Source organism: Sipha flava, unplaced genomic scaffold, assembly GCF_003268045.1.
Source record: "Sipha flava isolate LNK unplaced genomic scaffold, YSA_version1 207_pilon_pilon, whole genome shotgun sequence".
NCBI lineage: Eukaryota > Metazoa > Arthropoda > Insecta > Hemiptera > Aphididae > Sipha > Sipha flava.
The window spans coordinates 1,169,914-1,288,100 of record NW_020272813.1 but is presented as its reverse complement, the minus strand read 5'-3'; the positions used below and the strand labels follow the sequence as shown (position 1 = coordinate 1,288,100).

The 118,187-nt window shown below is 27.5% G+C and overlaps 3 protein-coding genes across 4 annotated transcripts; 2 read left to right on the top strand and 1 right to left on the bottom strand.

The window, feature by feature from the left end:
* The first annotated feature begins 15,687 nt into the window (after positions 1–15,687).
* Positions 15,688–90,304, top strand: LOC112682601 (trace amine-associated receptor 1). The gene is made up of 8 exons (XM_025553240.1): positions 15,688–15,838; positions 70,433–70,673; positions 71,134–71,259; positions 80,016–80,132; positions 88,428–88,721; positions 89,427–89,582; positions 89,650–89,775; positions 89,843–90,304. The coding sequence occupies exons 2-8, from the start codon at positions 70,452–70,454 to the stop codon at positions 90,086–90,088; spliced, it is 1,287 nt and encodes a 428-aa protein (XP_025409025.1). The 5' UTR covers positions 15,688–15,838; positions 70,433–70,451; the 3' UTR covers positions 90,089–90,304.
* A 3,438-nt stretch (positions 90,305–93,742) lies between these two features.
* On the bottom strand, positions 93,743–106,947 carry LOC112682622 (protein-cysteine N-palmitoyltransferase Rasp). 2 transcript variants are annotated; one of them, XM_025553278.1, is made up of 10 exons: positions 106,867–106,947; positions 106,139–106,297; positions 105,898–106,070; positions 105,619–105,816; positions 105,350–105,559; positions 105,135–105,281; positions 104,842–105,062; positions 95,558–95,768; positions 94,003–94,144; positions 93,743–93,921 (listed from the first exon to the last, which is right to left on the bottom strand). In XM_025553278.1, exons 2-10 carry the CDS (start codon positions 106,254–106,256, stop codon positions 93,824–93,826), a joined length of 1,518 nt encoding a protein of 505 aa, XP_025409063.1. In that variant the 5' UTR covers positions 106,257–106,297; positions 106,867–106,947; the 3' UTR covers positions 93,743–93,823. The 2 variants fall into 2 exon arrangements, with proteins under 2 accessions (XP_025409063.1, XP_025409064.1); XM_025553279.1 differs by having other exon boundaries at positions 106,599–106,941.
* On the top strand, positions 100,682–103,937 carry LOC112682623 (gamma-glutamyl hydrolase B-like). Its single transcript, XM_025553280.1, has 4 exons — positions 100,682–100,936; positions 101,000–101,111; positions 101,931–102,163; positions 103,568–103,937. The coding sequence occupies exons 1-4, from the start codon at positions 100,707–100,709 to the stop codon at positions 103,935–103,937; spliced, it is 945 nt and encodes a 314-aa protein (XP_025409065.1). The 5' UTR covers positions 100,682–100,706.
* Positions 106,948–118,187: the final 11,240 nt, after the last annotated feature.

The window sequence follows — 118,187 nt, the reverse complement described above, 5'->3', positions numbered from 1 at the left end:
AAGAAAATCAATAGCTTTGTAACTCCATTAAAATTCTATAATCTATATTATCTTTAGAAACTTCACACACGAACACACACACATGGGTGTATGTATGTGTGTGTATATTTATACGTATATTATTTTACTTTAAAAAATACAAATACCTATATAATATATACAATGGGTATGTAAAAAATATTACATGCGTGATCGAATTTTAATAAAATAAAAACAGATAAGATAATTAATACACTACTAAATATAAAATATAAATTTTAATACCAAATCAATACAATATAATATACTTTATGCAAGAAAAGTAAGTAACATTTAGTTTCTGTACAATGAAACTTTCTGTAAGGAAGAGAAAGTACAATAACTAGATTAAATTTCAAATTCTAATCATGATAATATAATATTAAAATAAAGTATAAATTAACAATTGCTAATAATATGAGTTTTAAACTTCCCTCTTAAATTTTCTTTTGTACACTGAAAAACATAATTAATTTAAATTATAATCATCAGTTATAACGTGATTTATACGTACCGATTCAATTACGATTAGTTGCTAAAATATTTTAACGAATCGAAAATTATAATGTAAAATCATTACATTTTCAATTTCATTACGATTTATTAGCATATTAAACGCCTCGAATGCCAATTCCTTATTCAATCATTAATATATAGTCATTATTCTGATACGTCATTTTTGAGATATTCACAACATTCACAAGCTTATTTATTTTATTACTTTTATTATACTTTCTTGATAAAGTTTAATTTATCTGATAGTCCATAAACGATGTGATAATAAATCGTATGAATTATTAACAGGCAATATAACAATTGTATTGTTTATGACTTTCTATACTCATAAAACTGTTATTATTTTACATTCAAATAGTGTATTTAGATCTCTTACTGAATAATATATGGATAAAAGTGTATTAAAAGAATTTCGATGTTTTTCCATACAAATTTAAAAATAAGTATCCAAGTTCCCCTAAATGAAGTATCGAGAATTTTGTGAATAATAATTGTAAAAAATACGACCATATAACCTTGAAGCAATAATTGAATATTGGAGTGAATAAAGCAGTTTTAGCAGATTTTGTTATAAATTGTATATTCTAATTGACAATTATTTTGTTTTAGATTATGAATAGTATTATAAACAATATTACTGTCAGTATAAATTGCATTCTTATAAAATATTAAAAAAATCATGACCATGCATATATTTCTTAAAAAAAAAAATTATATAAAAAATATATTTTAACAAAATCGTTATATCGAAAAAAGTTAATTGTTTTCATAAAATAAAATACGACAAAATATTGATTATAGATAATATTAATAAAATATGATAAAATACGAGTGTTAATTGTGCATTATGCTATATTTACTGTATAATTATTGTAAAAACTTTAGTATGTTGCTATCGGTTTTCGAGTTCACTTTTTAGATTTATTACTATTTGATCATTTAGTTTTATCGAAAAAACTTGTCTTCTTAAAAAGAGAAATGTTATGAGAGTTTTAATAAATTAATAAATAAAAGAATGAGAATTTTGTAAATTTAAGGGAATCAAAATATTATGACATATTATCTAAAATAAAAAACAAATAAATCATAATTAACCATTAATAAATATTTTATAAGTGTTGGCTACAAAAAAATATTTGTGTGAAATAGCTAATGCACAATGTTATTTCAATAGTCAAAGTTTTAAAAAATGTTTGAGTAAAAATAATTGTTTAGTAAATGTACGAGTAAATACAAATCTAGGGAGATATTTTGCAACTCAAAATGCCACCCAAATCTGAACTGTTCCAATAAATAACTATATTTAATTTTTTTAATTTTTTCACGTATAAAAATATTAATTTCATGATACATAATTTACTTAATAATTTATTTTTCGAATTAATATGATTTATTTTTTTTTTCTACTTCATACCTTATCCATATCACACTGGATAATGTACACATTATACTATTCATATGAATAAGGTGTACTTTACCCGAGTAATGTGTAAACTACCCATTTTCAAACTTTACCCGTAGCATATACGCACTTCAGCTAGTCCAGCTTAAACTGACCATAACCACCCATAAACCGAGCGTTATGACCTCGGGAAAACTATGTGCGTACATTAAAGTCAAGGTTGACTCGAGGACACCAATATTTCATAATGTATTCGACTAATGAAATTGCTGAACAATTTAATTTTACACAATTTTCAATGGGTTCGAATGAATTTCGCACGGGCCATCGGACCCGAAAAAAACCGCTTTCACCGTTCGAGTATCATGATAACGCTTTATGTCGGCACACTCGCGGTCGTACAAGTGTTATTAATTGAACTCGTACATCAATTGCGATGTGTTACGTACTTCGTTTTCGGTAGCTAAATGTGATGTACAGTTGTTACCTGTGCACGAAAACGTAGAAAACCGTTCTCCATGGGTCAACGGATGGCGTGCAAAATATATTTTCGATTTATCGAAACCGAACAGACTTGAATTCGTTAAATACTGGTCGTGGTTTTTCGATTAAAACCTAGTAGCATGTACTGAGATGTTTGAATTATGACTCGTTAAAACTGTACTCATAAAAAAAATACAAGTACTGTACGTGTTGATCCTTAGGTGTTTCACGACAATCTAAACATTATATTTTCGAGTTATATAATTTTTTAGATAAATAAATTAATAACTCATCTATCTGGAGTCTGAAAAAGACGCATAAACAATTTTCCCATAAATATCAAATTAAACTAGTTAGAATAAAGGATGTACGAGTATAAATATATTGATACAATAGATATATTGATATGTAGATACATCGATTCAATTAATTAATACATATTATTTTTGGAACCGTATATTTTATAAACAAAAAACCTTTGTCTGGCTTTTGAAAACTCAATATTATCATATTAAAACTAAATAGATTTTATAATTTTTTATTAATAATATAATTAATTTAATCAATGTTCATTTGTCTACCCACCAAAAAAAAAAAGAATAAACATTTAATTTTTTATCTAAAAATATATATAAATAATTTCAGGCGCATATGGTTCAAAACATAAATTATTTTATACATTTATTTTTTTTTTTTGTTTGTTTTTTATTTTTATCGTTGGTTTTGTAAAATAAAAAAAAAAATAAAAAGATAAAAAGAAAAGAATATTTTATCTCGGTTGTACATTTCAAATAATTAATAAATTCTAAAGAAACGAATTTAAAAATTCAGACACTAAATAAAATATATTAAGATAAGCTCCATGAATTAAAATGCTAATGTAAGAAAAAAAAATTCATTTAATCCAGAGGTTCCCAAACTTTTTTTCACTGTAGACCACGTGCCAATTTTTTCCATTTGCTTCACTGCTCACCTGAATAGGCTTTACTATGGAGTGCATTTTTTTAAAATAAAAAACGTGTTATTTTTAATAATATCTCGAATGAAAATATTTAAATAATTTTTTTAGTAATTAAAACGATAAGAAATGCAAATTAAATAAACAGAAATAATAGAAAAAAAAAAATCAAGTTTGGTATTAAGAAAATATATCTTTCGTGGAAAGAATGAGCCTGATTCTTTGAAAGTAAATTTTCATTATTTATCTTTAAATTAGTCAGGTTTAACCTCAAATCTCCTCCATCAGTGATATTTCCAATCTATTACTTTTTTTTATAAGAAGATTGACAACTGTACTGAAACCCTTTTCCACGTAGTATGATGACGGAAAATCAATCAAAAACTTTCTTGCGATACAACATAAAGAAGGATAAGTAACAGGTATGTCCCTCTGAAGGCAGAACTGCTTATACCCATTTCTAAATGTACCTTAAGTTCATCATTAGTACTTATTCCGATCAGTTCTTCTTATAAGTTCTTTTTGCACACATTTTTGACTTATAACTTTTGTGGATCCTATTTAAACATGATAAACCCCCATAATTTTTTTTTTCGTTGATGTAGACCCCTTATAGGTTAGAATCAACCCCAGAGGGTCGATATAGACCACTTTGGAAACCTATGATTTAATCAAAAAATAGATATTAGTAAATAAAATTACAAATTTTAATGTCACAAAAATGTGAAAAATGTTTACATCAAAATTACTATCAAGAGACACAAAGAAAAAACTATACATAGCCTACTTATGCACCATTGTTATGTACGGATGTGAGATATGGTCCACGACGCAGGGTGATGAGAATAAACTATTGACTTTTGAAAGAAAATACTTAGAAAAAGATATGAGCCTATATTAAACCCCAATACTGGTGAATACGAGCGAAGAAAAAACCTTATACAGTCTGCTTAATACAACCAATTTAAAAGATTTCCTGAAGTCGAAAAGATTAGAGTGGGCTGGTCATGTATGACGTGCAGAGGGTAGACTGATAATTCAGGTACTAGTTAACAAACCAAATAAGAAATTTCCTGTAGGAAGACCAAGACAACGGTGATTGGACCGAGTAAAGGACGACTTGAAGAAATTACGTAATAGAGCAAGTATTGAGGATACAGAAGATCGGGAAGGTTGGAGAGCTTTGGTAAAATCTGCGAAGCGCCTAAGTGGCGCGTGAAGCAAAAAAAAAAAAAAAATTTAATGTCACAAATTTAAAATTAAATATTAATCAATACTACTGTAAAGATTATTTTTTATTATCTGTATATATAAAACAGTAAGCTGATTGATTGCTATCAACGCACAGCTCAAACCATTGGACGGATCTGGCTGAAATTTGGCATACAGATAGCTATTATGATGTAGACGTGCGCTAAGAAAGGATTTTTCGAAATTTTGAAGTTAAAGGGTTGAAATCGGTTTAATATTTTTTGACCAGGTCGATAACTGCGCTATTGAAAATGAATTATATTAAATAAAACTATTAAAAAATTATTAAAAAACTATTAAAAACTATTTAAAAACTATTAATTTTATTTTTGGTAGTAAATGACGGGTATTGCATAAATATTATTTAAAAAGATCCCGCAACAGGTGCCAAAACAAATAAGAATGTTAGTTCAAAAAATTATTATGCATATCGGTGATGATTAGACGCGATCAGGACTAAGTTATTTTACGATGCATAAGCTTTGTCAACAATTCATGGTCGAAATATATATAAAGATAGATAGCGAACGATTTCGATTCAATCAAAAAAAGCTGCGTGCAAAAGATTCTCAAAACAATTGTTAGATATTGGAGATGGGAAAGTTACTACAGATGAAACGGGATGTATACGATTTCTGCACAATCATTTATTCGCAAGATGCTCTCATTGACCAGATATGTCCCAGTGTACACAGACAATACACAAATCATGAGTGGCTGGCAGAAAGAGCAATTTTAATAGCAAAAAATGTGGAGGTCAACGAATTGAATCTCAAGATACAAAATTTGTTACCAGAAAACTTGGTGTCATACAAATCTAGATACAGTTTGCGTTGCTACTGAAGTTGTAAATTATCCAACAGAGTTTTTAAACTCATTGGATTTACTAGGCATGCCACCGCATAATTTACAATTGATCATTACAATTTATCATCGATAAAATACCTCCTTCAGAGTCATTTAAAGTTGTAATACATGCAGATAAAAAAACCACTAGAAGAACATAGAGGAAAGTATAATGCACCAACGGCAAATGAAGTTGCTTTAGTGTTAGAAGATCAGCAGTTTGATCGAAGAGACATCATCCTCGAAAACCGAAGTAACTTACTTCACCGTATCAGTGAGATACATCGAACATACGACGCACTGCAGTATCCTTTAATGTTTTGTTGGGGGGGATAATGGGTATGCAATCAATATACCACAACGCGATCCAAAAACCAAGTTACTGCTTAAAAAAACTGTCTCTGCATCAAGTTTTTACTCATATAGAATAATGGTCAGAGAAGGGGAAGACAACTATTTAGTTAATTATCGTTCTCTTTTCAGTCAATATTTGGTAGATGAATATGCCAAAATTGAAACTGAAAGACTAAATTACATCAAAAACAACCAAGCCAAATTGCGTGCAGATAGTTATATTCATTTAAAAGATGCGATTGGACGACGAGACATAGAAGCTAATCAGTTAGGCCAAATGGTTATACTCCCGTCAACTTTTACTGGTGGGCCAAGGTACATGCACGAAAGAACACAAGATGCTATGACCTATGTTAGACATTACGGTCGTCCTGACCTTTTTATTACTTTTACATGTAATCCTCACTGGGACGAGATAAAAGAGCTCTTACTTCCCGGTCAAAGATCATATGATCGACATGATATAATTGCAAGAGTGTTTCGGTTAAAAGTCAAAAAGACCATGAACTTATTGACAAAAGGTAAAATATTCGGAGAAGTGAGATGCTATATGTATTCAACAGAATACCAAACTGTAGAGAGGTTCAGGTAGTTGTAAGCAGTGTTGAGTTCAGATAGCAAAAATAACATCTAAATAAATATTAGATTACTAGCTAAATCAATATCTAGATTAATATGAAGATAGAATATTCAATTTTTATCTAGATAAATATGTAGATAAAATTTTTTCATCTAGATTTATATCTTACAATAGTTAATTTGTATTTGTAATGCTTGTATTTTTAATTTGTATTTGTAATGCTTGCCATGTTATTGGATTCTTGGTTGAGTAATTGATTAAGGGAGGCAAACCAGGAAGGCTCGATTCGTGTCAAAAATATATTACCTAATGAATAAATATACATATAAAATATTTAAATACCTTATATTTAGCATACAGTAGGTACCAATTTCAACATATAACAAAATATCAAATAACCAAAATCATGGTAATGATTTTGTGACAGTTTTGACATGAAGTTTTGATTTTGTCACCATTTATCGACACCAGTTTATATACTGTATCGAATAAATACTGAAATTTAAGTTCTGGCAATGGTGCAGGAACATCAACAGCAGGCGGAGGTGGATCATCGACATTTTCTAGACAAATTCTTTTATTGGGCGTTGAAGACGTTATACTTAAAAAACGATCCAAATTGGCAGTAAACAAGAAAAACTTGAAAAGAGCAATAAAGTTTACGAAACGAAGTTGTAAATAACAATGAAATTACTCAACACTCATCAGTCTGTGCTCTATAGGGAGTCGCAATAGTAGTAGCCACTAGTCAGTCCCACGGATTATAAATGTATAACCACAAACTATTATCGAATTGATTCAATGAGTGTGACCACGACAGACCAAAGTATAGTCTAGTGACTAGTATCTGGTAAAGAAATTAAATTATTGTACAAATATTATTATTTATAACATCCAATTGGGAATTGGTATTGTCAATACAAAATAGATGTGCGTGTGTATTCTTGCCGGTGGAGAACTATTTTTAGTATTTTCCACATTATTTACCGATCGACGGGACGTGTGGTGGGGTATAACTGTATAAGTGTATAACAGCTTGTATTGATATACGACCGCGACAGCGTCTGCAGTCGGCGTACGGGTTCTATTGTTAATTTGATAATAATGAATCGTCATTAAAGATTAAACATAATTGCATAGTATCATATTATTATAATATTTGATGGAAAATGACTAAATGAAAAACGTGCATTATAAAATGAGATTTATCTAGATATTTATGTAGATTTCCGTAACTTAAATCTTAGATACCAATTAGATATTATATAATTTATTCATCTAAATAAGATAAAGGTACTTAATTTTCATCTAGATAAATTATCTAGATAAATGTATCTAGATACAACTCAACACTGGTTGTAAGCTATAACTTATCGAATAGGTTATGATAATAATCATTATCTTAAAAACTAAATTAATATGTATAAAATATTATTTCAAAAATCTTAATTAATTTAAATTTCAATAGATTTAACAAAATTTAATCTTGGCAGGTTACATACATTTATATACTTAAACCCGGCAACGACGGGTAATTCAGCTAGTAAATCATATATATTTCATATACAACTAATATATATAGCCGATTCTTTATAAGTTGAATTTTTTTTAAAAAATACAAACAAATTCGAATTTTACTATTATTATATGTGTATTTATAAACTAAAATTATAATTAGAAGATACCATTTAAAAACACAGTATAAGTATTGTTCTTACAATTTAGAAAAATAACTTGAAATAAGAGTTTGGTGATTGGGTTGTTTTAAAATGAAGTTGATGTTATAAATGCAGCACTTCTCCCAATAGGTAAAATATAAAATCTTTAGTTATTTTAAACGATTATAATATATATAATTTTATATTTTTAATAAAAGCCAGTTATCTGAAGAAGCAGCGGAAGCGAATAATAAAGAATACAAGAAATTTAGACAGAATCACACTAGCAAAAATTCACGTACCAATACTAACGAAGATCTTATACATATGCTTATAGTAGCTTCTGACCCATATTTATCTTCTATAAGAAAATCACCGAAAAAATCAACATGTGAGTTTACAGATGATGTTATGTCTTTAATAATTTTACCCATTAATGAAACAGAAGAAAAAGAAGAAGACGAAGCATCGGACGATAACGAAGAAGATAGATCAGAAGAGGACAGTGACAGTTCCAGTGATAAAAATGAAGAGAATGAACTTCCCATAGTATGTTAATTGTATCATATTTATGTAAATATTTTAACAATTTGTAAAATAAATGAAATTAAAACAGTAATATTTTTTATTTTTAAAATTATAATTAATATCGGAAATCAGAAATTATTTAATAATTTATTGATTTTAATTGATTTTATGAATGGTCAATGTAAAAAATGAATTTAAAATTGAAGTAAGTATCCAAAAAAGTTATATTTTATGAATAAATAATTTTGTCCTCTTAAATCGACTTTCTAGAACACTATGCTGTACCTTCAATTTTTTCAATGAATATTCCTAATTTTTCAAGCGATGCCTTGGCTACTCTATTAGAGATAACTACTTCTTCTTCTTACTCATCTTCTTCTCCATCTTCGTCTGAGTCAGAATTAGGTATCGGTTGCATTGCATCTACAAAATCTTCATCGCTTAATATACCAGTTATATGAACATTGGTGTCTATTTCAGTAAATGTATGAAATATAATTTCTGGTTCAAATTTATAGTGATCTTCTACAACTTTCCAATCGGAACTTCCATCATCGCCTTCTACGTGAGAATATTTGATTTCTTTTTACTTAGAAAAAATTCCAGATATAATAAAACCATTAACAATTGTATTTTTCTCGACATTTTTCCATGCTTCATAACACATTCGCATAGTTTGTAAGAAGTTTACCGAAAACAATTTACCTTCGTCAATATCATTAACCATTTTGCGAATAACTTCTTTACGATACAAAATTTTAAATCTTTGTATTATACCTTGGTCCATTGACTGAAGTTGTGTAGTCGTGTTTGATGGAGAAAAACGACTCTAACAGAATTTAAGTTAATTTTTGTATTATGAGCAGTAAAATTGTCAATTAAAAGGAGTAATTTTTTTCCGTTTAAACTAATTTTTTTTATCAAAATTAGACAATCAATTTTCAAACAATTCACTCGTTATCCACGCTTTTTTATTTGATTCGTAATCTAATGGATAAGTTGTAATACCTTTATTTAAAACATCTAGGTTTTGCTAATTTTCCAATTAAAAGTGGTTTAATTTTCGTGTCAGTCATATTTGATCCTATAAGAATTGTAACTCTTTTATTATTGTATTTTCCTTCTGAACAATTCTCTTTTTTTAATTCAATTGTTTGACTAGGTAAACTCTTATAAAATAAACCTATTTCGTAAACATTATAAACATCATCGGTGCAATATCGATTAATAATTGGAACGTATTTTACTAACCAATCCCTATATATTATTTGGTCGACTGAAACGTTTTCACCACATATTTTACAAAAAACAATATTGTTTCTACTTTTCCAGTTGCTTAACCAACCTTGACTAGCTTTAAATTGTTTGTGGCTAAGTTTAGTAGCAAAAAAATTCAGCTTTCTCCTTTAAAATTGGTTCATTTATTGGAATATTTGAATTATTAAATTGACTAAACCATTTAAATAAACTAACCTCTACATCGGGATACTTAAAAATCTTCATTATTTTCATAGTCCCTTTATTAGTTTTGTACTTTTATAAAATATCGTCTTTATTTTTCAGTACGGTTGAAAGTATACTCTGTGAAGTATTAAATTGTTTGGCAATTTCATTTTTAGGTTTACCACTTTTAGTCACCTTACTTATTATATTCACATTTTCAGCAATTGTTAATGTAACCAGTTTACGTTTAAGAGACATGACTACAAATTGTACACGCTAAATAACTAAGATATACGACAACTGTCGATTATTTCACAACACAATAGTACATAGTGATAATTAAATTTGTACATTTATGATTGTAAACCAGTTATACTAATGTACGTATGATATAAATTTAAAATATATTTGTCTTTAAGTTATCTATGCTAAACTATTTTTAAATTTGACTTATCACGACATATATTGCATTGAATGTATAAGAATTTCCTATAGACAAGGAAAAAATTTTAACTATCGAGGTCCAAGTTATCGATGTTCGACTGTACTTACTTAAATTTATTGTTAATACTTCTTGAATTTTGTCATTTAATCACTACAAAATTAAATTTGTTCTTCAATATTTCATCGAGATCTCTTATTATTAATTTATTTTATATTACATTTATTTAAAGCGTTTTATTGAAATATATCAACAAACTATTGTATTAAAATAAATAATATAAAATAATATATTTTAGTACATCAAGAGTATTTAAATTATAATACATTGTAAATTAAATCACTCAGAATTTTTAAGTCTCACCATGCATTATATAGTTTTCCAAACAATTTTTCTGCAAGTTTTATATTACGCTGTGGCAATTCATTTTCATCACATAATACTACAATTGGTATCTAAAACAGAGAAATTATAAATCATATTGCACATAATATTTTCAAGGGTGAAACACTGAAACGTATTCGGGACAAATAGCGCACACGTTTGAACAAGGTTGGCTGATCTTGTTACCTGGTGATTTAAAATTTAACATTGATAAATCACAAAACTAAACCTTAAAATGATGTAATTTACTGAAAAATAAATCATTTGAGATATTTTGTTTTAAAAGCTTCTTACTAAAATATAAAAAATAAAAATACATAAATAACAGTTATTTTAAAAAAGGTTTACTTTTAAGGAACTTTTTTATAAAACTCAAATTTTATTTCTCACTAATGATACTATAGTTTTATAAACACAAACAGGTAAAGAGACAGAAACTACTCTATAAATTACACTAAAAGTATTATAAACTTGAAAATTAATTTGGTATATATCATATGATAGAAAATAGACGATGAGAAAGATCTGCAAGAACCATTTCTCAAAAACATTTCTTTATATATATTCGAACGATCACATTCAATTATAATAAATTTACTTATTATTGACATTACACTTTACTCAAAAATTAGTCATTGCATTAACTATTGTATCGATTACGAATAATTATATGTGTAATTTAACTTAAAAATAATATTATTTTAAAAATAAAACATTATGGTGTTTTGATTTTTTGAAATATATAACAAATAACAACTTTTAATTAAGTATGACAAAATTGTGTTGCTTGAAGACTAATTTATTAAATTTACCATGTGGTATCTTTTGTAATCGTTTATGTAGATTTTAATGATATAGATAAAATGTGATTTTATTAATTTAATTTATATAAAGAACAACGTTTACGTTTTCCATGTATAAGTTTAAACGAATCTAGTCATAACCTGATTAAAATATACTAAGATTTTAATTCTGTTGCGTGTAAAAATATTTTAGAATTAATGTCTTGCCATGTTTTATAACATGTGACGATATTAATAAAAAAAATTAAGATTCATAATACATTAATAAAACTATTATTATACGGAAATATAGAAAAGTTGAAGTTTCACTAAAAAAAAAAAAAAAAATCCCTGGTTCTTATTTTATGTATGATTATTTATATTTATCAACCAATAGATCTTTTATTTCAAATTCGAGATGCTTGCCTCGACTAACAAAAAGTAAAGTAATGTAAGTATTTTAAACTACAAAGATTCAATAAACCAAATACGAAATTATTTATGTTGTTTTTCAACGTTCAGATCTCTTCGTCAACCCTCCATCCACCCGTGATAAACATCCTTGCGTCTTACTGCAAAATCAATTTATACTTTGGTTATCCGTAACTATTTCGCAGTGAAATGGTATTTCTGATTAATATTTAATTTTCAACTGTGCACCTACACTTTACTAAAGTTAACTAGAAATACTTACGTATATATATACATAGGTACTAACTGACCCAACAGACGTTATCCTATCTTAATTATAAATATTGAATTCGAATTGGTATAACATAATAAAAAAAATATTTCAAAAAGAGTGTTTATTATTCTAATGCTTTTTGATATACAACAGTCTTAGTATATTATTTGGCAACAACCGAACATGGTACGTAATTAATTTTATCACACTAAAACTCTATAATAGCTGATAATATTAATTTATCGATAGTCACAGATATTATACCATAAGCACAATTTACGAGTTAACATTCATGATTATTGTAACACATAATATTTATGGACGTATATCGGTTTTTTGTGTGCTATCGTGCTTTCATCCCAAACTATTAATTTGCTCTACTGCAATACTTTGGTCATCGCAGAATTTGTTGAAAGGTTGCAAGTTAGTGTTTCATTTATTTGCATGTTCAACGGGAACTTGAGTGCAGAATGAGCTGTTCGACCGCCTTCCAACAACATAGCTATAACACCTGACGAAGCAAGTGCAAGTGCGATACCATTTTGCGACCGAATCATTGCAAAAATCAATGATATTAAAAACGTTTTTCCAATCCCACCAGAAGCATATGAGAAAAAAAAATCAACCAGTTCTATCGTTCACTATTTTTATTAGCGTATCGTAGACATATTTTTGTTGCTCATTTAAAAATGGAACATTTCTTGGAACAGTTTTTTTTAATGACTTAGAATCCATATTGGGTTTCAAGTCTTAATTCTTGATTAAATGCGTCGTGCATTGGGCGATTGGGCGTTGTCATTCCTATTGTATTAATCCTTTGTTGGTAAGAATCATGCACATGTCTTCAATTAAAATTAATGCTTCATTGTATATTTCTTCGTGTTAATTTGCAAATTTGTATTTGATGTTCTAAGACGCTTCTAATGTAATACGAGTATATACGAATATAACGAATCATATGATCGATGTGTTTTGGACACACACTGCTGTTGATCACTACGCCGATGTAAAACAATATTTCGGTTTTCTAAATTTTTACCCACTATGACAATAGCAACTTCGTCAATTGTTGGCGCATTAAAATGTCTCGCGTGTTATCCTGCAGGATTCTTATCAGCTTTGATGACAATTTCATGATAATCAGACGTCATGCGGTCCAAAGTGGTCGTGAATAATGCAACCACTTCGTTATGTTTATGAACAAAACGTTTGAAGTTGTTCAACAATTAACAATGTTAGATGATATATTTGACCCTAAATCTTGAAAGTTGGCATACAATTTGCTTAAATAACGTTTGTTGTATCAAATGAAGTAATTTGAAAACAATTATTATATTGCTGGATATGAGACAAAAAATGTTTAGAAACTGGCCCAATGTAGTGGCTTTGGTGGCTGTTCCAATTAGTTTGACTTGACCGCCCGCGCAACACAATCCAGATGTTTTATTTTTAAACATAAATGCAGGCCCGTATTTAGGGGGGGGCACGGTTAGGCACATGCCCGGGGGCGTCAAGTCTCAAGGGTGGCAAAATATTTTAGCAAAATGAATTTTAAAAATGATGTACCTAATGAAAAAAAAAAATTGTTAATTAAAAAAAATATCAAACGATTTTCATATACAAGTTATATTTTAATATTAAAAAATCTCGATTATGGACAAAATATTAAGTGTTATATTATTATTATTATTTATTATTTGGGAGGGAGACATAAATTATATGCCAGGGGGCGCCAAATACGGGCCTGCATAAATGCCTTACAATATTGGCACACAACGTTAGTTAATTTGTCCAATAGCAAAGATTTTCTGTGAACTGTAATTGATCTCCACGTTACACCACTATAAACGCAACATTTCTATGTTGTTCTTTTTGATTCCATTGATTCCGTTCAACTTCATTCCGAGCTTCACGTTGATCGTCAGTTTGACTTGCTCTTGTATATCTTTGACTCACAGCATTGCAAGTTCTGCGACTTAAGTTTTAACGAAAATTCAACTGTAAATTAAAGAAAATGATTGTATTCTTCTTTAAAACAAAGTTTATCACTTACATCTACTTATATGTTAGTCTATCCAATTTTACTAAAACTTTATATTAAATTGAACTTTTAATATTTAGCGTGATGGCTCTGAACGAACCGATAGAGAAATTCAATTATCTTACATAGATATATTAATAAATATATTAATTAGATATATTAATGTATGGTGATTATGTATTTTTAAATTTTCTAATTTTTCGCGCAATTTTTTTAATTTTTTTCTTTCATAAGAACTTTTTTCTGTTAATTACTAACACAACAAAAAAAGAATTAGCGAAATCAGTCCAATCGTTCACGCGTTATGGCGTGACAAAAGGAAATAGATATCAATTTTTATATATATAATAATAGATAGATATGCAGTGAAATCTCTAAATACCACTATCGGTCACTGAAATTATGTCCGCTATTTAATGAGAGAAATATTATTTTTATTGAATTATAATCACAAGTTAAATTTAAATATATATTAGAATAGTTTTATTTTTATATTAATTAAATACATACATAGGTACATGTTAAAAATTAATATTTATCAAAAAAATACGTTCGTATTGACATCACAAACAACTAAATATGAATACGACAATGCATTAATCACAGCATTTTATCGACGCAATAATATTTCAACGACTGGATAAAATAAGTTATACTATATATTGTATTATAATGTATGTATACGTAATAAACTATAATTTAATAACGTACATTTTTATATAGGTGTCCCATATTAATTAGTAAATTACGATGGAAATCGTCAATTTCGATAACTCAAATGTCGTACAAGTGTCGGTTACTTAGAACGTGCTGCATTTGAAAGTTTTCCTATTGAAAATCAGTGAAAATGTCTCCGTTCCGGAAAAAACATTCATTATTTAGAGGTGTTCGTTTAAGGAGGTTTCACTGTATATGATATATACATCGTAAAACGTGAGGATGATGTCTATCACGGGGAATGGAGGGTTGACGATAATATACATAGACACGAGTTGATAATTTACAATACCAAAGTAATGAACGGTTCTGGTAGATTATATCGGATTATATTATATCGTTTTTAACGACAGGCATCATCATTACGGTACGATATTATTTTTTCTCGCTGTACGATTTTCATTTGAACTCCATCGTAAATCTTTCGGGCCTCCCCGTATAACTGAAAATTAATACGTGTAATATGTTCAACCCGTTTGTAACCGTCGTCGTTGTCGTCGCCGCCGCCGCCGCCGCCGCCGCCGCCGCCGTCTGTACCGCGGTAATCCCGGTTTCTACGTTTGCTTTTGCACGCCGCGCGGAAAACGGCTAGCGTCACGGCGACGGACGCTTGCGCTTCGGTCCTCTCGCAATCGGCGATCCGCGACTCGCCTAACCGGCAGTGCGTTCTCGACATCGGTCCCGCGAGATCACCACCCGTTCGTCGTCGAGATCGTCATGTAACGCCGACGAACTTCGCGAATCGTTTTCGTAAGTATTTATGTGATTATTGTTCTGCTTGACATCTGGTTTCCAACGCTGTCGCGTAATATTTTCACCACACGCCGTTCGCCGTGCACGTGCGTATGTGAATACGTACAGTTAATTTTTAATATTTTTTCCTTTCGCTATATCTCATCTCCCCCTCCCCCCACACCAGCACCCATAAAACCGTCCGTCCGTTTATTCCAACCGAATGCGTACACTGAAGTGACCGAGCAGGGTCGTTGTATTTGTGCATCGAGCACATCACTCGCGCTTCGAACTAATTCAGCACTGCAATAAATCGCACGTTTGCAGACGAGTAAAGTTCACCGACCGCACAACTGTAACGGACAGCCGTGGATCGCGCGCAACCGTGCACGGTACATTTCAATATTTCCATTTTGGTTTCCTCTTTTCGAGCACTAAATTTAACCTGAAAAGCACCGTGTTACGCCATGGTAGACGACATGTCCTTTGTTCCTGTCGAAAAGGTTAAAATTTTTAAAACCGTTTTCAACGTATTAATGAAATTCCGTAATCGCATAGGAGTATTGTTTCGGTAAAAAACCTAAGATGCAATTGAAAACGATTAGCGCGTCACATAAACAAATAATTACTCACTTTTACGGTATTCTGTCCAGTTAAAATTTTTATAAACGTTTACAGAAACATCCATAGGAATCGTACCTTTACATTTTACAACCAATCGTTTTATTGATATCAAGTGTTAAAAAGTCATTGGCGGTATTCGTTTTCGACAACGTATTCGAAGCCGGTTGTATTTCTAATAAAAATACTTACGTGAAACATTATCAAAGAAACCATAAAAAGTCATGTTTTATAAGAAACGTTAACAGTTATGTTAAAAAATAAGCTACACGTATTTTATATGTTTCAAATACAAAAAGAATCTGAATAAATATTGTAATTTTATAATTATTACCATGAAATTATTATTTGTACGATACGGTATTTAATTGATTTTTACATATATAAATTTATTTTTTGCAAATTATAATTACAAATTTCAACGCAGTATCAGTGAAGACCGTAAAAAAGCTGTACGTGTACAAATATAATTTAGTAATTTCACGATATAATTTGTGTAATTGTAAAATTTATATTATTACCACCAGTCAAATTTATGCGATTTGATCAAAGAGTAAATGGAAGATATTATAATATTATTCATTTATTGACTGTTTCTTCTTATTTAATTTTGTGAAACGATTATTCAAAAATTTTTAAACTCTAATTTATGAACAGTCCAAGTGTTTTTCATGCATTTAATGTGTCATTAATATTATTCAAGTAGTGGAATAATTGGTTCCGAGTTAAATCAATAAAAAATCATTTTGAAATGTTCATATATAATTGAACTTTTAACGATTACAGATTCAGTTGAAAAAAAACCGAATAAACTTTTGGTCTTATGTGATATCCCGTTGATTATACCTCAAATCATTACGTAGAATATTGTCAGTAATAAGTTTAAAATAATTGATAAATATGAACACGTTGACGTAAAATAAAGTTTCTTAATTCAGATTTTTTATTATTTTTTTTTTTTTTTATCAATCTTATGGAAAATTATATTTTACACTCGACAAAATATGAATTTAAAAATGAAAATTTATCGTTTTCATAACGTTATTGCTTGATCAAATCACAATAGGAAAGAGGATAATCACAAATATCGAATTATTTTACATGCACCTTTTCCCCATCGTAAGCTCTTGTCGAAGAACGGGAATAATCGATAGTGTAGTCGCAGAAATGTAGTCATATCCGTTCGAGTATACTAACAATATGCGTTCGGCGTAGTTGAACAACGATCATCGGTCCTCTTAAATATAAAATCATATCCCACTGGTTTATCAGACGTTCACTGAGGTTAAATTTACGACACACGCGTTATGGGCACCTATTTAGCCTGTTCTCGATTAACTCGCGAGAATCGTATCACATTCAAAACGTCATTCGGAAGTGCATAGTAATAACAAAGAAACGCCGTGATCGCCGCAATAGTAAACATAAGCGACTTTGGATAATGCACGAATTTCTAGGCGTTCTCTTCCCGTGCGCGATGACCCGGACTGATGACACAAAAGGATTTCGTGTGTATTCGAATAGACAAAGACGTTTTACAATCCTCCAAACACCACAGCAAATAAATCTTAAACCACGTTAATGGCATTTGTCACAAAGTCATAATATAGGTTGGTGTAATGATGCATTCCAATTTATGTTATACCATTTTTGACTAGACGTCATTTATTTAGTCTAAATGTAGACCTTCTATAACAATAACCAACAACGGTGTACGGATGTGGTTTTATATAAGCTTATCTTTATCAAAATATATTTAAGTAATAGAAATGCGATTACAAAAAATCATCAAGATATATTTTACATATCTAAAATAAATTTTATTTCAACGCGTTTTTGTTCATTTTTTTTTTTTTACTCACTCTCTTCCCTAAAATTATATGAAAACTATAATGTACAAGCATACAAGTATAATGCAAACATATAATAACTTACAATTATTTGTTGTTTAAATTAACTATACATTATTGAACATAATTAAAAATAATATAATATTTCAATAAAATTTTTATCACAAACGGTAACGATTATACAAATCATACATAATAAATTCAATAGGTTTTGCCTAAAATGTGAATGAATTTAAAATAAAAACAAACACAATTATACATTTATTTAGGTATTTATAACATAATTATTTAAAAGTATTATTCAACCGACACGCAGTTAATTGTCAACGTAGCTACGATTAAGTTTAGAATCAAACATTGTAATACGTTTTAAATTTTCTTTGCTTAATTACTTTATAATGATGTATTTTATTAAATCGATAAAATATGTGACGGATAATACAATTGATTTTAACTGCTGTGTATGCCGAAGTATGCTTTACAATTTAACATATTTAAATTAAAAATCATAACACGATATACGTATCTTATAATTATTAAAATCCAAAAATAATAATCATTCGATTTTATTTTGAATTGTGTTTGCTAATAAATAATTACATCTTCGCGAGATTAAAAAACATCATAGTCCGTGTTTTATTTTTGATACAAGTATATAATTTTCGATCGAGAACTTCATTTACGTAAAAATAATACAATTGCCACGGTGTTTTATTTTTTTTTTGCATCCAATAAATATATAAATTTCACCCTAAAATAAACATAATAAGCGAACTCGTCGGTGTGTAATAAAAACCAACCACAAGTTCGGTAGTAAATAAAAAACATATCTGATTATAGGCGTCGGCACCGACTACCATTTGTTTTTCGGTGATTATTTCCACCGCTAAGAATATCGCATAGAAATGAACCAGGATTCGATTATGTATACGAAATCAGTTGTGGTCAGAAGAAATTAGGAGCGAATTTATTTAAATTATCGCTCTTTAACAATTTTACTCGGGCATGATCAACAGGGCTTATTCTAAAGCGCAGTTGGGCTTATTTTGCGTATTTGGAAAAGCTAGATGCGCACTTGATAATAAACTTTTGCGTAATTGATTTTTATGATTTATTGTTTTAGGTGATTATAAGATAAGATTGCAAATAATAATTACTATGTTATATGAATTTACAATATAAAATTAATTTTATATTTGTTATAGTGAATATACATCCTAGTATTCCTAGTAAATTTTATATATTATTACATATATATTATTATTACTTTAAATGTATAATGTATATTTAATATTAAAAGTTGTAAGTAAAAGTCAACTCTCTAGAGTTAGGGTTTTCTAAGAATACGTAATATCGAATATCGATAAGGAAAAACAATACCTAATCAACCGGTTACCGCCTCGTTTTAAAATTTTTAACTATAATTTGACAATATATATTGAGATCATAATTATATTTTGATAGGCTTATTTAAAAAAAATACGTGGTTGATAAAAATTCTTAGAATAAGCCCTGATGATCAATATTCTTCACTCGCTAAGCACCGACTGCAACCACGAAGAAATTAAATAACCGAATTAAATAGTTGCGTAGTTTTTATCTTCGTACATTACGATTGGTGATAATATGATAATCCGGGGATTTCACCGACCGAAAATCATGTAGTTGACATGGATCCGTGCCAATCACAAGATCCCCAATCTGGAGAAGGGTAGATTTTGTATGTATACAAAAAGAGAAACAGTAACACTGCATTAAATAAATAAAAAGTCATTCATAAAGTGGAAAATAATTAATGTATTTCTATATAATTGTAGTTGAGTTGGTGTTAAGAAAGCCGTGACATTATACTCAATAATCATAATAAAAACACAAATACAACGAGTAAACGCACATGGTAATGAAAATAATGTCTGCAACTGAACATAAACAATAGGAATTCTAAGATAGTCATACTATTAGAACTAAATACTGTAATAAAATACCGGCCACGGCAAAGGAATAATAATCAAAAGGAACAAGTACTGAGACACGAGTTTTAATATGTCTCCACGGTCGACCCAAAGGCATACCAGCAAACGCCGTAGTCATTACTCACACACGTTGTTGCGGGATCGGCGTTGAGAAAAGGAGCGCCGGAGAGTATCCCGTCGTCGGACCGTTTACAGACGACACCATTTAACGACGGGGAGAGTGAACGGAAAACTTATCTTATTCACTGGATCTGTTCGATATTATACAAGATAAATATATGAGTATTTTCTTTATGTTATTCGTGTCCGGTGTCGGCCAAGCTTTGCTGAAGGACGGAGACACGGAGGGGCATGTGTGTCGCATGGGCAAATGGTCGTTGATCGGCGAGTACATGGGAGTCCACGGCAATACTATAACGCACGACACACGTAATAACAACAATAATAATAATAGTATTTAGAATACGAAATGATTATTTAAAATAAGCGTTCGCCTTAAATTACGGTTGTCTCAATTTTTTGGTTCAACAAACTCCTAGACAAATGTTATTGAAAAAGACTGTTCATCCCTCAACTCTCCACCCACTACACGTCTATTGATTCAGTTCCGCTAAAAGCATTTTTTTTTTCGCGTAACCAAATCATGTAATATTAGTTATTGCTCGTAATTTTTAGATAATATATAATTATAATTATAATCTGTTCGATCATCGGCCGAGCTGTACACGGGGTATATAATGTGTCATTTTTTTTTTTTTTATTTATTTAAAAGAAAATTTACAATCTGTACAAACAATAAATTACAATGACAAATTTGATAATAAACAGAAATTAAATTGACAGGAATGACATGTTGAGGAAACAACCCATTGGTAACATTTCTTTAATTTAATTGATTTCCACACCATTTTCGCCTAAGTCTGCGTGGCGAATTTTTGGTAGAGTGAAGGTAGACATTTGTGATATAAGTAAGTTATTATGAGTGCTCAAATTTTGATGGAAATGCTTATACATTATTTTGGCTAGTTCAACGGTAATTTTAAGTTTTATGTCATTGTGAAGGGAAAAATTTGAAACGTACCATAGAGCGTGTGTTAGTAGCCTCAAATAAATTGACTGAAATGCCTGGATTGATTTAATGTTTGACGGTTTAGCAGGACCCCATATTGCTATACCATAAGACCAAACTGGTCTTATGACTGTTTTATAAATAAATAATTTATTTTGGGGTGATATTTTAGAGGTAAGGTGAGGGCAGATGAGATGAAGTCTGTTGTTTGCTGATTATCGTTTTTCCTTTAAATGCGGTCCCCATGTTAATTTTTTTTCGAGAGTTATACCTAAGTATTTTATTTCAGTTTTGACAAGTATGGGAGAGTTATTCATTATTCATTGAGGACATTCTTCCCAGGACCTTTTTAGAATAAAGGTAACTTGCGCAGATTTTTCGATATTTATTTTAAGTTTCCATTGTTTGACCCATGAGTCAATTTTGTTTACTTGTTTCTGTAGTTCATTGGTAACTAGGTTGGAATTAACATTAGTTGCTAGAATAGCAGTATCATCAGCATATGTGGTAAAGAGGGTGTTATTTGATTGAAGAATATTGGCTGTAAACAAGTTATAAAGATCTGGAGACAAATCGATACTTTGTGAAACTCTGACATAAATTGGGTGGATAGATGATAGATCATTGCCTTGTCATACGACAAAAGATCTATATTGTAAATATGATTTTATAATGAGGTGGTATGGAGTAGGCATGGAGAGTTTTACTTTGTATAGTAAACCTTCGTGCCACACTTTATCAAAGGATTGTGCTATATCTAAAAAGAGTCCTGAACAGTAGTGTTTATTTTCGAGAGCAGTTGAGATTTCATCGGTAAGTCTATGGATTTGATGACTAGTTGAATGCCTACTGCGAAATCCAAATTTGTTATTTGGGATTAAATAATTATTTTGGAGAATTAGCAGTAGTCTTTTTAGAAATACCAATTCAAAAAGTTTTACAAGAACGGGAAGTAAATTTATAGGTCGGTATGATTTAAATAGGTGTTTTGGCTTATTTGATTTGGGTATAACTATTTTACAGCAAATTTCCAAATTTCAGGGAAGTGTGATAATCGAAGCATTGCATTGTAGATATGAGTAATGTTAGAGTTTTAAAGGATATGTTTCTGAGGACTTTGTTTGTGATGAGGTCATTTCCAGGTACCTTACCTGGAGGTAATTTATTAATTAAAAATTGAATTTATTCTGGAGAAATCGGTTTTGCAGGTAGTGACATGGGTATTGGTGCTGAGAGGAAGTTATGTATTTCGACATTAGAGTTGTTTCCTGGAGGGGTGAGTGGGTTAGGTTTAAATGTTTCCGCTAATTGATAACCAAAAATATTAGTTTTTTCCTTATCAGTTGTTGCTAATAATTCGTTTTCTTGTAGAAGAGAAGGAATTTTTTCTCTGTATCTGGTTAATTTTTTGGACGCTTTCCAAAATGGACCGTTATTAGGTTGTAAGGATTTCATATACAATTCGAACTGCTGAGATTTGTGATTACGTAGTTTATTTTTTAAAAGACTAGTTAAATTATTGAAATTTATTTTATGACTAGGTAATCTTGTACTTTGCCATTTGGATCTAGCACGGCATTCAATTATGATTAGTTATTTTATTTCAAAAGGAAGATTTAAAGAAGGATTAAAATTTTGGGGTTTGGTGGGCAATTCTGCCATAGTGACTGCTTGTTGGATAGTTTTAACAATGTTTTTAGCTGCAGTATCTATATGGGAACAGGATTTAAGAGAAATTTTTAAATTTATAGTTTGGTCCAGATTGTGTCTACATTTGTCCCAGTCAACAGGCCCGTTAGTAAGAGAAGGTCTAGAGTTTAGTATTATTTCACCGGTTTTGGATAGTAGTATGGGAAAGTGGTCACTAGATAGGTCACTAATGCGTAATTTTACTCGATTTTATCAAAAGTGAATAACCGACAAGTCTAGTTCGTGTAGGTATTCCGCCCGCAGACGAAACTGGGCGCACTATGCGTGGTATTGTTACTCCGTGACGCACATAGACCTCGTGGTTCGTGCGATATTACGTAAATATTTAACACTGTACGTGTATACGAGTATATTATGCATTTTAGGATCGAAATGTCGAAAAAAGGCATAATGTGCATTCTCTTTTAGAGCGGTCAGAGTTAGGGTTTTGATCGATAGACAACCAAGCGACATGTTGCGATGTTGGTATCTGCTAAAAATAACACGGCTAAAGTTTAGCCGAAATTTATCACGCTCTAGTGCGCTACGTGATGAGTAATCACATATTGAAAAACTAATTAATAAATTTTCTGTGCCAGTAGACCCGTGAAAACGAAAGTCGCTGGTTTTGATTATTTCGACAATGATATGATTTCAACAGTTATTTTGACAATTATTCCGGTATAAAATTTTTTTTTTTTTTTTAATATTATAATCATTCAAAATGTTTTAAAATAAAAATGAAATTGGAAATCTTAACAGAACGAAAGGACTGTGTATAAAAATAATTAAACTTAGCAACAAAAATATATTTCATATTGCGTATGGGAATATTTTTACGAGGTAAGCAGAGTAAGTGCAAAAGTTTCACACAAATATTTTAATAAAAATTGAGCACAGATGGCACTGTAACCGAGAGAAAAAAATCGAAAATGTTAATTTTTTGTAAATTTATCGGTAGTTTCGGAGAAACCATTTTAAATTATTATACCAATCAAAAAAAAAATTTTACTATACAATTCTACAATTATTCATGTGAACCATCCATACGTTTTTTTTTTCTTTAAGGAAGAATTCTGTTTAAGTACATGTAGATAAATAGTTTATTATAAAAGAAAGAAAAATAAAAATATGAAATTACTCATCGATAATATTATATTTGTGCACAATTGATCAACAATAATCGAAGATGCTTGTTTTCCCATGTTTTGAACACAAATTGCGAAAGAAAATATATAATATAAACAACTTTAATATAAGACCAACGTACATATTTAACAATTTTTTTTTAAACTAACTTTCTGCGGCTTCTCGGGTATTTTAAAATGCATAACATCATCAAAAAAGTAATCTTTTTACCCTATGAATTAATATTTAAAAAATAAAAAATGTATTATTATATTTTTGTACAAAAAAAACATTTGTAATTTCAACAATTCTTAAAGCTTACATACATTCCCTATAAAATACTACAGAATTATAACTAACATTACATTTTGGATTTTCAAGTATCTGTATAGAAGTTATTAGAGTATTTATTATCATAATTTTAGAAATATTTTTTACTTGAGATTAATAATTGTAACGATTAGAAATTAAAACTCATAATATTTCCAGTTATACCCTTAGTATAGCTCTGCACGATCCGGTCTTTTTCGGTCTATTTTTCAATTTAATTTGATCCGGTCTAGTTCGATCCCCTTGTCTACAAAAAAAAAAAAAAATCAGTCCAGTCTGGTCCATCCACCTTCAATTCAATAAAATAATAATAATCTTAATTTTGAACAACAATTTAATACGATTTTACTAATATACATTATATAGTAAAATAATACCCAACATAATAAAATATGTTATTTTAACTTAAATCATAATTGTTTTTAATCAAAATATCTTGTCGCGTTTCTGTATGGTTTTATTGTTCAAGTTAGATATTATTTTTTTATTTATTTAATTTGCTTTTATTATTATTATATATTATTATGTAAATGATAATTTATGTAATGATTTAAAAATATTGTTTTATATTAATTTATGTGTGAAACACTTATATATTTTTCTAAATCATTACTTGTTATATCATAAATAAATAATATTACCTCTCCAATGATTGAATCGGTCTGCCTTTTGAAAGCCGTGGTTGACTCTATAGATATGGAATAAGTTAACCAACTTATATTTTAAAATAACAAAAACTTTCTTTTTTTAACTCGCTTATATTAATTTTATTTAAATTACTTATACACACATTAACACATTATTATAAATCGTTTACAATTTATTATGTCCTTTTGTATAGACGATCTGCGTAGTTTTTTACATTTACCTTTGATCGTCCATACAAAAAGACAATAAGAACACGTCTCTCCTGTGTTTGAAAATTTTGCTCCTTATATTTAATGTCGCCTGTGCGTGTACGCGTGTATGTGTGTACGAGTGTGTGTGTCATATTTTATCTTTAGTACTTATGACTTATTCTTATATTTAATGTGTACTGATTATTATAATTATTTAATTATATATTCAATTTTTTAAAAATATATGAATACTTAGGCGCATATTATTGTTAATAAATATTAACTACAATAACAATTAAAAAAAAAAATTTAAACTCATTTCCTATATACCTATGTATTTATTAATTAAAAATGTATCAAAAGATTACATTTTTAAAACACAGTATATGTATAATTCTTATAATTTAGAGAAATAAGAGTTTGACGTTTTTGTGGTTTTAAAATAAAGTCTTCAATTTCCTCTGAGTACTTGTAAAGTATTTCATCTGCACTTTCGATTTTTTTCAATGAACACTCTTACTGTATCAAGTGACACCTTCGCTTCTATTGTAGAGACAATTAATGGATATTCATCTTCTTCGTCTTCATTTAAGTCAGATTTAGGAGTTTGTTGCATTGCATCTACAATGTCTTGATTACTTAATACTCCAGTTGTATATATATTAGTGTCTCTTTCAGTAAATGTATAAAATGTAATTTCTTGTTCTAATTTATAGTGATATCTACTAAAACTTTCCAATTGAAACTTCCATCATCGTCTTCTACATGAGTATATTTGATTTGTTTTTCTTTTGTTAAAATTGCAGATTCAATAAAATAATTAACAATTGTATTTTTCACGACATTTCGCCAAGCTTTATAACACATTCGCATAGTTTATAACAAGTTTATCGAAAAATATCTACCTTCAACGATATCATTAAGCATTTTGCAAATAACTTCTTTACGATATAAGATTTTAAAATTTTGTATAATAATTTGGTCCATTGGCTGAAGTTGTAAAGTCGTAATTGGTGGAAAAAATTCTAATCTAATGGAATTTAATTTCTTTTTTGTCTTATGAGCAGTACAATTGTCAATTAAGAGTACTTTTTCCCTCTTAAACTCATTTTTTTATCAAAACTAGACAACCATTTTTCAAACAATGCACTCGTCATCCACGCTTTTTTATTTGATTCATAATCTAATGGATATATTTTAATACCTTTAAAACACCTAGATTTTGCCGATTTTTCAATAGTTTAATTTTATCTTTGCTAGTCATATTTGTTCCAAAAATAATTTTAAATCTTTCTTTACTGTTTTTTTCCTCCTGCACAATTTTCTTTTTTTAATACAATTGTTTCACTAGGTAAACTCATATAAAATAAACCTGTTTCATAAACATTATAAACAGCATTGGGGAAATATTGATTAATAATTGGCAGATATTTTACTAATCAGTCACAAAATATTGATTGATTAACTGAAGCTTTTTCACCACATATTTTACGCAAAATGACATTATATGACATTATACCTACTTTTCCAGTTGCTTAATCAACATTGACTAGCTTCAAATTGTTTATGGCCAAGTTTAGTAGCAAACAATTGAGCCTTCTCCTTTAAAATTGGTCCATTTATTGGAATGTTTAAATCTCTACACTGAATAAACCAATTGACTAAACTAGCCTCTATATCAGAATACTCAGAAGTTTTCATTCTTTTCATAGTCCCTTTATTAGTTTCCTACTTTCATAAAATATCGTCTTTACTTTTCAGAATAGTTGAAAGTGTACTCGGTAGAATATTAAATTGAATAGCAATTTCATTTTTCAGTTTACCACTTTTAGTCACATCACTTATTATGTTCACTTTTTCAGCAATTGTTAATGTAACCAATTTACCTTTAAGAGACAACTACAAATGATACACACTAAAAAACAATGATATACGACAACTTTCGATTATTTTATAACACAATAGTACATAGTGATAATTTAATTTGTACATTTATAATCATTAACCGGGTGCCCTAATGATAAAATGTAAAAAATTACTTCGAGTTATCTATGCTCAACTATTTTAGATTTGACTTATCGTGATAAATATTGCATTGAGTGTATAGGAATTTTCTAGGAACAAAAAGAAAATTCAAGTTATCGAGGTTCAAGTTATCTAGACTCGACTGTAAATTATTTGGTCAGGTCTAGTCGGTTTCATCTTTTATTTCATCCATCTGGTCTGGTCTTGGTCTTAGTTAAAATGTATCAGTCCGGTCCGGTCCGCTCTAATCTAACCGATCTCTAAACTGACTGTGCAGAGCTCTAATCTTTATTAACGTACGATTTTATTCAGTTTTTTCACCGACATTCATGCCAATGTATATGTAGTTAGTAAATGCTTAGATTAAGTGCCCATATATGTCTATTATTGGATAAGAAGCAATTTACTACAATGTATTATTAGTTATTGTTATGTGCGAACTTCTGTGTTTTATATTACGTGTTTTTTATTCACTATGAACTAAAGACCTACTATAGGTAATTTAACATTCATGAAGTTATTGATACCCATACCTTAAAATCTTCAATGCAAGATAAAAAAAACCTCAGTTTCTTTTAATCAGGTTTAAATTGACGAGAACAATATTGAAATTCAGGAATTATTGATATTTAGAAATATTTGGATCAGTTTTTTAATAACCAGTAAATACTTTTAACCTCTATAATAAACAAATTATTTAAATTAGACACTTAATTTATTTATATTAAAATGTTTTCTCATTAAACACAACTAAGTTTACTTTGTCAAATTGAACAACAGTCGTAGGGATAATAATAAATTTTTATCGGACAATAAAATTTGGCTTGAAGCAAATATCATATTTTCTCAAATTACATATGATCAATCTTGTAGAAGTTATTTTTTAAAACTATTTAAATACAGATACTTGTTTTCAAAAATATTTAAAATACATATTTGAATACTAAATAAAAATGTATTCAAGTACAAACACAGATACTTCAAAAAAGTATTCATAGATACTTTCAAATACTTTAAAATAATTCATAATTTTCTTTACCTTATAAAAAAAAATATAAAAGAAGTTTAAAAATATATTTATATCTTACAACAACTATGTGGAGGGTATGACAAAGAAAATAACACTATAAACTAAAATATGCATACTAAAAAAAATAATGTTTTTTTATTAGTTCCTTTCTTTATCATTCTGTGCAACATGTTGGTTGTTGTTAACTGACAGCTGGTAGTTGGTAACTGTATTCTAAAGTATAAAAAGAAAAAAATTATCTAAATTACTTTGTCCGCTCTGTTCATTTACAAATATTAAATATTAAATAAAAATAACTAATAAGGAATATTCTTAATACTTTAATTAATAATTAACATTATCTATTATTGATTAGGTAAAAATATAATAATATTATAAACATAAAACATATATCTGTATATTATTAACATGTATGTTTAAAAATGTAATTCCTCATAAATAATTTATTACATTTTAATAGCCTTATTCTTTCAAAGTTATCATCAGTCATTCGACCTCTTTTTTGGTTAGGACTGCTCCTCCTATACTAAAAACCCTCTCAATGTTTATTGCATTATTGGGCAACGGTGTATATTAAACTTTATGAATATATTTGTTTAAAATTGGTAAATTATCGTTTCTAAAACATGATAAATCTTTTTATGGACTTTTATTTAAAAATATATCTATTTCATTTTCCGCCGACTTCATTTTTAGAGAATTTTGGGATTTAGTCTAATTAAAAAAAAAACTTTTCCCCTTCATCAACATTTTAATTATTGATGTGAAACATCTATAGTCGCACGTAAAACCGATTACTGGAGTGGCGACGCGTCGCCACGTTATGTGATGGTATATATAGTCTATATGCAGTTGTGTGTAAGGTGTGGCGACGCGTCGCCATGCGCAATCGACTATGCGATTCTCTCCTACTCGATCCTATAGTGTATACAGTGTTGTTTACTACAGTACACATAACCTGTGTTTTACTTGAAAACAAATTATTTTTGATGTGAAACATCTAATGGCGCGGTACAGTAGTGAGATCGACTGAGGCATAGCGACGCTCCACTCGCGGTTCGTCAACTCATCGGAGAGGTATAAACCAGATAATTATTATATTTGTAATTATTCTAAAAATGCAAAAAGATCAAATAATAGACTTTTTATTAACTAGTAGTTAACTAAATATGTAATACTGTAATATAATTAGTTTTTCAATAAAAGTGGTTTCTTTTGTTCGTTGTTGTGTGGAATTTATGTTAAATAATGTTTAATCTTCCTAGAATATTAATTCATAAGCCAAATATTAATAAGTAATTAATTATTTTATTTATACTTAAAATACTTTATTAACTCAATGATCTAAATAGACTCTTGTTATTGTTGAAACGGTTATAAAAAAAATTATTATAAAAAGAAAATTTTTGATGTTTCACATCTGCCAGGTGTCCCGCGACGGCTCATTTTTAAAGTTGAGTCAGAAATGTTTAAAATAGAATTGAAATAATTAGCAGTTCCTTTGAATGAAACGAATGTTTCACTTTTTTTCAGTTGTTTTTTTTCAATGATAGTAGCATATGACAATAGTGAATAACAAAATAATCTGTATATATTATTCAGCATCAATAAAAAGTTGTTGAAATTTTTTAAAAATTCTCTGATAAGAATAAAAATTGTTTAATATAGGTAAAAATCATTTTTAATAGTGTTAACTGTTTTTAGATACTATGTAGAGAATTTTTAATACTACATTGAGTTTTGGCCACCTTTTTTTAATTTTAAGCCACTGTATGACATTAGAAACGTTCTTGCAACGAATGAGCTGCGAATATTTTTTTATTTATATAAACGGTACCACGTCAACTGACGTGTCTACCATACCACTAAATTGAATATGTTAAAGGTTTAAAGTCAACGTTAAGCTCATCTCTGATTGTATCAGCATATTGTTTTTCGCACATTAAAATGTAAGAGCATGAATAATTCAAACCCGACGTTAAAACAGATTTAAGATGATGTCAGTGAAATATTTTCTGGCCTATGATGATTCCATGCCCACTGAACTACACGCACCATCGTTCTTCACGCTTTTCTTTTCAAATATTCTACGCAAAAGATGTTCTGATTAAATATTCTGATATTTATGAACTCGAAAAGCACTGGTTCACAATGGTCATATTGGCCGATCCATCACACCAAACGTGCAACAATCCATATGTACGAGTATGTCTTCCCATCCCCGCCTCGAACTATTATCAATGGGCGTTATGAAAAGTTAATCGTTATGCGTTTTATGCGCTACGATTGAATGTGTTGTATTATTTTAATTCGTGCGACCACACCCACATATCAATGAAGTATTGTGTTACTATAAATACTGTAACGTGCCACGAATTCTTGCCCCCCAGACTCTTGCGGAACGTAATACGACTGACCAAGAATGATGTGTCACCAACCCGCGAGGCACTACACACAATTTGGGAAAATGCAACATACTATGATCAAAAATATAAATAGATTTTATTGTAATGTAAATATTATTTATTCGAGATAGTTTAAATACGGTTTTACTAAAGTCATACGGCACAAAACTTGAACATAGAAAATTAAATACAAGAAAATGCAACAACAATCAACGAGGGTGTCAGTATCATCCTCGCGGCATACGATATTTGAATAATAATAATATTAATCTCATCTGAGAAACCACCGACACTCAACGCATAGGTGGACAGTTATTAAAATAATTAATTTGTATAAAATGTTCGTGCATTATAGTTATTAACGAAAAAAATACGATGATAAGTTTAATTACTTTGAGAATACCGGCCAAAGTGAAAATAAAATAAAATATTATACGCATTATCCGACGCATCAACGTGTCTCCGAGGATTTATTAGATTTGCACGTCTACACGATCTTAATGTTCATTGAACGACAAATAGAGACAAAAACTAAATGTCCATGAACAAAGTACTATATAAGCTCTTTAAATTCCCGCCTAAAGTCCCATTACGCGGACACCGTTAAAAGTTTGAAATTTGATTTTTGATTATGTTACAGCGCATTGGAAAATTTTTGAACGCATCAATTATGATATATCATTAATAATTCGTTTAGAATAATTAACGTGGTTTATAATATTTATAATATTATGTATAATAATAATATAATATTTAAATCACAAAAAAAGATTTTATGTGGTGTTATTCGATATTTCTTCTCGGTCAACTTTTATGAAAATCTACAATTCCCTCGCAATATCAAACGTCCGAATATCAAAACCCATAATGTCAATTCTTACAAAAGTTGGGTTTTATAATAAAAATCATGTGTTCAATAAGTTGTTTGTCATAATATCATTTGTTATAGAATAATACTATTATTATAATGACTAGCTAAATTCTCCTCTGTATGATTTGATAAATTTAAACCTCTTTTGATATCATTATTCATTCTGAACTACGTTTTTGAGAAAAAAAAAGTAATTTTTGAATTATCTAGAACACAGTGTTAATGTGAATCCGTGGAAGTGTACGGTACACGTCAAGATATATCTATAGTTATATACAATAGATAGTGGATATTTACCGTACATTGTGGTCCATCAACAATATTTTTTCGTTAAGACCACACAAAAAAAAAAATTACTATCTTTGTGAATTAGGTATAATTTGATAAATTATAATTGTAACGTATGTAATTTATTGTAATAATTTTAACGAGAGAAATCATAATGAAATTACGTAAATGGTTCCTTGATTACTTTCGTTTTGAGGGAAAAAATGTGATTTTATATTATGAATTACGCATTCTATTTTCTTCCGATGATTAAATTAAGAAATTTCAAAAAGTGAATCCTCCTTTGAATTTTTTTTTTATTGTATATTTTTTTTTAATCATACATATTTAATGAAATGATCGAATTCTATTCTGGTTAGCTTTTATTGTTTTATAGAAAAATATACATACATATATATATATATATATATATATATATATACGTGTTACTTGAAAAAAACTGATACTTTTGCGCAGTTATGCTTAAAATTAAATATACGTCCGTAATACATCGTTTTACATGTCCAAATCATATAAAGTGGAAAGACAATTCCCATGAGAGCTTTATGCAATAATATTTTACACTTTCGGTCGATGTTTTTTATTTCCGATTGTCAAAAGTACGTATCCGGTACAAACTTAGAGAAGTCCCTCCTAGCAATTTTTCAGAAATCTGTCATGGAACACGTTGCTTTCATTATAGCCTTGCGAACATGAACGCAGGTTCAGCTGATTATACGATTTTCATTTCCTTTCTGTAATTATTAAGATTCAACAACATTTTTGCCAACCCATTACCAAATCATCCCACGTTTAAGAATGATAGACTTGAAATACACATCGCGATTCGGTTGATTGACTAATATCCAAATGCGTATCACTAGTTTGAATAGTGCGTAAATTAGCACATTATATTTTGCAAGTTTCGTGGACGACCGATTTGAATATCTATAGAATCTGAACTCATAACAAAGGAAAAAACCTACGTGGATAACGTTTGTGACGATTATAATTTGTTTCGGACCAAACATTTAATGCACTTCGACAGTGAGTTAATGTTTTATGAAATTAAATTTATCAACTACAATACATTTACTATAAATTTAATTTTTTTAAAACGTATTCTTATTGATTAACAATCACGAAATTTGTTCATGCATCAGTTTAATTTACATACTATAAAGCGCAATCGATTTGTTTCTATTGTGAACTCCAAGGAAAATTTTCTAAACACAACATTTCAAATCGTATACTATTATAGTACATGTTTTATATTATATTACATTATACAAATTTTTCGTAGTAATAAATTCTAATCGTTCATTTTAATCATCAAGTTTCACATTTTATGAAATTAAACCGATCACAATGATAGTGCTTCAAAATAATTGTTTTATTATTGAAAGTATTTCATTGGATTAATAATCAACAATTTTTGTTAACAACTTGTATGCATTATATTTTTAATATTTAAACATTAACGCACTAAAAATAAATTAATCCCATGAAACTGAAGTCAAATTAAATGAATCATGATATAATTTCTAAAATTGAGTTTTGAGTTCTTAGACTCCATAAATATATAAATTCTTATACATTACAAATTAAAACCTAATCTCTTATATAACTTATAACTATAAACTTTTAAATTACTTTCATGCTATAATTATTTTATCATTATTACTAAATATTATATTATTGATATTTTATACGTAATAAAAATTAAAAATAAATCAGTTTTACGTTATCGCTGTTCTTTGTCATTTCATTTCTAAGCTCCCACGTAGAGTTTTGACGAAAAATACTGCAAATGAAGGTTATGATGATCGTGTTAACATTTTTGTACTTAATCTTTATTCGAATCAAATATTTTTTAGGCTACGTGCCAACGTAAAATATAAATGACAAAGGGTCTTATCGGATTTCTCTTAATATGTTAAAATAATAATATCGGCATAGGCCTATAAGTATTACAGCGCTTGAACATGTATTCTATCACGATGTTTGTCTCATAATATTTTCAATATATTATGACATAGACACTTATTGTTAAATTAATTTATTTAAAAGAAACAAAAATGTGTATAGAGTCGTATCTAATACGAAATTATGAAAATAATTTTCGACCACGTTAATATTACCAATTAAATGTATTGCAAATAATCGTATAATAATATTATAATACATTGTATAGATTGAAAGGTTTGTAAAAAAAGCTTTATTGTTATCGTATGAAATTCGTGTGATACAACAGAATAGTATTTTGAACACACGTTTTAAACATTTTGCAACCTTGCATGTTAATAAGGGACACCGATTTCATAATACAGATCAATATATACACCACTTTTACAATATACTTAATTTTATTGTATCAAAAAACAATGTTTTTTTTTTCTTGTTATAATCCGTTCACATCAAATGAAACATGATACTTAATACCTAACGAAACGTGATCCAAAAAATTAAAACAAAATTAATATCGATAACATGATACTTGTCCAAACATTTCTTTAATCATGGATTGAACTTGAAGTTGTTTTTCCTTTACTATAAAACATTTTTGCTTTCAACACATGCTCATAATGCAAATACAGTTTATACAATTTTGAATATGATCGAATGCTGATACTACATATCCTTAATTCTTCAAATTAATATTTATTTAATTCATATTTTACATTTTTACATAATGTATACATATAATAAACATTTGATCATGAACACAAATACAAAGGAAATTTTCTATTATTCACGATAAACTGGTCTAATAAATTTCATTATAACCGCGGTCTGGATATATATTATTATAGTGAAAAATCACGTTACGCTGATGTTGAATCAATACAATTCCAACGCACAATATTTGTTCACGATACATTTATATTTCATCGATGAAAATAAATAAAATAACCAAACGGCGAACCGTTTGCTTGAAGAAAACACTTATTTTGTTTTACTGCGTTTACGTCTCCCCTCGTGTTTCAAAGATGATGGTTACTACTATAACTTCATTTATATTAGTTTCAACTCTCTAAATGTAAACGAATAATTTGTTAACACCCATTTACAAAAATATATATATATATATATACATGTTCTTTTGACATAACCCATAAAAAATACACAAGATGACAAGCCTGCCGAAAGTGTTACCAGGCAATTTTTACTAAATGTTCTTCCATTATCAGAAACTTCATGTTCTCGGTCAAAGTTTCTTTTTTACTCGATGTATCTCAACGAGTGGTGATTCGTTTTATAAAAATATGTATATCTTGCTATCTCCGAATGGATTTTTCACTATGGAGTTCAATACGTTTTGCATAAATGAAACGCCACGAAAACAGAGTTCGTTTAAGACTACTGTGTATGAGCCTATTTTCAATTTTTCTTTCGTCTTTTAAGAATTTTAATAATAAACAGTACGTGTAGATGTTCTCCGACGTGAAATAATATTTATTTATTTTTTATCCGTATAACGCGAATGATAATCGCATAAAACATAAAAAATAATTTATCGAAAAATGTTCGATTGATTTCAAAAAACATGATTACAGTACTGAAAATATAATGCCTTCATTAAGATTTAACGGGTAGCCAAATTTAAGTGATTGTATTACGCACGCACAATTCTTTTACACTTTCTCGGGTTCGTATCAAAATAAATAATATTTACCAATATTCACTTTTTTACCGTGCACACCTTGCACTAATTCTGAAAAGTAATTGCATTTTAATGAATATGATAACAACCTATAAATTCAACATCATGCTAATTTATTCGAGAGTAAGATAATAAATCAAAAGTTTACTAGTATATACTACTGCGGTATACCTACGCCAAATGAAATACATTTGTAATGCTACGCGATGAGTACGACAAATAAGATAAATGTATGCGTATACCGCGTCTATTTAAACGAATACCTACTAGATATGTAATGTATATTCGAATATTCGAGTAATCGAATAAGTCCACCGTAAGTAATTCGAATGTTCGAACATTCGAATATCAGTATTCGATGTTACAACACCTTATTTGTTTTATCCGTTTTTCCATGACAAACTTTTTATACTATTTATTGTTAATAAATAATCCATATCTACACATATAAAGATAATGTATGCCAATAATTAATCGATTTAAATACGAAAATAGTTCTTATCTTGCAGGTAGTTAGTTTTATTTTACTCGTTATAGACGTATATTTTAACACACAATCATATGTGTCGTGCCGGGACCTAACGTCTTACTTGTTGTAAGCAATATCTCGTTCAAAGCGATGCTCGCTATAGTGATTTATAGTTTATACTGTATTAATAAAAATTGTATGTATTAATAATAATTTAATTATGATATTCGAGTATTTTTCACAATTTTTATTTTTGTATTTTAATTGCCATGTCAAATAGTAAATATCGCTGGCTTCGAATCCACTTCTCACAGATATTTATGCACCATAAGCCATGTAATATTATTATAAAACACGTTTTGTATTACGCGAAAACTTAAATGAATAATTTTCATTACGTATAATATTGTAGCATCGAATATTCGAATACTCGAATAATTCCTATCACTGATGAATACATTAATAAAACCAGTATTATTACGAAATCCGCACCTCTAAAAAAATCTCGAATTAATATTTTCTTAGTGTTTAACTCAACATTTCCAGAAAAGGTTTAAAAATAAATTCTTTGTCAAATATTTTTTTTTGTATTCATATTTCATTGATCCGTAAGTCAAAGAAGTACATAAAGTTGTTAAAGATTTTCCAATCGTTAAACTACAGATAAAATCACCGCACGAGTAAACTTAACACATTTGTTTTCATTCGAATTGTATACTTTAAAACAGTTGTTCTCTTCACAGTTCGGTACATAATGGATAATGATCGTTCCGATTTATTCGAACGAATTGTACTGAAACAGGTAAAACAATCTTATGATTAAAATTGTTCTTGTGACACTTTTAGCGTAGTGCGGATCCCCGCGTCAGTGGCTTCGCGATGTTCAGGTTGGTTAACAATTCAAATTAGAATTTTACATTCACACGTTACCTTGAAGTTAATGCGTGGTGCACGAAACTTTTAAGAGTCAAACGAGGTCATCAATTAAAATTCTATCTACAAAACTTTATCAACCAACCCTACTAATTTTTCGGTCAACATGACAAAACGTCTCCTGTGTACATCGATGAAAAAGTTGTTTAATAATAAAACAACCAATAGCTCGGATTAAAAATACTTTCTCTTGGCGCTGAGAAAAACGACTTTGTATATTGTTTTCCAACGAACTCAGTTGCCGATGCCCATAAAACCATTAAAATACCCCCAAACACTGGGTGTCTTTGTGATTTTAAAAGGCTTTCTAACGATTTATTTCGAAATAAAAGAAAAGGAAAAATTTGAATTATTAAGGGATGTACCGCTTTTTTCGAACTATAAATTCGATCCCGTTACAATAATGACTATTTCGAGGGGAAACAAACCTTACATCCGACCACATAAATGAAGTAGTTTTGTGCATAAATGTAAATGTTTGAATTTATATACTATGTTTAATTTTAACAACATTTTGCGTAAGTAAATAAGTATATATAAGTAATATGATTGCTAAACTTTACTTCCGAAGTTATAAATGTATTCATTATTTTACTGGAAAATCTACCTAGGGAATTTACATATCCATCATGTTACATTTACAAAGAAAATATAATTGTTCTAAAATCTCTTTTCACATTTAATTCGAACAAATATGACTATAAAATTATGTTATTCATTATGGACATCATAAAGCGTTTGTTATCCATGATTTATTATATTTCCAAAACTTTAATGAGAATATACAGCATTTCTGATAAACTACAGCAATTTACTCTTTTAATAATTATATATTTTATAATATAATTATTACAAGCTAATTAATTATAATTATAAAGCCAAGCTATGCAAATGTTCAATATAGCTAAATGGAATCTTAAATATTTAACTGTCTTTTAAACTTTAGATAATGACTGATGAAGAACCCATTTTAATGAGCCGTTAAATTTGTCAAATTTGTTAGACTACTCAGCAAATAGTTTTTATAGCGAACAAATAAATATCGGATTCAACACTTTAACGATCCTATAAATTAAACCGTAAACGATAAATTAAAATTTAATTAGTCACATATTTTTTAAAATATTCTAAATTTTACCTATAATTATCCAAAATGATTCATAAAACGGTTAACGGTTCGGCTTGCATAAAAAAAATAAATAAATGTATATTATATTTATATTATTTTACAAGTATATGAAATAAAATTTAAAATTTATTTATTATAACATATTTTTATATTTTTTTTTTTTATAACATCACCAGATAATTTTATTTGAATAGAACATCTATGATTTTAGAAGTTACATAATAAATCTTAAAAGTTCCTTGGCATTAGGAATATTTACCTCATTCAACCACTATGTTGTATGGAATATCTTAATTATATTTTTCATATTATAGCTTGATGTAACTTAAATTTTGAAAAGAAATATTATGTTAAAAAATTTAAAAAATATTATTTTAAAAATGATTGTGAAAGCATAACACTGAACTTTATTTTTTGAACTTGATAGATTTATACATAGTAAATAATATGAGTAATAAGAACTTCTAAGTTTCGATTCAAGCAAGGTTTAGTTAGGCTAACATTTTTTAGCTTTCAACATTTAACTGTGTTGTTCAACATTTTAAGTACTTATAAAACGTGTTCAATGTTCACAAAAATTAGTCTTATCAACTAAGAAATCTGAATTACTCGCGCATACAGAATGCAGCAATCGATTGAATGATTTTTTAATCAACATATTTGCTTCAAGTATAAAACGCAGATAAAATTGTTGTATCGAATGAAATGTTTTAAATATTAAGACTATTGCAAAAATAAATAAATAAAACCAATAAACACGTTTCCAGTTTACTGGTACTTTTTCCTTGAGGTGTACAGTTTTATCCTACCGAATTTTTCGTCACTATTATTTTTTTATTTCCATTTCATGCCAACACGTTTCTTGAATTTTTGAACTGGAAAAAAAACGATTTTCAAATTATTGCAACAACGTGGATTAGTCGAAGTCCGCGTTAAACATTTCGTTTTGGAAGGGAAAAAAGGTCCAGCAGTCCACTGGGCACTATTGGACTCAGAGTACCGCCCCAACAGCCGATTCCGGCGGGACTCTTTTTTCTGCTGACTACAAGCCTCCCCTGGGTCTTGACAATAACACGTGTGTTCGTATATTTATACGTTTTTATTTATTTTTTTTCCGAAAAACAACAACCGAAAATGTTATATAAATTCATATAAATTGTATAAGTGTATAATCGTATCCGCCCTTATGGTCTCCGGTTCGATTAACAGAAATTATAATAGAACGATGTATAATGCAACGTGGAACTTAAATATATATATATATATATATTATTACGAATAGAAAGTATACACGTACACATATTATACACAGATCGTTTGTATTTACAACATGTTTGGTGACAAACACAACCATATTTTGTTTAAATGTTCTTTACATCACTTATATATTCCGGGTTTTTACTTATAACAACAACCCAATGTGGATTCGCTATTGTAGACCGTTATTTTGTGTTATGCGATAGTAGCCAACTTCTAATGAGTACATTTAATATGTTATATTATTAATATTAGTAACTAAGAAAATACTATGCACCGATTCTGCTGGTTTTCCATGTTAACCGCCCTGAATTATAGAATATAAATATTGATAAATATAATGCACATAGTTCGATGAAAATCTTTGAAAAATATCATCATACGCAAGCCGCAAATCACATACAATTCAATTGAACTACAACATACAATAGCTACACGTCACAGGATCGCAGAGAGCACACGTCCCGACTGTAATACTGATAAATCGAACCGTCAACGTTTTATTCAATACGTGTGACCATTCGCATTGCAAAATTAAATTCATCAAGTCATTAATCTCATCTTCATCATATGTACAACTCGATCTATTACATTATTGTATACCTATAGAACTTTCACTGTACGTAATTTATGGCAGATTGGAACACGGTCGTAAATTATTTAAAATAAAATCTTTATCAAGATGTGTCAATGTTTCGATATTTTATTTTATTTTTATTTTTTTCCCTCCCCGTTCTTCGTATATGTTTGGCGAAGTTGTGTGTGTAACCTTAAGAAATAATAACTACATGACCACCACTATATGCAGGAAAAGGGTCATATTTTCGTGTCATAAATCTTTTTCAACAGAATCGACTACCGGCCGAGACGATGGTTCAAAGTTTTCGCCGTTACTCCGTACACTTATAATATCACAAAAAAAAATGTACCATAATTCACTCGTTTTGTTAAGTGCATGCAAAGTCTATATATCTACGTTGTTAAAGAATAATAAAAAAAAATAAAAAAAAAAAAACAACCATCCAAAGCGTACGACTTTTGACTAAATATTTGATTTCCCTTGAACATAATATTTACGAGAACATTGTTCCAGCGTGTAGTGATTGTCAATTGACATATAATATTATTTTATGGTTCCTCTCGATAAGTCCTTGGAAGCGTTATACCTTCGCAAAAAAAATAAATAAATAAAAGCCTCATTTACTTTGATCTCCGATTGAAAATGACATTTTCACACACAATAATGATAATTATACTAATAATAATTATGTAAATACGACTTTCATGATTTTATAACGGTAATAACTACAGACAAAAAAAAATAAAAAATCTTAAATACACTTAAAAGTACACAGTGTTTATTTTGAGTTCAAGGCTGCTAAATTATTTTTCGTCAAGTTGCGTACAAACGAATAGCTAGACTATACTTTGTGAACATAAGCAATTTCTATATTGAACTCGATTTCATATATTATTATGCTTTTGTGTAACGTCTACTACAGTACGTAAGTATCGTACAATGTGAGCAATAAAATGGAAATTTATAATTGTAGACCAAATATACACCGTTCACACGTACTCGAATGCGAATGGCGATAAGGAAGGGGACATTTTTCCCCGCACACATATTATTAACGCACGGCCGCGCTCGAAGAAACTTGAAATGTTATAATATGATATATACATGATATTATCATACCGAACTATTTGTCCAATATTAGACAGTATTATAAATGCATTTAAATGGTGTTTATTCTACTGATATAAAAATATCAGCTTTTGTGGAACTTTGTATAGAAATTAGACGTGGCCAATAGATGAGTAAAACAACTATTTAAATGTTCGCTGCGATAAGACCTCGCCGGTAAAAAAGATAATCATTTGAACTAACAGTACTTTTTTGCGGTCCCAGTAATTAGTAGTACTGCCACACGGTGTGAAATAGTTCAATTACGTGTAGAATGGTGAAAATGATTAAAAACAGAATCAAAATTGACAACATTTTGAAGGAATCCAATACATAGTGATTTCCCCCAGATTATTATTAAGGTTTCACCGTAATATAACAAATTAAATCTATTATATTTTAAATCAGCTATCCCATAATAAATTTCTACTTCAGACGATTCTATAGATAATTTTGTAAACAACTATTGTGCCTATTCGTAGTTTTATAACATGTAACATGAACTAAATACATTTCCTAGTGTCAGAAATATCGTATGAGATTAATTTTAATTCAATTATTTTCCTTTACTTTAAATACCAACTATGAATGATTCAATGCAACTCCAACATTCAAAAACTTTAATATCTAGTACTCCGTCGATTTTTATAAAAATAACCTTAACTTTTCCTATACATCATAGTTTGAATAAAAATTGTATATTCTCGTAATCCAACCACGTTCGAAAACTACTCATTATTTAAAGTTTTATGTTAAACAAAATAAATTGTTTTGACGGATAAGTGATAACCTGTCAACTTAAAAAAAATAAATAAAATATGTTTGTTATTCCTTAAAAAGTATTGTCAATTTCTTAAATTTGGTTATACATCAACTTTTTAGAAATGTATTAAATTAAATGAGTAGTATAAAACAAATTTTACTCAAAACAAAACTTTATATATAAAAGTCGTACTGGCATTAGCATCAATTACAATTAAATATTTTACAAATTACAATTAAATAGAAACAAATTTGTTTTAAATTAATAAATTAAATTTATCAAACACCGAAATATTTTATATTAATTTTGAAAATAAAATACATTATTAAATAAAGTTACTTATGACATTTAATAGTATAAAAACTATATAAAAATCATTCATGTAAAAACTTATTACATTTTTTTTAAATTAAAATCTTAGTGTTCAATCCGATATTAAAAATCTATCTACACATACAAACAAAAAAAAAAAACTAGAATAAGATAAAAAAATATATTCCTCATAGGTATTCGTTGTTATAATAATTTAATTTACTTCTCGGAAAATGTAATATATTCGCGTTTTAGTTATCAAATATATATATATATATATATAAATATATTTATAAATTTGTAAACTATATTTTAATTTTTTCTTATAAAAAGAGAGAATACATAATTATTAAATTCATATATTTATGACCATAGAGCTTGTTTTATTTTCATTCTATTTTTAAATCAAATATCAGTACGGGTCCATAAAAAATAAAATAATAAACCAAATGAAAATTCAAATGCACTAAACTAAATGATAATAATCGATTTAGGATAAATGGAGTGATACAATGATAGAATACAATGAAGTTTATTCAAATAAACGTATAAATAATAAATTATTTGTAATATTTAATTTTTTCAACTAATATAGTTGCCAAAAAAATATGTTCGATGATATTTCCAGTTAGTTATTTTACCCGTAGTGTATTTTATTGAAAAAAATAACTGTACAGTAACACATCTATTGCATAGTATATATATATATATATATATATTTTTTTTTTTCATTTAAGTTATGTGACTTTTAAACTAAAAGCTTTTATAAATATAATTATAATTATTAGATATTTTTTGTTTAAAATTGTATGTATTTCTAATTTAATTTAAAACAACAACAAATAAAGAGCGATTACTGGTTTCTGATAAATAATTTTTAATATTTCCATTTTATTTTTAGTATTTTACATGAAGCAATATTCCATATAAAAAACGCAAAATCAGTGTAAAGGCGCGTTCTCATGAGTCGAATTTAGTTGACTGATTATAGTTGATCAACAAAAATTGAATATAAGTTGAATCAGTTTTTGTTCATACATTTCAAAAGAACATGATTCAATTTTATTTTGAACTCAGTTGAAAAGCCACGGTCGACACGTAGTTAACACCAACTGCCATGCTTATGATAAAGTTCTAAGAATTATAGCATCACGCTTTCAAATCACTTGAGGCTCATTTTTAAAATTAAAAATATTTAATACGTTAAAAATTAAAAAAAAACACAACTGACAAAATAAAACATAAAATGCACGTGTGACTGCCTACTGGTTGAAAACAAACTGAAGTTGAACTTGAATCAACTGTAGTGTAGGTTGTTTTCACGTGTCAAGACGGGTTTAAACTTGAAAGGAATTGAAAAATAACTCATTACTTGAACGATAAAGTTTGACTGGGTCAAACTTTTTTTGATCAACTAATTAGTTGTTCAATTTTATTGAAACAAAAGTTCTCACTACAGATTTTATTCAAATTTTGTTGATCAACTATAATCGGTCAACTAAATTTGACTCATGAGAACGCGTCTTAAGTTAATTTTTTTTAAAAATAAAAAAATAACGCTCATTTTGCGAATGAAAATTATGAATACCAGTTGTACCAATAGTGTTCTTTAAATAATTATACATCAAACGTGATACAACGGGCTATTATTAAAATCAAATTTATCGATAATAATATAACTATACATATTATTGTTATTATAATTAAAATATATTAAAATCAAGTATTATAAGTTTCCATTAATTACCGAAAATATTTGTAAAATATTAATGTATTTATAATGTATGGTTATATTTAAAATATATATATATTATATAACTCAATCCAATAATTCATAGCACTGTATCAGGTCGATTTCGACGTATTCATTCATTTCATACATAAACTCGTCAAGATTAAAAGTGCATTATTAGATATATTTACTGTTTTGAATAACGTACTATTGATATTGTAAATTACATTTTGGTATCTTGCATAACTTTTGAGAATCCCTGTAGAGTATTTATAAGCAACTGGTCTGCATATTAATGTAGCGTAGAATGCTTTCAAAGTACTGAAACCAAATAACTTTGGATGTACCAAAAAAACGCCAAGTTAGAAGTGAAAAAAATTATATGTTATACCAAATTTATGAAATTACCGATTACAGCAACGTTGTTGCCGAATACGTGAAATGAGCATCTCAAAGTTCATAATACTGCCGATTGTGTGAAATCGACAAGGCCCTTCTTCAAAAACTATAAAGCATAATTTAATTTAAATAAATGTGTAAAACATTGGAAATATAATAAAATATTAAATACATTTTAATGTGTAAAAAAAGTAAATAAAAAAAAATTGTATTATATTTAAATATTTTGACAAGTATTAGCCTGGATTACACATCATGTTATTTTTTTTTACATGTGCACTTTTTAGATATGTAATTCGTACAACAAGTACGTCAATATATAGCCAATTAATAGCCTTGTCCGGTCTCAACTGACCTCAATCTAACAAGTTCCTGTAATGAATATTCATTTTGTTGAACGTCTGCAGTCGTCAGGGAAAAAATACTTTGTAGCTGCCAAACTGTTCCGCTCCAGCCATGTGCTTAAAATCCCTTCTTTAGTCCCAATACGAAATTCGCCATCTTTTTCTTCTATGATAACTGCAAGAAGGTTGGCTGAATCTCCTTGTCCTCGATCCACAGACGGGATTAACACCAGCACATTGTCATCAACTTTTAAAAGAGGAAAGAAATTTTTAATTACTTCCATAAGCCACTATTTATAATTAAATCATGTGTTACCGAATTCGTGCAATCGGCAAAAAAAGGCTGCCTAATTCACAAAATCAACAATCAAAATTTGTCGATTTCGTGAAATTTGGTAGCCAAATTGCGAATTACACGTATTCGGCAACAACGCTTTCATGAAATCAGCAATTTCGTAAATTCGGCGTAACATATAAATATAATAACCATTTTCCGATCATTTCAACTTGCAAATGATTTTGTTTGGAAGATGTACAAAATGGTTATGGTTTTCCATTTATACGCTTTGGAAGAAATATGACTGCCGTCTAATCACTGAATGTGTAATAATATTTCAAATAATATTACGTTCTTTTTTTGAAACAATGAATTAAATGTAATATAATTTTTACAAAAAAAGGAAAAACGAGATCTGTTGTAATACTTGATTCCAACAGTTAATTTTTCATTTAATATATCTTCAGATGTACGCAACGTATAGATGTATTTTATTAAACATGCACTACTGTTAATAGTTATTATACAATAGACTTTTACGACAAATGTCCTACCAAATGAAAAATTCAATTAAGTTCTTCAATTTCATTGTGTAACAATCTAAAGTGAATTCCCTGAAAATCGCCCGACTTTATTTTTATATAATGTATAGACTATGCCTCTAAAAGGTCCTTTTTTATTGTTCCAAAAATTGTTTTCTGAATCAAAAAATACTACATCGTTGCAAAACAATAACTTTCACGTTTAGTTTACAATATGAGATCAATATTCCTTTTAAATTTAGTCTATTTATTTAAACAAACAATTACATTAAATTTATGTAATATTAGGTACAAAAACGGAAATATTTTGAATTAGGTATCCATTAATTTGCAAGTATCGACAATGACACTTTAGGGTGTTACAGCCAATACAGTTTAAACAACTTAGGGATAATAAAATAGTAAAATACATTATTTTTATTAAATATTTTTATATGTACATTGAGAACAGTTGATTTTTCCATCCATAACGAATTCACAATACTCCTCGAATAATATAGACATGGATGATATAACTTCAGTAAGTTATGTAGCCATGTTATCGTACGTGAAGTAATATTACGTCTTGGATTTTCTGGAATTTCGTCTAAATCGCTAACCGACAACAGTTTCAGCACAATATACTGTACGCGTAATTTATATCAACATTTTATTTAGATAAGCATACACGAAAGTAAAAATAACATCATGGTGCCACTCTTCAAGGGTTCTCCATAGCTATAATACTTATATACCGTTTCGCATGTCCTAGGCGTGGTCGTAAAACCGGAGTCATTCGTGCTCCAATTTTCGGCGACAGTAAACAAAGAACCCATATAATATACGATGAAATTTAGGCAAATAGTTTCTCATTTCGATTATTGTTCCAATAATTTAAATACGACTTAATTATTATTGTCAGCTACGAAGACATTTCAGAGCCGTAGAGTTATATTCGTCGACCAAACGAACGAGAAGTTGTTCGGCTGCAATAACGGTTTCGTGTTACAGACGGCCGAGACAAGTATTACGGCAGCGTCTGTATATGTTTATATATATATTAACCATTTCTTGTGTCCGTTCTCCCACCCCAAGATTACGCTCGTGATTTCCCAATCGAAAACCAAAGCAATATAAAACTCGACCTAAAGAATTTTTTACCCCTTTTATATTCGAGGTTTTATATTGCGTCGGCGGAAGAGGGAAAAGTACGGACACGAGTTTCTTCATTTTGGTATTCAGTAAATATTGAAAAATGTATTACATGGTTTTCTGTACGCGACGCGTAAAAGCTAAAGAATAAATAAACGACTGTAGTAATTAAATGACCCGAAAATAGAAACTTTTGTTCCGTATAAAATAAACACTTTAAAAGAATATATATTGTTTAAGTTTGTATTCGTTTGGTTTTTTCTTCGCGAGATATAGATATCAAACATCAATTGAAATATGATATATAAAAAAACATTGACCCCCCGACAGAAATCGAATAATACAAAAAAAAAGTAATAAAAATGGCTTTATCGTCGCACAAGTAAAAAGACAGTAATTTCTTACCCCGTCCTGAAATAAGGTTTCACTAACGTCATAAGGATAAAATCACAAAAAAAAATACTATACCTCAAATAATGTTCGCTTGTATAATTATTAGTGCTGGGCAATGATATAATTTTGTGAATCGATATTTTTCTGATTTTTCAGGTATTGTATGGTGATATCGTAAGTTTTACAATATCGATATGGTATCAAAAATATCGAAAATATACCTACTTAGTGCTTATTATTATTAATTATTTATTTTACCTAATTTACTTAATTTTATGATAAGTAAAAAATTTATGACATTTAGACCAATAAATATAATAATAATATAAATTTGATGATAAATTCAAATTATTTTTATTAAAAATAGGTTTTCAAATAATTTATGTGTTTAATCTTCAATCTTCAATTCTTGCAAATAAATTCATAACTACTTTATAGTTGATTTCAATCAAAAAAAAAAAAAAAAAATGTATGTAGATTGCTTATTAAATTATGGTCAGATGTCCTAGTAGATTTATAATAAGAGTTTAACAATAGAAGGTTCTTAACTCGATCTGGAGATAGTCTACTTTTCTTTGAAGTTATATTAACAACCTTACTAAACGACGTTCACATGGGATACTAGTAGAAATTACTGACAAGTATTTTTTCGCTAATACTAATACTGCTGGGCGTCGCGGCAATTACGTGCCGTTTATCTACCTGTGTTTTTATTATTATTATGCGTGATTATGTATGTACGAGAATTTGCATATCAGCTGATTATTTAATCATTTATTACTATTACTATTTAATCATATTGTTACGGTTAGTTTTGTTGTGATTAGGTATTACCTGTATTGCATGTGTCGTGTATTATGTTTTTATGTCTAAGTCATTGTATTGGATTTTATATATAGATTTTTGGGTAGTAGCATTTTTTTAGTTTTTTATATATGTACTTTGTTCGTTGCACAGTACAGCAAAATCTTTTGTTTTGTTGATTTATTATTTCTCAGAATTTGTAGTGTCCCGAGTGTCAGTTTAAACATTGTTTTGGTTTGGTAATTATTATACACTCATATCTTTAAACAGTCCATTTATTATATTTATTTATTTGTATTTATCTTTTATTTATTCATTATCGTATTCCTTTCGTCAAAGATACCACTGTCATTTTGTTCAGTAGCCCAGTAGCGAATACTGGGTATAAATTAGAATTATTTTTCCACCATTTAAGTAGATCTTCGTCACGACAACATTTTTACATACAGTACAATACAATTTATCATATCTATTATCAAAATTATTATATCAATTTTGTTATCGGGATATATCGTACAATATAAAACATAGATTCAAAAAATTTGTGATGATATGGATATCGTATCGAATTATCGATATTGTTACCCATCACTAATAATTTTATATATACATTGAGTTAGTTAAAAATATGTTGTTGCGCAAACACACACAGTTCAAATAAGACATTTAACTTCAACAGTTCTTTAAACCAAATTGTATGATGTAAGAATTTAAAGATATAACTATAAATAAATAAATTCATATCAAATTTTGTTTATATCATTGAGGCCTTATGTACGTTTTAACCAAGTCTCTCCATACTTTTCGATTCATCGCATCATCTAATTGTTTTAATTCATCGTAATCTGAGATATCTTATTTCACTCTGTCCAACCATAAAATGCCATCATTTATATTACATAGTATAAAATTAATGTATTACGGACGTAATTTACATTTCTGTATTATACATTTAATCGGAGGTAAGACTACGAAGAAACACTGAAATAAAATCTATATGGCAAATCTTCACTGTTTTATCCATATTTTCGTTCAGCGTTGTATAACGATTTCGTTGTGATAGCAGTTTAAATAATGAAACTTCTAATCGGCTTGGTTACCAAAAATAAGGAAGATAAACAAAATAAATTTGAATGATTACAATTAAAAATGAATTCATTGGTTTTTATTTACCAAAATATAACTGAACACTATTAACAATATGTTCTTTGACTCACACGGTGGTCAACAGTAGGTACGACTAGGTTGATGGTTGAAAGTTTCCTACACATACTTAAGGTATCAGGTCGAACTCGGAGTCCAAACGTATCATATTGCCGGTATAATTGATAATCATTTAAGGCACAATTCAGCTGGAATACTCTTTCATGCCAGAGAAACAAAAATGAAAAAAAAGAATGATGTTCAATGGCGGTAATCACATTACAATTCTTCTATAGTATTACTAACATTTGCAGATGTAGATAGACTTTATCAGAACGAATAATATTTCAATATTTTGGAAATAAATTAGTATTCAAAATAACTTGTGTAAAAGCCAATTCAATAGTGATTTTCTGGTACCCAATGAAAAAGTAAAACTACAAACTACCTGATTTTGGGAGACAATTTAACTGCACCGATATTTTTAATAACAAAATAATTAAATTCATGTCGCTTTATCCATTCTTATCTGTTAAATTCTACTTTTTAAAATAAAGGTATGCGTCAAAGAGTTGATCAATAAGCTATGTTTGTATAATTACAATTTTCGAAAACATTTTAGAATATTAAATGGATAAATAAAACGTATTATAACTGTTTATTGTTTCGATTTTACATAGTATATTAAACATTTACATCGACAATATGAATGTATCTCACTGTTTCAACACACTTTTTGGACGCCGATAACAACATTAACTACGGATATTATCATACGAAAACCAAAAAAAAATCGTTTCTGGACAAGTTCGAGCAAGTGATCGCTACCGAAATCGTTTCCACTATCGATGTTCTAATGCACGCGTTGTTATTGACACGAAATCTGCAGATGGATGCACCTAAAATTGATATCATTTAAAAGATACCATCTTGCCCTATAAATATTATATTTTATATTTATGAAACCTTTTGAAACTTACATGTTACAGACCTTTAAATTTGATAAAACCATTCAAACCTAACCTAACCTAACATTAAAACGTATTTATAATTTGCATACTATATACTAAAAATAGAAGTTTTCCAAAATTATGAACTTACTTTCTATTTCCATATTCATGAAAATATTTTTCATGTAAAGTTATATTTATTTGATTTGATTTCGTAAGAAAAATCCGGATTTGTTGCACACGCATACAACACGATAAAATTAATGAAATGCGCGTACGGTAGATTGTTATAATCTTAAACACAGCTAAACGAACCCATAAAATCTAATCTTTTATTGAATTTATGATAAATATATTTGTATAATATGTGTTATAGATGATAATTATAATTAAAATCGTTATTTTTCAAAACAGTTTTGACCACCTAAATTGTATTCCACTGTGCGCCGGTCGGTAATACGAAAGAAACCGCTACGATTCGAACTCGGCCGAAGCATTGGCACCGCGTCGCGCGGACGGTTTTATCGCGCGGCACAAATGATTTCGGAGTTGGCGCGCGTGCGCCCGCAATGGTGCCAGAACGCGTGCTCGGTGCATGCCGCCGGTGCACACGATTGTTTATTATACACGACGCCCCTACCCCGTCCGAAAAAAAAAACGATGTGCATGACGACGACGACGAGCTGATCGTTCGAAACGATAACACTACCGGAGTAAATATTTATTAAAACCGCACGCGCCGTTAGAGACGTGCAAGTCGCGCACGGTGTTGCGAATAATAATTCAGCTACACGTGTACGCAGAGAACGTGTCACGAACGCGACGAGATAAAACATCCCCGTGTCAACTCCGACGATGTCCCGGCATATTCTTTTCTCCTCTTTTCCTTTATATTTCGATTTGAAATAAACAATGTGCACATGAATTGCACGATATCGTGCTTATACACTTGGTGTTGACGTGTAGGGGTTGATCGAACTATCGCAGCTACTACTCTTCATAGGGGCACATCACACGATCATTAGATGTTTTTTTTTTTTTTAATTTTTTTCAAAGTTTCTAATTTTTTCGGTCACAGTTCTGCGATATTATATTTGTAACACGAAGCACGTCACGCTACTTCCTTTTTAATCTAAGACATTCTAGAATTTTTAATTTTTTTTTTTTTTTTTTGCGAACATTTAGTACCACGGAATTCGTATGAATTTGTTTCATAGGTTTCAGAACATTTCATCATAGGTTCAACAATTATTATTTCGACGCTCGGGCATAAATTATAGTACTTTTAAGACCGTACATGCTCTTTTTTTTCTTTTTTTTCGCATAAACACAAAGTTGCAAATTTTCCATCCATTGGTGATGTGTTTGCGGTCGGCAAACATCGGTCATGTTATAAATTAAATTGCATAATATCGTACACGGATAACACACGATTAATTGTTGTCGACGCGGATCTCGTACTATATAACTATTTCGGTTTGAAATACGTGCTTTGAGAAACCAGAAAAAATGGTTCGTGTTCGTTGATCAAGATAAACATACACCCCGTGTGACGTACATAATTTTTTCGCGTTATAATTCTAAACGGAGCTAGTGAGTTCAAAAAGTTTAAATACATTCGATAGTTTTCGAGTTAAAAATTATGTACTCGAATACTTTACGTATTACTGAACTAGTACAGTTATAAAAAATTTTAGTGCTGTATCGCGGATATGATCATGTTTAACCCGAGCCCATCCACCCAACTACCAGTGAAATCTACTCAAAATTTAACGGAGAGTAGTGTTCAAATGTCGTTATTATCTTTGCAAGAATTTAAGTGACTAATATATGTGACTCAAAAGGTACGTGCGTTACTCTTCAGTTTTGAAATTTATTTTTTTCTTACATTTCTAGTATGCATGTTTCATCATTTCGTGACACCTTCGAATAACATATATAGTATTCAAAATTGTGTTTTATTTTTGTAAAATGTTATTCATTTATTGAACATAAAATGCGAAACTATCATGTTTCCCTTGAATCCACCACAACGAGCCCGCATGCAATTTTAATCGAATTCATTGAATAATTTATCGTATCACGTGCCCCACGTGCACTCTCATTTAGGATAATAGTGTATCCTTTAATATCATTGAACGAAAAAGCACACGACGCGCATACACTTAACCACAGTGAAACAGACTGTGTATTGACCGAAAGTCATCCGATGGTGTACTATAATGGTATTAAAAAAAAAAAACAGAAAAATAACTCCAGTTATTATTTTTTTATTTTTATTATTATTGCCTTTTGTATAAAAAAATTAAATAAATAAATAAAATAGCTATTCGTCCCATCGTTAACTCGCAATTAATGAATTAAATGTTAATACACCTAAAATTTTTTGTTGGCCCTTATCTATTATTCGAGTAACTACTCATATTTATATAAACCCTTAACTTACTACGTGTACGTATTGGAATTTATTTGCCCCAATAAAACTAACTAAATAAACCTAACTACATTTTTCTAGTTTTATAGAATTATGCTACCAATAACAATAAAAAAATAGATTATTTACAAACAAATTATATTGATTCTACTTGTAAAATGTAGTTTTACGTTCAAATAGTATTTTTACAGTTTACTAGGTTAGTACTTATTTAAGTTTAACTTTATAACGTATTGTATCATTTTTAAACTTAAAATATTTTTTATATGTAAAAAATATAAAGTATAATTCAAAATATTATTATAATAATTATTATCATACCATAATTACCATAATTATTATGGTAACTATATTTTGAATAAAAAAAATTACGATTGTGTTCTTAATCTTTAAAATTTTAGCAAAAGAATTGTTAAAAATATTATTGTTATTCATTATTTTACAAAGTTAATATTAATTTTTCGTAGATACTTGTATACTATACAAGGTAAAAACAATTGATTAAAAATTTTCAATATCATATGATTGGAATTTTTTACAATATTTCGTTTTAACCATAAGATGTAATTTCGTATGCACCATAATATATTTTCAGTGCATTTCCCTTAAAATTTCTACACATCACACAATATCTCAATAGTCCTGTCGTTAAATGTTTGAATTATTTTTATTTTTTTAATGGATTTGTCTTATAATTTGTGCTTATTGTTGTATCTTATTTATTAATTAATTATATTAGATTTAAGTTCTTTAGTGTAAGTTATTTTAATTGCCCAGTCGTCATGTTTTATAAGAGCTTATACATCATAAAAAAAATACACACACACACACGAACACATAGATATATATATATGTATATATTTTCAAATTTTAACTAAAAAATATTTTGTCTTTACTCTAGAGCAGCGGTTCCCAAACTGTGCACAACGAACACTTTCTAAGGGCACCGTGGTCTACGGTACATAACAAATAGTTTAAAATGTTTAGATTTTTTTTTCCTTATTTTTTTTCGTAAAAACTTTATAGCAAATAATGAAATATTTTCTCTTGTATATTCGGTCATTCTCATTTTAATATTATAATATTTTTATGTAATAATCATAATAATGATAACAATAATTTTATTTATTTAATTTTTAGATTTAAAAATTCATTAATTTATTAATAAGATTCAATTTTAATAAAATTAATAAGATTAGTTATCAATGAGTATTTTTTTTTATTGTCTTTTTATATTATTCACAGCAGAGCACCGTGGCTAAATTGAGTCCAAAAAAAGACACTGCGGAAAAAAAAGTTTGGAAACCGCTGCCCTAGAGCATCGTTTCTTAAACTGTATTCAATAGAGTCTTGGGGTTCCACGAAGCTTAAAAAGCTTTTTTTTAAATTTTTTGAGAAAATTACTTTAAAATTTCCAACTAAAGATTAGTAATGGTGAAAACATTTTTGCACTATAGAAAAAACCCTTTGTATATCAAATAACAATGTATAAGCCATATGGAATATTCTAAATTTAAATTTAGTCTAATTAAAGTAACTATTATTAAAGTATTATTATATATGTATACAATTATTATTATTTTTATTTTTATTTTAACAAATTTTTTTGAATTAAATACCTTTTTATAAATAATCCTAAAAAAGCTAAAAAAAACTAAAAAAAAAATAAGGGTTACACAATAAATTTTGACATCAAAAAGGGTTCCACGAATGAAAAAGTTTAAGAAACGCTTTCCTACTTCGTTATAGTAAAAAAGGTACAATTCCAAAATTCTACGTCGTTATGATAATCGTTATTTATTTAGACAACTACACGCTTGTTATGATAAGTACTTTTTGAAGTTGGAAAAAAAAACTGCTCAATATCAAAAACGAATTACAAAAATCGAAACCGTAAAAAAAAAATTAAAAAAAAAAAACACGTTCTCTTATTGTTATATACTTGTAATTACAAGAATTCGACGCAAAAAGTCCGTTACATTGTCAATTAAACTCATGACCTTAATAATAATACACAATAATAAATAAATATATATACACATACATATACACATGCACAAAACAATGGGACATCAATCCAAATTCTGGAAACGAGAAACGAACCTCGAGCGTGTGCTGCGAAGGATTTTAAAATGCTCCGTCCGTCGTGACACAGTTAAGTTGGTCTCTAATTCCACTCCGTCCGCTCCCCGGAGAAAGACATTGCGGTTTACGAGTCCAATTCCCCAGATACGGGACGCGCACCCTCCGCCATCCCCAACACGAGCTCGCGCACGCACGTACGCCGTACGAGCGTGCGCTAATCGCAGACCAAGAACCACGGTTCATTCGTCGTTACTACAAAAGGCCGGAGAAACGCGTCGCGCAAACCGAGCAACTTTACAGCTCTGCCGAGCGTACAACCGCCATCCCCCCCCCCCCCCCCCCCCATTGTATTATTATACTTCGCGGACAAATTGAGCGATTCGGCACGCGCGTGCATGCGAGACACACGATTAAACGACCGCTGTCCATCGGCTGTCGTCGTGACACCAACCTTGGGAAAAAAAAATGTAAAACGATCCTGCGTCGGGTGAGGGCACCGTAGTCTTCACGAGTTTTCACATTTTCGTCTCGCCGAACAGGAACTCGGATTATCATCTCGCAAAGCGGACGTACGATTTTCGAATTGAACGCGTGAGAACGCCGGCCTCGGTTTAGAGGAGTCGGATCTCCGGGACCGGTGAGTTAACTGGCCCTCTCGGCAGAATGTTCCTCCAACAAAATCATGCCAGGATAAAGAAGACATGCGATCTGTACTAGTTATCTACGGATATTTTCAGTACAGAAGAGTACAATAGTACATTGTACGTGTTTTATTTGAGTTTTAAATGTATTTTTATCATACATGTTTAAAAATATCTCATGATTTAAAAATTTGTTGTGCCCCCTAGGCCACCAAAGTCTAAACACGTTTATGCCAGTACTATCATCACCAGATATCATTATCATGATATGCCACGATATCAGTCATATAATTTGTAATATACTCGTATTATGATAAATATAAATGCATAACGGGATTAATGTTCCTGAATAAGGAACGGTTACTCGATTACGGAAACACGTCGAATAAATTATAATTTTTATTTATATATTTTTATTTCCCTTAAAAATTGATTCACGTTATTGAATTTCTGTAAATAATAATTTTTTCATTTATTCCTTGAAATTTTAACTATTCCAACTGAAAACACATTGTATAGGTATTCACCTATAACAAAATTTATCTCATTTTTCATAATTCGTACACGAATTTTATGCTTCGACGTATTTATATTCATGTTATAGCTTAATAATTGAATTATACTAAAAAAAAATATTCAGTTCAACTAATTCAACAATCTCAACTTTGTACTTTATTTATACGTGTTCCAAAGACTACTGCATATTAAAATGCAAATTTAATGCGTTTCCATAATTTCTCGATTATTAACTACGTTTTCAAGACAAAACCTAATTGTATAAGATTAATTGATTTATATTTCATTCGTTATGTTATAGTTGAGCAATGTTTATTTTATTCGTATCGTTATAAGCACGTAAATGAATCTGACGTTTATGATATTTTTCCAATATTTAACGTCCATACGATACCCATCTAATAAAAAATTGGAGAAAAAACCTCAGTATTTTACGAGACTGAATAAAATCAAACTATACTCGGAGGCTCGGGTGAAAAGCAAATATTGTGTACATGACCCTTGTGTAGTCGGAGAATCTCGGAGGTAAATTTATTTGGTGACATAGCCAAGGTGAAGGACGAGTTGTTATTTTTCATCGAGTAACTAATACAACGTTATAGCTCGCACGTCCGGGTGCTCATGATCTGTATTATATACAGATTTTTTTTTTTTGCTGCAATTCGAACCCGAAAAAAGAAAAAACGAGAGGCAAAAGAGAATAAAAAAGAAAAAAAATCAGACAACCGGATAAGGTTTTATGTTGACATGGTGAAACATGACTTTCACACACCCTCTAGACCTCAGCATATCATTTGATTTCCACCCGGTGGTGAATACCGTTCAACTGACCGGGAATGCAGTGACCTTGAATACTATTATCCTTTAAAATATGGTCTTTCCGAAACATTGAATTTCCGTTGGCAGTTGTAGTAGACAATATGACATTTAATTAATTTAAAAATAATGTATGCCAGTTAAATAAAAATTAGTTAATGCGATACAGTGATAGTTATTTTATAACTTCAAAATAAAAACTTTGTAATATAATATATATTATATTATATTGATTATACTTAAACTTAAATAACTGAATAAAGTAATATACTACATGTCTTATTCCCTATTATTTAAACTCCAAAACAAACGTATCATAAAACGACGATTTCTTTTATCAACAATAATTTTAAACATATATTTGTAAGAGGATATTTTTTTTATGAAAATTTTTAATACTGCTTACTATCGTATAAAATAAATGTAATTATAAATTGCGAAATTAATATCTTAATAAATAACGAATAAATAACAATAAATCATTAAAAAAAATTAATTAGTAAAAAATTAGTAAATTGTTAACACTTTTGAATTAATATATAAATAAATTAAATTATTATTGTTCAAAAGAAATTATTAACACATTTTGAGATTTATGATTGGTTTAATATTTGACCAATAGTACGAAGCATCTAAAAAGGATTTTGAATTAAATTGAAAATCAGTTATATTTTCACGTTTTTTAAATACTATGCTGTTTACAAATTTTATAATAATAAAAAAAAATATATAATAATTAATATAAAGAGTAAAAAAATATTTATAAATAATTAAAATAATTAAAACTCATCGAATTATATGACAGGTAATATCAAAAAATACTACTTAATTATTTATATACAGTGAAACTTCCATATAACGAACTTCCATTTAACGAAATTTTCTATTTAACAAATTATTTTTGAGAACTATGACCTTCATTGTTAATTACACGTAAATTTATCTCTTAATAACGAATCTGATGCTTCTATATAACGAAATAATTATTCGATAAAAAATTGGTTTTTGAAAATGTTGTCACTATTAAATTTTAAACATAGTTCTAAAATTGTACATGAACAATATATCCGATAAAGATAAGACACCGAAGGTAGGCAAACTGATTAATTTTATTGCAATATTTCAGTTCCGATATTGATGCGAACGGGTATACATGCGTATTTTTTCTAGTTTTCTTTTCGTCCGTAAAAAAAAAAAATGTCGAAACGTAAATGTCTATCTATCGCCGATAAATTTTAAATTTTAAACGAAGTCGATAAAGGTGTTAAAAAAAAGATATTACCGAAAAATATAGTATTCCAACAAGTTCTCTATCAACCATTTTGAAAAACTGTGAAAACATAACCAAGCAAATGCAAAATTCTTCTCTCCTTAGCAGTAGAAAACGAATGAAAATGTGTGTGTATGAAGAAGTTGACAACGCTGTTCTTAAATGGATGACTTTTATACAAAATACATAAAATATACAACTTAGAAATACATATATACATACATACATAACTAAATTTAAAAAAAAAAGTTGAAAAAAATACATAATTCTATTTAACGAATTCCTCCATATTACGAATTTTTTTTGTTGCTTATTCAACTTGGTCATATGGAAGTCTCACTGTATTATAGTAATAAAATTACTATAATATATAAATAAAATTTACCATATATTAATGATATTTTTAGTATAAGCCCGGTATTACGAATATTTCTTTAAAAAATAAGAAATTATATAAGCATTGTAAAACGTAAAGATAAATTAAATTACATAAATTATTATAGTTTTTTATTCTTATGAAGAGACAATTGGTTATAAAACAATGTATTTTTATAAAAATAATTTTAACATGGATACATTTTGATCCATCGGAAACTGTAGATACATATTTAAAATAAATCAAAATTTTAAAATATTTTTAATTAAATTCAAATTTTTTTACCACAACAGTACAATTGTTTACAAGTATTTTGATGAGCATTATGAAAGATTTCAAATGTATACCATGGATAGGTTATGATCGTGGTAGAGGGGCCATGTGCATATTTGTTACCGATATTCATAAAAAACGATCAGAATGAACTTTTGAATAATTTGGCAAATCTTCCTACTAGAAAAAATTCAGAAGGACACCCTATGCACCACGAAAAAATTGATGACTTCACGGTTGCACTTGAAATACGGGTTAATTATGTTATTTCATAAAACGATTTTCTGAAAATGGCATCCATCCAAAAATAAAATATCCAAAGTGTTATCGATCGACGAAATGTGCCGGAAAGTTATTTACTGTAATTTAAAAGCCCATAAAGATAAAAAATTGACAAGTAATACGCATTTAACATTTAAAGACATTAACCACACTATCAAAAATGTATAACAATGACAACTTCTCTTCCAACGAAAGTACGTTAAAGTTTTTATTTTTTTGACTAATTAAATATCGATTATTATTTTTTGATGACTATTGAAATAATTGTTTTGTATACAATTGGTCTAATATTACAGTGAAACCTGCCTTATAGTACGGATACCCTATAAATTACATTGCCACCAAGTCGGAAAACTTGTTCAAAGAAGAAAATTCCCATGCCATTTCATCCTGTACTGCAAACTAACCTTCAACCATCGAAATTCATAATTTGAGTATTTTATAAATTCACCAGTTTTTCTCGTTTAACCGTTGTCATCTCGCGACAGTTAGTATGTAAAGGATGCCTTCAGTAAGCATCCTTTGTATCATTATATCAATCCATAGACTAAACTGTATATATATTATTAACTATAAATATACATAGCCTAGGCTAAGGTATTCTTAATATAGTCGTATAATAAATAAAAAAGAACTTTTATAATACTTTTATGGCTGTTATTGCGTTCCAAAATCGTATCGTAATGAAAACCCTTTATACGCTTATATATGCGGACGTAATAATAGTACCGATGTATTATGTTATAAATATTGCGTTTCGAACGACATCACGGTATTATACGATATCAGAAGTCAGTAGTTATTTTAAGGGCGATTTTACCACCTCTAGAGCCTAAATATAACATAAATATAATACATTAATTACATGATTTATATTCATGTATTTTTATCGATGTAATAATACGCTTCTGATTTTTTGTAACATTAAAATACATTATCATATAAGGAAAAAAAAACAAAATTTCATATCACACCCACTGCTGAGTTCATTTACAATCGTTTTACCATGTATATACATCGGCTCATAAAAAATACCCCACTATTGAACTAACTCTCCGTGTTATCAAAAATGTATCATATAAATCATGTATATCGTTATTCTTTTTCAAAGTGTAATATTCTAAAAAATAATTAAGGATTATAGGAAATTTTGATATTTTTCCCTACCAGTAAGGTCCGAAATAAATACTGTCTGCTATTACATGGTTAACTCTAAGAACCCAGGTATGATCACCGAAGAGCGTAGACCTATTGATGTGCAGCAGGCCGTTGCCAGGGGTACGCTGCGCATCCAGGTTACAGTTTACATATCGTATCCCGAGGCAGCGTGTGCGTTTAAAACCTAAAAGGTTCGGTCGAAAACAAATTCAGTTATTAAAACGAGGGAACGTTGTTGTCTATAATAGAAATTATATCATCGTGTTATTGCGTTGTTGCATACGCGACGTAACCTCCGTCGTCGCCCACTCGTAAAACGATCAATTTTTTTTCTCCCTTTTTTCCGTGTACGTAATACAGTTCGATATTTCTTTCCTTTTTCCAGACTATACCTCTAACGCCGAAATAACGCATGTACAACTATGTAGCAACGTGACATTTTTATCGAGCGCCAACAGTCGTAAATACGATTGGGTGAATATAACCGGGTTACATCGGAAGAAAGAGTATATAATACGGGCAAAAACGCGAGGAGTTATAATAAAAGTCCGAAAAGAGGAGTGTCTCCTTGAAATATAATGGCCCTGCGCTCATCGTATGTGTTTCTATAGGGTTAATGCGATTTTCTCATCGGTCACAAATCATCGTTACAAGCCTGAAGCGGTGAGAAAAAAAAATCAGTGGATTTTTCGGATTCGAGTGGTTATGGTATATAGTTTATTTTGCTACAGGAGTAAAAAAAAACATTTAAATAGGTTGCACTCAAAATTATACGATAATATCTTCTATTTAGTAATTTTATGGCTTGCACAGTCCATCGAAGAATTGATATTCTACTAACATCATATAACTGATATATTTGATTGGTTATATAATTAACACGATTTAAGAACGTACTGAAACAATTACTGTTTTGCGAGAACCTATCGATTTCAAACGTAACTCGGTTATGTTCAGATTTTGTACAAGAATTCGATAAACCTATGCGGTTTGATCAATAGCGATTTATAGACAAATTATAACTTTAATTCTTAAACACTTGGTTCCTCATTTAAGCGACTGATTATTTTTTAACTTCTCATACCTGAAAACTGTTAACTACGTCATGATCAGCTGTTTTTATACTTCATATTTAATAAATAATGTACTGTAACTTTGACACATTCAGCTAAGTTTTGGGTAATCAACTCGTTAGAAAATTAATCTAATTTTCGAAAAACAAATGTTTTAATTTTTTAATTTATTTTTCATTCCTTTTCGAAGAGATGAGACCACATAATTATACCAGTATATAATATATTATAGAGAAAAAATTGTATCACTGCGGAGTAAAATTCGCTTTTTTTCAATATTGTATTATTTTTCAAAATATTTTCTTTATTATTAAATGTATATCCCCAAAGAGATCTAAGTATGAATTAAGTTTTTTTCTTCATAAAATGATTAGTGATGTTTCTAATTAACCTGTTTACATACTTGTTATGTAAATTATTTCTAAACACTTCATATATATTTATAACTATAGGCATATATACGCAAATAGGTAATTACATTTAGAGTAAATATTTATACGAGTAAATACTTAATAAGAATGAACATTTCCATTTTACTCACTGTTTTACTTTTTTTATTTTATTTTATTTTTTTTTTTTTTTTTTTTTTTTTTTGAGGGAACCTGAAGTTAATTTTCTTCAAATACTTTGCTCTTAATTGGTAACAATTCAAATAATCAACATATTTTCTACAACCCATAAAATATAAGCATTTTTTTCAACTGAAAAATATAATATAATTAATTAAAATGTATTCTCTTTATGTCATAGTAGTATGTTAATTATAATGATTTTTATCCCGATTTAAATTCAAAACCATCAAAATTAAAAATTAAAAGGGATATTACTTCCAATAGTATTTAATAAGTACAATTTATAGATAAAATATACAATACTGTAAATTGTTATTTTTCTTTTTCGTTATTTTTGAAACTTTTGAAACAATTTAACCGGAAGTTATTTGAAAAATATAATTTCATTAAAAATTAAAAATTACTTTTAACATAAAGGAACTTATTTTTTCTCATTTGTATTATTTTTATTTTTACATTTGTGTTATCTATACCTTATAGCCTTTGTGTTTTAGATCATAGGAAAGAAAAAAAATTGTCAAAAATGTAAAAAATGCATTAAATTTCTTATACTATTCCACAAAAATATTCAAAAAATATATATTTAACTTTTAATTTTATGTAATCGCTTTGCTGTAATATGCGAGCAAAGGCAAATTAAAATAAAAAAAAACTTTTAATTGAATTTACAAACAAAAGGTTTACGTATGAAATATTTTCAACTGCTTTGTTTTGAACTAAGAAAATATATTAAAACGTGGTTTTGCTTTACTTTGATTCAAAATAATTAAACATAATATCTATTTTATTTATAAAATTTAATATATTTATTTTTATCAATATTTATTCGATTTCCAATGATTTTCTGTACTAAATTAAGATAAATGTTTTAATTCTACAATGATGTTTTATTTATCTGTTTTTTTCCTCTTTTCATGATCAAACATTTGAATAGTAAATCCTGACCAAAAAATGTTATTACGTATCTAATTAGTTCGGTATTCGGACACAGGTAGTAATATTTTAAAGGTTTTTGATTACCCAAAAAAAAAAACTTGGTAATAGTATTAAATTTCATCTGATTAGCGTGTATTTAATTTCAAAACTAAATGTTATTTTGTGCTACAAAAATAGCTACACCATTTACAGTAAACCCTTATAATATTTTATCTATAGTTGAAAAACGAAAAGATTAAATAAAAGTTGTATACAAAATTAAATATCGGCATGTCATTATTGTTTTCATGTAATTATCTTTTCTTTTTTTTTTTTTTAATATTATCATATATTTATGTCATTTATGGTTATCTACAAAACTTAATTATTAAATCATATAATCATTAAAATATATTAAATTATTACAACATTATAAATATAAAATATTTTGATTTTGTTAAATATTATAAAAATTGTTACATTTCCCGGCTGTGTGCATTTTTTCTTGTCCTTTTAAAAAAATATACGAACAACGGTTCAGAAGACATGTACCGTTAAATGATAATAGTAAAACAGTTGTATCACAAGTTATAATAGAATCTTAGTATTACAATAACAATAATGGATTACAGTAAAGTAAAATGTAAAAATGTGAAACAATAGTATACCTATAATAACGTATAACGCGAACAGCATAAAATTAATTTGTTGACATAAATGTACCTGAATTGCCTATACAGAGCGCCGTCCATTATGTTCTTTGTTGAATTTTCATATTTAGTTAACTTTGAATGTTTCCTGTCAATTATTTATAATATAAAAACATTATATATGAACTATATGTATGATAATTTGCAATATATTTTATTGGAAATAAAGTATAAAACAATTCCAAATACGATGGAAACATGTTAAAATAAAATGATGGAGATCCAAATCTCAAGTGAAAGGATTTATTTGTAACCGATACCACTAGTAAAACCTTGTTATTACATAAATGGGCTCCTATATTCTAGACTGATCAAAATAATTCCATAAAATAAAATTAAAAAAAATTAAAAATAACAATCAAAACGATTATCAGGTATCTCTAAAGAAATTATTCAAAAATACGATATCGATAAGAAAAATGATCAAACGCAGTCTTCAAAACAAGTTTTTTCATAACTGGATGATAATAATATAATAATATAAAATTATTAATTATATTATAATATCATACTATGGTTTTTTGCTGCCGACCAATCATCTTAAATAAAACATTGTACTTAGTATTTAACAAAAAAATCAAAGGATTGTATTTGATCGACTTTTTTTCATTAATGTTTGAAATTTATAATATGATTTTTTTTTATTAATTTCTTTATAATTTTGAAAAATATATAAGTTTATTTTTAAAACCTAAAAATGTTATATCATGTACAATGACGGGACAATTTTTTTCTTTAATAAAAACATTAAGGGCCGCAAAAAAAAATTAAATATTATATTATTAACCAGTTATCATATAATGATTTTGTTATATTATTACTTTTTTTTTTAATTATAAGTCTTCTATGGAGAAGAGCCAAGATATAAGGCTTCAAGGGCCATATATGGCCGTGGGCCGAAGAAGGCCACCCTGATGTCATAGGCGCAACTAGAGCCCAAATATTGGGGGTACTAAAATTACACAACTCGCACTAACCCGTGGGGTGCTACGCCAACACTCCCCCCCCAAAAGTACCTTGTCTCGATTTAATCATTAAATGTATCACTACAACACACATATACAAATATTTTAATTCATAAATATTAACAAGTATAAATTGTAACATACCTATTTATTTCATTATATTATTTTATTTAGGTTATACAGCACTAAGAAATATACAAATTAAAAAAATATATATTATACAATATATAACATATAATATTGATACTGGTATTATCTTGCAATGACTATAGGAATATTTTTCAAGTAATTCTGACGATGTAATTAACTAATAGTCATGAATAATTCATCTTTCTGATAAAAGCATCAAATAAAAATAACTATATGAAATAAGAAAAACGCTATTTTTTCAATTATTAATTTTTTAACGGGGGTGCTAAATTAAAGCCTGGAGGTGCTATAGTATCCCCAAGCAACCCCCTAGTTACGCCTATGCCTGATGTACAATATGCTATTAATGTATGCAATATTATATCAGATTTAAATCGATTGTTATAATACTATTTCATAAGATTCGTAAATGCGTTGTATGGCTTATTAATTTAAAATTGAATGAGAGATATATGAAAAAAATAAAAAAAATTTAAAACTATACTTGCACAACTTTGATAATATAGTAATCGCAATTAAACAGCAGCAGCGCGTTATATTATCGAACGACAGTCAAGTAAAGCTCAACCACTTTGATCATTCACTATAAATCATTATAAATTTTATAGATATCAGGCAAATCAAATCACAAAGCATAATACGATTAGCCGATAATTTACACAATTTACATATAATGTATTCTGTGCACATTTTGTTTTTTTATGCTTTTGTTATTACATTGTTTTTTTGTGTTATTACATATTTCACATAAATCAACATTACTGTACTGGCGAAATATTTCGATCGACTTTATAATCCTTTCAAGTCTAATGTAGTAATAATAAATTCCTTCACCTCTTGAGGATTGAGTAATTAATTAGAATTACGCATATCGGTTTATCTTTAATTTATATTATTGTTAGTATACACGATATAATGAAACTTATAAAATATATTAAGAATAAAAATAAACATATGATTCAACGTTAAGTATATTATGCTATAGAATAAGTTCCTGTAACTAACTGAATACATTTTTAAAAAATATTTTCATAATATGACATTTTTTCGTTACTCATAATAATGTATTACTATTCACACTTACAGCCGGATGGCTAGACAATGTTTGGAACGAATGTTCTGAAGTTTTTTATATTTAAGTAAAAAAATGTGTACAGCTTTTATTCTTAGCCCAAAATATTGTTACGTCAAGGCTTGATCGAGTTTTAAGTTATGGAAACCTAATAAAAATGTTCAATAAATTTTTAACAATTTAAAAACACGTTTATTTCATTAGCGACAACCATATAAAAAATGACCTATTATGCACAACAATAGCACAACCGTGTAGGAACACCCTGCGGAAAAATATATTCGCTTAAAATAAAATCTAACATCGATGAAAAATATTTCAGTTTCTTCGTAAAAATATATTGTTAATATAATAGACTAGTCCTTGTACGAAAAACACTTGCAGTGTATGGTTGCGAATAAAATATTAACTATTGGCTAATAGTTGATTTTTAAATTTATTTCAATAAAATGAAACCTTTTACGATTTAGCATCCGAAACCCCTGACTCAAGCCCAACGTTTATTCCTAACTCCTATAGTATAGGACCTATACGTTTACATTTACTTTTGTCTTTTTTTTAATAATATGTATACATGAACGAATCTGGAATCAATACGATGTACTATGTACGATAAATATACCAGTAGTAATGTAAAATATAACATAAATGTCTGCTAGAGAGTATTGACTGCTCGTTAGACGGTTTACAATTAAATCGCAATCGGACAATACTCCCGGCAGATAACCATCATACTGTATGAAACTATAATAATAATTGTACATCTATATTACAATGATAAACCATCAATGTCTCATTAATCCTTTAGTCATTTATATCTTACATCGTACGAAGAAAGTTTCACGCGAACCAAATAGTCGCCGACGTTGTACACTAAATAATATTAATGATCAAATTCTAAAATATTTTTCGCACTACATGTGGTTAAACTCCTTTATCGACGAAGAAAATATAGCATACTTAAAACGTATACAGTTAATAATCTTAAAATTTCAACTTATTCATGACCATTATTTTCATTTATCACAATCATTTTTTTTTCAATTCAATTATTTCAAATTTACTTTAACTCGTCGAGCACAAAATTATTAAAAAAAAAACACATATACATACTCAATATGATAGTAATACGACAATGTCTTCGGTGTTATTATTGACTTAATAAACTATCGTGTTATGCATATATTTAAATAACATTAACACATATACATATAACAATATATTATACTCAAAACATGCATAAAGGTATATTTTATTATATTTAAACTAAATACAGATGATGAATAATTTTAATAAGAATATTTTAGTAAATTGTGCTGAGAAGTAAAGTACGTAACAAAAAACTTCTAAATATAACATAACAAACATGATTTTATTATTTTATTATGTAGTGTAACAAATTTATATGACATCAATTTGAACCATACACTTTTCAAAAAAATGAATAAATATTAAACTTTAAAACTGAATTCAATGAACTGGTTACTAACTGGTGAATTGCATATCCAAATCAATTTCAGAAATTTATGAAAATATATTAATTTACAATCACTTTAATATGAAGATATAATTATATACAACTTATGAAAAATATGTAAAGTATCATACCGTAGTAATAAACTTGTGATCGAAAAATTCTAAAAAGCAGTTGTACTTTTAAATGCTTCCAAACAAATAAATAAATAAATAAAAATCCAAGAATGAAAAAAAAATGTAAATAAATTTAATAGAGTTAAAGAATAATTATTTTCTTTAAAAGACAAGCAATTAAAAAAAGTATTGTTAAAAAATAAAAAATGTTAAAAACAAAATATATGTTTAATTTGCTACGAGTTTTTTCATTCTAACACCCTAAAAAATATATCTATATTTGAAAATTTAAACCTGGTCTACAGTACTAACTTGCACTAATTAAGACAATCGGAATCTTTGTCTTAAATGCTACTTAGATAAAGATTTTAGGCTTTTTTTTCGTTCTCATTTAACTCTCTAATAATTATAAAATAAGTAACTTAAGTTAAACTTGAAGTTCTTAAAAAGTTATTGAGTGAAAAATAATTAATAAATAACAACTAAAGTTCCTACAAAATACTACAAAAAACTGATTTCTTAAATCTTTTATAGTTATACCAAAAAACTATTTATGAAGTTATCTAGTATTTAATTCGTGGTCCCATTTTTGTAACTATACTTGAACACATAATAAAATTGTTACTATAGAATTTACCACTGTTAAAAACACTTTCACCTTTTGTACACATAAATAAAATACAATTATATAGGTATACTAATGCTACAAAGTGAAGTCTACGAACTTTAAAAGAACAATTGTATTATATTGAATAGTTAATGTATATTTTTTGACGATTGTTGATTTATTAAGCTATAAGTATATTCACAATGAATATAATAATATTATTATTATATATAATATTATAATTAATATTATTATATTATTTATTATTATAAGTATTTAATTTACTTAATTTAAATATCTTAAAATTAATGATAGAATTTATATGCAACAAATTTAATTTCGAGAAATTTGTATATATTATTATAATTATAACTAAACTGTTATTTTGCTTCACTAACAGCAATTAATAAAAAAAAAATTAAAATTAAAAAAAAAATCTAATCGTGACTAATTTTAAAGTTACTATAATAATGCATATAATGGATATGTGATTCAAATGTTTATTAAATATATGACATATATACACTTCCATTATTTAAATATATTTTAATTAATTTAATTTTTATGATATAAATCAAAATCAGTTATAACATAAATACAATTTCAAGATTTATTATTCTAATTTAATTTTGATAGAATTTTCCCTTCAGTCTACATTCTTTCTATTTAAAACACGGCGCCTATGACTATCATATGTTCTTGATAACATAATATGTTAGGAGCATTTAAAGCTTCGTCGAGCCATTTATCTTCACTAATTCTTATAAAACACAAACTATTACTTTTTCCACTTTTAAATGTTTTGTGAAAGAATAGCTTTAGTGGTATGATAAAACTATAATTTTATACTTCTTCTGTAATACAAAACCAATATTTCAATAAGCCTAATTAAATATTTCACATACTTTTATAATAATTAATACGATGACATGAATACATACTACATACTTATATAAATTATACTTAATTTTTAAATTAAGAAACGAAATAAATGTAAATGGTATTTTTTACTTTCAGAAATATTTAACCATCGAATAGACGTTTATCAAAAATCTCAGTTAAACATTCTTAATTACCTTTTAGATAATAAAATTAAAATTAAAAATTATTAAATTGTTAATACTTGTAAATTAATATACAAATAGTTTACACATAAATATATATTAATAAATAAATGCTTAGCCTGAAGTATTATTATACTTGTAAAGTATGACTAAGAATACTCGTAGTAGTCGCGATTTTATTAACTGTTTTGACATGACGATGCATTTTTAATTCGAAACTGGCCGTAATTTAAAAACATAATAATAATACTCCAGACTAAACTTTTATTTATTTTTTTATTTCTATATATTTTCTATATATTTATTTATATATTACATTTTAGAATCTGTTAACTCTCACTATTCTCTTGTAATCTTTATTTGAAATAGAACAGAATACGAGAAAAATATTAATACACCATACTTACTATCCACCAACATTAAAAAGTTTTAAATCGCATCAATGATTTAGATATAGGTATTCTCAATATTATAAGACAAAGCTTGCCACTATTGTCATGTTACGGTTATTTTAACAATAATTAGAATAGTTAATAACTTATTATAGCAAAATGTATAACATATTAATAATAAGTTTATCATACATGTTATGTATAATGTTATTTATCTTACAATATTATTTAAATTATTTTATAACTTTGTAGCTAAGTATAAAGGTTAAAAAAGTATATATCTGTATTATTTGTAATCAAAAAAATTAATTAATTTTAAGAAAAAATTCATATACTCTAATTTTAAAATCGTGACTCGAATATTTTTGAAAATTTTATTAAAACAGATTTAATTAAGTAGCATGGAAAAAAATAATCATTGTATAATTTAAAATCAAAATATTATGCATATATTACTTTTAATAAAAATCAATTGAAAAAAAAAGGTCAATTCTGACAAAAATAGGAATAAAAATAAAAAATGTATAAACAATTTATCAAATTATTTTATTAAAAATGAAACTTATTATAAAAAATATAGTCATCACTTCACTCAAATCTAAAAATAAACTTGTAACCATATAATATTATAAAAAATATATTATAATAGCATTAGCACATTATATGCATATAATATATATAAATATATCTATATATTATATGTATCTTTTATGAAAATCATAAAAATTGAAATTGATCTGGAAGACGAATGTACATGGAAATGATCAAAGTTTAAAATGAAAATAAAGTCAACTCATTATACATTATATGGCCAATAAGAATTAAATTCAGAAATAATTCAAGCTGTATTTATTCCTGAACAGCAAAAACGGAAGTATTAAAAACGTCTTTTTTTAATTTCAAAAATGATATGAAAAATTAAAATAATTATTGTAACTAAACCCTATAAGAAAATTTTTTTTAATTTTTTTTTTTATTTTGGAATGTGCTTGAAAATGAAAAATCAGTAGAATCTATGGATATATGATTTACAATATTCGACAATACTTAAAATTATCCGAATATTTCATATATCTTATTACATAGAATATCGTTAAACTGAAAACTAAATTTGAACATCCGTCTGTTTTTTTAATTGTAAAATCAAAGAACCCGTTGATAACGGAAAAGTCCTGTTTTGATTAATGTTTTATGGTCACCTACGTTTTTCAGTAAAATACATATGCTTACATATAGGATGAATACGCACGCTAGTCTACCGATTTTTATAATACTGTGGGTCAGATTTATCACAGAAAAAAAAGATTTAACATAAAAGCGTATACCATATAATATAGTACGTAGATATCGCACAACATAAATTTTAGTATTTTACGGATTCATATCTTTACATAATATAATGTATAATATTATATCCTGTATAGTGCCTTTTAAATTTCTTATGTACCGAGTATTTAAAATACGGATTATTAATTTAAATTGCTATTGCAGTGTCTGCTCCACAAATAGTGAAAAATCAATCACAAGATAACATATATTGTCATATAATATTAAGCGAGTTTGATGTTAAAATAAAAATCATAATAAATTGCATAATAATTTTATGGTCATATTTTCTTTTCTAGTGTTAAACCATGTAAGAAAATGAGGGCTGGCAGGTCAACGGTACTAACAGCTCCACTTTTATACAATAGCAGTTGCTGGCATCCACGTATCTACCCCAACGGTCTGCTATTTCGCATAACCGTTTCCGGCATTACGGAAAGTGCATTCGTCTCATTGCTCACGTTAGCCATCCTTGTTGCTAATCTGATGGTAATAGTTACAATTAACAGCGACAGATACACGAAATTCATTCATCCACAGGTAAAATTACGTATTAATTTAAAGGTAGTGTAACTTTATAGTTGACGAGAAAACATATTTCCTTTGGACCATTGTACCGCGACCCGTGTTGGATGTACCGCTATGAATAAGAAGACATAAACAAATAAAGCCAACTCACGGTTCACTCATTAAAAATATCTCTTATACAAAGCTTTTTCAATTTCAAAATCGCAAATTTCCAACGCATTCGTTGTTCACTATTGACATTATTTTAAGAAAAATAAAAATAAAAATAATATTTCTAAACCTGAAAGACCAAAAAAAAAAAAAACAACAAATAGATTCACCGATACCAATTCTCCGAATATATTCTTTTTCTGCCCACCGTGCACATAATATATTATATTCTACATCGATTCTACTTTTTCACGTCAATACACACCTAAAATTATAAGAAATGTATGTATACTGAATAGAATTATTTTTTTTTATTTTCCAGCCTCGGTACTTAGTGACATCGCTCGCTTGCAATGACCTAGCCATCGGACTACTAGTTACGCCGTTAGCTGCTTTTTCAGCCTTGGTTCATTGTTGGCCATACTCTGAAATTATATGTCAAATTCAAGTAAGCTGATACATGCGTATTATTTTTTATGTAATATGAAGTACTTAAGCTATTTCAATTCGTGTACCTGTGAAAAACAGATATTTTAAAATAAATATATTTTTATTATACTATTAATATCAGCTTATTTTGTCTTATCTATTTGTAAAAAATGTATAAACAACAAAAAAATATGCATATAAATATATACATATAAATATTCAAGTTTACAAGAAAATAAGATAGACGACAAACAATTATATGAAAATTTTAAATGAAAATGTTTCTTACATATGAACTATAAATTATTTATTATAATTAGCTCTTTTTATTGCCCTTTAAACAATTATAGTGCGCGTATATAGTTGATAAATAATCATAAAATCAACGTGAAATAAATAAGAAATATTAATAGAAATATAATTGGCAATGTGAAGTATTGATGAACTGTAGTCTTTAATTTATTTTATTTTTATAACTTTTAAATGGTTCGTTTTTATCTTATATTTTATACAGCAACTCCAAAGGGTATATTTTAAGTGTAAATGTAAACTATACAAATCAGAATATAGTATATATTTTTTTTCCTAACCTAGTTATTCTTGGAGTTTTTTTACTTAAAAAAGTTTTTCTATGTAGACTATTTGTTAGTACATTTTTTACATAATTTTCAAACCGTGAAATAACAGAAATATCTGAATCGATCATCTAAAAAGGACGTCAAACTTTTCCAAAAGTAATGGTACAATGATTTTGAACAGTGTAATAATGTTTATAGAATACAATTGAAGAACCGAATTAAACTCGAATAAATAACATCAACGCCTAATATAGATATGAAAATTGCGTTTTACTTAAATAATAAAACGCATACCTAAGTACATGGACATTTATATTAAAAGGACCAAAATAATAATATTATTTACTTACAAGACTTTCACAAATAACATGTTATTTATTATCAATATAATCTCGTATAATACGTTTGAAAACGAATGTGGTCGAATTATTGATCGTATTGTGTAACACGTACAAATACATCAATACGATGATATTGTTAATTTATTTATTACACTTCGTGTAGTAAAATTTATTTAAAAATAACTCAACGACACTGCAGAAATATAGATGACGAATGCAACTATTATATGGTTCTTGAATAGGACCTATGGGTGAAATACTTTAAAATATAACTATTCATCGAGTATATTTATTTTAAAGAACCTTTTATTCATATCGAATAGAACGATCTTATTCAGTTCACGAGCATAGTTCACTCTCTTGGTCTTTACATTATATATCCTTATATATACACGTATAAAGTAAAACTATTTCCAATAACACTACTATCCTAAATCTATTCATTTTTATATAGACCGATAGACGATACTTAATGCTAGCCAAATTACTATACCAGGGTATGCGGCATTGAGCCTTTACACGTCCCAGGGAAATTATTAAGACACTTTCCAGCGTATATTATATTTCCCACGAGATGTATAGCCAAGACCATTCCGATAATATATTGGAAAGCCCATTATCGAAATCCGCTTATGATCCCATTACGAGCGGTAGCATTTTCCAGTAGAAGGGTATATATAATAATACTATCATCAGTTGGTGGTCGTAATGTATGTAATAAAACTAGCAAAATTTTGGAATTACATTTTGACGAATCGACTTACGAGGGGCAACGGTCGGCAACAATAAACTAATCTGAGTTGAACGAAACACAATGTGTTGTGAGCATGAAAGCCGATGAATACGATAACTACATATGCCGTGGACAGAACGAGGAGAGCACGGAAAAGGGACAACGTGATACCTTTGGAATTCGACGAATTCGTGCGTTAGTAGAATATATAAATTCATCCACATGCAATACATGCCCGCACTTTAAAAACATCGATTGACAACAGCGCGTAAATACTCAAGTCTATTAATTTTCAGGCGAACGGCCGTGATCAAAATAGACAACCATCTCTGACTTTCACAAGTGCCAATGAGTGAAGGACATGAAAAATAGATATTCGAAATAACTACACTGAGCCTGTTTAACATTCAGCGCGTCGTTATTCAGACGAAACTCGCGCTAACGGATACAGCAGGTACAATTGATTCACTGGCGCAAGTTTAAAAAGATGGAATTTCATTTGTGTTTGTTTTTTTTCGGTTTTCGCCAAGCCCTTATCCATCATTATCACACGCGCCGAGTTCGACCGTTTAGGACGACTTAATCGAGTAATCGCTCTTGCAGGTCATCCTTTTAATATTCAACACTGGTCGGAGTACAAGATTTCTTTCAAGTATACTCATCGCACTGACGTGATTCATTAAGACCGACCCGCGTCCAACTCGTCTACGATTCCGTCATTATGGTCACCCCCATAATCTTGTTTTCTAATGTATCATTTTTCCGAGCCATCCATTCCCGGTGTATGGTATACGAGTCTTCGAAAAATACACTTTCAAAAACGTAATCCGGAAATTTATTATTACGTTCCGTGGTGCGATCGTGGTCATCAAAACTATTCAGAACAATATTTTTGTTTCGATTCGTCAATTATGATTTGAAAAAACTTGCAAGAGATACACCAAACCGAAACACGCATAAAGTTGAGTTGAGTCTAAAAGTTGTTTTATACGAAATTTAATGTTGACATAGTATAATAAGTACCCATCACAAATTATAATAATACACTTTTGAACGCTACCTACTAAATTTTAAACTGCATGTCCCCAGCCCCTATGACCTCGAACTTTTGAGTTCAAATTTATACAGTCGTTTGTATTTCTTTTTGCTTATTTGTGCTTTTATTCTCATCGTTTGTGCTTAACCCTTTTCCTAGATGTTAAAAATTAAAGGTGGGAGAGGCCTAAGGACTTAGCCTCCCCACTAACCAATTTTTTTATATATGCGTACGACGTTTTACGTATGAATCGACGTTGTGTGGTTGCGAGACGCAAAAACAACGACGGATAATAATCGACTGAATTGAACACTAAACAAATAATCTATTATTCTATATCTACTATTATCTTTATCGACATCCGATTGATATCCAGCGGGTTATACGGTCGATACGGGGTTATAGTATTATTTATACTTAAACAAAAATTATAGCAAGATATGAGAGGTAATTTGCAGATAATATATTATTGGAAGTATTAAGTCCTCTTAATACATTTTTTTTTTCGATTGGATGAAATATGTGTATATAGTTTATAATTTGAAATTTGAAAAATTTGTCAAAGTATGCAAAATAAGCATAAAAATTTTAAAATATGCACTCTCCTGCAAAAGCTATCAAACATGCAAAAAATATATATATATATTTATATATATAATATATATAATACATGCAATACACTACTTTCAAATTTTAGATCTGATATCATGGCACCGAGAAACGAATTTATTTTGCACTCTGCTATATTTAACAATAATAAAAAAAGTATGCAAATATATTTATCTCTAAATAGTCAGATATATTATAATAATTATTAAGATTTATGGAAAATAGTAACATGATAGGTACCTATACTGGTGTACAATATACATATACATTATATAGCATAAAATTAAAAAAATACTTGGATTTGTATTCAAATACTTTGTGAGTATTCGTAAAATACATTTTTATAATAGTATTTTAAAAATATTTTTAATACTTTTTATTCGAATACTAGTATTAGTATCTTAATACTTTTTCAAAAGTATTGTTTACAAACCGTGTTTACAGTTAGACATGTAGGTACGTATAAGTTTCAGTGCGAATTCGCAGTAGCCTGTCACATCTAAAATTCCGTGGTCGGATAAAATGGTTGCTTAAACGTCTACCCAAATTTAAAAATGACAAAATAAAAAAGGTTTCGTACAATTTTAAAAACGTGTTATGATATTATAATAGAAGTTTTTTTCAAAATGAAAATTCATCAATAATAATTATATCACTTCGGAGCTTTAGAGAGAAGAGCTCTTATTGTTTTAAAATACACGTAAAAATGTTAATATTTAAAATATTTAAATTAATTTTAAAAAAATAAAGTGGGTCATTATAAAAAAAAAACCCAAGTAAATCAGAATTTTCTACTGCAGTTTGATCACAAATCTGCACAAACATGGAATAAACGAACAGATCAATATGAAATAAAAAATTAGTTAGTGGGGAGGCTAAGTCCTTAGGCCCCTCCCTCCTTCAATGTTTAACATCTCGGAAACGGGTTAAGCACAAACGACGAGAAAAAAGCACAAACAAGCACAAACGAAATACAAACGACTGTAAAAATTTGAACTCAAAATTCCGAGGTCGTGGGAGGGCTGAGCATGTTCCTAGCCCCCCCCCCCCTCTTTGAAAATTCGATAACTCGGAAACGGGTTAAGCACAAACGATGGAAATAAAAGCACAGACAAGCACAAACGAAATACAAACGACTGTAAAAATTTGAACTCGAAAGTTCGAGGTAATGGGAGGGCTGAGCATGTCCCCAGCCTCCCCACCTTGAAAATTCGATAACTCGAAAACGGGTTAAGCACAAACTACGGAAAAAAAAGCACAAACAAGCTACAAACGAAGCATAAACGACTGTAAAACTTTGAACTCGAAAGTCCGTGGTGGGAGGGCTGGGGACATGCAGCTTTAATTTTATGACTATTATGAATATTTTGCAATAATTGCGCATGATTTTTAATATTCTAAAACAAAAATTAATAAAAAAATATTTTCATTTACAATAATAAAAAACAAATTTTCCAAATATCCAACGAATCTCTATTAATTTTTAGTTCATAATTTTAAATATCCATTAACACCAATTCATAGTGTAAATTCTCACCCATGACATGATTCGACATGGCAGCTCCAAAGACTCCAAACTCTTTTAAATACCAAAAAAATATAATTTAAATTAAATAAGATATATTACATATATACATACTACTCATATAATGTAATATAATATTATAAACTACCGTAAAACACATGTTTGGAAAGCTGTTATCAAATTTTCATTAAGGTAATTTTAATTAATGCAATATGATTTAAATATTTCATAACAAAACAAATTTAATTTATTTTCCATTTTTCAAAATTATTGTTTAAAAACGGTATGAGTAAAGATAAATGATTATTATACAAATGTATATTACGTGTATATAAATAAATGATTTGATACATATTTTAGTATTATTGTCATTCACATCTCTAATTAAATGTATGTTACACTTAAATGTTATAAACATTTTAATTTAATAACAATGAGTATATTTTTTTTGCACTTAACTTGATATTAATATCAGAGATGTGGAACATAGGTGTATAATTATTGTTTATATCAATATCCAACAGTAGTTTACAAATTTACTTTGTATATTATCTATATTATTAAAGCGTATAAATAATTATAAAATTGATAGTGTTCAACATTCAAATACAATTATTCAATTTATTGCCTTCCGTTCGTTAAAAATGTATTCAATTAATGTTTTTACATAGAACGTTTAGTTCGAAAGTTGACCATAGAAGTTATTATAATCACTTTCACAATGTTTTACTGTTTTTAATTAGTATTTTATATCATTATTCAATATTGCTTGTTACTAATTGCTATTATTCCAAAAAATTGAATGATTAACAGATAATGGTAGAACGAATTCCGATGCTACCAAATGGTTTTAGTACTAGTGGCATACTTGTGGAGAAGATATTTTTTTTTTTTAACCTTAAGTTAATCACACCATAAATTATGAAAATTGAAAAAAAAATAGAAAATTTTGCAGAATCATTGCAATTATTGTTAATTTAACAATAGAGTTGTTTCAAATTAATTAATTTGCAATAATTTTAATGACCATAATTCTTATCACCAGTACATCGTCTATTATTAACAGTAAACATTTGTCGTGACAACAATATGGTATATTCGTACTGATGATTGTTTTTGTATTAATACAAATCATACTAATGCACATATTATCAATTGGAAAAAGTACTCTTATCGGCTTTATGTTTACAAGATTTTTGTTAACTCTACATAGAATGTTATAACTATGAGTGTGATTTTTCTTTGGGTACGGACTACTTATATGGTACTTTTTAAAAAAGGTAAATTTCTTGCACTGATGGACCCTTTTAATGATCTCAAGCTTTCCATGAAAACTTGTTTAATTTGACAATTCTTTTATTTTTCCCAATGTCTTTACTATTTCTGGGGATAATAATTCTGCTGTTTCTTGTTTAATTATGAGTGTCAGAAATTCTTTAATATGCATCAATAATACGTCAAACATTTTAGTACTTCTTTTTCTTTCCTGCGTATAACTCTAAATACAAGTACGCTGTGATTTTAAACTTAATTTCAAAAATTCTCTAATGCAGTTATTAAATAGTCTTTTATCTACAACTTGTCACCCTTTTCCCATGAGTCTAGTCGTAATTATCTGTAGCAAGCAAGAGGTTGTATTTTTCACTATATAGAAAATCGCAAATTCCTATTTTTCTATAAATAAAAAAATCCAACTGTTCCGTATCTCTGCCATAACAGGATTTTGGTAGCAAACTTCGTGATTTTTAAAGTATTGAACTATTGAAGTAGCTTCATATTTTCTTGAATTTAGTCATTAACCAATGAGTTTAATTAAGTATTATATCTATATATTTATATATATATTTATATTATAATATAATTAATTAAATATCCAGTTATGTTTTGCCCAGTTATTGATGCCTAGATACTTATTCATGGCAATAGTTAAATAGGAACGTGTATGATTTATTAAAATAGTCTATATAAATTTAAAATTACTGTGTTCTCAAATTTACAGAGGTCACATTTACTAATAATGTTCTGAATTTGAACGGTACGCGAAGAAAAAACTGCAAAGTTCATGGTAAATTTCAAAAATTATACATTTTTATATAGCTATTGAAATTCAAACTTAGTACAATACTTCAACATTAAATTATAAATCAATTTATTTATTGAGTTAAATTAATAACTACGTTGGCCAATAAGAATAAAATCATTTGTTTGACGTCAATGCAATAGTAACAATAAAAATAACAACAAACCACTACAAACCAGAATATCAATATATAGTTTCTATTTTACGACTACATACAACTCTCCACACATATTGTATAAAGGTCCGGTCAGACAAAAGCGGACTGTCCACGTGGCCAGGCCGCCGGTCCACCGCGGACCGTGTACACTATTTAAATACATCATACTGATTAAACAGATGGCGGCCTACCGCAGCGAACTAATATAGTCCGCTGCGGACAAACGGGTTGTATTTTTTCAAATAGTTCGCGGCGAACTCAAATAAAATGTATACATTATACATAATAAAAACAATATATTATATTTTAAATATAGATTATATAATATATAGGTAATATAATAATAATAACTAATAATATTTTAATAACATAACTATACTATACTAATCAAGTATAATATTATTAGAATCAAAATTCTTAGAAACCTTCAATTAAACTAATAATAAATTCTAGAAAATGTATCAACGATATTAATAACAACATCAAAATAACTTGTTTTGATATAATATTGTGTATTAACTATAAATTGAAATGAAGTACTTCATTTAAAACAGTGCACCGAAAAAGAACGATGGCTGATGAAACGGAACGATTGATTGATCTTGTGCGAGAATGCATTTAATTGTATGATATAAGTCATCCAGATTATAAAGATGCATTTAAAAGCCATTTTCTTTTTTTTTCTTGTTTGACTTAAGGCTTAAGTGAAAAAGTAAAAATAAAAAATAACCAGCAGTAAACTTTATTGCTGTTTTCAAACTGGTTCGCTTAAATTGTCTGCATTCTGTTTTACCATTAGCAGACCGGTGGACTAATACACGGCGGACCAGCGACCAGGCGCGGACAGTCCGCTTTCTGTTTGACCGGATCTATTATACGAATAAGATGGACTTATTATACGAATTTGTCGATTTCTATTTCTGTATTCGAATAACCAAAGCACGTGATGGGTACTAAACGATCGTCTAACAAGCTCTCGTTAACCAAGGTTTCTTTGATGAACGTAAATACAGGCGATGAGTTTTGGATTTTTGGTGACTTTGTTTAATTTCATATTATATTTAATATTTCTCTATTTGAATAAAAAATATAACATTCAGAACATAAATAAATGAGGTCATAGTTCATGGAATATTGACATATACAAACAGATCACTCCAAATATCAAAAAAATTAATACGCTTGAATTTCCAGAAAATAATATTCAAAGTAAATCTTCAATAAATTATAAATATTGCGATTAAGTTATAAAGGCCCGAAATCTAGGATTTTACTCAAGTAGTTTCTTGAATTTTTATTTTTGTTTTAATTTTCATTGATAATTATAAAAAAATTCATTTTTTCTTTTCCTTTCAACGACAACTAAAATTCAAAAAATGTATGTACAAACAAAAAATAGTAATAAGGTGAAAATCAAATATCTTTTGAAATACAATTTATAACACCCTTCACAGATAGGTTAACAATCGTTACATTAGGTAACTAAATAATACGATTTTAGTAAATAATAATAAATAAAAAATAAATATAAATAAAATATTATAATAAATAATAGTAAGTAAATAATAATAAAATAAAATATAAGTATTATTTTCTATAACATTGTTTTCAACTACCATAAAAAAAGTTTTTTATAATCACTGTAGTGAACTATACTTAAATTTACAAGGGTACTTTTTGATATAAATATGTAATTTTTTTTTTATGTTTATTTAGGCACTACTGAGGGCAGCTTTGCCACAACAAAATGCTATGATCCTGGTTTTCATGGCAGTAGACAGATATACGTGCATGTTACACCCAAATAAGTATCATAAACATTCGAGTAAAAAAGTAAGTAACAATGAAAATTTAAATATTTTATCCGTTGAGATTATTACACATAGCCATACAAGAATTTTATCAAAATAATACAAAATTAAAATAAATTTCCAATGTTCACAGTTTTAAAATGCAAAACGTATAATAAACCTAAAGTGAAAATAAAGTTGCAAAATAATCAATGCGTACAATAAATACTAATTTAATACAAATGTGTAATCATAATTTATTTTAAAACATCAATAGTCAAGATATTTTAAATCAATTCTAGTTGACATTTTTAATCAAGTTTTTTGAATTATTCAAAAAAAAATAAAAATATTGGTATTTTGTAATATACCTAACGTAATATCTATTGAATAACGCAGTAGTGACTACTATCTAAAAATTACAATCAATTCTAAACAGTATGTGCACAGGTAAAATTATACAGTACTTTTACTTTCTACTTTTAAAGTTACAGCTCAGAGTAAATTTTATATTTTATTTTAAGTCAAACTCACCAACTATTCCTGTGTTTTGAATTTATGAAAAAAAAATAATATTAAAAATGTGTAGTTCATATTACACTTTATAATGCAATTTGGGGTTATCCTACGGTAATAAAATGCTATAGTGTTCTACGCAAAAAAAATAAAAGCCACTGCAAAGTTGAAAATTAAACTCAATAAACGATAGTCAGTTCTAAAGATTCGATCTCTTGTTACAATATAAATAAAAAAAATCCAAGTATTATATTCTAAGTGAAACGAGAAATATATTAGTTTGACCATAATATGTATATGTATTTTTTTTTTTTTTTTGTCACAATTTCGACCAAGATTGCTTCGATCATCACAGTCATAAGAATTGTTATCTATTTGGTACTTTGAAGGCAGTTATTTTACAATTTTCTAAGCAGTTTTCTTAATATTTATGAAAAACTGACAAAAAAATATAAAAATACACAAAAATATATAACATACCGATTTTCGACCAATCAAATTTTTGTTTTTATCATAACTCAATAAATAATAATTGTGAAGACATGACATTTTCACTGAATGCTTTTATCATCGTTTGTTACAGATGGCATAATTTCCAAAAGATTTTTTTTTTAGCTGTTTATACCAATGTCCATTAAATAATAATACTAATTTAATTAAAGACACTTTCTAGTTTCGAGTTATTTTAATGGACCTTGTATTGTTTATATGCTCTTGAAATTTTCGATTTTTTTAAAATTTTAGATCCTTTATTTTTCACAAAAGTTAGAATATTAAAAGTTCATCTTTCCCCACTAAAATATTTCATTCTTTTAATATATCAACCATATTATTAATTATGAAGTAATATACCCAACTTCTTTTACACAGAATCGATTTTTTGAGAGCAACGGTACATTGTTTTCAAGTTTATATAATATTATATAAACTATTTTGTATAGACTAATATAGCAATACCATTCACCCATAATTGTATCACCCCTCAGAATATAGTCCTGTCCAACCTAAGAGTCTTGCTCTTTCTATATATTTCTATATATTATTTATTATTTACCATTTCTATATATAAAAAAATATATTGGTAGATTTGAAATTAATAGACTCAAAAAGTATGAGATTGATTCTTACGAGGTTATTGTAAAATGATCCGCATTACCTAGAGGTTAGTGTCAATGGTTGAAACCGTTGAAATCTATTGATAGGCTCATACTACCAACTCCCAAAATCGGTTATAGGTATTTTTAGTACCTTAATATAAACACATATGAAAAAATCAGTTATTAAGAGGACGTCACACCCGCATGTGTTGTCTCTGTCTGACATATGTACAACATATAAAATTTGCGTTCAGTGATTCAAATGTAGTGAAGTTAGCTTTAATATTTAAATAAACTGACCTATAATCAAACTGTAAGAGAAAAACATTATCTATGTTTTGTTAATCGCTTTTTTTCGATATTTAAATTTTTTAGCAAGTTATGATGTTTTTTTAAATGTAATATTTCATATACTCATAACACACTTAAAAATTTTTATTATATACTTCATTATAAGTTATTATAAGTTTACTCTAATATTAAAACTAATTTCACTACATTTAAATCACTGAACGCAAATTTGCTATGTTGTAGGTATGTCAGACGAAGACAACACATACGGGTGTGACGTCCTCTTAACTATTATTACAGTTATTTTGTTGGCATGTGTAAATTTCGTCAAAAAAAGAATTAAATTAAATTTTTAGTCAAAAAACATATAACAATGAGGTGATCTGTGTAAATAAAAAAAAATTAACGGGTACTATGGTAGTTTTATATATATTCTAAATTACACGCCGATAATCCATTTTTTATCACAGATACAAGACAATATATAATAAAAACTAACAATAACAACAGATTTCCAGGTCAATTAGAAGGCACATAAGAAATTCAAAATAAAATACATACTTTACATTTTTAAGACAAACTACACTTCGTGATTAATTAGCCATTTACATAAGACCTATTCTGAGTTAAAAAAACATCCGTATAGCAAATAATAATAGTCACGTATAAACACATTTTTTTTTTCTTACCACACTGTGGTTGCGTTCAACATTTAAATATAAAGGTTAAGCAAATATACCAGTAAACCTGTACGTATTATTTTTAAAAAATAATTTACAACTACAATCCACAAATAATAATGAGCATCTTACATGTTCTAAAAACATTCAAATCGTGATAATTGAAAATTTTTAGTAACTCAAATACTTCCTTTAAAAATTCCTTTAAATGTGTGTTCAATATTAATATTTATGTTAAAAACTTGAACTTATTTTTACCCACTTAAACTCAAGTTGTCGCGAGTAAGACTCTGCATACACATACAATCATAATTCCATACTCATAATATAAATACAAATATTCAGATGAATAACAATAAAATTCCAACAAAAAATCTATTCAAAACATCTATGTACTAAAATCTAATGTGTATTTATGCGGACGGAAACAATAAGTATAGAATAAAAATACAAAGTATTTATCTTTCACGTCAAAACTAACTTTAAAGCAAAATATTCGTCAACATTTATTTTTATTTACACTAGAATGTAATTTCCTTTTGGCACTCGTGCAATCAAAATAATATATTTGAATACTCATATATTATTATTAATGTTGATGTCTTTTACGCTGTATCTCATGACTAATTTGTATATATATATATATTTTATAAGGTTCTACTCAATCGTCAGGTTGATAGCAATTCCTTTTTTTTTCATGAACGTAAATATTAAATTTGACGGAACTGTTCACATTCATGGATAATATATGCAATAGAAATTAGTATTAAATTAACTAAAACAATTATTATGATCATTATTTGCAACATTTATTTTCGAAAATAATATGCCATCCCATCCAAATTAAGTATTTTCAAAAATAATGTGAGTCTTATAAGAAGTAAATTTAACTTTTAAACCATAATAGTTCAATATATCGTATGAGCTTGAACTCTGTCATGTTCAATCACGATTAATTAGTTTATGACAGTATATACATTAAAATATTTCTTTGGATCTCATCCCTTGTATAATCTTGTGTTTATATTTAATTTAAAAGTAAAATCAAATACATTTACATTAATTATTTACTAAAAGTAAAAATAATGCATTTCTTAGGAAAGGAATGCACGTTTATTCCGAGCACTAATTATATTACATTTACTCAATTGACCGTGGTTTTTAAAAATTATTCTGCAACCAAAGAAATAAAAATTTCATGCATATACAATACATATAGCTAGTAGCTAGAGCTTTTTTTATTACTGTTAGTAAAATGTAATTTCCTTTGAGTTCTGGTATAATTTGAATTTCTATTTCCTATTAATATCCTACGTATATTGCAAGTTTTTTCTGAAAATGTCCCGTTGAAATATTAAAATGGCTATGATAGAAACTAATAAATTTCTCATTCCGTTCTAAGAAATAGTATAGTGGTTAGTGGCAGAGACTCTTGAACCACTATGTTTACAATTTAAACATAGGAAATTAACATTTATAAAGTTTCGATTGAAATTTCTCTTTAACCTATACCAGTAATAATAATATATGAGAAAGGTATCGTCCTAACATGAAACTAAATTGAAAGCTCAAGCCTAAATCATAATAACCTCCATTAAACGTGTTTGCTGTTTCCTGTACATTTTAACCATGTAGTGATGCATAATATTACTGTGGACAATAGGTCCAAAACGTTTTCAAAAAATTCCAAAGAAAATTAAAATATCTACTTTCATCCACAGTCATATATAACATTTAATTTAAGCACATATATTTTTATTGAGATCAATAATACAAATATTAATAAAAATATTAACCTTTAAACTTGATATTTAGATACGTATAATCCTTTATACTTGCATTATAATAATATTTTTTTTTATAACTTTTAATAGTAATATAATTAATTCTATCACCCATTATATACTCTTAACGTACAAATAAAATATTACTTATAAAAAATACATCAATGTTTATAACAATCAGTGAGAGATACAATGAGTTAAAAATCAATTACGCTTTTAAGTGGCATATTTTATTCCTATAGGTCCTCCACAATTTGCTAGTTATTAAATATATTATAAGCTAATTTTAAATTCTGATTAAGGGTTATTCCTGACCTATATTAGATTTTTTTTATTTAATACTTGAAAAATATTTTTTAATATTGTACCTAGTGGATCAAAATCTACTCTTAAAATCATTTTCAATACCATGATTTATCGTTATTTTCAAATTTAGCAATAATAATATATATATAGTAGTATAAGCTTCTTTAATTCTAGCATTAGGGTAATCAAAGCCAGACAAACACCCATCTCGACCCACCAATATCTGTAACATCAACTCTACATCATGTATAGTGTTAAAAATAACTAAAACTAGATACCTATATAATTTAAATTATTTACCAATATTTAAACTCAAAACAGAATTAAATGGTTTCCATATTTTAAATCTACTAATTATTATCTTAATATTCATAATTAATGAATCATGTTATGTATGAAAAAATACGTGAAAGTATAATCACTTGAATATACTAACCTACTTTAATGTAATATAATATTGCAATTTATAGTTTTATGAATTAGTTGAAAATAAAAATATATATAATGATATCTCCATAAATATTTCTTATCTAATATATAATGTTTCGTTACAAAACAAAATTATCACATTCATCATCATTTCAGATTATTTTACAAATATATATATATATATATATATATATATATTAATTTACTAGATGTCTCCGGAATTACAGAAATTAAAGTGTAAAGTAATTACTTGATCGATTCAAACATAAGCATAACGTAAATTCAGACCCAACTCCATAATAAATTCCGGAAATAAAATGCGAAGGAGAAAATAAATTTTTTCAATTTGGTTTTTTTTCGCGACAAATAATATAACACAAAATAAAGCATATATTTTATAAATTAAAATTGTATATTACAAAAATAAAATATGGAAATACTATATTGTAGTGTTTTAAAACTAAGGATAGTTATATCAATATATTTTAACATGGTATCTACTATGCATCCACAAAATACACAGCAAATCAGGCCAACTCACGTTGATTTTGGAGTGAATAATAAATTACTTAAAGTAATTTAAATTGTAAAAATTATTACATATTACAGTCAAAATTGTTTTTGTCGTCTTAAAATATGAAAATCGAGAATTTTATACGATAACTTAACATATTACTGTAGACTGTAATAGTTGACACGGTATATAAAATAAAAACCTCCGTCATAATTTATCAAGTTGTATTGTGTTTTCCACTTAGAAAAAAATATAAATTTGACAAGAAAAACAGCACTCTTATGATTGTAAAAATTGTGGTTGAAAAATGTCGGTCATAGAGTCATAACAACCATGATCGGATATATATAGGAGGGAAGACCAAGTCACACTGTTCGTGCTCCGTTGTAGCATAAATCTCCGGTCGCCGGTAGCTATAATGCACTTAGTACTCATGCGCGTACATAAGGAGAGAGGTTCACACCTCCCCCCCCCCCCCCGAAAATTCAGGAAAATTATTATATATGTTTTATAGAATAAAAGTAGTATATATATTATTTAAATATGAAAATATACAACCTAAACCCCCCCAAATATTTTTTAAATTAAATTCCCTCTAAATTATTTAAATTGTGTTTAAAGCCCAAGGTTCAACGAAAACTTGAAAAATTTGTATGATATAAGAGTGATTATTTTCAGCTCTTCTATAATTTACTCGCAGAACTAAGACATTTTAAATAACTCTAAATGTTAATATCTAATAATAGTCCATTCGTCAACTATAATCATTGTACAGCGACTGGCTAATGCGAAGTGCATATGAGTCATGGGAATAAGGATCAAAACACTACCTAATTTTTATGAAAAATGTTCTTAAATCTATTGTTATTTAAATTTTGTATAATCCTTTTCTCAAAATTATAAGTGGGTTTGAAAAATTCTAGGCCCAGTTCAACCAGATGTTGTAAACCTTTAAAAATAGCATTTACTAAGGAAAATACCAGTTTCCTTAGAAGAAAAAAAGGATAGACGAGCAAATATTAAATTTAGAAAAAATCCTAGATGAATATATTATCAATGTCAATCATAAACTTATATTTTTTAATAACATACAGCTAAGTCTGCAATAGAGTTCCAAGCTCTACTTCTACTTAAAAATTATAAATTTGTAATGCTACTTGTTAAGATTATAACTGTATGCACGCAATGCATAGAAAACCAAATAAAATGGAAAATTTAGAATTTGGTAATTCAATCTTGCATAAATGGATTCGCTTTTATAAGTGATCTCTTCATTTAGCGTACAAACTACTTTTTAAAAAATAACAAGCTCGTAGATGATGACCATGAAAATGAAGATGATAGAAAAGATGATGATGATAAAAATACTAAAATATTTAGATAATATTAACACCCATTGATTGTTTACCGTTTAGTAATTTACACATATATTATATTTATCTATTATATATATGCAAACAGTCGCAAACAAAATGTACATCATTTAATAGGCAAGAAGTTTCTCTTTAATATGGATGTAATAAATATTATGTAAAATTGAGTAAATTTTATCCACAGTCTTTGGGAAAAAAAAAAAAAACGTAATTCCAAATCAATTTCATTATGAATGTATTAAAAAAAATAAAAATATTTCGTACTATTATTTCTATTTATATAACACGGATAGAACTATTTGAAAAATAAATTTTATTTTATTTTTTAGTTTTTATGTGGTAAAAAAAATAAACAATTTATGCCCTAAATTAAATTAAAATATCAGATACATTGAAAAATGTCTCATTGAAATAGCTATAACTTGAGTTATAAAAATATTTATAAATTTCCAGTAACATATCTGAACTCAACAGGATGTAGACATAATATTTAAAAAAAAAATTAAATTTTTCTCATTTTGAAATCGAGCAATAAAGACCGCCTAATTTTAATTTGTGGACCACTGTGCGCGCCAGTGACTGGACTCGAACCTAAGACCGTATAGACACAGCCGCCTTATTTCGCTGGACTATATACGCTCCCTAATTTTGCATTATTATACATCGTGTGAAACACAAAAGAGCTTATCGAATGTGTTTAGACTATTCGAAAGAGATTAATTTCATTATTTTATCTTTTAATGACTGAAAAATTCGACCTCTAATTATGAGACATATTAATATAGATATAACTACTAAATATTTTACTTGTATAATACAACTGAATTACCCGAATTCGCCAGAGTCAAAGATTTATATTTGTATTCAAAGATAAAATAAACATAAATTAAGTATTTTTATCATTTTCTGTTTCAACCAAATTACCTATGCACGTCTCACTCAGTTATACTCGTATATTATAATTGGTAATTTTCTTAATGTATACTCTAACATTCTACGATTTAAGCTGAAAAAACGATTGTAAAAATCAAAATGTAATAGGTGATTAATTTTATTTTCTACAACAAAAAAAGAAACTATTACATATAACAACCTCTCTCTCCTTTTCCTATACAACTAGTTAATAAAAATAAAATAACTCAGAGAAAGGATTTAATACAACCCTAATAAAAAAAAAAAAAAAAACAAGAGCATTTTAAATAAATGTTCACAGAAAATGGTTCCTTGAAGCTCGTAGACCATATTGTAACGATATAGATTGGTTTAAAATAGCGTTCTCAAAAATGTTCAATCTTATTTCATGTTTAAATATGATCATTTACTAAATTTTGACATTTTATACTTACAGGGCTGTATGTTAGTGTTAAGTTTGACTTTAGTGGGTTCATTAACCGCTTTCGGTGCGGCAGTAATCCGTCGAGGTGGATATTTCTACAACGGCAATGGACTAATGGCATGCGAACCATTTTATCAAAGACCAAGTTTGCGAATATTGGCTGCATGCTTGTTTTACTTTCCCACAACAATGGCACTCATGTATTTCTACGGATCAGCATTGCACGTGGACAGGCTCAGGCATAGACAACAAATAAACATCTGTGCCGTTCTAGTGCAACCCATGTTACCTAACAACACAACCAAGGTACAACAATAATATTATATTAAAACTGTACGCCAACACATTTACTGTTGTAAATCTACTATACCCATATATCGTAATAAAATGTTGAGTATTTTTTACATTGATCGATTTTGAAACAATTTAAGTACATAAAGTATATAAACATAAGTATATTGACAATCACTTAAAATATCTTATCAATAAAGTATAGAAATTCAACAATTTAACTAACAACCTGGTGATCGCGTATTATTTTTCATACCTTTCTTACTGAACAACAATAACTACTATTACAGCTCTTTATTCTCTGTATTTACTATTTATTATTACTATTTCTCCGAATTTAAATGTTAATGATTAAATAATTCCAAAAAAATATTTTGTACTAAAAAAGTATTCAGTTTCACATCACAACAAATCGCTAAAATAAACATATTATAAACGTAGATGCTTTAAAAACATATAAATAGACGTATTTAATATAGGTACGTATTAATACATACTAATACTACTACGTATTAATATACGTAAAATATTGAAATCTAAGCAAGAAAGGACAAAAACAAACGTTCCGATAATAATGAATAAATAGGTACCTTATCAAGTTATAATTATCCGGTATAAGACATAATGGAACGCACGTACCAGTATTGTTTTATCCATGACCATACGTATTTACATCCAACTTTTGCTATAAATGAACCCAAGTAAATTTATTTAATCTAGAATGCACTTGATGAAGCATCCGATCAGTTGGCATCAAAAGAATTAAGACAAAGCATACGTACAACAAGAGCGATGGGGGCAGTAGCGTTGGGTTTCATAGTAGTCGTAACTCCTTGGACAATTCAAGAAGTCGTAACGGCATGCACTGGCTCAAAAGTATGTATTTTAAAATATAAATAAAGTTATGGACTGTAATTAAGGTTGGACATTAATACCTACGTAGATGCCGCCCGCTGTTGATTTCATAATCACATGGATTGCACTTAGCAATAGTTTTTGGAATCCATTCATATACTGGGCTTTGAACCGAAAGTTCAGGCGCATCAGCCGTAATATAATCAAAACTAAAGTATTTTTTTACAATCCTGTTTTCATGATTATTATTGATTTGTTAATCTTTTTAATTTTTTTTCCAGATTTTTCGTCGTAAAAAATATAGTTCAAGTGTGATATCTCCATCTTGTAATGTAGGACACCAAGAAGGCTGCTGCGCTAACAGAGACATGTGTTTCGCAGCACTTCAAAAAGACAGCGAGGATATAATTGAGGTAGACAGCCAATCATTAGGATCTCAAGACAGAGGAGGATTTCCTCCGACGCCACCGCCACCACCACCTTATAATAGGGGAGAAATACAACACTGTCACTCGAGAAGATACTGATATTGAAAACAAATCACAGTTCTGCTTATACTGATGAATCAAATAACTGTACATAAGATCGATGTATATAGAATCATAGTTCTAGTTAAAACGATTAAAGAATGGTTATAGAAAATATAAAATATTTATACAATATTAATCGTTTAACAGGGTGACTTTGACATCACTAATGTTTGAAACAAACTTCAAATTATCCAATTAATATAGATATACATATATTGAATAACGTGAAATCTATGTATTTTTATACAAACGAAACTAATTCAAATAAATTCAATTTTTAAAAATTAGGACTACGAATATATTAAAATAATAGCAATAAAATCAATTAGTTGACCCATTCAGATAATTTAAATTCATGTAATCATAAAACGATGTCGTTTTATTTGAAAGAAACATTTATTGTTTAAAATTACATAGTTAATGTTTTACCATTTCTTTGAGTAACCTTCAAAATAATTATAGTTTTTTCTTTATTAAAACTCAAAAATGTGTACCGTCGGGTTATATTATAAAACAATATAAATTCTCGGTCTCCTTAATAAGGTAAGTTTATTTCTAAACATTTTGTGCGCAACTATCCAATACAAAGCAAATCATTTTGAAGCAAAAACGATATGTTAATATAAGATAAAGTGAATGAAGCGATAGTCACTAATGCAACACGAATTTTTATCCATACACTCTTTCATTTTGACCCAACATTATTTTAGCTCGTGAATTATTTTATCGGTATCATACATTTATATTTTGTACATCAAAATATAAAAAAATTTTGAAGTTGAGAATATACAAAATAAACAATAGACTTACATAAAAACTAAAAGATATATTTAAATTGAACACATATTATGAAATAATAAATGTTTCACATAAAAATAACTCATTTGCTTATTAATATTTACAACAAAATTTTAAGGCAATATTTAGTATTTGGTGAAATTAACAATACAATTAAATAAAAATTAATAATTAATATAACCATTGATTATAATCAAATTTAAGCGAAATAAACACAATATCTACATTGTTTACTTAAGTAATTACAATTTGTTCCATGATTAAGAGGACACCACATTTAAGTTTGTAAATTATATTATCATCTTTGTTTTTCTTGTGCTATAACGTACCAAAAAATATGTTAACAATACATGACTAAACATCACAACAATAAAAAAAACAGGAAAATTATTTTAAAACTGAAACATTTACAAAACAAGTTAATGGAAACATTATTTTCTAAGACATCTCGGAGATTAAATATTAACGTCTATACTATGTAATACTGACCTCTTTATTGTTAGACTGTAAGCACATTAATTACATTTTTCATAACCTCATATTTTTCCTCTCCATTTGACACTCGTTTTCACTGTCAGCAAGAACATTTATTTTTCTTATTTTCTACATGATAAATGTTATAATTATAATACTATAACATATTTTACTACTAATTAGTTCTATTTGTTAACATAACTTTTTTGTAATAACTTCCTAATGAAAATTTAATAAAAAAAACAAATTCAATATTACACTTAAAAATAAGTTATTGATTTTAAATTACATTATTATTTTGGAGAATAATAGATATAACTAGTTCTCATAGAGTTTTCCAACAAAAAATGTATGACTTATTTACATAGACATTGTTTCCGTTTTTGATAGATCAAGAAATTATTCGATCTAAAAAAATATTGAATGACAAATATTTAATGTCAAATCTTTAAATCCCATCAGTTGAACTATTATCCATGTACCTACCTGACTAATAAAAAATATTCCTATGTTTCCTAAAATAAAAGGTGGTTCGATTTTCATTAATAAAAACGCAAAATATGATTTTTATTGCTATATTTCAATAAAAATAAAATAAATAACTGAGAAACATTTCAAGTAATTTAAATTTTGAATAATTTAGAACAATTTTAAATTGATTTTATCATAAAAAAAAAATGTAATGGAATGTAATTTATTTTATATACTTTTAACAACGATAATAATTCTTCAACACTTCATACTAATAAAAATAACTTGCAAATTTATATTAAAGATGGATCATATAAATATTAAATTATTAATTCCAATTATTTGTTACAATATTATTAAAAATAGGAAAATTAAATTTTACCCTTTCAGTTTCAGTTATAAAATCTATAATACCTATTTTAATTAATACTTCGAAAATATAATGGAATCATGGAAGATAAATTTAAATTACTACTAAGTATTGTTATTCTACCTATTATAGTAAAACGTAATATTTTAAAAAAGTTTGAAAGCCGTCACAAGCACATGCACTGATGATCAACATCAATGATCAACATGCTTACAAATGCTTTTTCTTCTCTGACTCAATGCAACTATGATAAGTACCAAAAACAAAATGAATATTCAATTACTTCTGATTGTATGTTTTATTTATAATTCCAAAATTATATTTTTATAATCTCATTTAATATGGGTGCTTATGAATTAGATTTTTTTTTATTATATTTAGTAAGATCAATAAAATACATAATATGTTTACTTTGCTTAAATAAATTTATATTTATAAGTCACAAATTCAGATACTAATATACTGTTCAGAACTCGCTTACAAATGATGCAATTTTTGTAAAATAATTAAAAAAATAATAATAACTGTAGTCATATTACAAATGCATGTAAAACTAATATCTCAAACTATTATTTTCTATTGACTTTCACTTCAGGACATAACTGATTATTTTCTTAAAAGTAATATTATATTAATATTATATATGTCATACTGACAAATAAATTAAAACATACTTAACTAACCATTAAAAAAAGGATCAAATAAATTAGGAAAAAATTAATAGTGCAAAATTAGCCAACATTTACATAATATAATACTTACAATTAAATTATAATATACACTATTTTTTTTTGAATTCTGAGTGAAACAAATAATAGATACATAATATAAATTACATTGGTTTTACAATAATGTTTTATTTTAAAAACACTTTTTGAGCAATAAAAAACTTATAATGTTTCTTTATAATTTGAAAATAAAATGCAGATAATACCATAAAAGGTATTAATCAAATGTCTGTAGTGTATGAATTCACACAATATAAAATTACTGGGAAAAATATCTAATTGGTTTAAACAAAAATTTGACTGATTTAAAATAAACAATGATAAATTTAAAATCGTTTTTGAAATCAATAATTAATGAGTTTCAAAACAAATAATACAATAATTTGTTTTGAAACCAGACAAATGGTGTGACAATTATTAGATCCATTTTTCTATTTAATTACAAGAAAAACGCTCTAGCTCTAGCTAGTAGCTGTGATAACAAAAAAAAATATTATAAAAAATGTATAAAAATATTAATAGTATAACAGTAAAAAATATAAAAATTGTTAGAATAGTTTAATATAAAAAATAGTAATTATATTAAAATACGAAATTGTTACAAATACTAGAATTAATACTACTGAGACAAATGAGTATATATCAATATTATATTAAACTCTGACTGTAATACTTATGCAATTAGATTAATACTTTTAATATTTAGTTTATAATTAACTTGTTCATAATTATAATATACAAATAGCCTAATTAAATCATTACATTATACAATATAGGAACTATATAACATTTATTACATGAATTCTCCTGGTTATTATGTACATAAAATTATACTGTTTATGTGAATAATATAAAAGTATGTACCATAATGAGAAATATTACTTCATTAATTTATTGTTGTTTTGTTTTTTTATAATGATTAAACTCCATTGATATTTGACACATTGAATAAAATATTATAATAATAATAGTGTTTTCAATCCACGTATCTAAAAAAATTTTAATGCGTACATACATTAGTAACATAATTAAACTTTAGTGAAAAATAATATTCTTAAAATATTACTTACTTAATAGAAATATTGCTTCAAAAAAACTAATTCCAGCATCAATACCGCCAAAAAAGAAGAAATTTGAAATAGCTGATAACATTGTTAGGGGACTGGTTATAAGTGCTAAAAATCGTCTCTCATTAGAACCACTGAGATAGAACTATAATCAAAAACATTATTAACAACTGAATCGTCAATTTAATTCCGAATTTGAAATACTTTTCTTTTTAGTATTTATATTATTTAATTTTCTAGTACATGATATACATATGCAATACTTTTATTTTTAAACACAAAATAATATACTAATGTAAAAATAATAATATTAATATTTGACAACAAATTATGGAAAACGAGAATCTATAGCAATGATTCTAGACCAGGGTAACACGTCACCCAAAGGTGACTTGGACTCAACGTGGGATGACACAAAATCTAAATGCACTGGCAATTTTAAATATTGAATTACAACTCATTATATTAATTAAAGCAACATAATTTTTAATCTAAAAATCTAAAAATCAAGCAAGGAAAATTTTCGACCGCAATTAATATACTATAGAGACTATAAAGACAAAAACTGTTATAAGTACCCCCAACACGATTGCGCGGTGCATTTCTTATTCTAATTTTTACTATAAAAATGCACAGATTTTATAATAATATAATTATTTGTGTAAAAGGCAAAATATTTTTTGTCTAAAATGTACTTCAACATTTAATAATAATTGTATAATAACTTAATAAATATTTTGTTTTTATTAAAAAAGCATTATTGATTGTATAACACAATTTTCGAGCCCATTTGTCTAGAGTCCACTCGGCTCGCGCCCATTTGCCCCCAGGCCCAGTCGGCCGTGCCCAGTTTGTGAAGTCCCCTTGTTACATTTTCATATATATGTTTAACAATACAGCCCTATATAAATATAATAAACGATATTTATGCTACAAAATATCGATATATTTATTTTCATATTTCGATATTTTTCAAATTTCGCCATAGAAATACAGATATTTTTACCACAATATCGACTTATTGGTAACATAGATATTATTTGCGAATCTCTAGTCATTAGTCAGTTATTCTACAGTCGTTAAGTAGTATTATAGCTCTTCAACTCTAGAAGACTTTATGAGACACATTTTTTTCAATATCAACCCTCGAATTCCCAAATTTTGTAAAAATCAACAGTGTCAAATTCCTAATTATTTTTTTATAAAATGATTATTATTTTTGCTTTTTTTTCAATTTGCCAATTTAAACTTTTAAGTGTTAAAGTTTATTGAACCATGTAAATTAAATAAAGTGTAAGCTTATTATTTTAAGCATAATATTTATTTATTTATTTTTTTTTTAATAAGAACAATTTTTAAATATACCGTTAAGATAGTTTATTTTTTTGATGTTAGGGTGACGCGATGTTTGATTCTAATGGCTAAAAGTGATAAATGCTGATCTACAGTCTTATACTTTTTCAAAACGTTAAATTCACATGCATTGTTAAGTCTTCTTCTTATTATTATTATTATTAAATCGATTAAACTAAATATTATGAATAATTATTTTAATTACTTTAATATAACGTAAATAATAAGACGATTTTCCAAAAACTCTTGCTAAAGTTTCCAGTGTAATACCAACATAGTTGAAAAGAGTCCACAGGAAAACTTCCCATGATAACCCATGCCAAATAAATATAAATGCAAAGCACATAAATGACCTCACTAATTTAGTTCGAAGACTCGCATTTTCTGAATGACAACCAGATGGTCTGTATATATATCTGCAAAAATAAAGATAATAGAAAATAACAATTAATTACATTAAATACTATTATCTAGTAGTATTTTTTTTTCTTAGTACTATGATCTCATTGAAATTAAGTTTCATTATTATTAATAACCAGTAGTAGTATTATCACGTTTAAGAAAATAATATACATACATATATAACGTATATGTATACTTATATTCTACGTTCATGTATTTTATGCATACTAAAATTATAATTCATTATGTACACTTGATAATTATAATTATTTTCTATTTCATTTTAATTATTATTAACCTTCTTAGTTTTCGCCTTTTTCTGTGTCTATTTCACAATATTTTTTTCGAATTATTTGATTTTTTTTTAGCTATTTATTTATTAATAATTGTTAATAAATATGTCCCCTCCTAGTGAAGATCAAATTATTTCATCTTAGTGCTGGGGATGGTATTTTGATATGAACTATGATTTTCGTCAATTTGATCTTAATTAATTTAGCATAAAGATAAGTTGTGTTTAGGTACATTAAAAATGTAAGTAATTATGAGCAAAAGGTCATGGGATTAGTCCTCTTGATCCTATCTTATTAAATGTTTTACAACCCAGAGAATCTGGATACGCATATGAAATAAGTTCAACATTTTATTTAATACTTCCATACTTAAAATCATTAGAAATTATTTTAATTGAAGTAGAACATACGAGTATATTTTCAAATATACAAATATAATAATACATACACACGATATCATAAATATACTTTTTAAATCGAGTTCAAATTAGAAGCGTTAAAATAAATGTATTGATACTCGTTTATTTATTGATGTGCTATATAATTAATACAGCATATTAATATCTTAGTCTATCATTATAAATATTATATAAGTACTATTATCTCTTAAAGTGAAAATTTAGAGTTTATCACTGTTATTATTCTTAAAAATGGACTGTTTTCAAACAATTATTTTATATTTTAACTATTTATAATTTACGCATAATAATTAAAAATAAACAGTGAGTTATTAATAATAACTTGTTATATAAACAACAAAAATTAAGTATATAATAAATACATGATGAAAAAAATAATTATTTACAAAATCAATTTGCAAATATTTTGTGTAGCAAAAGAACAGAGAAGAATAGTAGTCAAATAATAATAACAAAATAGTAATACAAGTTAGAATAGTCCTTTTCATATTTTAGATTTTTTACAACACATTTAATTTTCATGAAATAAATACTTAAAATATTCAATTGGCTAACAGTTTTAATATCACATTTTTATTTTGACATTTGCTATCAAAATAACAGCTAGTAATCATATAATAATGATTGTAATACTAAAATGAAGAATTAATTGGTCGTTTATTTAAGAATCATTGAAACCTTTAAATTATACTTAGGTATATAGCCACGTCTTGTTATTTAATTGTTAAATATATAAAAACAATATATATATATATAAAATTAGAAGCAGTAGTTTATTGTCTCTATTAACAAAATGTTGTATATGTTATGAATCATATGCACACATTTTTGTTAACACTGAATTTTTAATTTTTCCCCCATAATTTATATAAAATGTTTTATTTCAATTGTTTTTAGTAGGCTTTTAAAAAAACACAATTGAAAATCTAAAAACATTTTACTCTAACAGGTTTAATGAAAATTTTAAATCGGTTTTCAAAATTCTTATCGCATAAGTAAATCAATCGATACGTATATCAATAGTAAATCAATAGGATTGCCATTCACCCCGGTTTGACCAGGATAATCCCGGTGTCCCAGCCAGTAGCGAATCCGGAATTTTTTTTTTTTTGGGGTGGGGTTTATAAAAAATGTAATATTCAAATTTTTTTTGAACTTTGTGTGTTTTTATTATAATCAATAGACAATATACATACACTAAAAATTGTCGGGGGGTATAACCCCCTAACCCCCCCCCATGGATACGCCACTGGTCCCAGCCAATCATTCAGTTTGTCCCAATTAATACAAACTAAGGAAAAATAACATTCAATATTGTATTATTTAATAATAAGACATAGAATAATATTGAAAATATGTACAATGATATAATATTATATGATTATATCATGGTTAATCAGCATAGTTATATACAATAATAATGTACTTTTGTATTAGCTAAAAAAAAAAAAAATACAAAAGTCATTCATATTGATGTCTCGGTTTAGGAATTTCAAAATCTGGTAACCCTAGTTGTTGGGACATGGCTGTTTTTGACCAAAAACCTACTCTTCTATTTTCGGCCGATTTACTTTTCGATCAAATTTAAAATAGGCCGATTCCCTTTTCGATCAAAACAAAAATGTATATAATAAATTTAAAATAATAAAATAATGATGTACAATTTTTGTCAACAATTATTAAAATATTAATATAAAATAGAACGATATTTTGTATCTAGTTTTGATCTCTTATCGTAATGAAAATTGTTTGCATTTTTTTTTCGAAAAATCGGAACTTTAATTTTAAAAATTTTAGGACTTTCCTCGTTACACCTACCGACTCCACTCACAAACTCGAGTGCCACTGTGTGGCACTTTTCAGGGGAATGGGGCTTCGCCCCAAGGGGAATTATAGTCTAAGCCTAACCTAGTTTTTGTAGAAACCTTGATACTGTTGCAAATGAGATTATGCTCTGTATGTGAACCTAAAACCTGGTTACGCGAGTAAAACCATGAATCATTATAATATATTATAGTAATTTCCATCATAATCAAACATTGTATTTCATTATTTTATTATTTTAAATTTATTATATAAATTTTTGTTTTGGTCAAAAAGTGAATCAGCAGAAAAGGGAAGGGTAGTAATAGACCCAGTTGTAGATATAAGATCTCTAGATATTATGTTGTGCAAGTGAAAGACTGATAAAAAATTGCCGCTTTCAATTCCCTTATAGAGACAATATTTTGAATTAGAAGTTTTTATAAAGAAGTAATGAGAAAAGTCAATAGCATTAAATTCCGGGAGAAAGAAATCCAATCGATATTAGTTATGGAATAAGTCAATTGGAAAATTAACTTTATTACAAAACATGAGTGCGATCAATTTTTAAGTTAATTTAAGTATATTAAATATGTTTATAGTTGAGAATGCAGCCAATAGTGTCCACTGGGGATAGCAAGGGGAATGGGTAGGGAGTTATTACCCCCTGAATTTTCCGTAAATATTATAAATTTATACATAAAATATTATAATTATTAATTTATATGAAATATATAACATTTATTTTATTAACTAATCTTATGTCTCATAAATAAAACTTTACCACAGGAGAACGAACTTTGGGGATCATAAATATTAATTATAAACTTATCAATAACGATCGCCAAGAGACAGAGAGGTACCAATCACACGCGTCCCCTTACCTGGATTTTTTATGATGAACGCCTTTGAATAAATACAACTTGTGTAAGTTGTATAATGCATTTAAACCGAAAAATAAACATTAATGACTATATCTATATTATGACTATAATATTGATTGAGCCAGTCACAGTAAATCACCATTAGTATGCATTAGCTTTAAACGATTTAATAATGAATTATAAACAGCCCAAAATATACTTAACTAATATACTGTGTACAATTAAATGATGCATAGTCATTTATCGGTGGTAAGATAAACCTTAAACAGTGAATCTTTTATGATTCTAAGAAAACTGTACAAACTTATGTGAATAAAATAATTTTAAATGTAGTAAAAACTTTATAATTTTAAAAAAATATAAATATTTTTAGAAAAAAATACACTATATAAAAGTATTAAATTTTGACCAAATACTTTTTACTAGTAATTAAAATGTTTAATTCAAAATAAATTATCACACTGTTATTCATAAATAATCCACACCTTAACATAAAATTAGTGCCAGATCTAGAAGGGGGGAAGTGGTTTGCCTCAAGCGTTTTTGGTATAAAGGCACTCTTAAGTTTATAAAAAATAAAAACTCCAGAATATATCCCGAACTTACACCTACGTAAGGACGCGTTTTTATTTGGCCAGAGCATCAAATGTCCTACATCCGAAACTACATAAAAGAAATACTGAATTTGATGTACAATTCAATAATATTATTTTATTTCATAGTTTTATTTTCACTAATATTGTATCATAAAAAATAACTTTGTCAATTCATTTAAACAAATTTTATAATTATGATTAATTACGATTAGTAAAGTTAAACATATAGGTACCTTTATTTCCACAATAAAAACTTAATATTATTCATTTGTTAGAGTGAAATTTCACCCAGAAAAATTGCCTATGAATGAAAAAAAAATGATCCTCCAATTGGTCAGTCATTTATTCAGCACGCTATTTTTATAATTGGTTTATAAATGAAAATCATAAAAAATTGAGCATACACGTAAATATGCAAACAAAAGTATGTTTGAAAATGAATGAATTTATAGCTATCCAACCACATAGGTTGAAAAACTGAATTCTTTTTACTAATTTTATATAATAATATCAATTTAAAAATGTAAATAAATATATAATTGAGATTTGCGAAACAGCGATAGTTAAACATAGTTAAAATAAATAAAAATATATGTACCTACATCATTAGGAAATATGTTAAAGTAAAAAACAAGAAAAGTATAACAATCCAAACAGATAATTTCACTATCACTTGGCTCTAAGTAAATCCATATGAATTCAACCCATGAATTATATAATATATAATCATAATAAATAAATGTAATTACCATTATTGACAAAGTAGTCTATAATTTAAGATAAGAAAATTAGATAAATAATAAATGAATAGAAAATAATTAAATTAAACTCAACAGACGTCTTTAAAATAATTAATACGCCTTATAAACTCAAAATAATATTATAAATACTTATAGAAGTAGCATTTTTAATTTAAAATATAATTAAATTTAATAAAAAAATTAGTTAACGTAAAAAATGTTATTACCAATTCATTTAACTTTTTTTTTGAGTTTAATGACAAAAATAACGTTCTGTAATCAAAACCCAGTAATTGGAATACTAACACAAGAAATTTATCGGTCACATTTAGAAAGGTTCAAGCCACCAAATTATACTTATATTGCTGCATCTTATGTAAAATCAATTGAAGCTTCAGGTGGACGAGTTATACCAGTTTTTACGAACCGGAGCACTGAATATTATAAGTATGTGATAACAAAATAATTAATTTCATAATACAAAGTTAACAATAATTTATTGTTCTACAGGAACGTAATAAACAACGTCAATGGCATTTTAATTCCCGGAGGAAAAAGTGCATTTAATATTAGTTTTGGAATTGGTCAATCAGCATATGAAATATTTCGTATTGCTAAAAACGTAAATAAAATGTATCCGATGGATCAATTAATTAAAATTTTTTAAATAAAAATGAATTGATTAATTAATGCAATAAAACTTTTCTAAGCTGAGTAAATCAATTCAACAAAATAAAATATTCGCTATTTTAAAGAAAATTATAAATTCAAATAATGTATCGAAAACCATATAAATTATGCATTCTTTTGCATAGGATTATTTAAACAACATTAATGAAGTGATGAGGTAAGGTAGATACAGAAAAAGCTAAATGTTGTTTCATAATTTTAATAAGGTACAGAATGTATTAAATCGTCCTATTAAAGCTTTCAATTAAAAGAAAATATCAAGATTAGCAATAAATTTATTTTTAAATCATAAAATGTACCAAAACCAACACTACAGTGTCATTCAATTATTTTATCTTTTATTACTACAAAATCAAATTTATGGAGACGGAACTCTTTAATATTTTACAGCTATATGAAAACCCTCAAATTATTAGAAAGAATATTCTTGTAATTCTAAAATCTAAACATAACTAATTACAAAATTTAATTATTTTCACTATAAAAACTTTTATAAAAAATAGATACTTCAAGGCCATTATTTCACTGAATTTTTCTTACATTAAACATTAACCAAAAAATAAACGTATAAGTTTTATTATAGAGACATACTCGTATTTATTTATGTTAAACCATGTAAAAGATAATTATTAATAACTTGGAATTGGTCAAAATTTCAAATTTATTCAATGAATGAAAAAAGTTGTATTTAAATACGTAAATAATATTATAAAACAAAAATGACAAAAATGTATATTTTATTTATTCCTAGAAAAACAATATGAAAGATTATTTCCCAATACTTGGTATTTGTCAAGGATTTGAACTACTTTTAATAGCAACCAGTACTAAAGAGTATCCACTGACAAAATGTATTTCTGAAGATGTAAATTTACCCCTCAAACTCATACCTGGAATGAATGATAAAAGTATGTTATTCAAAACTATACCTGATGATATTCAAAAAATATTATTGACCGAGCCAGTTACAGCAAATCACCATAAGTACTTAATACATTTTTAATGTATTTACTTTTATATTTTAAATTATTTTAGTTATTTAAGTTAATGCTTACTATTAAATGGTTACTTTAGTTTCAACAATTAAAATAACTTATAAAACGATAAAATATAAATAGGTAATGGTTATTACAAATTTATTAAAGCTTAATATATCTATCTAGAACTAGATACCTATTTTAGATAATAAGAGGAACCGTAACTGTCAGACTGTGATTACTAACCTAAAGTAAACTATCACTTAATGTAAAAAAATTACATAATTAATAAACATTTATTCATTTTAAGTGAACATTTTCTATGTATTGAATACATGGACCTATGTAGATGGTACTATATATTTTTTTATACCTTTATTTGTCCTAATCTAGATAATAAATTATAATCATAAAAATAAAAACATCTTATAATTAATATTCTGAACATCATTAATAGAATTATACATAGTATTTACTTATACTTTAATTAAAAAATATTTTTTTTTGAATATAAAATATGCGTGTAACGTTCAGATACTTTTCAGTATGTATTTCAATTTTGTATTTTGATAAATTGAAAAGGTATATTATCATAACTTTAATACATAAATTATACTTAATTCCATTCTTAGTTCAGTATTTTCATATAATATTAAATTATTTAAGTATTACTATACAATCTATTTTTAAAACACTATTTTACATTATATATTAGTTAATAACATTTTATATTCCCAGCAATCTACAGAAAAACATAGATTAATATGACATATCAGATAATTGTCCCTTCAATATTTTTTTAAATTGTTTCTACAAATATTTTTTTAAATATATAAATATAAATCATTTATTTTTAATTCTTGGAAGATATGTTATATTTATTGAACTAAATCTATATTGTATTATATGTAATGAGTTTAAATACACTTAAACAATAGAACTCTATAAACAAGTTATAAATCAAAAATATGATAGATTATTAAGAATATTCATATTTTTGCTATGAAAAAATATCCAATAATATGATGAACTAGTCTAATTTAAATAATAAAATGTTTTCCTCTAACTACTGTCTTATAATTCAGAATAAATACATAGAGACTAAAATATAACAGTTATTGGAAATTTTGGAAATAATCATATTTTATTTTTTTATATTAAATTTTAATAGATGACTTTTTAAAACTTTTAATTTTCTATACTTATTAAAATATTATTTATTGTGTAACTTAAATATAAGAAATTTCCTAAGTATTGTTATTACAAAATATTGCTAAACCAATTGCTTTTAAGACACAATAATTAACTATTAAGTTTTTTATTTATATACCTAGGAAATATTTAATCATACATAATTGAAACTGGATTTAAAATTAGGAATTAATTGCTGTTATCATTATATATTTTACAGGCAATGTATGACAGTAAAAAAATTTATGTCAATGAATTTAAACAAATTTTGGAATCCTATAACGGTTAATACAGATGAACATAATGTGGCTTTTATTTCCATAATAGAAGCAAAAGATTATCCATTTGTTGGAGTACAATTTCACCCAGAAAAAAATGCCTATGAATGGAAAGAAAATGATCCTCACAGTTGGTCAGCCATATATTCAGCACGCTATTTTTATGATTGGTTTGTAAATGAAAGTCGAAAAAATAAGCATAAATATGCAAATAGTGGTTTACTTGAAAATGAATTAATTTATAACTATCCAGCAACATATGTTGGAAAATTTAATTCTATTTACGAACAAGTATATTTTTTCAATGATTGATAGTGTTTTTAAATGCATAAAATGTATATTATTCAATTACATTTTTTATTCTTTATCAAATGTAACTAAATATTTTTATAATAATTACATCTTATTGTATAAATAAATTCTTGACATTTTTTCATAATTCTAGTATCCACCTATATCAAAATAGATTATGTATTTATGTTAATCCAATGTCAAACATTTACACAGAACTAATAATATCAACGCCCCTTTAATTAAAACCACAAGATTAGCTAATGATGCCCAAGTTGATCTATTTAATTTAATTAAATAATTAATTAATAATTTTATTATAAGATATTATACTCCAACGATAAATGCAGGAAAAATTTCAGGGTTTTTAAAAAATATAAAATTTTGATAAATAACATGCTTCATTACTCAATATAATATAAGTATGTATTTATATATTTACAAGTCTCACAAGAAACTTTGAATATTACATTTGAAGATCGAGCTATTTTTTTTCTGCTATTGGGGGTTGAACCCCTAAAATCCCTATATGCATAATATATGCATATTATACATGAATTATGTAATTATATTTATTATTATATTCTTTAATCCTACTGTTATTTTCTAACTGTTATTCCACTATGCAGTTTCTTAAATTCACCTTATTATTATCACATGTTATACAACATGTATTGGACATTAACTCTTTGAATTAACAGTATATACATATATGTATATATAAATAAATGTCAACTTTAAATTGTTCTAATATTAAATAAGCATTACCTACTGTAAGACCCAATTTAATTTAAATAACACCTATGATGTATAAGAAATTTATTTTTAAAAACGTTAATATAACCTTAATTATATCATTCTAAAGTATTATAAACGTTAATATATCCTTAATTATATCATTCTAAAGTATTATAATTTAACTTACTCTTTTAAAAAATTATAAAGTCCTCGATCAAAACTTCTCCACATATCTGAATACAAATAAATTCGTGAAATGCATTTAGGTGGCTTTGGAGGTTCAAAATATTCATCAAAGCGAGCAACTGTAATCACTGTGCCATATATAAATGTATATTTAATGAAAAAAAATTGTCCCATTCCAAAGCCAAACCCACTAAGTGCAGTAATTCCTAAATTTTTAAAAACCTTAAAAATAAAAATAAACCAAATTAACTTAAATTCATAGAAATATAAATTATTTGATCAAATAAAACATACTTTAATATTTTGTAAAAACATATTAATGTAAACATAGTGCAGTATGAACTCTACAACAAACATCCAAAAAAAATATCTGATCAAATTTATTATTAGTGTAATAAGACGTTGACGCAAACATGTTTTGTTTGTAGTAATACATGTATCCTGTGAAAATATAAAAAAATTTTAAATGTTTTAGAAACTTAAATACTAATGTTAACTAATCAAGTTACTTTTAATTTAGTATATATAACAATGGGTCCAAAGAAAAAACATGGTAGATAAAATGAATATGCTAAAAAGTGCAAAAATGTTGGCAACATTTTATTTTTAGCTTTATTCAATGAACTAAGTGAAAAACTTAAACAACGTAATTGATGCCAGTACAGTGTTAACAATAACAGATATGCTATTTCTCCATCAGAATTTGGGTCAATAATATCCTATAAGTATAAATACATATTAAATAAGATGAAAATTAAAAATTTAATTCCATACTCACAAATAAAGAGTCATTGTATGACCAAAATCCTAATAGTAATATACTTGTAATCCAAATAAATAATTGATTACCAAATAATAATATATAATAATAAATAACAGTTAAACCAATAAATAATAAAACTGATAATGAACTAAAATTATAAGCTATACATAAACTTGTGACAGTAATAAGCCATACATCACGCAATGTTGTTACCTATGCAACACAAAAGGAATACAATTTTAATAATTATGCTTTGTCAAATAAAAATTTAAATTAAGAAATTGAAAAAAAGACCTTTATAAAATAGTTTTGAATTAATAATAATACTGATGAATGTAAAATAATCCATGGACCTAATGAATATATTATAAATGCAGTCCATATTCTCCACTCTGGACAAGTATCTTTATTTCGTCCAAGCCATGACCATCCAGGTATCAAATCAGGTATTTCTGAATTCTTTATATCTGATTAAAAAAAATTAAGTAAGGAAAAAATTGTTTTCAAAATGAGACATCAAATGAGTCAAGCTTACTGGAACTAATATCTAATATATTATAGGTAACATAAATTATGCCTGAAGCCCAAATAGCAATATAGCAAATTAATTCACATCGAAACAATGGTGCATACTGATTTTCCACTCTTTTCATTTTTTCAAAAGTGTAAATTTAAAATAAGCCATATGTTATATCTAGAAATAATTAAAAACAATTTAATACAGATTAACATCGGTATATTACTTTTTCACTCACAATATACATGTTAGATATATAAATATTACAGCACAAACAGAATAGAAAAAACTAAATTATAGCTTAAATAAACAATTTCATTGGGCATTACTTACAGTTGAAAATAACAACTATTTAAAATAGTAAGTAACTACTATTTGAAATTATATACATATCATTTTAAATGAACTATTGTTAGTTATTGATAGTTTTTTTTTAATTTTTCAAGATTTAAGAAAAAAGATTAAGAAGGATACATACATAATAAACTAAAAACAGTCAGTGCACGCATAACGATAACGCGAATACAAACAAACGATTACAAATTATATAAACTAGAAACGCTTCTCAACACTGATGTTGATGTTAAGAAAAATTAAAAAAAAAACAACAAAATCTTCTTAGGACAACCACGACCAACAACCGTAGACTATAAATCATCAACGATGACAAAAGACGACATCAACGATGATATGGAAATTTAAAATTCATAAATTAGTAATAACTGTAAAAACTTAAGCTGGTTTACCTTATTTCGCTGATACCTGGAAAAACAATTGCTTCTAATATATTTTGTAATAATAAACGTTATCAGCGTAAGCATTTCGCGCCTACCTACTATAGATAAAAAAAAATGATACGTACATTATAATGAGTCAACACGCTATCTATACGTAGCTTAGAATAACGCGAGCTGAAATGAACATCCAATATTATATTATATGAACATATTATTAGAACACGAAATAGTAGTGAATAGTGACAGTGTGCAATTATACAACGCCCAGAGTTTCAAAGGGCAGCCATGGTTTTATTTCTCTACAAGAAGAATGGGACCCCCCCCCCATTGAAATGTCAACATACTCAACGATTTAATAGTAAATAGTATAATAATAGTATATAGTGTATTTTAATTTCCCATTATGAGATAAAATAAAAAATATTGGACCTCCCCCCCATAAAAAATTTCTGGGTATGCTCCTGCTTAGAACTAAAGACAAACGGGTCAACTACAAGCTATATACTGTTTATTAAATTTATAAGGTATTTTTAAATGAAATATTTTTATTTATTTTTATTTTTTTGTGTTGTGCCTATAATAGAACTATTGATTCAACAATTGGCAGTTATTACCTTTAATTTTGTGACTTACCCTTGTGTAAAATATTCAAATCGTACTTTCAAGAAATGAAACGAAATATAGTACATGTATTTTATGGTACCTATTCAGTATTAAATAGTATTATTTGTAATTAATGGTATTTTATACTTTTTTAGCAAAAAATATAAAATTAATATTTAATAATCCTTACATTTAGATTATACTATTCCCGTTTCATGAATTTTCTCGTGTAAAAATAATATTTATATATTGATAAAATCAATAATGCTTGGGGTTGGATTTTAATTTACTTAGTTATAGTTATTTAAACATTATAACAGTTAAGGAATAGACTTTAAATTACAAATCTAAATCTCACCTAGTCTATCTTAACTGTTTATCAAAGACATTGAAATGCTAATTGTCATATATATCAGTGTTTCCCAACCTTTGTACTAAGGCGGCCCATAAATGTCCTTTGCGTTGAGTAGACGACCCTTAAAAAAAAAACCTAGAATGCTGTAATGTAATAAAATTACTTATTATTTTATATTATAAGGAATTTTATCAAATATTTTAACGCAATACTGCAAAACTGAATTCTGATATAAATAATTATATTTTGATAACTAAGATATTTTTCTTGTCATAAGTTTACGAACAGCGGCCCGTTAAAAAATATTGAGACCCAATGTAGGGTCGCGACCCATAGGTTGGGAATATATATATATATTTATATATTATATACAATAACGTATTTAAGATTTTTCTAAAACCTTGGTCGAAAGTATTACAAATTAAATTAATTCTCACATAATTTAAGGCAATTATATATTTGACTAAAATTTCATAGTAACATTTTTTTATCTTTATAAACAAACATTTAACTGATATTATTAATATACAGTTACTAAATAAACTTGTATCCGAGTAGTATAAATTATTTTCCAATTAAATTATGTTATAATTAATTACATTATAATTTATTATAATTTAAATTGTGTGATAAATAGGACAGAAACTACAAATTCAAAAAAAGTCAAGATATACATTGTCCTTCCACATCACCGTAAATAAATAATTGAGTATGTAAATATTATTAATATTATTAAATAATTCTAGATGTTTGAATATGTACAATCGTTATAATATTGTTCTTATTAACAAGTTATAAATAGGTATACTATATAAATATCTATTAATTTAATATTTAATTAGGTATATTAATTATATAAGGATATACTACACTAACCTAACAAAAATTTACAAGGTTTCAAATTATTTTAAATTCTTATTTCAAATTTAAAACTTTATTGATTGCATACAATCACACTTCAAAGATTCTAGAACACATTCTATGTATTTTAAAATTAGTATACAACAAGCTAATATATTATCAAACTGGGCAAGAAGAGTAAGTAACTACTATTGACATAATTGCTATTCTAATTTGTATTACAATTTATAATGTAAATGAAATAGTACGGTATAAATGTCATAATCTATTTATGCTGAATAATATTAAAAGAAGAATTGCATTTAACTATATTAGATGATCATTGTGCAGTGAACACATATGCATGATATGTATACAATTGCATTTAACATTGAAATATTCACAATTTACAATTGGTATTCATTATATTCATTATATTCTAGGACAAATATTGTTTTTAATATGTTTGCCAATAAGAATAATACATAGGTATTACATAATTTGTTTATACAAATTTATCGTTTTCATCATAATTCAATAAAATAATTGTATTATTAAAATTACAGTAGCGGCTTTGGTAGTATTTTTTAATGGGGCAACCAGTGCTCGACTTGAGGGGGGACGCAGGGAGACGGAGTACCCCTTTTAATTTGTAGAAATTTTAGCGCCCCCCCACAACTAATACGTTATAATTATAACGCTTAACAAGTTTTGGGGACGCAATTTTTTTTCAAGCAAGCAGAGTCCCCCTTTTTTAATTTTGCCAAATCAAGCACTGGGGACAACTTATATACCAACCTCCCCCCAGGGTCATATTTAGACTTACTTCTAGGGGGGGAACTCAAATTTTTTCTTTAATTTAGGCTCAAAATGTACAAGTAAAATTTTTTGTAATATTTAAATCAGGTGAATCCTTAATATTTGTGGTTTTTATTATTTTTTTTTTTAAATCTAATGCCGGATCCACTTAGAATGGACTTTTGTGTAGTTCTTTTTTAACACCCATCTATGGTTATAATTGGTAATGCATATTTATACGAGTATATTATTAGTTGATAAATTTATTGCTGTTTTAAACATCCTTTTTATATATATTTTATTTAAATAACCTAGTAATTTAAGTCAATATTACATAATAATCACTGGAAATACTAGAACAGAAGTCCAAATGAATCTGAAGAAATTAATGAAGGCAAGTAAAAATATGGGTCTTTTAGTAAATGAAGAGAAGACAAAGTACATGGCAATAACAAGAAGATCAGAGGATAGCTCCAACCTTAAAGTAGAAAATAAGGAATTCGAACAAGTTAAAGAATTTATGTACCTTGGTGTAACTCTAAACAACAAAAATATTATGCACGAAGAAATTAATGTGAGGCTGAATGCAGCAAATCGATGTTATTTTGCAATGGAGACGATATTTAAATCAAAATTGATATCAAAAAATGTCAAAGAAAAACTTTATATAAGTTACATAAGACCGATATTGACGTATGCATGTGCCACATGGGCCACAACTAAAAGTGATGAAGAAAAACTAAGTAGATTTGAAAGGAAAATCTTAAGAAGAATACATGGTCCAGTATTTAATACCGAAACCCAACAATGGGAATTAAGATCGAATGCACAACTCGAGAACCTATACAAAAGAGAAAATATTGTACAATACGTTAAAAGTATAAGAATTCAATGGGCTGGACATACGTGGCGTGCGGAAGGATGCCTGATAAAAAAAATTATGACTTGGACGACAACAGCGAAAATACCAAGGGGAAGACCCCGAAGAATATGGATAGACAGCGTAAATGAAATATGGAATGCGGTAGGCCAAGAAGTTAGGACGAATTGGCAAATCATAGCGCAAGATAGAGAGAAATGGGAGGAGATAGTTTTGGCGGTAAAGATCCTCAATGGATCGTAAAGCCGGAAAAAAAAAAGTAATTTAAGTCAATTTTACAAAAATAACTATGTTCCAAATCCAGTGCCGCAATAGCCGGGTGTGTTGCGTGTGTCAAACACACAGGCCCATGATCCTAGCTTATAATAGGGCCCAATGGTAATATTTTAAAAATATGTAGAAAGCAAGAAAATAAAACCATTTTTTAATAATAATTACTTATGGAGATTGAAAAATGATTGATTTTGTCTTGTACACATTATCGTACATCAATGTTACTTTTACACACTGTATAATCGAAATTCAAAATAATTTGGTTAGAAATACGGTACGGTTTCCTTGCAGAGTCCGGATGCGGGAAGGGCATTAATTTTACTTACACTTGGGGCCAAGTTATTGTAGTTGCGGCACTGTTCAAATCTATTTTACTGAGTTATAAATATTTTTCCATGGTAATTTCTTTTATGTTTCAATCATTAATCGTTTTCTGATGTTATTCAATATTAATTTTAATCGTTTTTCATTTCTATTTCGTTCTGTTATCCATTTCAATCGCTTTTTGAATAATTTAACGTTATACTTATAAGTTATAATGTTATAAAAACGTTTTAGTACCCTGATATGGACACTAGGTATCGTTATAAAATGATCCACATTAAAAAAATTTGAAATGTTTATTTCACATATGATCGATTCCTTAAATACGGATTCAGAAGAGGGCGATTGCCTCCTTCGCCAATCCCCTAAAATATACCTTTACCTCCCCCCCTTCATAACAAAAATTAGAATTCACAGTAAATGGAATTTAAAAACATAAAAATAATTATAATTGTATATCTATCAGCGTCCAACACAACCGACGATTCGAACAAGACAGAATTAAGGAATATAAATTAATATAACAATTTACAACGGTTTAATTAGGGCTGTCCCGACTCCTGGCTATAACAATAATAACTGATTATGTATTTACGTTTTTACGTTAACTGCGGGTTGACCATAATACCAGTATACTGCATCTATTTTTAGTACACATGGGAGATTATAATCGGGCCTCACGATGATCATTGCGCCTGCGCAATTCTAGTTATTTAACAGTTGCGTGTTCATACGATAGTGTGTGTGTAATTGATGTACATAAATACAAATTTCAGAGGCAACGTTGAACGGTGCTTATCGACGTCATCGGAACATTGCCACCGACTGAAACACTATCGTTTGTTTACGTAATAATTATTTCATACATTTCTTATCGGTTTATTGCTATTTTTGATAATAAACACGAAATAATATACATTATAATAAATGATAATTCATATTATAAATACTTAGCGAAGAAGAATTTTTTCTCAAATAAAATCAATAAAACGTTAAAAATTATTATCGAAGTACGTGCTATCGATGAGCTAAGAAATATACTTTTTGAGTTTTTTTTACTTAAAATTTTAGGTGAGGCGACGCCTCATTTGCCTCATCCCCAAAACCACCACTGCATAGTTATAAAACATGATGCGTATTACATAATAAATATACTTGTATGTATTCTAGTATGTGAATATCAAAACTTATTTTTCATTTTCATGAACTATTACCTATGTTATTTAACATATATACTGATGTAGTGGCGTTATATAGCAGTATAGGTTCATAATTTTTAAGATAAAAGAAATCCCTAATCTTTGGTCCACTATAATAGTATATAACGGTAATTTATAAATAATAATTATTTTATCGAACGTGTTGATCATTATATAGGTCATGCGAGTAGTAAACTTTAAACATAATATTTTTATTTTTTTTCCGATTACATATAATTATAAAATTATTAATAAATGTATTAGTAATTATTATGGACATAAAATGTAATTATATGCTACATTTTCATTTCCTACACATCCACACTTCCAGAGAATTTTTAAAAAAACGCATTTATTGTATTTTATACTACATAATCAAAATAATTATAACGTACGGTACATCACTAAATCGCATAAGTGACTTGACCGTGGACACCTAGGTAGTAGTTTGGTAGTTATGTAAATACGTTATATAAATAATTATTCTAGTTTAAATCGTATACGTAATGCGAACGAATAAACAGTTAGAAGTTTATAACAATCGCCTTTTTGAAATATAATTAAATCGTTGAACGAGATAAATATTTGAAGTGTTGAACACGTAGTAATCTTTAATCTCAAAAACGAATTCGAACCTAGACCTAGATATGAATTATTGCAGTGTATAAGACCTATAAAGCATATGATAATAAATTATCCGTAAGGTTTATATTACAACCGAGGCAGCACGTGTTACTGATAATATGAACCAACGAATATAGTTCATCGCGGTGCGGAGGAGGAAAAAATAAAAAAAACACACTGACAGAACAACTGAAACCAAGCGTTAATAACGCGATTTAATATTAACTATCAAAGTACATTAATAATATTTTTAAATACAACACGATGGATATCTTAAAGTCACGACAACAACGTCGGTAGATTCGAACCGCGATGTCACCTGTTTATACATTATAAATACATTATCCATATAAATCGATCCGAATGTGCAGCGGTTTTCGTCAGTTAGGACGCAGCACGGGGGTAATTATCATTATTATTTTTATTGTCGTCGTCTCTTTGTAATGTATATTTAGCATCGCAGAAAAAAAAACATTGGCCACTGCGCTACACATACGGCGCGACGTAGACTCACACGCGTGCGTGTACGATAGAAAAACAATACCAATTTTTGCAATAAGGAACACGGTGACGCTGAATAATATCGTAGTACGTCAGGCACACGCGAGATTAATAATTAAACACAGTGAAGGCGTATAACATCTGACTGTGTACTACATACGTTAGATTCAATGTACATATATTTATATACCAATTGTACAACACATTAGTCATTACACGATTTATACCTTCAACGGTATGTGTAATAAAATTTACACGTGTGTGTACTAGCGGTATACATATAACTGCGTGTACACCATTGAAACAGAAGTGCAAGATGACGTACATTTTGAACATTAACAGGAGTTCGCGTCGACCCCAGGGCAGGGGCGGATCTAGGGGGGAGGTTCAGGGAGTCAGGTGACCCTCAGTTAATATTTGTTGACAAAATTAGCCTCTTGGAAATTTTTTTCTCTTTTAAGACCTTGATTTGGATTCTTGGACAGTTGGCCCATCGGAATTACTTGAAAAATAAATGCCATGTATATTCAAAATTTAAAATTTTTCAATTCATAATTTATATTTTAAATTATATTGTTTTAGTAGAAAGTTAAGTAAATCATATTTTATTCCGTACGTTTGTTGCGCTGATAAAATTAGATTATATTTATTAATTGTAAATATGTCATTATCGGTGGTATCACTAATTCTAAAATGTAATATAAATATACTTATACACTTTTATGAGCATATTGTTTTTTTTTTACAAGGTATTCATTTCTAATTCAGTTTCATCCGTAATAAATGGCCTCTTGAAATGGCTTGACCCACAGTTCCCCGACTCTGGGTCCACCCCTGCCCCAGGGGACCATGCTTCTCCTACCGATACACGGCTGTATAAGTTTTTCGTGCACATTTACAAAAATGAAAATAAAAACGGGTATGTGTCATAAACTAATATTAATAATAATTTTCTACATCGAATCGGTAATTAAATAAATAAAATTAAAATACTGATGATAATACGGAAAGGTGCGTCTTGGATTTTGGTCGTGTCATAAACAAGACTTTAGATATTGCACACCAGTTAATGAGCTCGTTAAAAACGCAACATTTATATGATACTATCACGCGAAACCCTACTCGGATAGTTTTCACTATACAAATTATAATATGCCAATATGCATTTATACGTATATTTAGTTGTTATCTATATACTCAGAGACGTCATGTATTGAATAATGTTATATTTAAATGATTAGTGTATACTTATAATGATTGTTTTGCAACAGAAAAAATTAATAAGGACAAAAATGATGATTTCAATTGAAAAAAATTACCACCTCCCCCTCCTAGTTTTGGTAGTCCTGGCCTCGTCACTGCTATTTGCCGGAGTACAAGTAAACAGACAATCATGTTACAATGTAAACAATTACAGTACCGTTAATATTATAATATCATAACGATTATTATTATTATTTATTATTATAGCACAATATAGTACACGGCAGCGAAACAATAGCCAACGACGAAAAATCATGTTTCCGCCCGACGATCGAATGACCCTGAAAACGAAAAACGAATAAATAATAATAATAAAAGTAATAATAAACGGCAACGACGACAACGCAAGGCAAAAACAAAAAAATACGAAAACGGCACACGGCGACGGGCGGGAAACGTCGGACGAGAACGGAGAGAATAAAATGATAAAAATTAAAATTTTAGACTATATTCACGAGCGTATACACTGTACATTTATCTCTCGCTTCCCTCACCGATGTCTCCCCTCTATCCCGTCGTCCGATCTATTGCTTACAGCTATTCCGCAGTGACGATGGAACTCCTATATTCTACCGCCTCTCCCATCTGCCGTCACCGTTAGTCCTGTACCGTACAAATCTAATCGAGAGTCCGGTCGGTTAGATGTCGTCTACACAGCTTTAGACTTTTTATTTTTTTTTTCGTTCCGTAAAACACCAACGTACCAAGTGATTATTATTCGATCTATATTTTTTTGGCACTAAAACAATCAAAATAATAACATATTAATGTGATGCGGTATACCTGAGAAAACCGTAAATTACAATGCAATTGGCTGTTCGAGTCGCATATAATAATGATATTTCCGGATTATATACATATCTATTAATACATATACGCTAGCATATAACGAACACGACATCGTTCACAGACATTGTTTCACTTGTCAAACACAAGACGTTACACCCACGGTTTTATCTATAGCGTAATTTATTCTAATAATCCCACGCAAAACACTGCGAAATTCACGTTTTCGAGTAGGACGAATATTATTTTCCAAAATTATCTTATTCGACTCATAGGTTTTTAGTTTGATTTTTGGTCGCCGAATTATTTTTTTTTAAATTTTTTTTTAACTTTTTTATAACGCATGAAAAACAATTTATATGATAAACTTCCTAAATTATAATAGGTGATTTAGAATACGTATACTAAAACGATGGCATGAAAATCTATGCTTCGTAGGTAAATTGTTCCTAAAAAACGAATTAGTCAATAATATTTTTATATGATTATTAATTTTTAATTTTTTTATATTATGAAAATCTTTATATGAGAAAGCACGATGGCACTACGATAATGTCATTAAAAATTAAATAATAAATTATCAAAAAAGGATGGTATATTAAAATATATATTTATAGTTATACAGATTATATTTAACAAACTCGTACATTAAAATAATTAGTAATATTAATGAATTCAAAACGAAAAACGTACATCTCCAAGCGTGGATAAAATATTAATATAGGAAGACATAGGCACTTAGTGCAATTCAATGGCAGACTTTAGGGAACGTGATTATTACCCCCTCATTTTTTAGAAGTGATATTGATTAATAAAGATATTATTTATAAAAGAAATATTTTACAATCGTCTCGATTTTTGGAAATATTGGTAATTTTTGATACAACTAGAATACATTATTTAGAAGTATAAAAAAATATATATAGAAGAAGAGAGACTTTGAGAAAAGGGTTATCTCAATAAGCGACAAAAAACCACATACGTCCACAGTGGCGTACCCACGAATTTCCTATGGGGGGGGGAATGTTATCTGGTAATGGAGTGGAAACTAAATCTAGGCAAGGAAATAATAGTTCATTCTAGTAAATTTTAATAAGAACAATGAAATGGTTTTCTCGTTACACTCAAAACGCCACTTTTCTAACTTTTTTCTTATCATTATCCTAATAATTGTAACTTCAACTTAAAAGTTCATTTTGATTTGTTACAAATTACTATTTTATTAATTTAATATGACTATATTATACCACCAAAAGCTATAAGAATAGCTAGAGTAGCAAAAATATAACTACTTATTTATAGGTTAGGTACCTAATCAGACATTTTATTGATTAAATTGTTTTATTAATTTTTAATTAAAATGCATAACAATTGATAAAAACAAATGTTTAAGCATTAAATTATTCTAGACGGAAATTTAAACACCTAGCTTTTGCACTCAGTTAATTAGAACATCATCAGTCTTCAACTGTATATTTCAACGGATGTTCGTTAATTCATTCAACTAACTGTTTGATCAGTTTTATTTTTTTTTTTTGAAAAATATGACTCAATTTTTCCGTCATGTTTTAACATAATAAAAAACTTTAACTGAATAAGCAAATGTAAAGCACTCAAATATATAGTAGATAATAGATAAATAATAATTTCAGCAGTCCACAATTTATAGAATTAACTTATTAAATTAATATAATTAATACATAAATTAATTTATAACAAGTAACAAATCCCTCGTTGATGATATTTTATTACACATTGATAAACTGATGAACATTTAGACAGTAAGATTTTTGTAGTTAGTTAATAGAGTAACGATAATAATATAACTTCAATTAATTTATAATTTGTATAATCACAACATAATCGTACAATCATAATATATGTTTGAATGCTTATCTCGATTTTCATGAAACGACGATCATAGAATATATTAGACGTGCTTTATACTAAATATAATACTTAATAGAATAAAATAATAATATTACATTTTATGAAATTATGCATTGTAGGTATAGCAAAATAAATTAGTAAATCCCACAGGGAAAAAAACCAATGAGGGGGATATAACCCCTAATCTTCCCCTCTGGGCATGCCACTATACGTCTTTCTCAAAGTTAAGACTCTTGGTTGAACCCTAGATCTGCTACTAATTTAGTATTCTAAGATACGAGTATACGAGTATATTATGTCCGTATGTTTAGTATATACCATACAAATTTACACTCGTTGTAATGCTTACATAAGAAAGTTAAATCAGTATCATTTACAGACATACTAGTAGGTTGACATTTTTACAGCGGACTTTTATAATAATTAAATTAATATCGATAAAACGGTACCTGTATAAAAACCAGTTTTAAAATCGTTACTATGCTGCAGTCATTAGTGAATGTACAGTCAGTGCAGAACTATGGGGAGGGGCAAGTGGGTATGCTTGCCCCAGATCTGTAGAAATAAAGACGCTCTTCAATTAATGAAAAATTAAAAGAAGTTATGATTATACCCCGTACACCCATCTACGTAAGAACGTTTGATCTTTTATTAGCTCTAAGTGTCAAATTTCCTAGATTCAACACTGTACAGTACATGTACATGTACTGCAGTACAGTACATATTTATTTTGTTTTCCAAAACCAAACGGTAATTTTTCAAAGCAGTTTAAGTTGAAAATACATAAATTATTATAAGTAGGTATCAACAATACAAGTTTAAGACATGTATTAATAAATGATTTGATAGTTTCACAAAACTAGAATAATAACAAGCAAGATGCAATAGTAAAATATAAAAAGATAGTAGTAAAATAATTATAGTCAAAATATATTAAATGGCATTATTAGCATTACAAATCAAACGGTGAAAAGGAGAGTTGTGCCCGTAGAAA

Coding starts and splice junctions, on each gene's coding strand:
- LOC112682601 (XM_025553240.1), top strand. CDS start 70,452: ATGAGGGCTGGCAGGTCAACGGTACTAACAGCTCCACTTTTATACAAT. Junction 70,674..71,133: donor CGAAATTCATTCATCCACAG/GTAAAATTACGT, acceptor TTTATTTTCCAG/CCTCGGTACTTAGTGACATC. Junction 89,776..89,842: donor GTAATATAATCAAAACTAAA/GTATTTTTTTAC, acceptor TTTTTTTTCCAG/ATTTTTCGTCGTAAAAAATA.
- LOC112682623 (XM_025553280.1), top strand. CDS start 100,707: ATGTTATTACCAATTCATTTAACTTTTTTTTTGAGTTTAATGACAAAA. Junction 101,112..101,930: donor TATTTCGTATTGCTAAAAAC/GTAAATAAAATG, acceptor ATTTATTCCTAG/AAAAACAATATGAAAGATTA. Junction 102,164..103,567: donor GTTACAGCAAATCACCATAA/GTACTTAATACA, acceptor TATATTTTACAG/GCAATGTATGACAGTAAAAA.
- LOC112682622 (XM_025553278.1), bottom strand. CDS start 106,256: ATGAAAAGAGTGGAAAATCAGTATGCACCATTGTTTCGATGTGAATTA. Junction 106,071..106,138: donor TATATTAGATATTAGTTCCA/GTAAGCTTGACT, acceptor TTTTTTAATCAG/ATATAAAGAATTCAGAAATA. Junction 105,063..105,134: donor TGTTTTTACAAAATATTAAA/GTATGTTTTATT, acceptor TTTATTTTTAAG/GTTTTTAAAAATTTAGGAAT.